Source organism: Prenolepis imparis, unplaced genomic scaffold (genome assembly GCF_030444845.1).
Source record: "Prenolepis imparis isolate NDT839.2.m4 unplaced genomic scaffold, iyPreImpa1.0 SCAF_2, whole genome shotgun sequence".
NCBI lineage: Eukaryota > Metazoa > Arthropoda > Insecta > Hymenoptera > Formicidae > Prenolepis > Prenolepis imparis.
The window spans coordinates 19,612,970-19,757,148 of NW_028141160.1; the positions used below are offsets into that span (position 1 = coordinate 19,612,970).

Here is a 144,179-nt window from a genome sequence, read left to right on the forward strand (position 1 = left end):
GCAACCGGGCGTATCGAGCGCATGTCACAATTTATTTTTTTTCAGATTAACAAGATAGATAGGTTTTTGATGCCTCGCAATTTGCGAGATTCGATACCATTCTCTTAATGCTTATCCGCATTTATCGATTGTTTGTCACCACGTCAAATTTTAAATATTAACTGATGAGTCCAATAATTTTGTTGAAATGGAACGCGTTGTTTTCGTTACAGACTTTGCGAAAGATTAGTTGCCGATTGATAGAAGTGAAATATGGAAAACGAACGATACGGACGAACGGAAAAAGTCGGCAATGCTCTTTAATTTGTATATAACGTTGAAAAATAAATAGACAAGAGAAAGCTGCAAATCGCAATTACATCATATAATTTTTCTCGTTTTAGTAACGTGTCCGTCTCCCGAGGGACGTGTCGCAAGCAATAAATTTTTTTACATTTTTGATATACGTGGCAGTTACGCGAAATACCGGAAATATCTCGCCTATGATTCACGGCGGCGATTCATAACCGCGAGCGCGTTTGGTCAACCGGTTGGCGCTTATTATCACGACACGTCATTTAGGAAACGGAATTATTGTTTATTACCCGGCCTCTCTCTCCGCTGGACGCGGTGTAAATTCGCGACACTTGGCCGAGCCGCTTTGTATGCGCCGTCTACACGAGCACTTGCTGCATGCGCGCGCTATTTCGATATCATTGTCAGAAACGTCAATTACACGTTATCGCGTTGTTAACATTGACGTTATATCCGGACCGCGCGTTTTCGTCTTTACGGGACGCCTCGTGAAAATAATCCGTAACGCGATGGAATCGTTTCAATACGGGACTTGTAATTCGCGAGCTTAAGGAAGTGGAAAGCGCTACTTTTTCACGGTGTCTAAAAGTTAGAATAAAAGTAAAAACTAACTTGCTTGAAGCGCGACAGTTTTCGCATTTTAAATAGCTCGATCATGCGGAAAAATAAATCTATCGAAAAATTCGGCTGATAAACTTTTAAGAGAGGTAGAAAACTCAATAAAATAGATCTCTTGTTCTCTTTCTCTCTTCTCTCTTTGTTTTGTAACTATAATTTTATATGATTATTGTATTCGCATTTTACATATTAAATATGCTATTGAATGAACTACGAGCAAAGCAAAATTTTGAATTTGTATTTTACAAAAATAAATAATTATTATTAATTTAATATGAAAATCTGATTCGTAGTTCTCTCGGTTTTTTTCTCTCTTTCTAACTTTAATCTATGAAAACTTTACTTAATTTTGAAAAGTTGGTCAAACTAGTAAATGATGGAGAACAATAGAAAGGAATTTTTAGTAACTAACTTTAAAATTGAAAGAAATGCAAATATGTGATTTGTGTATTTAACAATTATTTATTTGTTTGAGATATTAGTTTTTTCAAAAACATGCCAATTTGTAAAATCGCATGTTTTTACCAGTTATTTGTTTACGTCGCGTCACCAGTATCCAAAAATACTTGTGTCAGTTATTTTTAATTGATTGGACAATAAAACATTCCTCTATCCGAATACTTAACTTGCCACTTTATGTTTAGTAAATTCAGTAATTTTAATTTCTTCAAAAATTATTGAGACAAAATATAGCAATATTTATTGCAAACATTATTTAAATTAAAGATAAAACATAACATTTTCACTATTAAGAAAATGTCGATTTTCGTATTCTTTTTTAATGATAGATTGTGTCTTAACTTCCGGGCTATCCTGTACTTTTGAACGAGTTTGTTTATGATGCTCGGAAGTTTATTCAGCAGTTTATAAAATATTATTAGCATATGAATTTCTGTGCGACAGAGGGAGAAAGCGAACGAGAGGAACGATTTGTATAGCTGGCTCGACCGACGATCTTTTGAAAGAAACTTTACATATTCTTTTAGATCTCTTTCTTCCTTTTTCTTTTTCTTTTTCGCAATTTTGATCAAATAGGATCGAATATAAGACGCTCTCGTGGCTAAAATTTTGCTATTCGGGAAGCGTCGTCGTATTCGCGCATTTCCCGTTCTCCTCCTCTCTCTCGTCGCTATATGCCATCCTCACACGAGATATACTCGGAAGAAAATTACCCGATGTCGTAAAAACGGACGAATATGAGAGACTCAATGCAATACAGATATCGAATCATCGAACATCGACCTTCTGTAGTGCGAAGCCAATCGGTCCCATCACACCGTTCTATCGCGATTACACTCATTGCATTGTGAATTTCGCCGATCGCCAACGTTCGTGTCGCACTCTATAGTTTTGACATGGTTTGTCGCACAATTCGCATTGGAAGCTTTCTATATTTTTTTATTGAATTTTATTTTTAGATCTTTTTTTTAAAGCCATTTATTTTGAAAATGATAAAACTAAAGAATTTGAAATGTAATCCGAATTTTCATTTAGTTTAATTCCGTCAGAGAAAATATTACTTTCGAGATTTTCCACGGATAAAGTAGTACATATTTTTGGCTTGTCTTGGCTTGGCTTAAGACGCAATTTTATTTTGTAATAATTTTCCACGAATGGCGTTGTATATATATTTTTGGCTTGTCTTAGCTCTATCGCTCGACACAATTTTTCTTTCAATGGGCGTTTTATTTGAATCATATACTTTAATCCAAAAACCGATCTTTTAGAGAGAATTACAATTACATTACCAATGTCAAAAACATACATTGAAATACATTGCATACATTTAAAATTTAATCTAATATTTTTTTCTGCAGCCATGCTGCGGCATTTGAGGAGAATGAGCCCATATCTGCAATTTGAAATTCCAATGAGGCCTTTTTAATCGTTGTTCCGCAAATATATGAATATTTACGCGCGCAATATACTCGTTCGATACTCGAAACGCTAAAAATATTATTTTTGTCAGCTTTCGCGCGCGATAACAAATGATCGCATTACGATTTGCTTCGCGGTCGGAAGTTGATTCCGGCTGCGTTCGCGGATATTCGGCGGTTTGTTATAACGCGGCTATTGTATCGGGCGCATAACGTATATCAATGCTTTGTACACGTATTAACATAAATACAGCCAAAGGTATACGATAACTTTTATCGCGTACACTGGCCAATATTGATTATATTCCCGTCGACTGCATTGAATATGCCGAGTGATATTAAATCTGGATTATACACATCGCGTAATTCCGATATTCCGTTTATAGTGTAAATAATCTGTATTAACATGGTAAACTTAAATTAATATTTATACCATTTTCAAGAACGATTGAATGTAAAGAAAATCATTTAATGAGGATCATAACTGATGACGAATATTTGCTTAGAGACACTTTGTCCGTAATTTTATTAAAAGGTATACAAGAATATGTGTTATTAATCGTGTAATTGACACTGACTATTATTGAATACTCGAGATTTTTTTATATCTATATATAAGATATCATATCTGAGATCATCTTAAAATGTAATTTAAGATAATATTAGATACTGATTTAAAATTGTGTAGTAAAATTAACAGAGATTTATCAAGTTATGGCGAGTTTTGATGGATTATCAAGATTAAGTCTTAATATAATAGTGGATTACAAAATTGGAAGACCGGACGCGAAGAATGAACCTGATTTTCGACTTTGTTGTTATATTTTCAGACAACGCGCGCGGAAATTAATCAGACGTTTAATTAATCAAATGAAATCATGGTTGAATAGTCACGGTTGAATCACGTAAATTAAATTACTTAGGACAAGGGATAGTGTTAATGGAACTTAATTAGGAAGTTCCCAGGCTTAAGATATAAATTAATTGCTGCACCCAGGAAGTATTCGGAAATATTAACGCTACAAAGTCGGTTATTATGAACGCGCCGTAATAGCGCTATTATAATAGCATATTGTATTATTATTAATTACTTTGCCATTTATATGTATGTTGCATAGATAATTTATGTTACAAGAACTATGGCTACTATTCGCTTCTTTAATCTGATAATGGATCGAAAAAGTTTTTCGAAATTAAAAAATATATTAATATCTGATTTTTAAAAAAATATATACATATATATTATTATAAAAAAATGAGTTATAATTATAATTATATAATAAACAGTTATAATTTTCAGATTTTAATATATAAAATTTTTTGTTTAATAAAATCTTAGCATATATGTATAACATTTAATGCGTTCATTGTTTTATACTTTGTGCAACGTGCAAAACGTATTATGTACATTTCAAGTTATGTACACACTTTAGTTGAATTAAAAGTAACTAGATTGAATGAGAAAATTGCTCGAATAAAACGTAGGTAATTACTTTCTTCCGGATTTACGTTCTTCCTTCGACTCTAAATAAAACTAAATAGAAATTTTAATTTATTAAAAAGCACATTTATTTTCATCAAACTTCTGACCGTAAACTTTTCTTTAGAAACATTGAGTTTATTGTGTTTTAATAAGCTGTCAAAGCTAGAAGAGCATAGGCGACTGTTGACATTTAACTTAAGGCTAAATTTAATTAATTAGTCAAAGTTGGTGATTTGAGTAACTTTGAAAATTTAGGAGTTTTAACTTACTGCCTAGTTTTTCCGTTCAAAGAGTAGTTAACTGAAATAATTATATAGTTTGGCTCCATTGTATCAATTAATGAGAAATATATATAAACATATTAAAATGCAATAAATTGTAATATCTATGCAAATATCTGAAACTTAATCGGTTTTATCTCGAATCCAAAAATTATAAATATTGATCTGCAATTTTTTTATGTCGAGTAAATACACATAGATTTATGTATCTGATATGTATCTGATATGTACATATTTTATAAGCGTTTATCAAAATGCGTATTATACGATTTTACGCTCAAAGCAGCTAACAATAAGCTGCATTTAATTGTCGCCGGTTTACGCGAGTTCTCAGAAAGAGGGAGAATGCGATACAAAGTCTTATAATTATTTTCTTATGCAATTTGAAAACTTGTTGGAATAGAATTCGCGTTTTGTGCACAACGTTCATACGAATAAATGTGTAAATGATCTACACTGATTTAATTAATTAAGAAGTTGCTTTTCAAGAATTATTTTGTTATAACGATGAAGAAGAAGAGAAGAAGAACAGGCTTTTTGAAATGGGCTCGTCTTGGCTTTGAAAAGAGACTCTTCTAAAGAACGTCACAAGAGTCGGGGAACGTAAAATTAATCTTACGTTTTACTCGGATAACGTATATTAAATATAGTTCTCAAAAGAACTTCTTCTCTCGATTAAATCGTCTTCGGGCTTTCAACGGAAAAATGCAGCTATCTGTCTTATCGCTATTGTTCGTTACAACAACGATATCGTAAATACTGGATGCAATTTCATTTTTGAATTAAACTAGAACAACACATATGCGCGCGCCATTCTTCGGTTTTATATTGAAAAGAATGAATATTTAAAAAAAATAATATAAAGTTTATTTAAATTCGATTAATATTTTTTGACAGAAATCAGCTGATTAAAGCGTTAATTTGCTAACTAAATTTTAAAATAAAAACATGTTATAAAAATTTAAATAATAATATTATAAATAATATGTTATAATACTTTAAAGTCGAATAATATTTTATGACAGAAATCAGCTGATAACTGCCAAAAATATTAATCGAGTTAAAAGAACTATAACATATTATTTAAAACATATTATTATTTTAATTTTTAAAACATATTATTTTAAAATTTATTTTAATTAGAAAATTAACGCTTTAATCAGTTAATTTCTGTCAAAATTATTAACATATACCTATATATATATATATATATATATATATATATATATATATATATTATATAATTATTATTAAGTACAAAAAAGTATTCAAACTCTTGTATGCAACAAAGAGAAATTTAAAAAACAAAATTGAGACATGTTACTTGTATGTGCTTAGCGTCTTTTACCATAAAAGAAAAATTTGCCACTCACCGATCGCAGCAGCGAAGTTGATGATGACATTGAAGCTACGTTGATCTATAACATATAAAAAGATCCAAATTATAGCAACGCCCAAATTACTAATATTTTTGAAAAATGTATGCAGATATTCGATGCGTACAATTATAAACAGATATTTAATAAAATAATTATATAATGATTTTCAAAAAACTATTCTGCTCAACTTTTTAAAATATCATATAAAATAAATTTTAAATATCATATAAACAATTTTTTTTTCCTAATTTAACTTATGCAAAGAAATAGTGCACGATTAAAATGATATATAAAATGATATGTATATATATAATAAATTACTTACTTTAGAGTTGCTCCGTTATTGCCCGATGCCTCCTAGGCCTGCTCCTCCTCTCAGGTTCTCAAGGTTCATCAATTGCACGTTGCGAAAAGTTCATTTTTACTCGCAAAAAGTTTATTACGCGACATTCTCGCATTTAAAACGCGCGACACTTTGTACGGCACTCCCGCACTTACAATTAAACGCGCGACATTTTTAACGACACTCCCGAATTTGGACGACGATCTGTACTACGATGATCCACCGGTCCTTATCAGACAATCGACCGAAACGTAATTGATATAATTATATCAGGCGAAGACGCGACAACCACCTGAAAACGACACATTTCATTGCAAACGCGATGCATATTTCAAAGCGCTCGCTACATATGAATATTATATATTATATTGTAAAATTATATAATATATTTGTAAACTTCTATAATATATTGTAAAATTATATAATATATGCCAAATATCCTTCTTTTTGCATCATATATATATATATATATATATATATATATATATATATATATATATATATGAATATACACGTATGAATGAGATATATTCGAATATAAGAAATGTATATATGTATTTATCGTTAAAGAAATAATTAGGTTATAAATTCGTCGCGATAAAACGGTAATTTATCATTCTCATTCTCTACCGCTTCTACTTTGAATAAATAAATTGCGCAAAATATTTGTTTCAACGAATAACTGCCACCTTGTGATACGTCTATGAATCTTTAATAAAAAAGTAAAGTTAATGAATTAATTGTTAATTACCTGATAATCACCAATTGTTCGTAGAAATTAATTGCGTTTCGAGAAATGCACACAGAGCATTCCACTACCCGCCAGCTCGAGTGTTGCCGTGCAAAAGTGCAAATGCCTACAGAAGTACGAAGTACGCGCATACATGTATACACGCGTGCGTGATAAACAAACTTCAAGGCGGTGCTCCAGCCGATATATCGTCGCTCTGAAATGTTATATCGAATATTTAACGCTTTATAGATAATTCTATGCCGAATGTGTTGCTTCTCGCGCATTTAATTAATTATTAATACATGGATCGGTACACATTACAACTCTACCTAACCTAAATCATTCGATCGGCGATTCATTTGTATGCTTCGTATGATTCGTATGTATTTTACTCTATTTATTCGGAAATAATTATGACAAATGTAAAACATATTTAATTAGTTAATTAATTGTTACTAGCTTGATAAATGCTTGTAAAGAATCGCGTTTCAAGGAATAAAATAGCGGAGCACGCTCTATACCTACCTGCCGACTCGAGTGTCGCCGCGCGACTACGAATGCTTACGTCACGCGTACGCGTTCGTCAAGGCGATGTGCCGGCCGATATATTGTCGCTCTAAATGTTATATCGAATATTTAACGCTCTAATTCTATGCTGAATATTTTGCTTATCGCATATTGAATTGAATAATAATATATAAATCAGTACATTACCGTCCTTTCCATTATTTAAATCATTCGATCCGGTGATTCATATATGTTTTATTTTACTCTCATCTCTATCTGAAAATAAAAATTAATTATTTAAAAAATTAATATCCAAAAATTAATGTCCATAAAAGATATTACACAATAAATTAACAGTTTATTAAATTAACAATAACTTAAAATTCCATTATTCTCATCTTACTTCAATTTCTGTATCAAATGAATAAATCGCGCAATATATCTATGTATATATCTGTTTGAATAAAAAATTATTTTGATATTTATGGATTATTAATAATAATAAGAATTAAAGTAATCTTGCGAATGGCGCATATTTATAATATGTATATTAAATAATGAATTTCTACGCTGGTGTCTGCTTGGTACCAAAATAGTCTGCAAACAATGTACTATCGAAATATATAAACGATACATTTTTGGCTCGTCGTAAAATATTAAAAGGCAAGCCAAAAATGTATCTCTTGTATATTTCGATAGTACATTGTCTGCGGAATATTTTGGTACCTTGCAGACACCAGCGTACAAATTCTTTTATTTAATATACATAATATAAGTCTTCTTTGTATAGACTCCACGGAGACAAAGTGTCGATTTTTAATACATTAGAACCATTATTAGAACCAACATTAGAACAATTCACGCTATATATATCGATTTCAAACGCGCACTTCTCGCGTCTACATCACTTTTTTCATAACGGATTGGCGATTTTATATTGTCTTTATATTAATTAATTTGCTTCTTATAAAGGAGATAGGTATTTAAAATCTATTATGCTTTTAATTATGAATTCTTCGTTAATTCAGGCTTGGTTCTGTATTTCAAAAATATAATATATTAAATATTGGAATTTATATCTTGTTATGCAATATATTAAATTTAAATATTAAATACTTAATTAAGTTTAAAATTAAATTGCTGTTAATTCCTTATTAATAGTTAAATTATTTTTGGGGAATTTAAAAAACTTTTTTAATATAAATAAGAAATTGAGTTTTCAATAGAAATGTCAAATCAAATAAATAATATAAGAGTGAGAATACACACACACACACACATATATATACATATATTTATTTAAACATTTTTATTGAAAGCTCTATTTCTTATTTATATTAAAAAATTTTTTTATTTAAAAATTTTTATTTTGCAAGCACAAAGTTTCATATTTTAATTCTACAATAAAAAATTGATAAATAGAAAGAATATGGACAAGGAATAAAAATTAAAACATAGAAAAAATTGAAAACAGAAAATTAAAATAAAATATGTTTTTTATCGCCTGATAAAATTTAATTTAAACAAAAAATATAAACATTTACTCATTTTTATTGCTTATAAACAATTAATATTTCAATTTTTAAGAAAAAGTTGATTATGCATTAATAAAAAGATTTAAGAAAAGTTGTGCATTATATTTAAGATACTTTCTCACCTTCTAAGTACATCGATTAATACTTTATCTGTAATAACGTAATGACAAAATTTATTTCACACCAACACAATCGTTTCAAAATTTATATCTAAAAATTTTATATTCTTATTAATTTAATTTTCATTATTTCATGTATTTATTATGATATGTACTTGGCATTATCATGGATCGGATTTCGTTATGATCTCTATATCAATATGAAGCATCATTGGCGCGAGACGTTTCGCGCATATAATATAATTGTTCATTTAATTCAATTTTAATATCCTGTTTAATATGGCACAAGTTTGCTAGATATCAATAAATATAACATGAAATGAGCTACGTAATTAAGCGCTTTATGTCGAAAACACATAGATCTGATCTCGATCAAATATTCTCCGCGCAAATATCCGATCAGATCGCGGCGCCTAATTTAATTAATCAATTAATTTATCGCGTGCGCGCGCGCTGTTTGTCGATTTGACGGACGACGCGACGACAATGCGAGCGTCTGAATCTTTTCTGGGGTGCGATATTAGGTGACCCGTAAATTTCTCCTTCGGGAATCGCCGTGTTGGAACGCTTCCACCGGCAAAGTACATTCGCAAAAAAGCCTCAACATTGGTAACGTAATTGGCTGTCGAATCGCTTCGCCGAGGACCGAAGATTTATGCGTACTTTTTATTCAGAGTCGCGTCTCTCCCGGCGATGATGAGAATCCGCTCCTGAATTGAGAATTTTCCATGGAAATTACAATCGCAATTAGGATCTAATATGCATAGATTGAAATCCGATCGCAATTGGAGCAGGCTCTGCCAATGTGTAAGTAACGAGAAATGACAAAGGAAGAGACAAAGAGAAAAAAAGAGGGAAAGAAAGAGAAAGATTGATCTTTTAGAAAGCCTTTAAATCTTTAAAAATAGTTATTGATTATAACAATTTTTTTGTAAACAATTCTAGATAATGAGAAATTGGTATTTCAATAATTTTGGTTATGAGATTTAAAAAATCCTTTAATTATTCTTCTGCAACAAAAAACAACGTAAATGAGATCATTGTAACTTTTAATTTTTAAATTATGAGTATTAGAAAAATACTCATGCGCTCATGTGCACACACATTGTTTATTAAAAAAAGATAAAATTAATATTTACTATAATTAAGATAGAAAAAAATTATTTAGTATTTTTGTATGTGTTCACGTAAATTTTTCTTAATATATTATTTTCACATCCGTTTTATATGTTTCATTTATGTATATCTTTCATAATTTAAAATTTTTGTTTTACAATTATATTTATTAATATTTTCATAAGTGTTGTTATATTACTGATACTGCTCTCTAACAGAGATTATATAATCTCTTTGAAAACATATACGCGTTCGTTCCTGAAGTGTTTCTATTGTCATGCAAATCATCTTCGAGCGAATCCTCGTATTCGATACTAACGACTGCATAATATGCGACGCGGTAATTAAGAGTTTTTTGCGTGCCGTAAAATGTATTCAGCCGGAGAAAATCACGGATGAAACTGTCGGTAGATGATGATGGGATGGAATCGTAAGGTAAAAAGGTTTCCGTGGAAAGGATTGTGCGGGGCGAACGAAGGACCGCAAAGGAAGCGATTTCGACAAAGAAAGTAGAAAACAAAAGATCTTCTTTGGCTGCACTCTCGATGCTGTGATCAGCGAGACGACAGAAATAATGATTCGGTACTATTCGACGCGAAAAGCCTTATGATCTCGCGTTTGAAAATATATTTGGGAGATCCGTCAGCTGTCCGCGCGCCCGACTTGATGTCGATTGATCCTGATAGCAAGAGAAATTTGATGGATTGCCCTATCGGGGTAGGATTTCTTACGCCACGTCAAACATTCAGATTTCTCAAAGTACCTTGAACGTTCTGTTAGTTTCCGCGCAATCTTCGATTTGTATTGGCAGAGCACTTTTAACGATCTATTCAACGCCGTCATACTTGGAAAAAATCACAAATTAAAAGGGTAAAACGTCGCGCCTATGATTTTTAGTTCCAGATCTGCGTGTATTGGAAAAAGACAAGCACATATACACGTATAAGACTTTTCCCTCGCATCTTATCCCTTTCTCTACTCACTTTTCACAAAGAAATGATATAGCAAAGAAATGCTTAGAACGGAACTGCCGCCTCGAAACCGTGAGACGAGCATACGGGTGGATTTTTTTCCATCACACTTCTTCTTGTTCAAGATATGCAAGTTACGTCAGACTTTTACGGTTGACGTCGCACAAAGGCGCGTCACTTCAATCAACAGTTTTCGCGATATTACTTTCTAAAATTTCATTTTAGAAACTTGACTCGTTTATTAAATTTTAAATCACGCTAAATTTTATTTACCACGTCTGTCATTGACTATACTAGCGAAATCTCGTACAAAATGCTTCTCTCATTAGATCACAAAATGAGATCTTAGACGACAGAGAGGAGAGCAGCTTATTCCAGTGTCAATTAAAATTTATTGGCCGTTTCACGCTATTTGTCACGAGACGCGTAATTAACGTAAGAAAATGCCAAAGAAAGTAATTTTACCGCGCACATAATGAGACATTCTTAAAAGGACCTTTTTACTATGTTGTTCTTCTGCTTACAAGAAAATTACTTTAAAACTCTGTGTTTTTAAATTAGCTTTTTTATTTACGACCCAATTCATTATGTTTCGTATCGTTTATAATCATGTTAGAGAATTCCGATAATATGCATGCGCGTGCGCTAGTTTTATCAGCTACGTTAACAAGCTTTGATTATTTGATATATCTGATTTTAATATAAATATTTTATAAATTTTTTATAAATTGAAATATGAAAAATTAATTTGTTTTTAACTCATCATTTTAAAAATATTCTTATAATAATTTTATATATATGTGTATTTTTCTATTTATTACATATTAAGAATAAAAAGTTGATATTATTTCAAATTGTATTTATATAACTTTTAAATAAATTTTAATCGGTTTTTTATTTTTTATTTAACTTTCCATTAATAATATCACATTTATATAAAATTTTAAAAAACGCAACAGAAATATAAAAGATTTTTAAAATCATATTTTATTGATTTTTTTAAAGATAAGAGATAGTTAATAGATAAAAAAAACACATTTTAAATATAAGAAAATAAAATTAATTGCGTAGTTTCTGACGATTAAAAAAAAGTAAATCTCTATTTTATATAAATAATGCACAGAATATTCTAGAGAATTCCAGAGATACACTTTTATTTATATTAACGCTGGTAATCTGGCATGGTTATTAACGACGATGTCTATATAAACTCTCGAGTAATTTTACTCCAATGCGAAGCGAACTCGCGATGGCACGATATTACGCTGATTGAAACAATGGAAACCAAGAGTGGCGTATTAAACGGCCAAGAGAAATAGCAGAGTGGAGCATAAATTCACTGGCGAAACATGTCGGACAACACACGAGATGCAATACTTGTTTGTTGCATCCCATACGCAGGCCGGATATAGCATTGCGTTTGCTTGTATGCTTGTTTCCCAAAGCGACCGGTTTAGTCGGAATTGAAATGTGATATTTGTTCTTCAATTGGACTAATACTTTTATCATTCCTGCTACTTTTCCTGAACAGAAGAAGAAAAAAGAAATGTCTCGAATAAAAAAATACTTGTTAAAGAAACTAAAGCAAATAATTTGATTCATAAGTTAGTTTGTATATAATTTTAATATATTCTTCCTAATACATATATATTGAAAGTTTCTATTATATATTGATAATTTATTTCGTTGGAAAAGGAAAATATCACTATAAATTTCAATCAACAATATATATACTTTATGCTTTTAAAAATTGCAAAATTTGTCAGAAAATAGTAAATATATATTTGTCATTTTTACGTACAGTAATATAATATTATAGTTAAAATCAATAACTAACATTTCAAAAATTTATTTAAAAATGCAAGATTTGATATTTTATTATATATATATATATATATATATATATATATATATATATATGATGTATTCATTTTATTATGATTATGAAATGATATATTCATGATAAAATATCAAATGTCATAAAGTCGAGCAAATAACTGCAGATATTATATGCGGTTTCAATAATGCTTGAAATATTACGCTTCTGATTTACCACTCTCATACGGCGCGGCATAAAATTTCAAAAAACAGCGCTCACTTCCGGAGCGAGTCACCACGTTGTGGCCACCACGAAAATATTTTATACGTCACGATAAGGTAACGACCCTCTTTTCCGGGTTTTCCAGCCAAGACTAACGAAGTTCTCCGACAGTCCGGAAAATCGAGTGCCCGAATAGCTTTTCCCCGTCTTTCATCGATTTGAATTCGCGTCGTCGAATTGAAATTCGAAAAGAAACAACGCGAAACGCGAGGATTTGCGAGGCTAGCTCGAACGTCTCCAAGACTAATGATTTCTCTCCTGCACTTCGATTAGTTTCATTATTTTGCTTTAAAGGTAACAACATACTCACTTTGCTTTTGCTTTCGTTTTGCCGATTGATAAAACGAATTCACGACGTTAGGCATTAACCATTTCTGAATTATTGAGAAGCGATTGAGGGAGAAGGTTTTTTCGCAAATTAAACTTTGTAGAATTAAAAGATTAACAAAAATACGCCTTCAGTTAATTTCAGATGGAGTTTATCTTGATAGAATTTATATTTGAACTATTTGAAGCTTCATTACAAAAATATATGAAAAAATTATAGATATCTGATATTTTAGATTTTACTGTGCTAAAATAATTTGTATTCTTTCTTTTATATTTTTTTTGTTTTACATTTTTCAATTCATTATCGCAAGAATTAATTTGTTCTATATTCACTCTGGAGTTGAATCTGTCAGTACCAGTTTGTTCTATCTCCATAGAGCTATCAGAGCTTAGTATGTAGACCGTATGACCCAGTTCTTGTGCTAATTGCCTATAATGAAGTCAAATGTCATAAGAAACGCTAGAAGATTGATTTCTCCTGGAAATGTCCGAGCTTTTATTTTCCACTTTTTATAATACAATCTTTAAAATATTTAAATTAGTTGTGAAAAATGTTTCTTTTTTTAATATATTGAATAAAAATATATTCTCTAGATTAGTTCAAGAGTTTAAAAAATGTTAAAACAAAAGTCACAATTATAATTAATTTTTTTACAATTCTCCAGTTAAAACATTGCTTGAAATTAAATTATGTCTAACATCACTAATTCTTGTAAAAAAAGTACTTATTACGCAAAAAGCAAATTCATTTAAAACTTATAAAATTACAAAATAAAGTTTGTCGTTACTATGCGATTAGTACTATCCGCTAGCAAACTTTTTCATTTCGCCAATTTTTCTTTCATAAACTTGTGAAAAGCTCTCGTACCGAAAGGAATCATCTATGTCTCTTTATATCTTAAATTGAAGTTATTTTCGTCGCGCTATTGATCGCCAAGTGCTCGGTCTCGCGTACAAACTTATGGGAGAATTATAATTATATCCAATCAAACTTAAAATAACATTTTAATCAGAGAGCAGCCCGAAATGATGAAATGATATGACGGCGATTTAAATTAGATCGCGACTTATTCTTCGGTGTGGTTCCGAATTCATCATCCATTTTCACGAACCTGCGTGTTCGCCGGCTGGACATTTTTTGATTAATTATCCGTAAAGATCGCGTGAGAAACACGGCCTGTTATCTAAATTATCTTTCTACTGATGAAACACCCGCAAACGACGAGAATTGCAATGGTCGGAGCGGGAAAGTGCGAGCATTTTGGTTTCCGTTGTGGTATTGTTTCACTAAGTAAGTTTGCCAGAAGCTTGCTCTCTACCTCCCTCGCAGTTTGTCTCGCTCTTTTCTGAAGCGCATTTTCCGGAAAAGGAGTTTCTTAAAATGTGGGGTGAATTTATCGAGTGAGGCCGCAGAGTATTCCGAGCTCAGTTTCCGAAAATAGGATTCAACTTTCTTTTTGATAAACGAACAATTTGTGTGTGATGCATATCGTGTCTAGAAACTTCCTTTTCTTTAATTATAAATTCTTTGGTCAATGTAAAATTGATTTTTTCTTAAATGTAAATCGGAAAAACTAATATTTTATAAATGATAGAAACGGGATGTGTGTTTCTGTGTGTAAATTAGGATTATACTCTAAGTTCTAAATAAATTTTAATGAAAAACATACTAATCTCTGAAAAGAGAGATCTAATTTTTTATTCTTTTCACATCATATTAATAAAAAATTTATTTATCTAAATATATTATATCATAAATATAAATATATTATATCAGCACGTAAATAAATATATTAAATTAATTTAAATTTAATTAATCGTAAGCTTATTTCTATCTTTGATAAATTTTTAAAAATAATTTATCTATCTAAAGCGAAGAAGGGAAGAAAATTATCTTATAAATATTTTGACGAAAACTAATATATACTATAATCTTAATCCTACATACTAATTTCTCAAATACTAATCATAATTCTGCAAATGGCAGACGTTGTATGATTAACGCAGAGTGCACACGTACTAGGAGGATTTATGATGTGGCAACATACGAATCTGAGTTTATATCAACAGCGGCAGCGTCTCGACATTGTCTATGCAAACAGCAAAGTTCGCGGCTTACCCGATTCCATTAAGCACCAAAAATATTGCACTTACAAATCTAAAAATAATATCGCGCGTTTACATACAGTAATTTTAATCCCTAAGATAAGATTCGAGTTGATTTTTATTTTCGATCGTTTCAGATATACATGTAGGAGAAAAGGAAATTGATTGTTAAAATCTCTAATCGTAAATTTTTAGTCACGCTATCTAAAATATCTTAAATTGAGACCTCGACCATTTGTACGCTTGAATAAATCCTTCGAGGGATTTCGATAAAGTACTTTCCGATTCACCGAAGGAAACCGTGGCATGCAACTGTTACATATCGAATCGATAAAGCCTAAGGGAAGGGAGGGAAGAGAAAGATAAGTAAAGAGGGAGATAAGGAGTAAAGTAAATTTTGCATATTTTCATTGTGTTAAGGGAACAAAAAAAAAGGAAGAGAGAAACACACGTGCACATTAGCGAAATAACGACGGCATATTGTGAAGTGACGATAAAATCATGCGGGTCATACAAATGTGGAGAAAGGAGAGAGAGTAGATATATCCCGTCGTCTCGGAAAAAGCGCGCTGTCCACTTTGCACATCTATTACATCCCGTTATCGCTGACATTTCCGTTGTCCTCACAATGCAAAGCTCGGCCGCTGCCATCGCGATAGAGTTTAATCTCGTTACTCGTCATTTCATTCGCAGTTATTTCCCGCCGGTGTCGACTATGCGAGTAAATGTCGGACGGCGGAGAAAACGCCGACGGGTCTCTTCGGCGGATTGGACGTTAACATTAATTCGCTACGACAGTTATCGCGGACTTCAAACGAAATTCAGTCCGCGGGTTTACATCCGCGCGCTCCGGGTTTATCCTCGAGCTATGTTGTCGCGTAAGGCGCAATCCAAACCACGCTCGCCATAGCACTTCCGCTTCTATTAAGGCCGATGCAAACGTTGCCTTAATGGGGTTAAGGATGAAATTGGATTTTCTGTTTCTCCCCGGCAATGGCTATGTTAAGAGTGGCTCAAGATAAACTTATGGCTCACTGAGAGAGAGCGAGAAAGAGAGAGTCTTCTACTTCACTCTAATATTGGTAATAATTGTAAAGCCAAGAAACGATAACGATATACAACAAATAATAATTGAAAAATAATTTAGAGAAATATTGCAAGATGAGACATTAAGCAAAGAAAATGAGATAATTAATATTAATATTATTTACGACACATGCCACAGTTGTAGCATGTCAAATTATGTTGAGATTTTTCTCTGTCTTATATAATTTTTATCTCAAATTTGTCAAAATTATAAACAGAGCATTTTTTAACAAAATAATATTGAGGATAAGAAAATTATAAGGAATAAATAATTTTTTTAACTTCGTCTATGAACTAAATGATCGTGGATTAAATGCAGCATTTTTCGGAAATCTATAATAAAAGAATCATAGGTATTAGCTGATTACCAAATAATGAATAAATCGAAAGCCAAAACCACGGTTTCGTTTATATATTAATTTTAATTGTATTCTGCTTATATTAATGACTCTCGAAAATAGAGAGGAAATAGAATTAAATATTTCTGCTGTGATTACGGTTGTTTATGAGCCGCGTTATATGTATTTCTTTCTTATATGCATCGTTTCATCATAATTCATCATTTCTTTCTCTCTCTATTTTTTGTCTCGCAATTTCTCTATCGAAATGATTGTTCTCTCTTCATCTCTCTTATGGCTTATTTCTTTAAAACACCGTTAATGCGAATGACGTCGCACTCGCATGAAGCTCGGATAAACTTATTCCATTCGACGAGTAACTCTGATGAGTTTGTTCGCGTTTAATCGGATGGAAGGGAAACGCTTCTAGCCTGTAGATGGATATTTAAATGCGACATGTTGATTTTTTTTTTTCTATGAAGAATTTAGTAAAAAATAAAATTTAGTTTTATGCAACGGTATTATTTTTACCCATTTATTAAGATTATTTAAACCTAAGAACTAACAATAAGATTTCAGTTAGAAATATAAGCGTGGAATTTTATTTTAGGGAAATTTACTCATGAATCTCTCATTTTTAGTGAAATATCTTACAAATTTAACCAAAGAACGCAATAGAAAAAAGATTTCGATAAACTAGATAAGTATAGAATTACAGAGGCATTTATTTTGATAAGTAAGTCTAATTCTGTTCGCAATATCGATATAGAATGCAACACATGCATTATCACTTTTCTTAATTCTATATATTCTATTTACACTAAGTATTTATTGCTTATCAGTTATTAAAGTATTATTTTTAGTTTATGAATCGCTATTGTGTTAACTTTTCAACGCGTAAATGCGCACATCGCATACATCGCTGCAAAATTGCTTCGCGAACAAAAATTTAATTCGAGTTTATACCTGCAGTTGAAAATCAAAAATAAATAAATTTTAACGGAGAAAAGCCGATACATACGGGAAATTAAAGCGCCACGAAACATCGAGGGACGTCTCACATGTGTATGCGTGTGTGTATATGCGCATGCATGTGTGTGTGTGTGTGTGTGTGTGTGTGTGTGTGTGTGTGTGTGTGTGTGTGTGTGTATGTATGTACATGCATGCATTTATCATTATTGATACAGGCGAACGAAGAATAAAAGCCAAACAATGGCGAGAAGAGAGCAGCTCTGACCTAACACTAAGTAAAGTCGGGCGATACAGTAGTATAGTCTCGCATAAGTCATACGCAGCGGCAGCGAGTCGAATTGCGTACAATCTATATGCGAGAAGTTCAGTTGCGAATATCTTATGAACTTAAATATCGAGCTTATTAGCAACTAAGTCACTCAAGTTCTTAATTGGCTTAATCCGTAGCTTGGATTTCAATTATATTAGAAAATTGTCTTTATTTTTGCTCTATGTATTCTACAAACGATGCAAAGTAAGTCTCAATGTAAAAATTTTTTTATTTAAAAAACATCTCGAGTGTCGTTTCTTAAAGCATAAAATATGTATCAATAAAAATACATAAATAAATAAAATAACATAATCAAAGTAATGAAGAATAAAAAATACTATCTCGAGTCGCTGATTTTAATCTGAAATAAGACGATAATCGTCAAACCTTCAAAGTATCAAGTAGATAGACGTTGCGATAAAGCGATCGATGGCATATAACTATACACATGGCTGCATTAAGATTTAATCGAGGATTATTATGCAATCTGTCCTGTATATCATCAAAGAAACAGTTTGTCTTTTTTTTTCTACAGCAAAATAATTACAATAATACTATAATTAAACACTAATTATAATTGCAATATAATGCAATTATAAGACATTAATAATTTATAATACAATCACTATTTTAAATGGAAATGAAAAAAAAAGAACGAAGATCTCGATTTACTATTCGCGCTTTCCAACAGTAAGAAAAACTAGATTATGAAAAAGTTAATACATTGAAAATACTGTTCCTTCCATCATTAGGTGAAGATAAAAATTCTGAAAAAAATAGTTGATCAGACAAATGTTAAATCACTTTTTTTAATCTTTGCGAGTTATTAGACGAAGAGAGTGTGTTTGTATTCATTTAAACACAACTTTTCATATACAACACAAAAATAGACTTATACTGGAGTATATGAGAAAAACGACAAATGAGTTATCTTTTCGTGTTTTGTTTCGCACATTTATTCGTCATTAAAAAATTACTTTTTCAAAAAAAGTAAAAAGAAAGCGCCAAGTATACGCGTCTGTTGTAAGAAAATTGTTTTGTAGAACAATATTATTTTAATTAAAATAAAAATTATAAAAAATAATATTGTTGCATAAAATTGTTCTACAAAATAGTGTTATTATAATTTCTACAAAAATAATAATATCATACACACACACACACACACACATAAAATTCTTATTAAACTAACAAGAATAAAAAATATTTTGATAAAGGATTGAAAGAATTTAAAAATATTTTATATCCTTCTCTTAAAAAGGTAACTTTTTACGGATCCTTTTAGGGGTCGCAAATAACAGTTATTTCATTTTATTTCCTTCTCACAGCGGACCGTTGTTTGTCGTTTCATCTCTATCGGAAGTAACAACGGAAACGTTTTAATTTAGTTCGCCATACGTCGAGCGGAAGCATATCCGAAGAGTACGAAAAACGACGCGCAGACAGCGAGAGAAAGAGAGAGGAAAGGATAGGAAGAGAGAGAAAGCAACATATCTCCTGGAACCGTGTTTCATTACTTAACTCTGTATTTCCATATTGAAACATTCATTCATTTTGCAACATTCGAACGCACCGGCTTAAACTCCGATGTTGAAATTTTATGGACGTACTGATGCATATTAATAATGCAGCATATCCAGCTTCCGAAACTTTTAGTGATAACACTCCGTTGTTGATTCGTTCGTGTTATACCGTTAATTGATGGTATCTCGCGGAATTGTACGCGCGTTATGGCAAAGCAATGAAAAGTTTCTGGCCCGAATCCGCTTTCGGATGGTTTATCGGTTCGAAGGGCTTTTCGAACAACGGCACCCTGGAGAATGAGTCGGCGATGGCGGGGATGCTATCCCTCGTCCCCCTTGTTATCACCAGGCTTGTCTGGCGAGGCAAAAGATGCGAGCGTACCCATGAGACACCAGGTAAGTTGTTCCAATGAGCCGAAGTCAGCACATCACGGAAGATTAAGCTTCCTAAAGCCCCGAAAATCTACCACGCGAGGGACAGTAATCAAACCAAAATGGAAATCTGGCCGACAATTCATTTTCGGAAAAATGAGCAAGAGGTCCCTTCTGATCAAAAGCTTTTGTCGTTGCGAAAAGTGTCTCACGAGAATTGTCAATCTATTTGTAATAAAAAAAAAAAAACTATACTCATGTCAACTTATGTAATGAATAAGTTTTCATTCGACTACTGAAATATTTTTTTAGATTTTAAATTGCTAGGACATAAATTGTGAAAAAAATTCACTTAGGCAATTATTTTTTCTTACATCCTAGATTTTACTGGGAAATATTTTGCAATCTGATTTTAATTGTAATTCAGAATTTCTATATTATCGCACAAATATTATAGTTATTATAATTTTAATTTCTTTTATCTTCTTATAATTTTAGACTCTTCTAGATTTCATGCAAAATTGTAAAGACAATTTTAATTACTACAGATAACCGAAATATTGAATGTAATTAATGCATCGGTTTTTTTTTTTAATAAAACGGAAGCGATATTAACGCAGGACGTGTCAGTCAGACCGGCGACACGGATGCAGCAACAAAAGTCGGTGAGAAAAAGTGTGAGTATTGAATTCATAAATTATATTGGCGACGGGTGCGACATCCGGTATGTTGCCGGATACAGCTCACACAAATAAGAAAATAAGAAAGTGAATAACATTTCGCGAAGTTTTCGAGCTCGTATGTTATTCACCGATTTGTCTGTCGGATTGCCGACCACAACCGTGGCTTACCGCAAACCAACTTTCTTTCGATGAGAAGGATAACTTTGATACTTTTGGAAGACATTGGTAGTTGTATTTTGTTGGCTTGCTTGCTACTTACACATGGAAGAGATCTAAATGACATATTTTTATCTTATAATATATTTACTCCTTATAAATTATAAAATATTAAATAATTTTATAACGCAAGCTTTGTGAAAAAATTATTGTAAAAAAAAATTTATTTAGAGAAATTTATTTCAGATACTTCGCAAAATATAATGTAAATTTAATTTAAGAGAAAAGCAGAATTTAATCTATAACATAGAAAATACCATAGGAAATGTAAACACTTTTCTATATAAATTAAAGTTTCAAATTTAATAATAAAAAAATGTCAATTAAAAATATAATTTTTTTCTTTTAAAATTTATATTTATAATTGCAATGTGACGCAATATATTATTACGCTTCTTGCTTCAAGTGTGGTAAAAAAATGACCGAATAAAAAAGAAAGAGACTTCGATCGCAAAGAGGGCTGGAGGCAAGGAGAGGATTTACGAGAAAGAGAGTGAAACGTGCATAAGACACTGGCGGAATTTTGAAAGTTTTGCGTTATACGACCCACTTTCTTAGCCAGAAACTTTTAAAGCGGAGCACCGCGGAGTACGACGTGCAAGGTTTATCAAAAGTACAAGAATATATATTTTTCTTTTATGATTTCTGGGCAAATTATTACCGGCGATTCAGGCAAAAGGGCAATTCTGTATATCGATCTCCACGGGAAAGTAATTTATGGGGATGGAGGAAGAAGAGGAGAAGAGACAGAGAGAGAATCAAAACAATATATAATAGCCGTGAAATATATATGCACACCGCAATCTGCGTAACGTGGTCTATTCACCGTAAAATTCAGCACGCCGCTGAATCGTTATCTTACACTCCGGGAAACAATTTGTTTTGGGAATCACTTGATTTTTTTTATTCCTTTCTAAACTCGCAGTTGGGCGCTCGCGATGGATTAGCTCCGCGCGTATCACATTGATAAAAGAGAAACAGAGAGAAACCGTTTAGAAATGGTCCGTGAAATAAAAACCGCGCTATCAATAATAGTTATCAATCCCATCGTCGTCATTTTGACTGACGATGGGCTTCTTTTTTTCGTGCTATTGAATCATACGTTTTATGTGTTTATACACAAATATAAAAACAAAAGTATTAGATATATGTATATTTCTTTATAAAATAATGAATTGTCATAATTGGGACATTAGATTTATAAAAGTAGGATACGACAATAAATTTAAAAATGTATGAAATGCGAGGACGAACAGAATGCAAACGATGGCATAATAAAAAGAGCATGAATTTGCAAATGCACAAATTATATATCATTAACAAGCAGCAAAACTTTTTGTCGGAAGTAAAACTTAACGAGGTAATGTCAGTTTATTACAGGAAATATTAGAAGCTCATTTAAAACATTCTTTCATTGCTTTTCACAAAGACTTTAATATCTTTCAAGCACTTTGTTTTAGACATTTTTATAAATTAAAATTAAAAATTAAATTAAAAATTAAAATTAAGAAATTATAAAAATGCAGAAAGAGAAAATACTTTTATTAAAAAATATTTAAAAATATTGAAAAATATTGCACGAGTATAAATGCTTTTTATAAGCAAAATATACTGGGATCAAGTTTGACCTATTTTAGTAGCGATAGAATATTATGGTACTCGAGGGATAAATAGTTCAGTTTAGAATCTCGTTTATTTCGTAGTGGAACAACGAGAAGTCTCCATGTGCACGAGCTGATAAGCCGCTAAAGTTTTCGTTCGTTTCTTTAACGAAATGAACTTTATTATTGAAGAAAATATGAAGCGCAACATGGATATATGACTGTAACACTACACTATTTTCCATTGTACCACTGGTCTGATTGAACGCCACAAGTTCAACTGAGTTTCGAACGAGAAAGAAACATGATATGGAATATAATTCGCAGTTTAATTAAAAGTACGCGATCCTTCGTGTGCCCGATTATCACGGAAACATTCGCGCGAACATGCACTCATAATAAGGTATCGTAAATTTAACGTTTAGTTATATAAATTATATATTATTATATTATATTATTCTCACACTATATTATTATAGAATATTATACGCTAAAAATGAAAAAAATGTATCTTAAAGTTTAACATAATAATATCATATAATAGTGTGTGTTTTTTCTCAGATATATCTTGTCTCTTCCGGCTATATTTCTCAGGTTTTTGTTTCTTTCTGATGGTAATTTGACATTTTATTAGATCCTTAAGTAGTTAAACATAGCACATAGAGACCCAAATAAGCGCCATACTCGGGCCGTCATTATATGTGTGTCGTATCGAAGTGGACATTAATGTCCTCTTAAGGGCGATTTAGTGCATATTGTACGACCAGAATAATATATGCGCGTCGGTTAAAATAGCCGAAATATCACAACATCCAATTGTACGCGCACGGAATATGATCTCGAATACTTAGAAACCTTATTATTGATAAGTGGGAACTTTCTGTTTCTCTTATAATATTTTTTTTATATTTTTAAATAATAAAAAAAAGCGTATATTTTCTTAGAGACCTTCAAAAATTTGAAAGAAAATATCAGATTATTTTAGAATAATATATTCTTAGAGAAAATTATTTGTTTTATCCACAACATAATAACTGTTAGATATATCATAAATATTGCGAACATTGCAGAGATCCTGAGTAATTTTATCAACTGTTTTTTTAATTTAACAAAACAACAGGAAATATCGAGGAAGATTATTTATTAACTTTTTATTGTAGGCTCTTAATAATATTTTGACACATAAAAGAAACTATTACTCTCTCTTATCAGAACTTATAATCATCTTTAAAGAGCCAAAAATTGCATAACAGTATTTAAAAAAAGTATTTTCTTCTTGCGATACTGTTATTTTGTCGTTTTGAAATACAACAACATTCGGTAAATTCGGTAAATTTTTAAATTAATTAAATCAAGTAATTTTATTATATCTGTCGCAGTTGTATTTCATGATCAGAAAATATTTGACGATTAAATATGATTTTACACGTAACTTCATTATAAGAAATATCCACTATGTTCGATCAGATCGTGAAAGGTATTTCGAGAGTCGCACGTATTCAATTACGTGTTTAACAGCTTGAAAACGAAATTAGTCTCATGAGAGCGACCGCACCCAACGGAATTCGGTCTGTTGAAATGCATTCAAAACTCGTCCGTATCGCGCCATGTATTTTGGCCTGCACTTTGATATCGTTAGCCCCCCAGGCGCGTTAAACATTTCAGGAATGTTGGCAATACGTATATATCTATAGCTGTGACATATGTTTCTAATGATTTTCGTACGTATTGAGGCGCGGATATTGGCAAACCATGTACGAGAAACGGATTTCTGTTACTCTAACAATACATTCTACTCTACGATATTTCAATATACAGTTCGAGTGTGTTTCTAGATTGAGAACAGTTTCGTTTTTTGTGTCAATAAAATTTAGACCGCTTCCTCTACTTTCATGGTAAAACGTAGTCGTACAGTTGATGTGTGAGATTTAATTGCAGAAGTTATAAAATAAAAATTACAGATGAGTTAAAGATCTATATTATATTTCATAGATTTAGCGAATGTACTTTCTTTATTTTTCTCCATTATTTTATTCTGTGATATGCAAACTGTATAAAAGCGAATATATCTAAAAAAAAAACCTGCAGAGTGCTTTGCAAAATCGAATCGTTGATTTAATTATGGAAAACTGTACAATGAAAAAAAAAGATATGTAAATGATTTATTAGAGCAATGAGAAAATATAAGCATTAAATTTTTATAGCTTCAAGATGGCATTGAATAATACAGCTCAATGAAAAATGTATATAATACGAGAGAAACCTTAGATACGTTTAATAATGTAAAAGAAGATCGGGTTCCTTTTTTTCCCTGTATTTCCGTAATTTGTTTTACCGTTAATAAAAAAGCCTCTTCTGGCTCTTCTTAATTATTCACCACGTTCATCCGTATTTCCATGTTTGCATTTATAATTGGAAGTTAAAAGAGAGCTCTTTTTTGCAATCTCTATGCTTGTTTAACTCATCTGTAAAGCTGCTAAAAAAGGAAAGAGTTAGGCGGGACTCTGTAGGGCTGTCAAGTCGTTTGTAAACCGATGAATCTAAAAATATCCTGACGGCGGGGGAGCCAGAGACCTATAAATTTGAAGCCGGTACGATAAAACTCGTTGACATGGCAGAGGCCGTAATTGCTCTGAGTGCCTCATAAAGTGCGCATTTAAAACAAGCGTATACGTATTCCGTAAACATCGGTATGTCATTGCATTCAACCGAGCAAAGCGAAGTTTTTCGCTAAACTTGTCGCCGCGTGTATAAAAGGCTTTACAAAAAAACAGCCGAGTTTATAACATTGCGTCTTTTGCAGAGTTGTGCTTTCAAGATACTATGTACGAGCAACAGCCGCCTACACAATATTAACTATACTTTCTCGAAGTTTATAATTAAACGTTTATAAAATAAACGTCTAAATCGATATGTTGGCATTAATAAAGATAACATAATTAAAATGGTTAAGAATAACAAAAATAAGTAAAAAGCTTTGCGTTACTACGAAAATTAAATTAAAAAAGAAACTAACTTTTTTGATAATTATTTTTGTAGAATACATAGATTTAAAATATGTAGATTAAAGTAGTTAAAACAATATTCTTTATATAACTATTTTTTTGGATAAATAATATGTAAAATTTTTCTGTACATCGGATTTTTGGACAGACGTGTAACTTGATGCTCTTTTTTATCTTTTTTTAAAAAGATAATTATATAATAATAATTTTTAAATATATAAATAATAAAAATACGAAATTTTTCTTTACACCAGAAAGAAGATGGAAAAACCACGTTAAGCTTAACTACACAGAGAGAATTTTCTCTTAGAATTTATTCTGAAAATCATGATAATCGTGGGACAATATAGTATGGAAAGAATTTCTCTGATTAATATTTATCACAATAAAAATAATAATATCTATCACAATAAAATATAAAATATATTTAATTAATTTTACTATGCAGTTTAGTAAAATTAATCAAACATGTTTTATATTTTATTGTGATAGATATTATTATTTTTATTGTGATAAATATTAATCAGAGAAATTCTGATAAAATTCTTTCCATACTATATTGTTCCACGATTACCATGATTTTCAGGGTAAATTCTAAGAGAAAATTCTCTCAGTGTATAAATTGAAGTCATGGAATAAATTTGATAATTACATATATCGTGATTAATCAAAATATATATTATTTATTTTCTCTTTTATATGTATAAATTTATATAGTAAATATTAGAACGTATAAAATGCTAGTTTGATGTAAACATAGAGATTCAATCCAAAATATTTGATTCATTCAGATATATTGTTTTCCGCTCAAGTTCGATTTTATCGTGACAGATTGCAATACATTAATTAGATGTATAAATTATTTAGTTATGTAACAGTAGGTGTATCTGAACTAGTTAATGGATGAACTAGTCAATGAAAATGATGATTGTTGCGTTTCAGTGCGATACTGTTATATTTCAATAACTATGCTCGCAAAAATATTCTCGTCAGACATAGTCAAAGGTGGTTTACACATTTTATTTGTCTTCAAAATAAAACGTACAATCCACACAATCGATGGAACAACGTTTTAAAAGCAGACATGTGTCAGATATAACAGATAAAAAAATTATTTAATCGTTAAAATAATATTTTTAAAGAATTTCATTTATAAAATAATTGTATCTATATTTTTAACTCTATATAATATGCATTATATAGAATATTTTTAATAAAATTTTGATACATATGCAGTAATCCAAGTCCAAAACTTCTACTGCATTTAATTTGAATTACTAAATTAATATTTTAAGTATATACATACATATGAGTCGTTATATATCTGGATTATATTTACATTAAAATCAATATATTTTCTCTTTTAGTAATTAATTAATCTATACTTAAAAATTTTTGTATAATTTAATATTCCGCGTACATATGCATATATTATATCATAGTACATAAAATATTCCGACAACGGATTATCAATAACATGGTATTCGGCCTTGGTGTCGTCAATAATAGCGCGCTATTGTCATTTTTTAAACGCAATCGCGACTAGTATTGAAACATAATTTGCTAAGATTATTGCATTAATAATTATTAAATATCTGATAATTGTATAAATCATGCAACTGTATAAATCTTTATGAAAGCGCGATTATCTTTATTGCAAGTAAAAGTCGGAGCGATAGAAATAAAAATGAGAGAGAAATTCCGTCTTTTTACGGATAATAATTATTTCTCTAATAATGTTTATAGTCAAATATATTTTATTCGATAATCTAAATTTTCCTAAAATGCAATATAAATTATTAAATCAACAATTGTTACATTACGACTTTTCATTATTTTAATCTTTTGATCTTAAAATTCTATATGTGTTATTGTATTATATTACAAAATTATATAATGCAATAATTCCCCCACGGGTATACCTTGACGTGGTGGGAAGGTTCTAATACCAGGATGGTTAATCCTTTATGATAATTAATATACAAATTAAGGTTGGTAGATGTTGAGAATCGCCAGTAGATGAATAAAAATTATTAAACTCCTTTCTTCTCTCGACCAAACTGGCAAATGTATTTCTTAATTACAATCACATTTGTGATTGTAATTAAGAAATACATTTGCCAGTTTGGTCGAGAGAAAAAAGGAGTTTAATAATTAATATACAAATAATGATACTCACCCTAGGGTTGCTCCGCCGATGCCCGACGCGTCTCCCAAACCTAACCTTCTTCTCCTCTCATCGAGTCATCGCCAAAGTCCGCTGACTAATAACACGCGCGATACTTTTTCACGGCACTCACACTTATACGCGCGATACTTTCAACGACACTCCCGCACTCATATGATACTTTTAACGGCACTTTTACTTTTAAGATTTATCTTGAAGGTTTATCCTGAACGGGAAGCCAAGTACCCGCAAACGCGCGTCGTCGATTTCGCGCGTCGTCGATTTCTCGCGTTATCGATTTCCCGCTATCGATATGCGGCGCGCGGATCGATATATTCGCGCGCCGCATATCGATGACGTAACAGGTAACAGTAACAGTTTGATATCTTGATTTCGGGAATGTCGTTAAAACTATCACGCGTACAAGATGCGGGAGTGCCGGTCAAAGTATCGCGTATATGAATGCGGGAGTGTCGTTAAAAGTATCGCTCGTATAAGTGTGAGTGGCGTAAAAAAGTATCGCGCGCGTGTTATTAGTCGACGGACTTTGGCGATGACTCGAGAGGAGGAGAAGGTTAGGAGACGCATCGGGCATCGGCGGAGCAACCCTAGGGTATCATTATTTGTATATTAATGTTGTATATTCATTATTACACACACACACGCACGCACGCACGCACGCACGCACGCACGCACGCACGCACGCATGCACGCATGCACGCACACACATTATAATTCGGTTTATTTATTTGAATAATTTAAACAAGAGATTCCGACAATGAGAGAAAAAGATTTTTATATAATTAAAAAAATTTATTTTTATAAGAATTTATAAAATTATTCCACATACACATATTTATATATCTGCTTGTTATACACATCGGATATAAAATTCAGCGCGTATAATAATAATTTCTTGAAATATTAATTATTTTTGGCATTTTTATAATTTTTGAATTTTATATTTGTATGTTACAGACAACGTAGCTTCGATATCAATTCCGCTGTTATGCATCGGTGCCGGTGAGTGACAAATTTTTATTTTATTTTGAGGTAACGGATTTGTAGAAGTTGTAAATGTAGATTATAGATTATAGATAAGTCCGCTGCCTCGAAATGGATGAGCTAGAACAAATTAGATAGAATAACTTTTAATAAATTCAATATGCATCTAATAATGCAATTTTTTTCAAATAATTTTAATGAATTTTTAATAAAATTCAAATTTTATCTAATTTATTTAATAATATTTTATATTTTATATTTAATAAATACACCAATTTTATTAATTATATGTAATTGGTAATTCATTTATGTCGATCTTATCTTAATTTATTATAGCTTATCCGTCTACGTTCTAGAATTTGTTTAGTAGAAATTGTTCTTAAACTTTGTTTTAACTGATGTAAAGCCAAGTAATCAATTAAATTTTCTGTAATGTATATTAAATAACATAAATGTTTTATTAATAGTATTTTATTACAAATTACATTTTAGCATAAATTATATATTGTTAGAAAAATTCATCATTTCGATTGCAAACTTGACTTTATTTGTTAGTTAAAGTAAAGTTATATTAAAATCAATATCCAATGAACGATCGTAAAATCATTTTACGATCATCAATGAGCGTAAAGTATAAGGAAATTTTCTAATGTGATGTTCGATGATGAAATACATATCTTTTTATATTTATTATTATAATATTGATATCTCCTTATTTATATATATATATATATATATATATATATATATATATATATATACAAGAAACAAAGTTTGCTGCTGGGGAAAATATTTTATCGTATTTCTCCGAGCCATTAGAGTTGAATTATAACGTCTGAATCATACATTTGTAATTAACATAAAAATCGCGGTATCAGAAAATGTAATTAAAAATAGGGCATTGATTTTTTTTTTATTAAAAGTGACATGATAAGCAGTGAAATATCCGATTTTCGCTCGGAAAATATAAATATGTATATCTCGACAATTAACATATTTCAAGAAAATGTACAAAGTATATCGTAATATATGTATATTGTGTAGACTTTTTTGAACCACTGACACTTAATATATATAAAATTTTTCATTTACACGATATAATAAACAAATATATGTTACAAATATTATAATGTTTATAAACATTGTAAAATTGTCTTATCGACAAGTTTCAATCATTTCAATCGCCTTACTTATGTTAGTTTCACGATTAAAGTCAAATCGTAACTTCTTATTTATATCTTGTGATGCAATATAGTGGAATTAATAAATTAAACTTATACTATATCTGATATGTAAATGATAACGATACTTTGGAAAAAAAGGATCTCTATACATATATAATGTATATCCCATAAAATATATGTATATGTAATTCCAGCATATACATATATAATATTTTTAAGCAAATAGTTACTATTTACATGGGAATAAAATTTTAATTGATCAAATAATTAATAATAAATTTTTTAAAAAAATATATATATACCTATATATATTTTAATTTAAAAATCTTAAATATTATGAATACAAGTTTAACTTATTTTATAGCTATTAATTTTACAATTATTTATGATAAAAAATTATATTTATTAGAAAATATTATATTATTTATCCATAAAATAAATAACTGGATAAAAATCACTGGAAACTTATCAAAGTCCGAAACTTAATTTAGAGTTACATAATATCGATGCAAGCTATTTGTATCCTTTGCAGCTATCTAATTAATGGCCATATAGAGCATATCGAATACATTTCTAGTGGATCGATCCAGGTATGAGATAAGGTACATTAAATCCACGCTTAGGCCTGCTTAAGCTCGCATTTGACCTCGATCGTAATGTAGACAGATCTAAGATATTGTCAGCATATTGATTATGACTTAATCGTGACAATGTAATTTCAATGCAAAATAACTTCCGTCATTGAGGATATTACAAATCAGCATTATTAGATTATCGTATTATGTATCAAATTATGGGAAAGATGTTGATTAAAACTTAAATAAGAATATAAAAGTATTATAAGAATTTCTTTTAATAGTCTTAATGATTTATGTAGATAGATATGTAAAGATTCCTTCATCAAGACATTATTCAATCTACGAAAAAGACTTGCCAAAAATATATTTTTTCTAATGTAACTTATTCGCGTAGCTTTATTTAAAAGTTAGTTTCCTATTATTGTGTGAGTCGCAATTTTCTCATATATTCACAAAAATTTGTTATCATATTTTGATATGTTTTATTCTAGATTTTTAATTTTAAATATATATATAGGTATATTATTGTGTTCTAGATTTTTTAATCTTTCCGCAATGCGCTAATATTTTCATTAATTATATTCGTATGTATTTTTCACAAGTCTTCTTCGTAAGTTTTTTTGTCTTTTATGAATAATGTCTCGGTGGATGAATCTTTATATATCTACCTACATAAATCATTAAGATCGTGTATAAAAATTCTTCTATAATATTTTTTATATTTATATATTTTCTCTATATGTGCATACAGTACACCGAAATTAATATTGACACGAGCAATGGCGAGTAAAGAGGATGAATCGGCGTAACAGACAACTATCAAAACAGTACCATTTCTCACGCCGTTATATTCAGTCCGTTTAAGAGCCCGCACCCCTGTACATTTCGCATCATTTCTTCATAACTCGTATCATTTCACACCCGTAGTTCTTTATCGCTTCGAATTGCGACAACACATCGTAGGAGCAAGTAAATAAAATAATCCGCCTTCTCTCGCATCAATGTTTTTCCATCATTCAGTATAGTCAGCTAACATTTCCGAACGAGCAAGAAATTTAAAGTTAATGCTAATTTATTTAGGATTAAATCTCGTGTAAAAAAATATAGGATAAATTTTGACCTGCGGTTATATTTTATTAAATTATTTTTTACCATCAAGTAGGTATATGAAAAACAGATTACACGCGTTTAGCATTCTTAATGAGTTCTTCTCGTAATTGACTTTATAATTTCAAACGCAAGTTATGAAACGACGAGGGAAAATTTACGAAGACACAAAGTGACGTACTTCAACGTTCACGCAAGACTAACATTTTCCTGCTGATCTATATGTATCCCATTAAATTTTCATCACGCTTTCAATAACATTACTTGTATAACAATCAATCTGCGAAGACAGGCATCCAATCAAGTGCGTCGGATTATCCGGCAGCGATTCTGGTAGCTAGGAGGTAGAGGATCGTGCTTCTATATTCATCAGTTTCCTTTCCGTTTTCGAGTGTAAAACTGCCACGTAGAGCCACATTGGCTGTCGTTTAGATATTCTGTACAGTCGGCAGCCCTAACTACATGAAAATGTTACAACCGGGGGTTGCGATTATGCGCAATGCGCTTATGACGATTTGCAGATCGGTACATGCGCCACAAACAACGTTTCCGGTGCGCGAAGCGAAATCACGAAGTTGTCGGAAAAATATCTCTGCATTTTGTACATTTGAAATCTTAAAGAATCCTTGTATAAAAGAAAATTGCGACACGAAAAAGAAAACTAACTTTTAAATGAAGCTGCGCGAATAATTTACGTCAGTGAAAATAATTTCTCTCTCTCTCTCTCTCTCTCTCTCTCTCTCTGAAAAAGCACAACAAAATATAACTAAAAGTATAACAAGAAAAAAAACGAAGATCATAGATATGGCATTTTATTTCAATATTGAAATAGCCGACTGCATTAACATTTCGACAGGAGCGATCATTTACGCATACGCATACATACGATCTATTTTCATTAAACGACGTGTCTCGCATAACGTATCCATCGTTTATGTCAATGGCGAAGATCTAAGCGCAATTTCGGGATTGTCGAATCGAAATGTCGACTTCGCGAAATTATTATCTGCAGAACGTGGCGCGATTGGAAAACAAACCCTTGAAACTGTCCGAATGATACATCGGCGTCAATGGATTCGCAAGCAATTTCCCATTTATTTCCTATGATTTTCTTATCTTCGAGAAGAGGAGATGAGAATATTACAAAATGAAACTTACATAACTCGTGTCTCCATATACATATAAAAGAGATCTAGAGAGTGTAGAGAATGTCTGTCAAAATAAGATAAATAGATCATTCTAACTGAATCTTTCACAATTTAACTCAACTTTTAAAGGATAGAAATATAATATGAACAATCCTGAAGAACTTGAAAACACGTTTCGCCTATAAAGAAGAAATTATTGAAAAAAACAATAATAATTTCAGTAATTGAAAACTACGCGCATCTTGTAAAATCTATAATAAAATAATGAAGTAAATATGTTCAGCAATTTCGTATTTACATAATAAAAATCGCGACAATTTATCGCGATATAAAAAACGTTAGCAAAATTGTTAGATTATTTTTAATTTTTTCTCGAAAGAGAGTTTAGATTCATCGAATTCAAAATATCCTGGCGTTATATCTCGCGTTAATCTCTTCGTATTTCGCAACGCGCCGTTAGAATTCAGTAATTAAATTTCAGTCCCAGGCCAATTGCTCGTGATTGATTCGAATCGTTAAGTGGATACGGTTATCATATTACGTGCACACATTGTTCTCTTTCTCCTTCTATCTTCTAACATTTTCGCGCTCCTTCATGCCATGTATGTTGGCAAATAATTTATAATCACGCGAATTTATTAGCTTTTATCACTTTTCTTTTATAAAACACTTTTGCATAAGCAAGCAAGGCATCTATTTTATTCCACCGTATTAAAGTGTAAAATAGTGATAATTTTTTATCGAAAAGTTAACTATTCTAACGAAAGTTTTGATTTTCTTGAAGAAATTCTGTAGTTGTTTTATTAATCTTTCTAGATTCATACAAATTTAATGAATCTTTCTAAGTTAAATAAAAATACGTAATGTTAAATATATGTATAAACACGCATTTATAATTAATATTTATAATTTAAATTATTATAATCAAAAAGTGATAAATATTAATTATGTAATATATTTATTTTTTTTCATGTAACAAACATTTTCAGAATTAAAAAATTGGAAAAAGCACATATTATGAACTAAATATACAAATTTATATTTATTTATAAAACGTATAAAATATAATGTAATTCGTCCAATAGTTAGAAAATAATCTTATGATTTAAAGAAGATATTCGCTCAACTCGACAAAGATCTACATAGTTAGTTTCGATCCGGTAACATCTGCTGCTAATTACTACCGGTCTAATTATCATCTGACTCGAAACAGCTTCTGCAATTAGTCAACACACGCATCTTTCCGTACCAGACAATCCCATTAGACTCTTAAATCTCTCTTTAATTTGATTAAATTTACATAAAGTTATATAAATATAATAATGTTAATAATACATATTTATTTAAATAATGTTAGTATCATACAAATTTTTGCAAAAATTATATAATTTGTTAAAAAAATTAAAATGTAAAAATATTTATAGTTATTGACAGTGCACAAAAATTTTGTACAAATCGAAGACAAAAAGAACAATTACTTGTTTTACAAATTGAATTCATTTACACATATTTGCGGAAGTACAAAAATATATAGCTACATATAATAAGTGTTATTATAATGGAAGACATTCAAACATTTGCCAATTAATTTATATCATCGGCAAAATGCATTCGTGGAACCTCTCTTTTGACAGCTTCCTTTTATTTACTTAGAATTAATTTAGCTTTTTGTATAAATTGTTTTAATAGGTGCAATATTGAATATTCAGCAATAACATCCATTAGCATACGTTAGTTCAATATTACTGACATACAATAATATATAATTTCAGCTAATAGTTTTTTATCAAACAAAATATAGTAAAAAAAAATAATAATAATTTATGATTGAGAGAAATAATCCGCAAGTTTTGAAATAAATTCTGCAAACACAAAAATTCTATCTGCGCGATTGACAATGACATTTGTCACCGATGCGTCCGCGTCTTCGTAGGAGCGGATAAAAGTTTGCGTCGCGCGCGAGATGAACGGGGATGGTATCAATCGTCAAACTGTTTCCGAATTTGAGAGATAACCTCGGATAGCCCCGACGACGTCTCCAAAGAAAGTATCTTCGACCTGCTTTCGCCGAGCCGGATCGATGGCACCGAACTTGTCGTTGCTACACATATATAGCGAACCTACACACTCGTTTATCCCTGCCAAGGACATTCAGACGTCCATTTACATGGTAACACGGCACGACGTCGACGTCATGTAACTGGGCGAGTTTCTATCCGGGACTGCCCGACAAAAGGTTATTAGATCCTCACGATCTCACTTTCCTCCCCCATCCCCCACCCTTTCTCTCTCTCTCTCTCTCTCTCTCTCTCTTTATCTTGTGGCTCACTTACACGCGACGTTATGGCTCCTCGGTCGACCCGTCGAAACAAACTTCTGTCGTGTACTTGGAGACTTGGAGACGTCGTCAAGGCGCACGTCATCGGGAAGAATCCCGCAACGTGTCGTCACCAGCCAGTGCAGCGACATGCCGGAAGTTATCGAGAAACATGGAATGTATAGGGCACGGTTTACCTCGGCGTGTATATCTTGCATTCTCACGTTAGAACAAAGGAATCTTGACAGTTTTGAGAGAATGCATCACGCGGAAGCAATACAATCGCACCTGTGCACTTGTCTCATTCTCATGTCATCTCGCAATCTTCTTTTTAGAAAGTGTGTTGAAACATTGTTTTTCTAATATATATATTTGAAAAATCGAGAATCTGAGTAAGATATATTTCGCACTGATTTTAATTTCCTACGACCAAACGTGTCGTAATTCATTTCCGACATTTATAATCCGATTTCAAATTAAAAAATTGGGAATTCAATAAAATTTTCTTCTCTTTATTTTATCAATTACAATATCCTAAATGCGCGTTTATACTATATTGCTTTTTTTCAATATAAGTAAAGCACGAGAGATTTATGTGTGAGGTATCGTACAATTCTCTATCGGAAATATCGTAATAACTGCATAAATTGCTCATACACGTCTACAACTTTGTGAGAATTATTACAGCACACATACTCGTACATATACGCATAATCGAAAGCTGATTAAGACGTCCGAGCGTTATACATGAATATATTTGATCCATGCTGATCCGATTCGAGACCGAATGTAACATCTCGTAATCGATGACAAAGTGCGTAGCTATTAGCAATGACGAATTGGTTATTGTTGAAACAACATCGCACCATTTCCTCTCGGTAAATCAACCCCCAGAGTGATTGCCGTTCATCTCTCCCTCCTTTCTCCTTCCTGGAAACTCTAATTATCCCCGATGCTCCCGAAGTGACGTACGAGAAGATGATATCTGCCTCCGTCTAAGTTCATACCGAAACTTTGTTTTCATCCGATTGCCTAAGGGCTCGTAAGCTTACTCCGTAATCGGGCCCGCAAGCGAAGTCATCAGAATCTAATAACCTTTTGTTCGGAGAAACTAGCGTAGCCTTACATAGCGTGCCGTTACACTATAAACGGTCGGTTCTATTGTGATTATTCGTTCAGACCCAGGTGAGCCGAGATATGCAATACCTATAATTTGAATTCATTTTCTTATTTGTATAAAAGAGAGAAGTGAAAGAGTAAAGTAAATTTTCTTTCTCTATACAGCGATTCTTACCGTTTGCAATTAAAGATAAGCGAATATTCATACTCACCCATCTTACGCATCTCGTTGAACGCATCTTTCGTTGGCTGGAATCATATTATACAATAGAATTACGGAGATTAAAACAAACGAATCGTTATTATCATTGAATTGATCAAAGTTTCTGAATATCAGTCGATAGAAGAGAATGTCGCATTTGAACAATACTATACTGCCGCTGATATAATCGCTCGCGATGATAATTAGCTGTCAAGGCCCTAAAGACTCAATCTGGCATCTCGATCTGAATCAGATACACGGTTTTGAGATCTTGAATCGATACACGTGCAACGATAGCCTTCGCTTCCACCAGCTTTACTATTGCCCATTTATCTTGATCCTATCACTTACTTACTTATTTATGACCTATTCTATCAGTAATTCCGCGAGCGCAAAAAGTACAATAAAAGAATACGTAAACGTTAATCTATGGAATATATACTGGCGGTATATATCAGGGAACTATATTGGTTTAGCGGTCGGGATATAAACGGTATTGTGATATTGCCATTCTATGTTGTTTAGATGCGATTACTGTTATATATGCCGTAGTTTTTATTCCGTATCACAGGTCGAACTTTGCTATTTTAACATTTTTTTACGCTTTTTAAATAGAATCTTATTTTAGCTGTAGCAAAAGCGATACTATAAAATCGAAAATAAAAAAAATTCGCTTGGATAATTCGAATTAAAACTTTGATAGAATGTATAAATTAGCATTTAAAATATATCTATTTATTAAAAATTTGACACAAACGCTACAAAATAATTAATCTGTTGAGAATAATGTTTAGAAGTTTTTCTATGACATTCATCAGGTATAAATAAAACTCTATATTTGAATCTTTTCATTTTGCAAAAGTATAAAATATATATAGGATTCTTCATAAGCGCTAGAAAGATGAGATAATATAAAATTATGTAAATTATTTAATAATATTTTTTTCATTTAACGTTTAAAGTTCAGAATAATATGCATTTTCTCTCTGGCCATGTTAATTATTTTAATATATTTTCGCACACTTGCTACTGTATAAAGAAGAAATGCATACGCGCGCGCGTATCATAGCTTTAGGAGGGGGAAGTATTACGATTAAGGCAATTAAGTTAAGTGGTACTAGATTAAACGAAGAAGTTACACATCTCCAAGATACCGGAAGAAAATTGAAATGATTTCAACGGTCTCGCAAGAGAACTTATGCAAGCGCAGCACTGCATTTGGGTTAATGAAGTGGAAGTCTTAGGAACTAAAGTTTCCTCGCGAACGGCCTAATCAGCTCGCGATCATATCGCGGCGGATTTTCCTGTCCCGCTTCCCGAATAGCCACGCGATGTTCCTCCGTAAAGTGTGCGGTTTTATCGCGATAGATCTTACGCCACTCTCCGCCGAGAGCAAAAGGACGGACTGTCACACCTTATCGCGGTGCGCGTCACACACCAGCCCTTAGAGAGAGATTGTACCCATGTACCTTTTCTTTCATAAGTATGTTTAGTGGGGTATTGGGAACGGATTTTAATGGAAAAAGCGTATCTGCACAACGAGTGTCTGAAACCGCGAGAGTAGGTAGTGCCGAACATAGTTTCTCTATCTTTTTTATTTCTCTCTCCACGTTCTGGACCATCTAGCTCGAGCTATAAAACGCTGTTCGTCTTCTTTCTTTCTCTCTCTTCACTCTTTCAATCTTCTTTCACTATATTACATCCACATTTCTCTATCGCCCTTTATTTTTGTTCTTTTCTCTCTCTCTCTCTCTTCGCCCGTGCATCTCTAGTACAAACGTTTTACTCTGTTTGACTCTTTCCTTCTCCTGGTGTCCTTAGCCTCGACCGTTTCACTCGGGAGTCGTAAAGTCCGAAGCGCAAATAGCGAGATATTCGAAGCATGTACGCGAAAGAGCGGCGCGGCACAGTTGAACTGATATTTGTAGTTAACCGCAAAACTGGAACGGGCGTTTCTCGTTCTTAACGACCGCGTTGCAAAGCGATAAAGTCATCTGGATAAAAAGGGTTATACGGAAACATACGCGTATAATCGTGCCGCACGTCGAGCGCCATTTCCGACGTGCTATTCCAACTGAAATTAAAGTTTTTTGCATCATCCCCGTCAGCCACGAGAGGAGGACGAAAGCGAAGGTCTATGCAGATATTAGAACGCAAATTGTCGACGACGTATCCGCACTTGCGCGAAAACTGAATCACTGAACGCGTTTTCTTTTAAAAGTGGAGAAAAAAATTGAAAAAAAAAATTCGTTTGAAGAAAAAATCAAGAGAGAGAGAGAGAGAGAGAGAGAGAGAGAAATGTTAATACTACAATTTTATATCAGTAGCATTCTTAATTTTTATTTGTCAGAAGATCCATAAATTATATCTGTGCAATGAATGCAATTATTATTACTATTGTTATACATATTATTATGTATAATATATATATATTATTATATGTAATTAGATATTTGATAATATATTTTATCATTTTATACATATTTTTATGTATCAAACGATATTATTATTATTTCATTGCATCGTATTAGAAATCAAGCCGTATTTTCTTGTTGAAAAGTAAATTTATTCACCTTCTGTGTAATCGATATCAATATTTGCAAAGTTGATTTCATTAATTCTCCCCTGCTGTATAAATTATGCGATTTTTCGAGAAGTTGTTTCTCGGAGAGTTTTAAGAATAAGATCATTGATATGACGAATTAATGAGCCGATAAGTTGGACGATCCAGCAGCTTAAAACATATCATAATTAAGAAGGCTAATATATAATGATGAAATAATATTATAATGCATAACATTAAAATAATTACAGCAAATGTATACTACAACATTTAAGTTTTGTTTGCTCACTAAACATAATGTTCTGAAACTTCTCATAATAATAATAATAATAATGTATACTTTTTATTTGTTCATCAGAGAAAATGTGATTATGCATTAGAACATTAATAAGTCAAAATAATTATTTTCCCAACGTATTTTTTTTTATCATAGAAAATACATTGACACTACAAAAAATATAATATATATATTTTATTATAATTGAAACTAAATAATTTTTTTAGAGATAATATAGCTTATATCGCAAATTTGGCAAGTTTATGAAGGTTTGCTCTTTTTTCCACAATGTGTAAAAATTTATTATTACAGAATTAATTAGCAATTAGAAGTAGCATGCTTAATACTTTTATTTCTCGTTTTGTCTGTTATACTCACTGCAGTGATTGGTTTCCGAAATCCGTGTCATCCCGTGTTTGTTTTGCCTTCCTGTCATAGTCGCGGCTGGCTGTGCAACGATTCTCGGTTAACACTTCGTGTTACAGCCGCGCCTCGTCGGAGCCCTCTCCCGTCGTGTGTTCCTTTGTAGCACATACTCAAGGATTGTCATGTTCCTTCTTCTGACCGTGCACGAAATACTGCACTTTACTGCGGAATCCACAAAACCGCGCGGCATCTCGCGAGCTTACTTCTTAGGTATTTCACGGAGAAGAAGCGTCCATCACTTTGGTTGCTGCAAACGTTGAAACTCGACACGCTGTTAGAGAGCTTTGGTCGGATGCTCGTTAACTGTAGAAGGATATCGCGTTACGTTTCGTCGAGTCGAGTCGAGCATTTGTAAGTGGATGAATGCAGGGGGTTGATTGATCGCAGTCGATTTAGATGTCTCTTGCAAATTGGGAGAGAAATTGAGGGTGCTTGCGCCGAAAGATAAAGCAATGGCTCAGGCATAAGCAGAACTGAGATGCTAATGAATACCGAGAAAACATATGGAATAAGAGGGGAAATAGAATATTACGTAATAGAGAAGAAAAAATGGAATTACATATATAATATTATTTCATTTTTAATATTCTACAAACGTTCGATTACGGTAAATGTAGCATTAATCTCTGGAATTTAATAGTCTATATAAAGTGGTAGAAGGAAATATAGTGAGAGCGCGGAAAGAAAAATTAATCGTACTTTCATAAATTTAAAAAATAAATGATTTGTCACGTACATAAATTAAAGTCGAATTCGTAAGTTGAATTATTTTATGTGCTTTCTGACAATAATGAGTTTTTAATATCCGCGATCGATATGTAACCTCGTTTCTACAGTCATTTCTAATAGCGTCTATGACATTGGTGCAACTGCAGTATTTGCTGCTCACGCTTTTGTCTTTTTTCTTTCTCTTTGATGAAGAGAAGTACAGCAAGCGCTGAAATTTTTAGCGCAACGAAAACTTTTTAGAAAGATGTCCCACCAGTGGCCAGTTACCCTTAATTTGGAACAACGCCAGTGCGTGGTTATTAAAAGTTGGCGACCCGCGCGTACTGTGGTAGTTAAATATTCAATTTCCATAATCTTACAGTCTTGTACCGATTGCGTTGGCAAAAGTGGTCGGAAAAAAGGCAACGATTGCACCAGTGTCTTATGTAAAATATATTTTATTCGTAACGTAGTCACTCGCATTTTTTAAAGAACGAATTCACAGAATGAAATCTTAGAATAAAGTTTCTTAATAAACGTTAAGATTAATAAAAAAAGACATGCTAAAAGTTATATCTGTGACATATATTTCTCTTATTGTTAGATTACATCTCTTTTTCTTTCTTTCATATATTTGTTAGTAATGATGATATAATTATGCTTTCAACACGACGTTTGGAAAATCGATACTAAATATTCTGTGCAAAAAAGCGATTCGCTAATTTAAGATAAGTAAAATAAACCGTCGTTTAAAAGCAAAAATTGTTTGAGAAATTGTATATTTTGCATTCAACTATTTATGCACTTCCCTTCAGACGATTTTAATTAACAGAGAATAAATATTTCACCTAAACATTTTTTCTTGCATCAATAATAAATAAATAGATGAAATGCAGAAGAGAATATTCGTATTTTTTACTTACAATTAGTGTTTTATATATATTTATAATATTTATATATTCTTATGATATCTTTTAAATTCTACGAAAGATTTTTTTTTCATTAGATTTAATTACATCAACATTTCCGAAAACCATTACTTTGTTCTTGCATTTATTCTTGTTAATTAGTAAAGAGACGTTATGCTAAAAATTGTAAATACATAAGCAATCTCTTCTCCTTTATAAACAACTCTGTAAATATTTTAAAAAATCTGTAGTATTATTATTAACTGTTCTATCTTCTCCATTACATTGCTTACAAAGTATTATGAATATGTGTGCTCTTTTATATCACAATATTTTTTATATATTAAACTCAATAAATCTTACCAGACTCTATAAATCTATTATAAGACAGAAATACAAAGAATCATCTTTTTATGTATTCATATGAAAATATGAATATATAACGATGGATATATGAAAGAGCATTTTTATTGGAGTTTCGATGTCTGCGCTTACTTTTTTGAGTCTTCTCTTGATACGTCGTTCCGTGTTTCGAATACAATCAAGTGACGATAGAGTGTCAGAAATACCTCTTGACGATATCCTTTGAAGCTCGTTAGTTAACGTTGGCAAAAAGAGCATTCTGGATAAAAGACTGTCGGAACAGAGAAGACGCAAGTCTGTAGAAGCAAAAGGATTTCTTCAAGAATCTGGTCGTTTCCACGACTGCAAGATGTAAGAGATGTGATCTCAAAGGTGGAGATTTTAACAAAGGAAATACTCTCAAGCCGATTGGCTAAAGGTGTTACGATGTCACCTTTGTAACGAACTTTTTCAACTTCTTTATCGCATATTTATGTGAAAAAGAAAATATGGGGAATCAATCTCAAATCAATTATAATATATATAAATGTAATAGCAAAATAATATTATATCAATATGATATAATGTTGTGTGTTAATAATGTTTATTAAATATTATCACATATAATTCGTATTATACGTAACACTAATAAAAATATATAGATTTAATAAGAAAAATTTATTTTTTTTCAAGTGACACTATTTAAAAATACATAATTTTCTCGGTCTCTGGATTTGATAGTCTTGCAAAGAAAATATTTTGCGGACATGTCAGATTATAAATTAATAGTAGAAAGAGATTAAATGTCAACAAAAAAGAAATAAAAAACATGTATAGTACTATGAAATAGAATTATTATTATTCTATATCAATAAAAAGATCGATGAAGACTTATCAGGGAGCATTTATTTTTTTAGGATACGTTATGTACATGCGGCTCTACATGCTCCACCCGAAAGAGCAGGCCACTCCACTTCCTTTCAACATTTTTATTTAGTAAACATCATCGTAATATCATAGTATGTACAATAATATACCTATCTATTTCTAACGATATCACTGCGATTACGGATTTCTTTTGTGTCCACTTTTTTCTTCTCTTCTTATCTCGTACGCTTGCATAGCGAAATTGTCAAGTTAGGATCTATACGGCTCGTCAAATTCTGTTCCGTCGCATTGTTTTTGTCGGAGTGCACTCTCCAAACAATTAATTCACGATCTAGTTAACGATTAGTTTCTCACTCGCCGCCTATTACCTGTCTCGCTGTTGCGAAATTTCGCGCGCGCTTTCGTATCCGCAATAAATGCGTGGCGCGCGCAAATTGGACGCAGCATTTACCAATGCGGATGAGTCGAGAGAGAGGATGAGGGCGATACTTTATCACTAAAAAAAACTGCCTTCTCTTTTATGAAGAGCGATCACACTTCGTGCAGCTCTCTGCAAATCTGTGCGCAACAAATCTTTATTTTTTTTCTGTAAATATTTCCTATACAAATAGCGTGTACGCAAAAATACAAGCGAGTGTAACACATGTCATAACTCCAGAATTTACGCGAGAACGTGTATTTATGCGGAAAAAATTCGTGCAACGTCAATGCCAAGCGAAAAAGGATAGTTTGGAAGTAAAGACACTGAAAGGAAAACGATCGTATTGAAGTTCGGAGATCAGGATGAGGATGTGAGAGAGGTTTCGCGGACAAACCAACCGCCGGACTTCGAATTGGATTCCGTTCGCGCCTGGAATTCAATTCTCGACACGGCTGGCCACGTGGAATGAACAAAATTCGAATTCGTTTCATCTTTCCGAGCCCGGGCAACGTGCCGCGTTTACCTCATTTCGCGGCTCGCGGAGTCGGGAATTCGGAACGTGTCTGCTTTTATTCTACGCACTATATAGGGTAAAACCGTCATAATGTTCTCTTCGCGAGAAATCCTTTAATGTATTTTAATTTGATTTGTTTTCGAAGCATCTGTATAAATTTCGAATAATTTACCGATAAGAAATTACTAGCTACAAACTAAACTTAAAGAAGGAAAATAAACAAGACCAATAAATCTTTGGTTATTTAAAAAATTTTAATTTTTTTGTTGAAAAAAATATACATAATATTAAAAACTAAAAAAATAAAATTAATAAATAAGCTTTTTACATATTTTCGAAACAAGGAAAAATTATCAATATTATTATTAATTTATTTTGAAAACGATATTCTAGTGATTCTGGGACATTATTGTGTGTGTATGTCTCTGTAAAAAATTGATAAAAACTACTATTCAGAATTGTTCTACAGTTATCACTCCTTGACAGCGAACGACATGACGCTTAAGTTACTTCCGCTTCCATGTATAGATGAATCCGAAGCCACGCGATGCCTGGTACGATATTCGGTCACGACATCCTCGGTAGGATTTGGCTCGCGTGATAAAAGGTCGCGTAATAAAACGGGTGTTTCATCCAATAATTCGTATTATTAGGAAGATATTAATATTACGCGAGAGGAGAGAGAGGTAATCCCTCCAAATTGTGTGTGTACGTGTGTGGCGTGGTTGCAGTTGCCGATAGTTTCGTTTCGATCAGACAATAATTTCGCTCGTGCGTTGCATTCGGGGGATGATGAATGCCGCCTAATGGCTCGCGCGAAATTGCGTCTGATTTTGGATTCGCTCCGAACGCTCCGCCCGGCTAATCGTTGCGCTATAGGAATTGAAGTTTATCGAAGAATATTGGAAAGTAATGAACCGAATATATTCTCGCAATTATAAAGTTAGAGAGAACAATACCAACTTGGAGTTACTGCTAGATTTAGCATGATTCCTTTGTACAACTAACAAAATTGACATCTTTGCGCATCACAGATATTTTAGAAAAAATTTCTCTCTCGTATTAATTTAGAATTTATCGTAAATTGTACTATAATAAAGGATGAAGAGAGAGAAAGAGAGAGAGAGAGAGAGTGAGAGAGAGAGGGGGGAAGGAGGGGAAGGAGGAGAGAGAAAATTTGATATTAATATTATAAGCTATAAAATCACAGCCAAATTGTATATTCTTAATTCTAATTTATATTGACGTATTTTATAAGTTATAATCAAGCTTAAGTTAATATAAAACGTATTATTTATTGTAATTATTAAAATGAAAAATAATACATATTTTATACATTTTAGAAACATTTATGTTACAACTAAATATATATATGTATATACATATTTATGTATGTATAACAAAGATAATTTTATCTACAAATTAGTGATTTTTTCAAATAACACTCATTAGGTGGGAAAAATATTTTATTTTTAATTGAGATGTAATTTTGAACGAGAATATATCCATTTGCGGAAGGATATTAAATAACATTCAATCAATCAACGGTGAGTTATGTAACAGGATAAGCTTAACACAACATTGAGTTTCAGAGAGAAACAGGTAAATGTTATATTTATCACATTCCGCTTCATGTAAATTCAATTCGTAATTAAGAGAGAGTGACACGTTCATTTCATTTTGGTATTACTCGAGAGAAATGCTGACATCATAAAATTCCAAGAAATGAGATTAACTAATTTATTTGCATTCTGGTATGTTTTCAACTGTTTATTTAATTCAGACGCTACTTATATCTTTATATATGTATGTACATATTTGCATTAAAAGAAATTAACTACAAGTTGGTGAAAGAATTTCCGTTGGCATACACCTATAAGCGTTGTGTGTTTAACCGGAATAACCAGGACCCCATTGATACCGCCTTCCAAACATCCGCTCAGTAACGGGAAAATCGATGCGGCACGCATTGCGGACCCGGACCCGCGACTCAACGGCGCGCTTCCTATCTCTTACACCCAGTTTCCGTCGAAAAGAAAGAAAAACGCCTGCAAACTTTTGTTTCGGTCTCTGACGCTCTCGTACCCGCCCGCGCAATTATTTTTCTCCCCCCGACTTCTCATTGTGTTCGAGGGCCATATATTCCACCGCCGAATCACACGTGTAAGCGTGACTCTAGCAAGTTCGGCCTCTTGAGAGAACTTTCGAAATATTATCTTTCTTACACTCTTGCACTCTCTCGGAATTATGTGCTTTTTTATATAGCCACGTGACAATATGCCGACAGGTTCTGCTTCGAGATTTCTTTATGAATTTCATTTTTTCTCCGTTTTGTTTATTTATTTTTCTCTTCTTATTTCAAAGCATAATATATTTAAAAGGAGAAATGTCAAAGAAACATGCAAATAACTTTGAAAGCTCTCCTGCAATAGAAGAGATGACATTATCATTGTTTTCTTCAATTTTATAAGGTTCTAAATTTATCTATTTTTCTTAAATATAAATAACGTAAAAACTCGTGAAATTTTGTATATAATTCAATGAGCTTTCTTGCATAGTAAAATGAAAGGAAGATTTAGTTCATTATATTTTATTAAGCGATGACATATATACGTAAATGATTAACTTCTTCTCGACTCGATTTAATATATATATTTCATTGCTGTCAAAGACTCTCGTAAAAACTCAGAAAAATTTCCTCAGTAAAGAAACTTGAATAAATTCTTTTTGCAAACAAGAGCATCTATTATCGTTAAAAAATTATGATAAATAAAAATAAATATACGCTCTTCATATGATTCTACTTTTCTGGAGTAATGACAACACACACACACATATTTCTATCTTTTTTCACATCGCTCTCTCGACTCATCGCGTTACTTAAATCGCCTCTGACAAACGACCATCCGTGCCGTCGTAGAGAGTTTCTTTTGTGACAGGCGGACTTGTGTATTTGCATAAGAACGCGAAGATGCAAGCGACTTCGTTTCGTCGGGCGTGGATGACCCGAACGATATTTTCGATACTGTTCTGATCGCACTGGCGCGCACATACAACGATTTCTTTTATTGGTTTCCCATTTTCTCAGGGCTTCCATTTTCCGCGGATGCGTAAGCGGCAAAAAAAATGACGCGTTTTGTTCACGTATTATTGCACTTAATCTATCTTTTCAATATAAAAATTCTTGATATTACAGCTAGAAATAAGACAAATCATTTTTAGATTTACTTGAATATATACATATAATAAACTAAAGACTTTCCTGAATATTTAAAAACTTTTTAAGCATTTTATTAATTAACAAATAATGTGTAAATTAATTTCAACTTTATGAAAAAATAAAAATAAAAACTCTTTATATAATATATTTATACAATACATTTTATGAAAGCTTTAATCACTGCTTCAATTCATGATAATTAGAAACATGAGTATTCAAAGCATTTTAGAAAATTTTTTTCTATTTAAAAATCATATGTTAGGTATTGTATTCAATTATTAATTGCGTAAGCGTAACATATTCGCGATGATAAATCATTCTATATATAACAAAACAAAATCTAAGCGAAACTTTTTTTTGATAATAAGAAATAAACATTTGTAGATCGCTTTTTTTCATGGAAAGTAGAAAAAGTTTCTTCTCGTCAGACAGACCGATCGTCGCTTGTCAGCGCTATCCGGCAGGATGTCATCGAAACATATACAAATAGAAAGTGAAATCTCTCTCTCTCTCTCTCTCTCTCTCTCTCTCTTTTTCTCTGTTTTTTTTCTCAGTCTCTCTCTCTCGTCCGCGCGATTGGAGAGTGATTTCTCCGCATCAAAAATTTGCGATTGTCTGGAGACGCGTCCGAGAATCAGGGGAGAGATCGGCTCGCGTGTCGAAAATTTCCAAGGCGTGTGAATGTGATGTCGCACAAGTTATGATACCGACATTATGTACAAATTCGCGATTTGGTATTCTGATGCTAACGCCGGTAGGACGTTCGTTGAACGGCAAAACAGGTCGGTCTAAACAGGCAATGCGCATTCGTCGCATTGCTGATTAGGGCATCGCCATTAGGCTTAATCCGTATGTAGACGCGCACGAAATACGTGCTAGCGAGACATTGCTGCGTTTGTGCGTGCGTGTTATCACGGATCGAGAGTTTAACATGTGTCTGGTAAGCGAGTTAACACGCATGCTATGTTAGTATGCAGCGAAATCTCTCTCTCTCTCTCTCTCTCTCTTTGTCTCCCTGTTTCTACAAGCTCGTCTTTTAGCTTCCATCTCACCAACTGCTATGTAGTTTATCAGTCTACATCACTATCTCGATCATTTTGTCTGTCCAACGATCTGGATCGTTAGGGTGATGACAAACGATGACGGGAGTGTTCGGCCTTTGATTTGTTACCTCTCGTTTTCTAGCGTTGAACTAATGCATTCAAAATTATGCAAAACTATGCCGATATCATTGCATTGATACTTTGATCTCAAGATCTTTACATAATCCTTCCTCTATTAGCATTCTGTGAATTTAATTATTAGAGAATTTATACGGTATGGCTTAAACACGGTGCATCAAATATGCAATATAAAACGACATCATTTTAACATATCTCTTTAGTAATACAGTTGAATTATTACTTGATATAGAATAATTATTACAAAAAAAAATTAATAAAATACTATTATATAACCAACATTGCATTTAGTGCATTTTTCAGAAATTGAAACAATAAATATTTTGCCATCGTTAAATTGCAAGTTCTTCTAATAGGTAATTCAATTCTGTATTGTTTTGCACATATCTGTAATATAATGGAGTATATAACATGATATGGCGATCATTGGATATATGAAATAAAAGGTCATAACTAACTGTGCAAAATAGAAGCAAAAATGCCTCTATCGAAAAATAATATCGTATAACATATAACATTTTTTCCCGACTAACCAATGATCGATTCGCAGAAGCAAAATTTAAAGCGCGCTTCGTCTTCGTTTCTATCGATAGAATGCTTATTTATGCGTGGCCTTCAATAATCGCTGGCGATTATTGTATCAAATTGTCTCGCGCATGGTGAACTTCGATTCGATTATTCAACCGTTTCATTTCGCGTTTATTTGCGATTATAAGATTAACTTTCATACACGTATGCCGTTTATTGTTGTCTGTTCACGCTAATTGCTTTCTACTAGCTCTTGATCATGTGCCGTGTTAAAACAAGCGCGTTTAATTGTTTCTTGTATCTTTGCTTATTGCCTTGAAATAAATGTAATTACTATTGACGCTATACAATATACCATCGCATTATAGTTACGTCAATTTTAATGCATGCATTTTCTCTGATTTTTAGGCTTGCTTCTTTTTGTATACAAAATATTTATTTGTATATTATTATATTTAATCAATTTATTTTTCAAATGTGTTTTTTACGATTTTTATATAGAAATTTTTATAATACGCGAAAATTATTAAATTATGAAAGAAATAATTTAATTAATACATAAAAAGTGATTTTTTTATAATTAATAATATTTAATTTATTTTCCAATAATTTAATTTTGTGCATATATTTATTGTTTTTCCTTATAAAAATTATATATTTTTTTTATGCTTATTTTATCCTCATATTTATTTTAAATCTTGATAATTATTAATCTTATGTAGACTTTAATATGAAATCAAATGACGCCCGATTAAGTACCTTTGTGCTATTCAACATTAGTAAAGCCGTCAATGAAGGGCTAATCGTGGACGATAGAAAATTAGAGCATAATTAAAGTGTTTACAATGGGCTACTTAAGCCGATTGTGAGTTTATGCCGATTGCATTCAATTACTGATTCTCCGTGTCACGAGTTTAATCATGAATTGAACGAGCACAAATTTAGATACGATTTCACAATGCGCGAATCAATACATGCAGCCTCGCACTAAAGCATTAAAGCGTGTCTTATCAAATATCTGTATCTGATTATATTGAAAATATTTGCTAAAATGCATTCGAATTAAAATATATTTACAATTAGTACCATACTAATTATCATATTAATGGCTAATTGTTCAAATTGATTGGTTTAGTGTGTATATTCGTATAATTATAATTACTACGATTGTGATTTGCAGAGTGGCTACATAAGAATGTGTATATTTGCAGCAAACAATAATATAAAATTGATATTTTCTTCTATGTTTAATGTGAAATATGAACGTTAGGATTTATATACAACCACTGGTATCAATTTTCAAGCTTTCCATTATGTGCTTTCTCATTATTAATTTATAGAAAAATAAATAAGTATCTTTAACGATAAATATCTTTTGATATAACAGTACTTTGATTATTGGCAATGATATACCTATATATTATATAAATATTTTTTTCATAAATATTTATTATTTTGTAATTTCTGCTTGATAAAGAAGATAAAGACAAATTGATCTGTGCGATGATAATCATCGGAAGAAAAGAAAGCTTAAATGTCAATATTAAATGTTAGGGTGTTGATTGCAAAAACTGTGCTACAAACGTCATAAAATTTATTGTGTAATAAAATTACAAAAAATCTTATTTTAAAATATCATCAAATTTTTAATACTCTAGAAAAAACAAGGATTTCTTTTTTAAAAAGTGTCGAAAATTTATAACACTAAAAAAACAGGAATTTTTTTTTAAAAGTGTCGAAATTCGAGAAATTTTTAAATGTGATAAAACTAATCGTATGTACTATAGAGAGAGAACGTTGTGCAGATATAACTTGGCGAATCGTAATAAAATTTATCACGGAGTGTATCAGCGTTACCGGAACTCAAGAGTGGCATCGCGAAAAGTACATGAGCGTATCGCACCGATTATCGTACGGCAGTTTTATGAAATACGGAAAATTGCCGAATCGAACACTCCAGTCACGTTTTATTTTCCATTGAATCCACGTAGCATGCATCCCCAAGATTCGACCGCTCGTAAAACGTACCGTAAAGGCAATTGCTTCTCGCCTTTACGTTTCTCGTAAATCGGTTCCTCCCAATGCGGATTACCTAGATTATCGAGAGGGAAGGGAGGGAGTCCAGCGGAGACGACCCTTTTTCCTTTTGTTCGTGCAAAGGAGAGCTTTTGCGCGCCAGATTTGCCACGAAGCGCCTGCACTTCCGGCATTAGCATCGACGTTCACTTAATTAAATGCCTTTCCGCTCAAAGATACACACACACATACACACACACGCACACACACACAAACACACAAACACACACGCACACACACACACATAATCTCTCTCTCTTCGTCGCGGCTGGCCAAAATGCGTGTGACAAAAGTACACGCATTCCCGAGTTTTCCATTTTGATTTCTGATGCACGTCGACACGAGATTGTTATTAATTAGTGGTGCACGGAGAAAGTGACGTTTCCCTTCGAATAAGAAGAAACCAATCGGTTCGGCAGTAACTCGATGTGCCATCGTGGTTCCCATTGAGGTCAGAAAAGAGAAAGAATAGATAATCGCGTGGACGCTTTTACGCTTCGCGCGTTCTCGCTTTACGTGCTATGCATCTTGTGTAATCTGACGTATCGCTAATAAATTGTAATTCACAATGCTTTTGCAAGAGACACGAATGGTCGATTAATTGAAAGTGTTGTTCTTACGGGGGAGAAAATTGATGTCTTTCTTATATATTGGCAGTTTCTCTTTCTCTCCTTTATTAATAAAAACATCGTGAATTACATGCAACGTATCAACTAATAACACACGCTGTCTTAATCATTTCTTTTTCCTTTTTCGGAATCTCTTTATACTCCCGTACAAAATGCAGTATCGTCCCGCGATCACATCTATTAGATGGAATTATATACGTGGAAACGCATTAACACGTAAACGCATGATGATGAGGAACGTACCGCGACGGATGTGAACTCCGAGTCGTGGCCATTTCCGTTTCTTTTTGTTTTCATTTACACCGAGGATATGTACAAAATGATGAGGGACACCAATAGACAACTCGAGGACAGTATCGGCCCCGCGGTCCCGGTCTGCATCGCTTCCGGTCGCTCGCCTGTAACACGAAGAGCAATCCTACTTGAGATGCGTCGGTCTCCCCCTTATGAATATTAATTATTGGAAATTTATTTCAATATTTTTATCGCAATATCTATAAAAAAAAAGATATATATGTAAGAGAATATATTCCTCTCTATTTTCTCGCGCGGTTCCGTCTTCTTTTATCGTGACACGTTGGCGTTGAATTATCCTTCCAACTGGAACTCGGCTAACCGGCTATACATTTTTATTACGTCACTCCTGCTTCTGTTACGCGGTAAACCCATTATTACGAGAGGTTCTCGGGGGGTTTATGCCAGGAATAAATAAACCATCCATCAATCTATCAAGTCTCATTCAGTGAATATAATCTACTTCACGCGAACCGGAAGAAGAGAAAGGGTCTAGAGGAGGGAAAAGGCGCAAGAAAAGGGGGTGGAGGGACTAAAACGGGCCGGGATTGCGGGCGTGATCCGGATAACGAGGGCTTACTATGCAGCACGTGCCACTGCCACGGATTGGATTTTTGCATGGGAAAGTTATTGAAATACTAGTGACGTGTGTACACCGCGCGAGGAAAGTTTCTCCGTCCAATGTGACTGGCTGAAATTAATTGAATCGCCCGCACGTTCGTTCATTCCGCGTCGCGGAATGCGTCGCGAAACTTTTTAATGAATTTCAGCTGTGAGCGCGATACATTCGGATAAATGATCCCAATTTCTGACGGGCGCAATTTGCCGGTCCGCGCGACGCGAGATCGCCATGTTTGTTTGTTTGTTTGGAATGTTGATCGCGGACGATTTCGCCGCTATTGTAAAAGTTCCGGTCGGAGGATATACATACATATATGTATATACAATATATATTAGGCTCGTCCTCTCTCTATCCGACGTTCCATCGGATATCGGTCACTTCGTAAAGCGAATCAAAGTACAATTTCCGGAGACGCGCCGAACCTCGCCCCTCCGTTTTATCCGTTAGGTCGGACGCGAAATTTTCCGACTCGATCCTCGTAAATTTTCCAAGTTTTGCGCCCACTACCGCGAAACTTTGCTACGTTCGTTCGTTCGTTCGTTCGCGTTATCCGCTATTTCTTATCGCGACGCAAGAGATTTTGGAAAGACATTCCTTCTGACGACGCGCCGGTATTGGGGGTTGCAAGAAGGGAGGGAAAGTGAGAGGAGGAGGAAGAGGAAGAAGATGGGAGACGAACTTTCTCTGAAATTGTTTTTAACGCATTGTAACCGGAAACTGGAGGAATTATTTCGGAGTATGGCTAATGGCAAAGTTTTCACGCGAATTCGGGGACCTATATATTTCTTTCGAACGTGGAATATCTCGGTCGCCAGCAGCCAGAGACGAGAGCTTCTCTGTATGCGTGTACGAATCGAAGAGTAATTTCCGCTCTCCGTTCAAGCCGTATCAAACCGGATAGTTGTAAATTTTTGCGAGCTTTTAAAATGTCGTATTCTACGGACAGGGTCGGGATTTTTCGACGGTAAAATTTTAAGAGCGTGTACTCGAGAGTTATTTCTCGCCGTTACAATTTGTATTTTTCGCGATAATACCGTGCATTAATCGGTATCGCAGCAATCAGATCGCTGCGATTTAGATTTTCCACAGCAAATATTCCGGAAAAAGTCGGGAAGACTAAAAATTACAGAAATTCAAGCACTGATTTATTCTTAATGTATTTTGCGTTTTAATTCTACGGTTTAAAAGTTAAAATGATATCAATATATAATATATTATAAAATTATATCGATATATAAAATTATATCAATATATAAAATAAATACATTCAGCTTGATACAAATGTTAAAAGAAAGGTACCAGAATCGATATACGCGATTCTGTATTTCTCTAGATCTTAATTAAAAGTACAAAATAAAAATTTATGCCTTTTATATGTTTAAAGATATTAATTACAAAGATTGCTCTCTATCAAACTGTATCATAATTTTGATAATATTGTTTCAAACTTTTGAGTAAATGGCTCTTTGTGAAAGAGACAAAAAATATATAACAAAAATTTTTATAAATATCCAACGATAGAGTTCTACGTTTATAATTTCATTAATGGAATATTATTGGATAAATGACTTCCCTTCATATTTAAATATATCCAAGTATATTGAGAATAGATAAACTACCTGAATATAAAGAATATTGGTGCCTTTTTTGTAACGTTTTTGCGAATGGTCGTTTGTTATACACGATAGTACGCGATTACAAACGTGCGACCGGATTATTTTTGTTTTTTCCATGATGTCCCACTTCACGATTTTACAAATTCCGATAACGGTGATACAAGTATTATATTCATTGAAATTTATTCCATACACTCGCGATATTGTCGTGTCACGAAAAAACGGGCCGGGATAACGAATATAATTCAATGTCTACCGCACGCGTTTTATTAATAAATTATTCAAGCCGGATCATCGAAGCGTTCGCCAACTCGGTGCGCGATTCCTTTTCTCCATCGCGGATGACGAAGGGCCTTATTATACGAAACCGGCTCATTATATATATACGATATTCGCCGCATTTGTGTATATTCGCGCAGGCGCTCGCGAATATTTGTACGCGCAAACTTCGCGACTGCATAATTGCCCGAGAAGTTGATTAGAGCGAAGCAAGTTTTGAAAGCGAGTCCCTGGGAAGGGACAGCTGGCTCAAGTACACCAGACCGATATTATTCTCGGAGCATCCCTGGTACACGTGAGATCACGCGACGAGAGTAATAAGAATGCGAGGGAATATTTTTATTTTCCTTTTCTCGGGCATCATTATCGTCCAATTTCCATTCCAAGCGGATTCGCGAACGGCAGGATCCGCCATTTGTACGTTCCGGAAAACTTTTTCGATCCACAACGACCGAGGGGGAAGAAGGGATTTTAACGATCGCGGTCGCGAAATATCCCGGAGTTTACGAGCTTGGTTGTAAATAGTTAATGCTTAGAGGCCCCGTGCGGGGAATCCCCGAACACAGCGGCGGCCAATAGAATAATTCTGCACGCTGCAAAACGGGGACCGACGACAACTTTGGGAATTTGTGGGGCGGAAATTGCAACTTACGGAATGAATAGTCGATTCGAAATTCCGGTATCTCTTCTCTTGCGCGCTTCGAAGCGACATTGATGTCCAATCGTTGCACCACGAGACAGAAATTACCTTAATTCTATGGGATTGCATGCACAAGTTGGGAGCCTGTCCGTCCGATAACCACACTTTAATTATTTGTTAATCGTCGTGATATATTTTCACAAAAATTCGAAATTTTTATATTACATCGCGATATATTATTATTCAATAAATTCAATCGAAAAAAGCTCGTGTTTATTTTAGAAAATTTATACATAGATTCTATGCAGGATTTTTAATAATTATTCGCAACATTCGGGGTTTGTTTAAATAAGTGTTGGCAAACGTATGTATGATTTGACAGAAGCTCCAAATTTATGAAACAAACTTTGGGCTACTTTCGGCATAATTGACTGAATGATGGGGTGCAAGATTGCTTACGCTAGTATTTGCTCAGCGCACGTGACCTCTCGCGACGTGTCGTACTCGTAAAACATCGAGGAGAAGGCAGACTCCTGGCGGAGACTCGCAGGAGCAAAGACTCACCATTTAGGACATGAACCCTGATGGACGCCGTATTGGCGTTGCTGGGCTTGCAGCTGTACTCCCCGGAGTCCGAGGGCTGCGCCGTCTGAATAAGGAGCCAGGAGGTGGTGACGTCGCCACCCTTCTCGGTTATCACCGAGACGCCGCCCCTGGGACTGTCGTAGCTCAGGACGTTGTCATTGTAGTACCAGAAGATGTAGGCTGGTGGCTCCGAGCTAAAGTGTATGGCGCACGTCAGGTTTATCGTGCTGCCAGCACCGACGTACAGCTCGGGTCCGCCCAGTATCGTCGCCGTAGGTACTGCGATAAAGAAGAATTTTCTTTCGCTTTTCTCTCTCTCCCTCTGTCTCTTTCTCGCTTTTTCCTTTTCCCCCCTTTCCCCGCTCGTTTCTCCACCTCCTTACTTCCTTCACTATTTCTTGTACGTTCACCCTCTCGCTCGCTCGACCCGGATAACTCCAGAGATCGTGAAAGCTCTCCGCATGAAAGCCTTTCGGGAATGGTACTTAGCGAACAAGGGGAATGAAAGATCTTTAAAGTCGTCTCGTGATCTGTGAGGAGTAACGAGGTGGAGCTTCTTAGCAAACGCAAGGTCAATCTAATTGAAATAATGAGCGGGACGTCGACGTTCCCTATCGGTGTTGAGAGCCTTGGGATCATCGTTAAACGTTTCAATCGTCAAGTATATCTTTCTTTATTGAATATGTGTATATATATACATTTTTTTAAAATTTGAATATTTTTCAAGCATAACTCGGAGTTAAATTTATTCACGTACAATAACTCTATTCTATATATCTTGGTATATAGATCCCTGAGTGAAAATCTAATTTTTTATGCATTCCTGAATTCTCTAATCATGCATATATTAATTTAATTTTACACAAGTAAAATTTAAAAAAATTCTATACGTTGATGTTCTAAAGCGAGAAAAATATTAACGCGAATTGAGAACTAAATATACACACATTCTACTACAATAGTCTGCTTAAAATATTTTTAAGACTATTATTAAAAACAAAGAAAAATAATGTCGGATTAAATCGTGCGAATATACGTAAAACTTACCAACGACGTTCAAGTGAAACTGATACGACTTGATAGGTATGGTGGAAATCTGACATTCGTAGATTCCCTGGTCTCGCTCTTGCGCCCATTTTATGCAGAGAGTCCACTCGGACCATTCGCTATTGTGACCCGTGTTTTGTCTATGTAGCGCTTGAAATCGCTGGTCGCTCGTGTATGTGTACGCCCCCGCTGTTAGAATGTGGATGTCCCTGTGCCTGACCCAGGATACCTTTGCAAACGAAAATAGCAATAAAAGTGATAAATATAACAAACAAATAATCAATATACATAGCGCTCATAAAGTGTTTTGTATATCTTCGATTGCATTACACATTTATTTCGAGAAATAAAAAAAATTTCAAAATTTCTTACATGTTGTTAATTAATGTTGTAAATTATTGTTTTAAAGGAAAAAATGTATTTTTCATTAATATCTGGTAATTTAAAAGATCGATGGATATTTTCTGAATTTAAAGAAAAAGGAGATATTATTTATCTTTCTAAATCAATTTTCAAAAATAATGTTACAAATTTTCGTATCTTTTAAAAAAGACAAATAATCTTAAAATGCTCTTTCTCAATTATTTGAAAGTTTAAACCATTTTTTTTATCTTTGAAAATAGATGCACGTGACACAAATGAGCACAAATGAAAAAGTTGCATCTGCGATCTTTTCATAAATTTTATGCGTCACTTTAAGTGAGTTTTTCTAGAAGAGCAACTCACACTTTTGCAAGACTGGAAGCTTACTCTTGATAACTTTGAATCTAACCCGCTAGACTGTGGTACAGTCTAGCGGAAGTGCTTCGTATATATAGTATTTGATTTTATTGCGATTCCGCAATGGAAGGATTGAACGAGGAGGATTCGTCTATTTCCGTACTCGCGCGGAACCCCGAAAAACCAGCGATCCGTGCGCGAGACGGTAAGAAAAGTTGCGAAGGAAACTTTCCCGGGGAAGTTTTAGCGTTTCTCACCCCTTCTTTTCTTGGCGCACGCAAAGCAGATCCGACGAACGCGGCGGCAATGTCAGTGCGAAGCTACGAGAGTCTTCGACGATTTCCAGGGAAAGCCTTCGAATGAGAAATAAAAAGATTTCCCGTGGAACGAAACGATCCGGGCGTTTTCTCTTACATTCGAAACCCTCTCCCTCGGTATTCTTCAGAAATAATATTATCCTCGAAGAGCCGCGCCCTTATTCGAATCTTCTTGCATTTTTTTTACACGACTGACTTTCTATCGATTTGTCTCTTATCTGAACTCTCTTATAATAACTATCTTATCTTGAAGGCAAGATTAATAAAATATGAAAATCAAAATAATACAATTATTGAACAAATTAACAAATATAAAATTTCACAGATTTGCATAAAGAATCGATTTGTAGAAAGTAGAATTCTTCTTTGTCATAGATATGTTTAATATAAAGATAAATCAAGTTACACACATTGATTATTATAAAGTAAGATGTTGTAAAAAAATCTTGAATAATTTTCTTATGATCATCAATTGTAAATAAAAACTATTCAAGAGAGACAGCCGTCTATATCTGAAGAAATTTTAATTGTCATTCTAATTACATGAAAAGGACAATAAAGGGACTAATTTAATCGTATTCTCCTTTCCTTCGTGGAATAATAATACATCGCAGTGAGATAAGTGGACAGGGACGAGAAATTAAATCTTTCTGATGAGGAAAGTTCGGTCACTTAAAAGTTAGGCTGTAAGAAAAGACACTTCTGTACGCTCTCAAATCGAAGCTCACCGGTTGCTTTAATATTCTCAAAGGTTACTCCGGAGACTCGTTGAACTTTCGATAAAGTATATACATCTGTTACGATAAAAAACAAATATTTTTTTTTTAATAATAATTTTTAAATATTTATTAAATATTTTTTTCCTTTTGTAGTTTACAAATATGCAATATGCAATATGAGAGAGAGAGAGAGATAAAAAAGAGAAAAAAACCTATAAATTTCTATGTCGGAAAAAGAGATTATCTAGTATATATAAAATCACACCATATTCTGTGCAAAATAATTAAATAAATATTCTTTATTCAATTATTATTTTTATTCATATTAAATTTTATCAACCGAAGAGATGATTATTTTCGCCAAAATACGTATCGCCAAGTCATAATAATGCCGTTAAATCATAGTGCCCAAAGAGCTATACACGCGAAATAATATTCGCGTCGAGATAATTTATCGCCGCAGTCCGTCAGCCATCCATTCCGAAAGCAATCGCGGGAAGCAACGAGAGAACATTGGAATCCGCGGTGTAAGTTCGACGCGTATTAACGTCGGTTCTTCGTGCGGAGCACACATTTCCCCAATGCGGGGAAATTTCAGAAATACATCCCCATGGGTGGTCTTTAGCGAGGTCGAAACTTGGCTGTTCATCGATATTTTCACAGTGTCCGACCTCGTACATAAACCGAGGCGAGGAGAGAACGGTCAGTATATGTGTGTCGGCGCACACGTACGTACTTACTACTTGCCTACATACGTATGCATGTTCCGCCGTTGGCATCACTTAGCGTATTTACTCAACGAAGTTTACGTCTCTCGCGGCGCCTGGGCTAGCCGGGCAGCTATCGCACGGGAACAAAGGCAGTTTAGCGCTTCCTAACCATCGGGACGAATGGGGCGACTCACAGACGGGTGCAAAGCGCCCGGCACCCGCGTGAAACAACAAGGAGACGTCGGGAATGATGTATGTCGAACGTTAAGTAAAACTCGTGCGAATGTAACAGGAATGTGGCAAATGGTTTCCCATATTATCTGCAAAGTGAGTTCGAGCGAAATACATTTCTGCGCACAAAGAGATCCGTGAAAAGCTCTCCCAAAATCATGATTCATTAAAAAATATTACATACTGATACCCGCACAGATATCTTTGATATATGATTAAGAATTTTCTAGTTTTAATATTTTGAATATATATTCTTTACCTTAACAAACCTAAAAGTATTATAAAAGTGTTTTACAATTAATTATATCTCTTTTAATTGCATAATATTATTTCTTTAAACACTAATAAAAAATATCTTTTCTGAAATTACCATTTCAAATTTGATTATTTTGTTCAGTATATCACTATGTTTATAATTTTTTAATATTGATATTGACAAAAAATATTTCAAGAATTTTTTTTAATGATTTTGATATCAAGAATGTTAAAAGAATTTTAGAATATAAAAAGTAATTTTTTACATTATAATCATTACAAAATAATTTATATACGAATTATCAAATACTTGAAAGCGATTTTAGCACTTTGTATACTAAAATACAACAGTCCTACGGTTAGCAATCAATACTTCTACAGTAGAAAGCAGTAATTCATCATTATGTAAATGTTACGCAAAAATTGAAGTGTTACACATCTTTCGCATTTCCGATAATAAAGAGAGAAGGACAAATATTTTTAAATTGGTGCCGCTTTGTCAGAACTATCTTGTATATATATGCGCCGCGAGTAAACTTCATATTTTATTACTTTATTTTCGCAATCGCCCCCTTTTTTACGAGTGCCATCGTTCTCGCGTCAATTTAGTACATGATACATATATCGATTCTGTTAGTTGATGATCTTTCCGGTATTCATCCCGAGCGGCGTTCCCGATCGTTTTTATTTACCGCTTTAGTCGTAAAATATTTTTTTCGTCATGTAAATGTTAACCGTCAACTCGTTGCGAAATTGACACAGTGATTGGTAATGCATGCGCGTCGACAGATATCTAGTGTGACATGCGTCAGGATATATTTTCAGTCTCGATAACATCTCTTACATGAATTTAAAAAGTTTATTCATCGCGAAACAATTACTGTGAGAATAACATATACAATTCAATCTCATGACTCAAATATTTAAAATTGTAATTAATAATCATAAATATCGTTTATATTCTCTTTCTTTTATCTAAAAAATATATTTTTTAAATAATTTTTAATAATTCTTTTAATAAACTCTTTTTCAATAATAATCATTTAAAATTACTAAACGTATTGTAAAATATTTAGATCTTATAGTCATCTGCTGTCCAAAATGCCACCGCAAAATTGGCAATTAAAATTTATATATCTTTCAAAATCAAAAATATTCTGTGTGTATTTGTGTGCACTGCTGGTTATACATAAGCTCGCTAATTTAGATCGAACTTTGATAAATAGAATCTCAAATTCTATCGCTTTTTTTAATCCTCAGATTGTTATCGTAATTATCGACACATAGCGGATTTGATTTATTTTGAGAAAGATTTTTTATGATCCTCTCCAAGCTTTCAAACAGAATATTAAAAGCGAGAGGCTAATCGCTATACATCCCTAGTATATATACCATTAATAGTACGATATATTACTAGTAGAGTTTCTATTCGTAAAATGGAATTTCCTGCCTAAAAGTTTTAGCACCTAAACGATTAGTGGCTTTTACGATATTACTTCGATGATGTATGTCATCGTGGCTTTCAAGTTTCCTCCGTTCGTATCCGGTCCACAGAGTCGAACACAAATGCGAGCGTAACAATCAGGCAATCTATGGATCTTGAATATTCTGTACCGAACATAGATCTTGCCGCAACTAAAATCAATCCGAGGAATCCATATTTGCTGGAACTATCGATTCCCCCCCTCCCTTCTCAGGCAAAGTCGGTACTCCGTCTGTCCGCATACAACAGAGCAATCTGTTCTGTCATAGATGTGGAAAGTATGGGGTTACAATGAGAACTTCTCCGTGCTGCGGTCTAGAATGGCATTTAGGATTATACCATCCGAATAAGAATTATCTTGAAAAATGCAGGGATTATGAGATGCCGAATAGTTTCACTAAAAGATTTACATCTTTTTCACTATGTTATCGAGTCTATAATAAAAATTATATTTAGTTTTCTTTTACTAAAAGATATGTAAAAATAATATCGGAGATTTATTTCCTTTTGTGATTTATTTTATTTAATATTTAAAATTAATATTAATATTTAAAATTTAAATTCTCTCATCTATTTTATATTCTTTTATATTCTATAAGAAATTCTTATCATTATCATACAATAATGATATAAAACACAAACATTTCAATAAAAATAATATAAAAATAAAAATAATAAATATGAATGTGATTATAAGCCTGATATTTCTTATCATGCATAGAATTATTGGCCAAAGAATCGTTACGCATTTTGAATTTCTGCATTAATATAAAATAATACATATAAATAGTTTAACCGTTTTTCATAATAACTCTTCCATTGCTTCAATATTTTGTGGAATATTGTTTTCACTTTTGCAATCCCCTGCAGTTTTTTCTTTTTATCTTTTTTAATATCTATATAACCGGCATTGCGTGAATTTCATGCTATTTTTCTCTCGATAATCCCGCTATCGCTCTAATCAGACGAGCGTTTGTGTCATAAAATATGATTAAAAACTACCCCTTTTAATATGCGCGTCACATCAAGTATGTATCGAAATTTAATCCATCGACGCTAAATGAAGATAATTCCGGTATTATGAGTTTCCTGAAACATTCGATTGTTCGCTTGTGCCTGTAGTTATCAAAAATATAAAATATGATAATGTATCCTATATCTGTGTATTTAGGAAAATATTACAGAGAATATAGACTCTGTAAATATGTTGAATATATTATACAAAATGGGTTTGATAAAATATTATAAGATATTCAAATTTTTTTACGAGGATCATTAAAAATCTTTATGCAATAAAGTATTGCCGTCAGCTACTTAAAGAAATTATTCTAATTTTTCCCAATGACATATAAAGTTTTTTGCATTTTTAATTATTAATTTTTTATATTTATTTGCATAATTAAAGAAATATAATAAAAAACATTTTATTTTTTACTAAAAGTATTTTGAAAAGACGCAAAGGTGAAATGCAATCAAGATTAACACATCTTGCAAATTAGAAAATATTTTATCGAATAGATAAGTACATGTGTCAAAATCATAATATTTTACAATAATTTACAAACATTTTTTCTAACATAAAATAACATGAAATAACATTATGCAATTGTTGATGAAGTGATATAAATTTTTATTTTCATAATTCTCTTTTCTTGTTGTAGTGACAATAGCCATTTAATATTTTATTTTTATGCAACTTCATAAAATAAAATCCAATAGTATTATATCTGATGACTTACGTAAATCGTCTTTAATGGACTTACGTAAATTAGCTTATTGTATCTCCATCTGTCTCTGTTTTAAAATTTAACATTTATTATACTAGAACAACATAAGCGCGCACTATCCGCGCGCGCCATTCTTCGGTTTTATGTTAAAAAAATGATATTAAAAAAAAAATAATATAAAGTTTATTTAAACTCGATTAATTAACCAACTCTTTTACTGAACACTTTGTATTGCTGAAGATGGCCTAATGTAGGTCGAAACGTTCAATTTTATTATAATAAATGTAAACTATTTGCACGAATATCCAGCGTTGGCTCTTAACCCTTTATTTATTTATAGTTTAAGTTTAATTTTTATGAGCCTTTGAGTGGACGACTTTTAATTTAATTTAATTTGTAAATAATATGTTATAATACCTTATTTTTGATTAATATTTTTTGACAGAAATCAGCTGATAACTGTCAAAAATATTAATCGAGTTTAAAGTATTATATATATATATATAAAACCTATTATTTAATACATATTATATTATTTTAATTTTTATAACATTATTTTAAAAGTTAATTAGTAAATTAACGCTTTAATCAGCTGACGCTTTAATCATATATGTCATGTAGAGCTTCAATTAATTTTTTTCAGTAGTAATATAAGACATTAATCAGACGTTTGTGATTGCTCGGTAGATACACTGACAAATTATCCAAATTAATTATTATACAACAAATTAATTATATAACAAATTAATTATTTTTTACAATAATCAAGCTTCAAATACACAAGACATCTCGAAAACATTTCTATGAATACGAGAGAGAAAATATTATTACGGAGAAAGAGACATTCTCTCTCTCAATGTCTCTTAATCAGCTGATTTTTCTGTCAAAAAATATTAATAAAATTTGCTAATTAAATATTCTAGCTTACCTATTTATATTTATATTATGTATGTTATAATTTGCTAATTAAATTTTAAAATAATAATAAATGTTAATAGTAAAAGTTATAAAATAGTAATACGTTGTAAATAATATTATAATACCTTATTCTCGATTAATATTTTTTCTTTCTAAAGCTATATCTTTTCGAACGAATCTCCTTCGAGTTTTAATTAATTATTAATATTAAGTCATGTATGTACATACATAGTATCGCGCGCGCGTTATCAGAGTGAAGTTGCCGATGTTTGTAGCCTTGGCCATTACCGAAACGCCGCGAGTATCAGGCAGTTCGAGCTGCGTCCCACTGTGATTAATTAGTAAGCATAATCGTTAGAAACGATTTCTAACCTTTGTATTGTAATATTTATCAATCGCATATCATAATTTCAACGTTAATATGTAGTCGTAATTGTTCGAAACGCATATTTCGCGAAAAATTCAATGCAAAATCTCTTGCCAACATAACCCAACTTAATCTGTTTTCGCGCGCGCGAATGTGTTGCGATCCGTGGATATATCTATCGTTAATTCTAGCTTACATATCTATATTGTGTATGTCATAATACGAAATAATAAGATTATTCTAATATATGTATGTATTTTATTTGTTACAGGTAGCATTGCGATACACAGTGCGATTCACGCGTCATGTCGGGAGTGCCGTGTAAAATTTCGCGTTTCGGGAGTGCCGTGTAAAGTGTCGGACAATCGTAATTATTCGTGTTTTCGCGAGTGTCGTCAGTGCTACGAAGGAGCAATGACGGTCGACCAAGAGAGGAGGAGGAGGCCCGGGGAGGCATCGGGCGACAGCGGAGCAACTGTGAGGTATGTAAAATAAAAACATTTTTTCTAAACTGCATTGTTCGACACACACATATGTATATACATAATTTGAATATTTTGTTTCCAGATTAATGTGTGCTGTACACTACACCTCCGCTATTGTACGTATCGGTGAGTGAGAAATTGTTTATTTTATAACATTTCTATAGCAGTAATGAGGGTATATATAATATGTTGAAAATATTAAAATAATAATGTTTTAAATAATATGTTATAATATCTTATCCGCGATTAATATTTTTTGACAAAAATCAGCTGATAATTGTCAAAAATATTAGTCGAATTTAAAATATTATAACATTTCTTTCTAAAAAAGGCATGTTAAGTCAATTCTCGCAAGTATTGTTGCATCTTTTCCGCGATGCTGATTGACTGTTTTGATTCGCATTGTGCGTTATATTCATAGCATCGAGAGGCTGTCATCGCGAGGATTAGTAGTTTAATAGGTTGTTCAAAATAAAACTAAATAAAATAATATGTTTGAAATAATATGTTATAATACTTTATCCGCGATTAATATTTTTTGGCAGAAATCAGCTGATAACTGTCAAAAATATTAATCGAGATTAAAGTGTATATTATATAATAACATATTATTTAAAACTTAAAATATTGTTATTTTATTTAATTTTATTTTGAACAAACTATCAAATTGCTTACCCTCGCGATGACAGCCTCTCGATGCTACAAATATAACGCACAACGCAAATCTTGACAGCCAATGAGCATCGCGGAAAAGCAACAACAATAAACTTCGATATATGCGAATATCGACTTTACATATCTTTTTTAGAAAAGGATTACATATAAAAATATAAATCTCATAAATAAGCTTCAACAAAATTGGAAACATTTTTAAATATTATAAAATATTATAAAATAGATCTTTTCGTTATTTGTAGCAGAATTGTGAGAAAATATAGCTTGTTACATTTTACATGCAGGGTATTAATCTTGCATATATATTCTCATTTAATATAAACAATGAATTTATTGTCTAATGGATTTAATGGATTTGAATCTTAATTTTGTAACTCAATTTTGTGCCATATTCGGGCTCAATTGGCTCGTTATTGATATAGACTTATAGACATATCGAGTTTTTATAATATCGTGAGCAGAGCTAAACGATAGTATTTGATCTGCAAATCAGTAAGTCGATAATCAGTGAAATTAATTCGAAAAGAATTATATATTAAAGATGATATATGAAAATTTACATTGAGAAATTCTTCGAAAAAATCTTCAAAATGTAATATTTTGTTCGGAAATATACACATATTACATCTTTGAATTCACTTTAAGTATATTTTTCTATTTTTGACAATTTTACTTAATATTTTTATTTCCTTATTATATTTTATTATATTTTATTTATATTGATATTTCATTTAATTTAATTTACTTACATTGTTGCTTCCATTGAATTTTATAGAATATTTACTAATCGAGTTTAAGTCGATTTAATTTAATTTTATCTTGTTTAAAAATCTTGGTAAATATTCGCTTTAACAAAATTGTTCGTATTTTTTCATCAAATTAAGTTATATATATATGTAATTGTGTTGGTATGTAACTTGTAAAATTTAAGGAGTGGGGAAAGAATTTTGTATATGTATACTTATATATCAATTTAAAATGATACATATATCAATATAAGATTTTCGTAATTTAGTAATATTTATAATTACTTTAATAGTATCTATTTATATCTATATTGTATATTAGCTTTGCAACGAGCAGCCTCGGGCGACTAACCAACTCGTAAATCGGGTTCCGCGTGAAGCAGCTTAACCACTAGTGCACGAATAATTAAATTGCTTTGTGAGAAAGCAGAAACGCGGAAAAATTTTCGCGAGCAAAACCCTGATCTATTATTAAACACAATTACCACGTAACGTCGCGAAACAACTATAAAGGAGTGCAAAGTCAATTTCTTTCTTCCATGTAATATTGCATCGCTTTTACAATAGCGTTTAAATTAAGTCTTTATACAATTTTAATTATTCTGTTATGATTGAAAAAACAGTAAAAGATATATTTTCAGGTAAAACAAGTTTTTTTTACACAATATTGTATCTTGCATACACACATTTATAATAATATTATATTGATTTCTTCTTAATATAAAAATTTAATAAAACATTTTGTTTTTCTCCCAATTCTTAAATTTAATAATAAAAATTTTAATAATATCTTACGCAAGAAACTTTCTAAATTACTTTATTAAAATAAAATCTATTTATATATAAATTTTGTTATTTATTTGTTTTTCATTATTAAAGCGAGAATAATTTAAGTTGCGAGAAACAACTCTTTATTTTTAAACATTTGATTTTCAAATATTTCCTAAAACTACTACAGCAATTAATTTTTTATGTAACAAAAATTAACTTTAGTTTAGAAAAAAAAAATTTATCAAAATTGATAAAAAAAATTGCACAACAACCTGTGTAACAATTGATTTTGGTCAAGTAGTACTTCTCTCAATCTTTAATTGCTTCATAAAGTTTAACAAGGAGTTACCATTGTTGTTGTAAGAATTTTTATCGTTATCGTGAGGGTAGAGCAAATTAATTTCTCGTTCACATATGTCAAGAACAATACTAACACTCCGAAAGAAGTGAATACAGACTATCGTCATTTGATATCCAACAAACGCATCTATTTAAAATAACCAAATCGATAAAATTGCATATATTTTAAAGAATATTCATGTTGTCATAAAAGATTTTTATTGAATGTTCTCATGAAGAACTATATTTAATAATGATCTACACAAGATCGATCAATTCGATTATTTAATAGCGCTGATAATTTCTTTCAATAGAGATGGTAGTACTGATGGATAGTCTGCGATGAAATTGAGTTTCCAGTTACCTCTAAGATCAATTAACGTCCAATCGACCCCGTGCAAAACTCGATTATATCCTGCAAATCGTTTCTCTTAAGACTGGATTCTTGAATAAAAGGAATAAGAAAGAGACAGAAAGAGGGGGGAAGGGGGAAAGAAAAAGTGAGAAAGAAAGACTATTTGCCTTTAGTATAAATGTTCTCTCAGGTTTAAATTAAATGTATATGAAAAATAAATAATATCTTGCATTAAAAATGTAGTATTATAGGAATACTACTATTATATTATTATGTGAAGTCAAGAACCTAATTTCTAATTGCAGAAATATTATTTTAAGTATTGCCAATTTTTTAAAGTATATTTTATATATTATAAAAAGGTAATAAAAAATCTAAATGCGCATTTATCAATGCACAGATTTTAGAATAAAATGTATAATTATATATGTATAATACAACTAATATTTTTGCATTTTTTAATTAGGAAAATAAATGTAGCGTAGAGATTAAAAATCATAATTATTACTATAATTTATAATTGCAACATTTTCAATAGTATGAGTATTGCTTTTAGATGATATCTCTCTTTCATATTTTTTATAATTGATGATTAATTATAAACAATATATTATGAAAAAAAAGTTCTTACTGTTTTATCGCCCAAATTGCGAACTCGACACGTGAGGTATGCTGTTTTTCCAATCAGAGCCGTCACGTTAGTATTTTGCGAAAAGTCGAAGATGGGTTCCGGTTTCGATTTCAGTCCGGAAGAATGATCCAGCAATTGTTGTCGTGGTCTGGTCTGAATTGCGTGTCTGTCTATGTTATCTATCGTTCGATCTCCTAGACTCAGCGTATCTGAAACAAAGAGAAATTCGCTGATTGAGTGTTCAAAAGTTACAGCACACGTCGAATGATCAATATTCATTATAGTCTAGGACAACGTGTGTACGTACAAATGAGTTCTCTTTTCAATCAATTAATTCTTATATATAATACTAGCAAATTTTATTTGAATTTCTTATTATTGTTTTAAATAAAAAAAGACATGAAATATATTTCTGATTGACATTTCCAATTATAGAATTCCAATTTGTACTCATGAATAGAATATTTTATCTACATTGTTTAATTTATGATTGATAAAACAGCTCTTAAAACCAGACGAGCGATTAGTGAGATTTCCGGTTAATGGAAATTTCCAATTGCGGCTATTAAATGCACGAGTGAAGAATAACGAAGCTTCGAAATGCCAACGTCCGCAAACGTTTATAACTCTTTGAAAAATATACAATATTCTCGACAGCGCGTTCTCCTAGAATTATTCGCTCCAAGTTGCAATAAAAACTATCAGATTTTTTTGTAACTTGAAAATCGATTTTTTTTATATATTCTCCCTCTATTTCAATACTCGCGCAGAAGCTAAATGCAGGTAGCGATAGTTTGATACGCAGGCGACGAACGTAGTATTCCTCGAAATAGAGAACGATTGGCGTTTCACTCGACAAATCGAGGCTATTGATTCTGTCTATTCACTCTTGCCGCATTCGCCACTATCGCGTCCATTTGTATCTTTACTTGCATGTGATGCGCTCAATAATTTTCGTTATATTTTTTACTATGGTTTTTGTATGGAAACTTTACTACAGTGCAAAAGCTTTAGATTTCTGCGAGCGTTTGCAGTATAGTCGATTTAGGGGCTAATCTTTGTGAAAATTAATGACATTTGAATTTTAAATGTTTCTAATTGTCAATAGATACTATTGTCATTAGATAATATTGTAATAAAGATTAATAACAAAACATTATTAGAGATTCTTTTCTAATCTATTCAGCAACAAATAATTTTAACAATGTGCATAATAATTATTTGAATAATTTTTTTGAATTTTATTACGCATTATATATCAAATAATGATGAAATCTTTATTCTAACATTTATTTGTTGAATCATACGTTCGTTGAAATCTCTAAAGATTTTAGATTCCGAAAAGTCATCATCTGTGCTGAATACGCTTTTGCACGCTTCAGTCTGCGATGTTGATGAAATAAAATTGTTATATACGAGACTTCCTTTTTCTCCATTTTTCTCTTTCAGTCTGTTCAATCTCTTTTCTCTCTGTGCTCTCTTTCTCTATGCCGGATGTATTTTTCTCTTCGTTATAGTTAAAGAAATTACTCTATGTATGAAATTGCAAAGCGGATTGTCATCGTTCGCATATATTTACGTTAAAAAAAGCAACGAGTTTATTATTATTTTAATAGGGATACATCTGAAAAGTGGCGCGTATCGATGAACAACTTTTGGGATTCGTTCCAACCAACTGCGAACCATCGATTTTCGAATCGCGTATGACCATAAATATCAATTTATAGGGAGCAACACACATGACAACAACACGAATATCGTTAAAGGTGAAATAGAACGATCTAATTGTATCGAAAAAGGAAAGGGGAATTATTGCTTATAAATCAAATAAAACATAATTATATTATTAATTAATAAGTAAAAATTTAATTTTATAAAGAATAATAATGTACATAATAGTATTTTAATATCCGGTTTTTATATTGATTATTTTGCTTAAATATGTCATAAGCATAACCTATTGCGAAGAAATGTAATATATTTTCGCTCTTTTATCTTTTATAGGACTTTGCTAAGAATGTTACAAATATTAAAATTTACATTCTCTCCCGTTTGACATTTTTCGCTTGAAATTATAAAAGAAGAAATAAAAAAATAATAGAATGTAACTATGTATAGCCAGTAGTTTGAAATGATGAGTGGCTAAACTATTCATCTCAAAAGTTCTAACGTTGATTCTAAGTAATATGTACATGTAATATAATTAACTTTCAACTAGACTTGTGTAAAAGTTACGAAGTGCACCCATTTATGCTGCGATATGCGGAGTAATATAATTAAAGTAAAAAGAGCAAATGTCAAAACGTACTTTAAATTTTTGAGACATGTATAATAACAGTAATTTTTTGATCTAATCATCATTTAACAGATGAAAAGCAATCAACTATCGAGAAAATTTAATGGGATTATTCAAGACCTATGTAGCTGTGTGCTGAGATGCTGCAAAATGGTCCGTAGCACCCGTGCACTTTGTGCACTGCAAGTTGTTGAGTTAGAAATGCACTCAGGAACGGTCGATATATGTTTCGAAGTAGCAGAAGTGTTTGCTTAGTGTTTGAAACTAACTCTGCTGCATATTCCGGATTTAATGGCGAAAGATATATCTTGCACTGTCGTACAAATTTAAATTCATATTTAAAGCATTTCAACTAATTATTTCTTTCTTACATCTTGGCTTTATTCCAATTATAATATGTTAATTTATGTGTGAAATATTCACATCCTTTAATTACGACGATAATACTCAAATAAATAAATAATGGCCATTAAATCCTGAATACTTTATTTTCACGAATCTCCTCTTATATTTTTGGTATTATACATATTTTATTCTATTAAAATAAAAAAAGTAATAAATTAAAAAAAAAAATTCTTAATTAAAATGAACTCTCAGCAGTAAAAATACAAAATATTGTAGACAATAATTCTAAAAAAAATCCACCATTCATTACGTTTCTGTCAATGTATAGATGATAGGGATGAGTAGCTTTAATAGCCAAATGCATATACAAAGTATCTATAGTTCGGTAATCAGAGAACTGTTATAGCTGCGGGATGTAGCTATAGTCAAAGGAAAATTGGATAGAATTAGATTAGATCAGAGCTCATTACGTTTCAGCAGAGTGAATTAGGTAGAGAATGGGTAAAGGACTCTACTTCCGGCCAAGATAAATCTTTTTTCCTCATTGTTTTTCCTATAATACATCACGTGGATCATAATGGCATTGCCATCTTGAAGACAATGACCACAATGTAGTAGTAGTAGTAGTATCTTGTCTCTCGGAACACTGAGTGCAGAACTTTAAGACACACCGATATAGCTCTTCAGCTTTGGCGTCCTCGCAAGATCTGATAGACAATATATAGACGAGCGAAAGTAACACATTTCTTAGTATATACTATATATATATTTGTAGCTTTCTCAATTTTGACATGAATCTCTCCTTTCATAAGTTCGATCATTATTTTTCGAAAAAATAATATTCCGAATATTTTTGTAATCAGCCATAAAATAAAAGTATAAAATTGTTCTAAGTATAAAAAAATATTTAAAAAATAAGATTTTATTATTTGTTTGCATGTTCAAAATTTTATGTGTGAAGATTTCTACATATTTTTAGTTGTTTGTAAGTCTGTAAGAAAAAATTATTAACATACGTAACAAGTACTCTTTTGTATTGAATCTTTATTTATTGTCGTGATAGAGTATGCACGCATTTGCACACACGCATTCTATGAGCCAGATAATTGCGCTTCTTGTTTATTTCGATTTTGACGATAAAATCGTTGAAGCTTCGTTTCTCTCGAGACAACAAAGGGGAGTAAGTCGAGTTGTCAGTTTGATGTCAACGCACTCAAATGGAAACGGTAGATTATACCTTCCTAATTAACGCGGACGTCGCAACGAGCGAGCAAAAGCTGATAGTCTGTGGAAAACTTTGCACTTCATTAGCTTTCCACTGTGATACGCCTCAGGTGCAGCAGTCTCATGCTTCTAAAGCTTCAACAATGTGATATCCGTAGAGAAATGTATATGTGTATGTGCGTGTTAGTATTAGTAGATGCTTTCTCGAATCTCGATATATGAAGACAGCAATGATGATATAGAACAGACGAGTTCTGGGAAAAGCCAAAGAGAAGGACTCCCCCCGGAGTGCATGGGAAGGCTCGTTATAAGCTCTTCGGTCTTAGTTGCTGCTATAAAATTAATTAAAGCAAGTGCTCGCTCAGGCGGACGCGAGATATCAAGAAATGTCCTTTTGTTGGTCGCACAGTGGTTAATCCATTCATCATTTCGCGGGAGATAATGAGCGGCGGATATTTTCTCAGGTATGTCACAGTGAGTTTAAGACGGAGGGGAGGGGAAAAGATTATTAAAATGAAGATTAAATTACGCGTCACACGTAGCTAAGACGTTGTTAGGTGTTCATATCTTGTTCGTCACCATTGTGGGCATCGCGTGAATGCTAATATAGTACAACAGTTGCGGCTTGCGTGCATCTCGAGAAGTACCGTGTTACAGACGTTGCGGAACTCTTGTTTGGACTTTGTCAATTTACATGTGCTCTATGTACAGTACGTGCAATAATTATTCCTACAAATATTTTCATTTTTCCAATCTCCGTTACAAGTATATTTTTCATATTTTTAATAAGAATATTAAAACAGATATATGTCACGATTAGATAGACAAGATGAGAGACCATTAATATTTAATTCTAAATAATTAATACTTTATTTTAATTATAAAATATTGATTCCCTAAGCTATTAATTCTGTATGAAATTGAATATGAAATATGGAATATTAGAATTTTTAATTTTAGGTAAAATATTTTCGATAGAAGCATATTATAATTTCTTGTTGCGATTATTAATCTGTTTGACAAACGTGGAACGTTCTGCGAAAATATATCTATTGAAAAGAAAAGCGGTAGGTTATATTCAATAAAAAGAAAAACATTTCGCGAAGTAAGATTATTCGCGAATAGATTTGTAATAAAACGCAGGCAATTTTCATCGATTTATAGATGACTAGCCGTTCAGCAAATTGCGAACCATTCGTTTTCAGTGAGTTAAGGATAAAATGGATTTGTCGGTGGGTTCATGTCGCTTTCTTTTTTTTCAGAGTAGTAATTGCGCTCTCTGTCACTTTGACGTCATTTGACATGGATGGTTACTCGCGCGTTATTACAGTCGCACCCGAAACCATAGATTTATATTAGGTGTGATAGAATAAGTACATTAGTCACTTATATAAGAAAAAATCACACACCGATTCTATGATGTCTGTATATTTGACTCTATATTTTAGTGTCTTTTTATTAATTGTGCTGTTTTCGGAATTTTTTTTTAGAAAACAAAATTAATTATCAACTCAACATACTCTTCAAATTTAATATTTTTATTAATTATATATTTTGTTACATTATGCTATATTGCTGATATATGCCTTAAACACAAAAAATTGTAATAATTATTTAAATAAATTCAATTTAAAATAACATTATTTTGTATACATATTTATTAAATCTTTGAGTTTCAAGAATTAATGTTTATCGATTAATTACACACACACATAGAGGTATATAAATATATATGTATACATATACACGTATACATATATACGTATACATATACACGTATACATATATACGTATACATATATATATATATTTGAAAAGCATAAAAAAGGTGTATATAATATACATATTATGCAATTTGGCAGAAATTTAGTATCTCAAGAAAATCGTGATATAAGGATAATATCTTATAAAAGAGATCAGGCTAGATCAATGAATATAGATGATTTTCCAGAGAAATCTGAGAGAAGATAAGAACGTTGATTTCCAAGGGTGGCTTTTTCTGCGAAAAACTTGCATTTAAAGATTTAACAAATGTGGTTTTCGTCTCAATGCAAAAATTCTTATAATTTTTTCACGAGATAATATGCCATACCGGGAAATAAGCTTAAAAGTTTTGGAAAGGAATCGCTATTCTCGTTTATACGATTTCTCAATCAGTTTTCCGCCAGTTTTAAAATTTTGTGAAACTTAGCGTGTTATTGCGCCAAATCTCGTCCGTCATTCACCGGGCTAGTCGCGATAATGGCGGAATTCATTACACCGGAAAATAGTTCGCGAAAATGGTAGCCGCGAAAAAGAATGGCATATACAATGAGTTATCGATGCGAAAGCACCAATAGATATTGTAACAGCTGCGGCGGCCGCAGCCGTATCATAAAACGCCGATGATGGAGGAGGAATAACGATACCTCCGGCGGGCACATATTTCCCGCGTTACGATATATCGATCGCCACAAAATAATCTTCCGCATGGCGCGCTTTCCGCATCTTCCTTCCGGAAGCATGTTGAACGGAAAATTACTTTTCGCGTCGACTTATTCGACGCCAACTGCGCGTTTACCGTATACAAACCGAAGGATTTGCGCGCGAATCGCATCGGTGCTTCTGGATTAAGGTATTTAAACAAACACAGATCGCAGACCGTCTTTGCGTTGCAATTTCCTGGTAGAGAGGAAGAGGAAAGAGAGGAAGAGATTCCAGGCTATATCGTAACCCAGCGATCTGAATATTTAGATCGCTCTGGGGCATCGGGCGAATGACCTTCGCAATAGTGAGAGAGAGGATCGTTTTCCGCCTCCGTGGAAGTGGACGGTAAAAGTTACGATCTTATTTCGAGCTCATCGCAATTTGTACTCAGCGCTCCTCGCCTCTACGGTTCGGCTCCGTAACTGCGACTCGACGAACCGAACGAAAGGGCCGGTAATTTTTCTACAGGCGAGCAAATAGAATATTCAAATCTAATCGCGCCTTCTTGCGCTGCCCTTTCTTATATAATGTTAAATTAAAACGAGAATAGATTAATATATTTTTTTCATATTGGATTATATATTAAAACTTCTCAACACGAATTGTATCTACAAATTTAAGAAATTGATAGCGATGACTATAAAACGACTTTTTATTTTTGTAATAAATATTTTATATTTTTCTCTCTTCTTACACAAGATTATCATAAAACTGCTACACGTGTATTTTATTATAGTTTGTGTTAGTTTAACGATATGGAATCGATTTTTCTCCGATGGAAATATGGAAGAACAATTAATCTTTAGGTAGTAAATAATTAAAATTAAGATTATATCTGGCAAAATAAGCTTTTAAAGAAAAATGGATATAATAATAAAAAATTATATTTTTTAATCAATTTTAACAAGTTTTATCTTGAAATTTAGATACAAAAATATACGACATTAAAAATAAAAAAAATAAAAAATAATTTTTTTTTCTTTACACTTTCATTCAAAGAAAAATAAAATAAATAACTATTATCATCTGTATTAACAAATTTATATTAAAAAAGAGAAAATATAGTTAAATATTATTTTCAATAAAACTTGTCATATGTTTTAAAGTTTTTAATTATTTAATGTCAATTTAAAAAAATACTGCGCCGAATAAATACCGTGTAGGTATATTTATTCAATTAATCCTAATAAAATTTTTTTATCAATAACTATATATTCAGAACTGTACGAATCATTTTGTAACAATTTTAATTTTCGATACTTATTTCAGAGATAAATATTCTTGTCCAGATTTATTTTCCTGTGCTTATATCTCGCGATAAATTTGCCAGCGAAATAAGGTCGCGCAAACCTAATTACTCCACTTCGCATTTTCTCATATAATATAGCTGCGCTTTTTTCACGTCTTTTATTTTTATTTTTATTGAGTAATTATTCGTCGCAAGAATATAATAAAACTCGGCCTTATCTTGAATTCCACCAGTTATTTGGCGTTTTACATTTTCAATTTGCCTGGGATCGCTCTTCGATCAGAAGCTCACTTTAAGGTATCGCGCATTATTTATCTAGCTTGTAAAAGTGCCCCTTCCCCCAGTCGGATATGCATCGCTGTGTGTGTAGTAAGCGAGATTGGACATTTTTCACTCTCTACCCGCGAAGAATTATTGGTGCGCGAAACTTGTGCGTGTCGCATGAACGAATTTGTAAAAGCACGCAGTTTACGGTGAATTACCACGCATTTGTGTTGTGAACTTTTCGTGAAATTTATTCACAGAAAAATGACAAAAATATATATATAACAATTTTCATAGAAATATTCTATTAAAGCTACGAAACGCACGCCAGTTATTCGAGCAACAACATTTCATACATTATTTCACGACGTTTCGCGACGCGCGATTGTTTCATTCTTTCTGAACGTACACACGAAATCTTGCTTAGAGGCATCGGAATTGTTTGCAGAATTTAATAAAATCCCACGCGAAAGCCCGCGATACGCTGCCAAGATTTACGACCACCGAAACGCGTACTCTGCGTGCCGTTTCGCGAAAATAACGGAAACGCCGAAACGTAATTCCGTCCCGGCGGTATGCGTGTTTGTGTGTCTGTGTATGTGCTATTATTTTTTAAATTATGCATCTATGATGCGTAAGTGTGTAAGAGAAAAAACGAGGGCAAAAGAAATTTAAAATAAATCGACAACCCGAGAAAGGCTCGACTATACTTTAACGAACGGCTCGCACCTTTGATAAATAAGTCAGATAAAATCCCATGGTTTCCTTATCTTTGAAACAGGCCATGTAATTTAATCACATTTAATCACACCGGCGCGCAGACTCGCGTGACTCCCGCATCACGGATTTGTCTTCTAGGAGAGTCGGTGCCCGATGTTATGTGCTCGCGCGAGAGAGAGAAACGCGTTATTTTTTCACGTTGCCCGAGATTGCGCGGAAATAAATCGCGCCCGCTCGTACGCGAGCCGCGAGCATAACTTTTGCGTGTAGTAACGAGCGACGTAAATGATTTGTGGCTAGAGTACGAAAGCGGAATAAAACGGGGGCGGCCGCTCTGATACTATGGCGTGCGAAACGCGCGGGCTAATATTTTTTTTAATAACGAAATTAGATGAGTACTTCTGCGTGAACCCCCGTGAGAAGAGCGGAAATTCGAAATGGTATGTGCTACGTAGCATATGAGAATTTATCTAATAAAGCAAAACATTTTTTTATCCCCTAGAAAAATACACAAATACGTATATGTATATTATACGTTCTACAAAAATGGTATTCTGTGTTAAACGAAAATGTGTGTGTAATTGGAAATAATACCATTATATGGCGCATATGAAAATTTATTTTGATAAAGCAAAATATCTAAAAAAAAACAAATATGTATATCTGTAGATATTATTTTATAGAAAATTGTATTTTGCTAACTGAAAATTTATCTATGAATTCAAAATAATATAACGTATGAAAGTTTATAATAAAACAAAACAGTTTTTATCTAAAAATAAATATATATTTTTGTATTTTATTCTATAAAATAATCTAAAATATTCTATAAAAATTTTAAGTCTTAGTCAATAATATGTACTGTTGAATCTTTTCAACCAACATTTCTTATACTTTCCATGAGAATATACTTCCATGGAGATAAAAAAATGAATTTATTTCTTTTTATTATTTTTTTATATTATATTTTCTATTATATGTATATGTATCATATAGCCTAAATACATTTAATTCACATGAAATATATAATAAAATTTCATTTTCTTATTTAAAAATAATCAGATTAATAAAATTTGAAGTTTATCGCGGGAATTTTCTTTTAAATTATTATTGATTTTATCATGTCATATGCAAAATCGTACAACATATTTGTGACGTAACAGACTTAGATTTGCCAGTTTTGTATTGCTTTGATAATAAAATACAAAACTATCGTATACCTCCCAGTTATATCAGTTACATAATATAGCATAACGCATAAATACATTTAATTTAAAGTTAGACTTTACCGGAGCAGGGTCGTTTTGTTTTTCGCTCAGACAAAAGGATTCAGGAACTCGTAATTTTCTAATCAGATAATAATATTACAAAAGTTGCAGTAACTGTGTAGAAAGGTTGTTTCGCGCGAAAATGTAAAGTAGATATTATTATGCGTATTATTATGCGTGTTTCATTCAGCTGTCTTGCTAATGTCACTGTGCGGCCGACATTTCCTCTCAAATATCTAGCCGTGACATCGCAAGTGCATTTTGCGTTCGCCGAATTTGTAGTTCGTGTCGGTTTTTTTTTTTCGAGATTACTCGCCCTCGTTGCTTGCATCGCGCATTGCATCCGATGCATCGTCGCGTAAAATTTCCGTCTCTAAAAAACTGCACGAATTTACGACAGGGCATTATGATATTTAAATGTGAGTTTTAGAGAAGTATTTTGAATCGCACTGAAGTCTCGGGATATTTTCACATCCACTCATAAATTTAAACGATTATGATTTTTATCACAGAAATCTGAGTAGAGAAGAGGATAGCATCTCATAGAATCGAAAGATTGTATAAATATGATCCGATGATAGAGCATAATGAATACATTTTATATGTAGAACGTAAATTAATTGACGTAAATTGCAATAAATTCGCTTTGCAATAAATTATAATGTTCTCCGCTTATACATCACTTGATTTTCCGCTCGTTGCATAAAATAATCCAATATCATGCACATTAAAATAAAAAATATATATATATAAATATACAAACATATGTATATTTATTTAATATATGTCTCTTACTGTTTAAAGTTTAGAATATTACAAATTATCACATATTATTAAAATTTTTTATTTAAATAGTTATATAAAAAATTAGTATTAGGCTACTGCTACTGACATACAAAATTATTAAAATACTGATAAAAATACTAATATTAAAGATAACATAACGCAAGAAATTTATTATATCTTGTATGAAGCAAAATAAAAGAAATTAAATTACAAATATTTTAATTTTTCAAATATTTTAGTATCTAAATTGTATCATGTATTTGATATACAAATTCTTGTGTTTTGAAAAGTATTAAAATATATTTCAACATATATATAATATAGTATTGTCTCATTAACGGACGGACTGTTCAGATCAGCTATTTTCCGTTAATAAAATGTCAGACTCCATCTTCCAAAAACAGTTCTATAAATCCTTTGGATAATGAAAACAAGATTTTATTTTTATAATAATAAGAACAAGTGAGAGAAGATAAGAGCAAATAATTTTCGGTATTAAAGCGTGAGCACTACCAGATGTCGGCGGGATGTTTTTAAGTAAAGACTCGTTCACATAACGAAAGGGAGAAATGACTTTTTTCCGTTAGCGAAGAAATACTGTACTTTTAATTAAATTGTTTTTGTATCTATATATTTAATAATACTGAAATAATGAGCTATTCTCTATCGCCATCGACATTAGCGTAAAGGAGAAATCTTAAAGTGCGCAAGAAGTAAAATCTATTGACGTATAAATCTCGTAGTAATGCCCTCATTATAACCGCTAATGATCTCGAATCAGACCTCGGCATTTTCATCTTTTTTTCATCTCAGAATATCTTCCCTAACTTTCCTCACTCATTACGTACAAAAGGAAAAAAAAAGGACGCCGTGCCCTCGCGGGACAACAGAGAGTGATAGAACTAATTAATTAAAAACGTGTAGACCCGATATATATGTGGAAACTCGAAATCTCCTGACTATGTGACGTTTCGCAAATGTAGGACGAGCGAGTCGCGAGTCGCGAAAATGAGACAATCATGATTCCGCGCGTTTATCGTTTGCTGTCACCTGACGCGGAAGTGCAACAAAACTGCAGGAACTGCGTTTAAAGTAGGCGAAAGCGCTCGCACTTGGTCTCGTAATTAAAACACGAAGGGGAGAACTTAACGTTTCCTTCCTTTCGAGGGTTCACGAATAACAATAAAGTTTTCCCCCTCCCTCGAATCGTTGCGCAATCTAGTTTAAATTACGCTTTGCATCGTGTGCGTGACGTCATTTGCGAATTGCATGCAAAGGGTAGACGATCTTGTGAGGGGAGATTGGAATGGAATGCTTTATTTGCATAACGCAGTAATATAATAACGAATCTCGTTACAACAATTTCTGAACCTGAATTTAAGTTGATTGTATTGATATTTGGATTGCATTGAATTTTCGCTACATTAATGTAGATATTAACCAGGGTTTTATTATATGTGTTCACGAAAACAAGCCCGATAAAAATATTTTCAACGAGATGTACACGATAATGAAATAACGGATGACTTGTGTATAGATATAATTCAACAGTCCCGCAGTATAATTGGTTGCAAGTGTATTAAATCATTGCAAAAGATATTTTCTTTGTAATTTTGTAATATAATGGATTTTGATGTATGAACGCGCGTTTCTACATTGCAACATCACAAAATGTTCTTTTATCTTTTCAGCGTTTGTTTGGAATAAGAATATAATTAATTATCATGTAGCGGACGGAACGCAGCCTCGTTAATAAAACTTTTGTATCCTATGATCGGCAAAACTTTTTCCATGAAAAATTGCAAAGTTCACGCGAATAGCGGTTATAAAGACGGAAACAATGTTTTTAATGACGATCCTAAGATACGAGTTAGTTTTTTAAAATTTAAAAGAATTAAAAACTCCGGAATAATTCTCCTTTTTTTCCCCTTCTCTTCAAGTAGGTTCATTTCGTGACTATTTCGCATCTTCGTTTATTCTCGCTACGTAATGTCGCTCCCGACCGTCATCTTTTCGTTATAATATCGAGTCAATTTAACGTGATTCGAGCGACTAACGGTGTTACTTTTGGAACGAACTTTGCAGTAGCTAGCAGGTGCGCCGTCAATCTTGAGAAGTTACCTGCTAGATTCTATCCTGGAATCATTTTATTCCGCTTTCGCACGCGCTCGAAAAGTATGATGAACCTTGAAATAACTTCTCGTAATAATAAAACGAGAAGGAGAGAGAAAGAGAGAGAGAGATAGGAGGAGGATGAGGGAGTGAGCTCGGCTAAGTTTGCGAGTGCAGAGTTCCTTGTCTCGGTAGAACCCTCGGGCGCACTTGGTTACTCCAGAGGTCGGGGATCTCTTTTTAGAGGAATCTCGCGTATATAGATCGACGGAGAAAACTCGAATAAGAATAAAGTGCCCGGTAATTATTTTCACGCCGTACGCGAAACTCTCTCCCCGAGTTTCCATTAAGGACCCCGCCTGGCGATGCTGCGCGAAAAAAAGACAATTCTTCCAGAGATTACGCCGGATTCAGCGGCATTCCGCGTCGCGAAATGATTTCCGCTCAACTTAATCCGCTGCAAACTCATCGCGGATCGAGATTTATATCTCACCTACGATAGTAGCTCCGCGAGATTTAAATTTCGTTGAATAACACGGTCAAAGATATTTCGAATCTTCGCTGAAAATAACTTTTTGCAAAAATCAATCATTGATTACATCCTAAGAATATAACGACGTGCTGCGAAATTTATGCAGAAATCTTGCTGCTATATATGATGATTGCATGAATAAAATTGTCAACTTAGCAATTTTTTTATTTTTACTGCGAATATCAATCTTTTTCTGCAAATTGTTAACATTGAATTCAATTAAAAAATTTTTATTCCAATCTAACGTCCTAAAGTACTTTTGGACTTAAAAATTTAACATTATTCAATTTTCATATTATTCTAAAGTACACAATATAACAAAATCATATCTTATTGTTAATAAAATAATATATATAATATATTTGTTACATCTTTAAAATATTTTATGTTAAGATTGTCTGAGAATGTTTCTTTTAATTAATATATCTTACAATAATTCTATTGAAATAAAAGAAATAGAAATTTTCTTGATATTAATTAATTTATTTTTTAAATAATGCAGCACGAAACTTTATGAATAAATTGTTATCTTTCATCTGTATTCATGATCTGTTACCATGAATTTATATAAATGAAGGCCATTCTGAACTTGAGGAATAATCTTTTCGACAGCTTTATACTAGTAGTACTTAATTAATAAAGTTTTGCTCCAATCGCGAGAGAGGAACAATCTTTCTCGTTTACGCAAACTTCTAAGGACAGTATAGCAGACTTCTTCAACGAACTGGTATCGTTTCTCGTTGAGGTAATATAGAAATATCTTCATCTAAACTGGGGCTGTGTGTTTGATTATTCTTATTATCTATTCTCACGATTAAACTTATATAATTTATTTAATCGAATTCAATGTAGTTGTTTGCGATAATGATCCATATCTCTTCTATTTATAAATATAAATGGCAGATATTCAACGCACCACTTGTATGGATAAACACAAATAAACGCATTAAATTTCTAATAACGTTTATCAACGTAAAACATGCGAAAATATTTCAATTGGCGAGAAATACTTGCCTAATTGGTATTATTAAAGTTGTAATTAAATTAGTTTTTGAATCGATATTTCCTGAAATAATTTTCGTTTTTTGCGCAATATGCTTTGCAATTAACAACGCTAATAAACTTTTACGCGTCCTACTTTAGATATGCGATGCTCTAATAACGACATGATGATAAAAAGAAATTGATGTGCGTATCAAAAAAAAGCTTTATTTAATTTTAACATCCCAACTTATTAAAAATGGAAATTAATGCGAAATGTGTTTGATTATGATAGTGTAGAAACTATTACGTTTGTAAGAAGCTATGTGCATCTTTAAAAGAAATTTACTAATGACAATGTGCTAATAATTAAATTTTATTTCTACGAGTTTTACTTCTCGTTCTCATCAATAGAATATTTTTTTCCACAATTATATGTAGGAAAGTTCTTACAATAAATTTTAAGTAAGAATTCATTGCGAAAATATGTAACCCTCATAATTCACATACTAGAAATTGTGAGAGTTAAAAATATCTCGTTAATTAAATTTCAATAATGTGTAAATAGGTCATAAAACCTCATTTTTCAAGTTAGTTTTACTCGATTTCATTTTAACGTCAATTTTATCGCTGCAACTGAATCGCGAGAGCATATTAAATATTAAGAATAATGAACTGCCATCGAATTTTCGCAAAGAAAATATCGACTACGAGTCGATAAAAGTGTCTCTCGTTAAAATTTAATATCGCGAAGCTACATGGGCGAGAGCATCGCGCTATACAGCGAGAAAACTGGTAGCGAGAAGATCCGAGTTGCTGTTCGGAACAGCGGGGAAGCAGGAAATTTCGATTTATCGCCGAGATAGAGAAGGAGCCGGGCCCGATCTCTCTTTCGAACGACGTCGGGTCATATTTTCCGGAACGAGCGCGCCGCAAGCTCCGCGGCGACAAGCCGGTATAATAAGATGAGATACGTGGCCTGAAAGTTTTGTGCGCTTCCGCTAGACAGTCCGAAACATACCACGTTTGCAAAAGTGCACCACTGAGGGAGACTATAACAATCATTTTCCACTAGAACAAAAAGAAAGAGAGAGAGAGAGAAAGAGAAAGAAAAAAGAGAGAAAGTTGACGAATAGTCCTAGATTCGAGGGTCGTAAGAGGGCAAACGTTCAATTTTCAGTGTCTAGAAGATATTTCGCATAATTTTCTACGGTGTTTCACTATCTGCGATTCATCTCGCGATCGTATCTAGGCCGCGTCGCGAATAATCAGTTTATGGTACGGCTTTAGCTAGAGCGAACGTAATCTCAGACGTGACGTTATCGAAAAATATGAATAACGCTTTATAAAATATAATTTTCTCAGTTTATATAAGGATTCAGAAAATTACACCTTTATTACATGTTCGTATGTATATATGATAGATGTCAATTCGATAACTGATTTTACAACGTTCTATTGTTATATTATAAGAAAAGAGAGATTATATTTATTCTTATATTTATATATGTAAGTATATCGCTACATAATTATATGTATATTGTTGTTTTTTTATATATAACATTTTTATATATATAGCTGAAAAAATTAAATATCGCAAATGAATTATAAAAGTTTAAACACTTTTTTAAGCAAGTGTAAAAATACTTATTATAATCTACTGAATAGATTATGGCTAGATATTTCCATTTGGCTGTATTGATCTTGGGTAGCTAAGTCGGTCGCGGTTTTGATTACAATCATGTTGGCGAGATCAGATGTGTCTGGAGAGTGCCAAGGGAATAATTTATGATATGAAAGACTTTTTCCGAAGACTCAATTTATGTGAGAAATCCAATATATATACATGTAGTCATTTAGTATAAAATTAATCTTTCTACAAATATACATGGATGCCCTCCAATTAGTTTTAATTTCAGCAGATTCTTCGTTGAAATTGCAGTCAATTTTTCTGTTGCAAAAAATATTATTATTTATTGTATAGTTCTAATTTTTAGTACTACATTTTACTATTTTAGCTTTAATTAATAATTTTATATAAATAAAGCCTACTTTAAATTATTTGAAAAATATAATTTTGTTATCCATTTATACAAATTTTGATACATTCTTCTCTTTCTTGATTGTCTCTATTTCAAAAAATTATTAATGTTTATTTTGATTGATAATTTTGTTAAAGAAAACTAAATTCCAAATTAAAAGCAAAGATGGCAATTTATGAAACGTTCTATGTACAACTATTTCAAAAATCATTAATCAAACCTTTTGAAATACTTGCAAAAGAATTCTCGGTAAAATCAACTTGGGCTTTTTCACCTCTGATTCTGAGTGCGCAATTTGACTTAAAATATCATCATACATCACGCAAAGTGAATTATGGTGTGTCCATTTTTTCTGACTGAGACGCCTGAAACTATCCCAACGATTCGTCGACATTCTCCGCGGTTCACGGTAAAAATTTTTTTCCCCGTGCAGATTGTACATATGTATGTACACATCTATCGATAAGCTACACGCACGTCGCTTTTATTGCAGGTTCAAGTACTGCGGGTCAACGACTCTCGCGTTCTCACGACTGATGGCATACACGTTCGACTATTATCGTCGGAGGCAAACGCGAAACCGTCTATAGAGCTTTATAAGCCGTACTTTCCCGCCGTTGTATCCGCGACGTATCGAGATGCTAACTAGGGTAAAGTCGCTTTGCAGAATATTGCTATGCGCTAATTAGCGTATATATTAGCGCTAGCTGTGCGACATCAATCACTCTCGTTCTCTCTTTCTCTCGCGAAACATGCACGAGATATAGGTACATATATATGTATGTAGAGGGGAAACAAATATCGCTATCGTGCATTATCAACGATTAATGTAACACACACGGTATTTATCCCGTAAATTTAATCTTAACATCAGCGCGACGCCTACATCAACACTCATTATTTCATGGCTTTTGATGATAACTGGTGCGAGTTCATCATTCATTTGATAATAATCCGAATCGACGAATCGCTGTTCATGCAATAGAATTTTTAGAGATAAATTATAATTTCAATCAATATTACAAATATGCTGCTTTGAGAAAAAGAGAAATATCTGATATGTTTGCGAACTCGATAAAATGAATCGTATTTTTTTCGCAGAAGCATACATCCTGATTTGTTTTTAATTTGCATGAATAATGAGAGCATAGTAAGAGCAAATATTATAAGAATGATCGCAATAAAGCGCGTTCCATTTTGGAATAGTAGCGCATTGAAATAGAAAAAGAGAGAAATAGAAGGAAAACTCTGCGAGATATTCAAAAGTTTATTTAAGCCATCTGCTCACTTTGAAATGTCGGGAAGTTTTTGTAAGCTTTGCAAAGCTCCGTGAAAATGATAATGCAAACATTTTTGTGGACTTTTGCTATGCATTTGGCTAACAACAGTCGAAAGTTCAGGATTTGCAAGCGAGTCTTGTAAAGAAGGAAACTATTATTATATAAACTTTCGAGCGTAAAAAGCCATGATTTCTATACAGCCTCTTTAACTAAAGCATGTAGATATCTCTTAAGAGAAATTGGCGAAAAAGCGTATTACGTTTTAAAAAATTTGCATAGAGACACAAATTTGCGTCTACTGATTACGAGATCTCTCGAAGTGTCTTCAACACATCTTTGTATGTATATGTATCTTTCAGACTATTAACGAACCTGTTACATTTTGCAAATTTACGTAACTTTCCTTCGTAAAATATTTCTAAATTAAAGATCCTACCGTCTTAAATTAAGACACGTGTAAACTGTTTGCAAAGCCTTTGTGTACTTTTTACGGCATCTCTGAAATATTTCTGTTTAAAAAAAGGTTAAAACCTTCGTGGTCCCTTTCAGCAATCCTTTTATGAGAATCTGGAAATCTCTTGAAATGTTTGCCGAGCGTAAATCTGTTAAACCACGGGTGCGTTTCCAGAAGATTAACTTTGCTTGATCCCATAATATCGTGAGATCCAACACGAAACACCTTCGTCTGCGATGACTATCTCGCAGCGTCTTACCCAATTAGCATGTTTTAGCCCGCTTAGAACAGCGAGGAGAAAGTTTCAAAGATTACAGCGAACGTGTAGACGGACTTAATACTTAATATATAAGAAAAGCTATAAAAACTTTGATAAAAAAACAGAAAATTTGTGACATGTAAAATACGAAGAGTCGTTGGAATCGACGCACCGACATCCACGTACGGCTCGAATAGCCTATCTATTCCCGATTTATATTTAATACGAAGAGAGTTTATATTAAGTTCCATATTTTTACGAATCTTGTATTCAATCTAAAGTCCAATTCCGCAAAGTCTTTCCGCAAAATCTGATTGCAACTTTTAACATTCAGCCTTAGATATTTTTATAATTAAATTAAGCTACAAAATTTTGTCAAAATGTAGTCTAGTTAAATTTACATTGTAAAGATATAAAATTGATTAGATAGATGTAAAATTACAATTTGATCTGCATATATATATATTTCCTTGCAATTAATTCATAAAAATTAATACAAATCCTTAATATTTTTCGTTACTTATAATTCGCAAATTATTAATATGCTATGATATTTTTAGAAAGATCTCAATTTCGATAAGTCCGTAGTTAAAAATGAAAAATAAAAACCATAACGTGCATATCTAGAGCGTTATTATTGCTGACGCAGCTGACATTAATATCGGCGAATGCGCGACAAACAAATATTTGGAAGCCAGCAGCAAAAATATGTCATACACATACACACAGATATTTTTTCAATTTGCCCCAAATCAGGTATTATATTCCTATAACGTGTGTTATTGTTATGCTCAGATGTAGACTACAGATACATAAATATAAATAATTGTCTTTTTTTGTGACACGGTAGAAACGCGATAGCGTCACAAAAAGAGTGCAAGGTGTCAATCTCTATACAACATCGGAAATCGAACCCATCGAAATTATACCAGTTTTAATATCTGCCTTGCTAAATTTTTGGCACTTTCGCCTGTCCACTTCGGCCTATTTTGACCGCGCTATTTTTCCCTCGGTGACGCCTGCCTTTTATCATCTTGCACCCGAAGCGAATGGTAATTGCTTGAATTTCCGAGGTCCTCCAACGCGGCTGAAGCTTGCCGAGCTAGGCATCGCGAGCGGAGACAAGCGTTTAATTTACCTGGACCAAGTTAGCGCGCCAAGTCCTTGTCGCAGTCCGTGGTGCCGAATGAAATTGCGAAAGTTGTTCGTCTAGAACGACAATGGCGCAAACGAGGTGTGAAGCAAGGCTATGAAATATAACGGCACGACGACGACGACGACGACGACGACGACATTTCAACCCGCCCGGAGGCCTCTCCGGGCGACTTTTTACACCGTCCATGTAATATCCCAATGATCAATATACGCCGCGCGATATTCCTCATGTGTGTGAGATCGATATATGTATACATCGATATATATATTCGAAAGCAGAAGAAGCGCTTTACTTGTGGGACGCGCGCGAACATCATCGGCTGACGACGTCGGTCGACTTGGGCCGAGTTATGAATAATGCATGCGATAAATTTGCGTCGCACGCATGCAAGCGCGCCGGTGTAATTCCATTAGCTGTACCGTTTTATCGCCCGATACCGTGGATTCAATTGAGTAACTCCTTTCACGCCGCCAAGTACCATTCCATTATTTCCTACGACCGCCCTGCGCCACGACAAGTCGCAGGGTGTGTGGTACGTGATCCCGATATTTCTCGCGCACGATAAATGTCGTGTGGCATGTTAACTAGTTCATTAACGTCTACAGTTCATTTTTCTGGCAAATACGATTATCTTGTTAATAAGTGATACGATGAAAAATAGAGCAATTACTTTTTATTAAAGTTTCAGAGAGTGAGCACAGTTATTTCTCAGTTGCATTTTTTTAATCTAAAAATCAGAGATCATTAATATATTATTTACACATTATACAAACACACACACAGAAATTTAGAGAGAACATAGAAAAACATTTTATTTTTAAAATTATGTATAGACAATAGAGATTGTTACTTGTCTTTCGCAATTGAAAGTGTTTTTTATGAGTTTTAAAATTTAGTTTTCAAATTTTGTAATTACTTCAAAATAATAAAAACCTAAATAAAAAATTCTAGCAATATTTCAAAATTCTAGCAGTATTTTTGGAGAGAAATTTTTCATGGCTTAAAAGTTATTGATGTTATTATGTATTTTTTGTCTGAATTAATGATATATGTAAGAGAAATATAATTGCATTCTCTTTGTATAAAGAAATATTTATTTTCATAAAATCAATGAGTGTAGATTAAATGCATAACAAAGATTTATTTTTTCATAACTTTAATTAATGTAAATATTAATGTTGTGTGTATTTTGCGTTTCAACTAGTTTTAATATTATTTATAATAAATATTAATATTATTTTTTAATTACTTAATGGAAGATTTTAATTACATATTAATAATAGAAAATTTATTTGAAAAAGGACGACTTGCATGTTGTTATGTTTTATTATATAACACACATATTAAATATTACATAATAAAATTCTATATTATTATTAAAAAAGAGATATTTTGATAAAAAGATGTATAACAATTACACAGTTATATAAACAAATTTTATAAGAAATTTCATTCAGTTTTTTAGTTTTGTATAATGTACAATATATTTTATTATATTATTATGTTACATAACACAAGATAATATATTATTATCTTTTTCTTCATTAAATAATAAATTGATATATAGTCATGTAGTAATTAAATAATTACATGCAAAATTAGAAAAATATTACAGGGTACATAATAATAAAAGTATATAAATGTTTTAAAATAATATTATACAATACTCTGTAAAATTAAAAATAATAAAATCAAAGTATAAAATATGATTTATTATATTTCTTTAAATAACATTCTGTGTTTAGTTAGTAAGTATAATCTATTCTCTACAATTCCAAATAAAATGAAAAAAATAATTTGCCATGAATATACATTAAATTCATTCAGTAGTGAATCTTCTCGTGTCTTTATATATTTTTAGAGCTTTTTATAATTAATAATAATTTATATCCCCTTCACATAATATGTGATGCTACCTCATTATCTTCATTTGTGTCGTAATTTAACTGTCTGTTCCTTCCTTTATGAGACGATTCATTAATCATTCTAATTAATCGGCGAAACTAGGAGAACTATATATTTATATTATTTTAGCCGTTTCATGTATATAACACATATATAAGCACAAATTATCTTTCTAGCATTATGCAATATATCAAATATCAGTAACAATTAAATAACTATATAATTTAATATAATTGTAAAGATTTTATATATTTTATGTGTCCAAGTTATCATTTCAATATGTTAATCATTTATTCATTTCTTTTTATTTATTTAATGCAAATAACATATGCAATTGCCATACATATTATAAATGTACTTTTGTAATATGTGTACCCAATAAAATATTCTAATTAGTTATATATGTTATTCATCATAAATAATTATATATATATAACTTAATAGGTAAATAATTGAATGTTTACTATCATCATTGTTGTAAATTTAATATTTTGCACTATTTAATTCAAAAGGCTATTTAAATCACTTTATCACTAATGCATTAATTCCAATTTCATTCTAGAATATATTTTATATATTACATTTCCACAAATTAAGTAATTATTAACACAAATGTGTTATGCACGTATTATTATTATTAATATTAAATTCTTCAAACATTTCTACAAGTTCCAAATAGTTACATTATTCTCTTCATTCCTTATCTCATTTCATGGGAATTTCTGTATTTTATATTTTATTTTACTTGTTACATGCTGTTTAATTTTGTGCCTGATAACTTCTTCCTGCTATCGAATGTTTGATTCCTATTATCATATCCGTTTTATTCATCGGAAATAGAAGTTGTATCTCGACTATTTATTAATGATGAAAGAATATAAAACACACAATTTAACTCTTATTTGAAATCTTTCTTCTTATACAGCGTACCTACATTAAAAATTTTTCATGCATGCAAACTTTTTTCTTACATTCCGATTAAGATTATATTAATTGATTTAATTATTTTAGAAATAATTTTTTTTTATTATTTCAAGAAAAATTGTATTTTCACACAAATCGAAAATTTTTGTTTTCACATATATCAAATTTATCATTAATTATAAGTTTTATTTAAATATATAAATAATTGCTCCACATAAAAAAGATTTGTTATTTTACGAGAAATTATGTATTATATTTCTCTCTTATGTCAACATTCTCACTATTTCTAGATAGTTTATCTATCATCAAAAATTTAAATTATATATATAAATCATCTTCCATTCTCAGTTTACATCGTATGTAATAAAGGAATTGTACGAGTATCAGGCAAACAACAAACAATCGACTTCCTCTGCGTTTACGAAGCGCAAACATGAGCTATAAATCTCTACATTTCTTTCCCCTACCCCCCCCCCCCTCTCTCTCTCTCTCTCTTGCTTTTTGACTAGAACAGCAGCCGTAAATCTCTTTTCCTTTCCGAACAGCAAATGTCGCGTTGCAATTAACGTAATTAAACTGAATCTTAATTTTCGTGGACCATAGTAAATGAGATTTTATCTGCGTCGTGAAATACTGCTTTGCTGCTTCGTCTAAATGTGTGTGTGTGTGTACATATATGTATTGTTTATTCTAAAAAATATCTATTTTTTTCTTTTCTTATCATCATTTTTGTATCAATTGTATTTCTTTCTTTCTTGTGAATATTAATATTGTAAATAATTATAGATAACAAACATTAATCGTAAACAAGAAGTAATCTAATTATCAATAACATTTTGCAAAATGGAACGTTAAATTTATCATTTTTATACCACCAGAAGGTTAATAGCAATTATTTTAAATATATTAAAGTATGCGAGGGAAGACCAATATTAGATTCAATCATTTACATATTAACTGTTGTTTTAAAGATGCTGCTTTAGTAACGTTTAATAATTTTCAAAGAGCTCTTGCAGCTGTTAAGGAAAACAATTTTAGTCGAGTATACCATAACGTTCTTAGTTAGTCATTAATAAACATTTACGATCTGAGATTGTAGGCTAGGAAGGTTGCTCACAAACGTGGACGCATTAATAACAATTCCGAGATATTAGTCCCGTTTCTTCTTCATAATCCGAGGTACTTCTTCACGATTTCCCTACGGATCATCTAACGTCACGAACTCACGCCACGGATCATCTTGTTTTGTAATCGCGGTTCAAGTAGGCGGAATCGTGCAAGATGATTACAAAGTAGCGGATAATGATTACCTTCTGTGCACATGAAGAGTATGGCAGCAATCGAGAGCCTCGCTTGCCATCTCAGAGCCATTTCCGCGACTATTTCTTCGGGAGACGCTTACACCTGGGATACTAAAATGATTCACATTCTCCAACCGTGATCGCTACTATCACCATCCACTCACTGACATGGCACCACCAGGCGACGTCTTATATCACTCGTCTCTTACCTCGACCCTAGCACGCTAATTAAACACACACAGTTCACAATCGTGGACGAAACGAAGTGAAAGCTGGTTTCGTCCACGGACACGGTTTACTCACGATTAGTTCGAGATTTCAATCCGCAAGCCGGTTAGCTAAAAAGGGAGGGTAAATTATCGCGACGGCTCGCGATCTCGACAGACCTCTCTCCCCTAAGATGTAGCCCCGGTCCGTCACGCTTATGTACACGTCGATCTTCCGTAAAGTGGTATATATCCTATATAGCGGCTAGACGTGGACGATAACGCGAAAATGATTACGGCAAAACTTTCGACGGGCGGCGTGCCGCGTATCCTGCTGAACTTTCCACCTTTATCGTCGGATAAAGTCCTCGCCCCGAGTCGCCTTCCTCGGTACGCGACTCTCTCGGTGGAGTTTGAATCTTCTCGGGTTTCCGGAAGAATCCCGTAAACTCTCGTTGCAGTCTTGCTTCTGGAGAAGTTCGAGGCTCGCTCCGCTCCGGGTTACGGATGATTTGAAGGATTTCCCGTTCGCGATCGTCGAACACAAGTAGTCCTTTCACATCAGGACGGTCCTGGTTTCCGTCGCGCGAACACGCGAGATTCTCGTCGTCGCGCGAAGAATCATGAGACTCGAAGATCGCCGCGGACTCGTGAGGTACATCATAATTCGGAACTATTTCGAGATATACTTTTCTCGTCGAAGTCGGGGGACGAAGTGCCGGCGATCGTCGGATCTCGTTTCGGAGCAATCGATCGATCGCGACTCGCCAGTCAGCTCGAAAATTACTCCCGAACGTAGTCTCTTCTTCGCCCTCGCTCCGTCATTCTGACTCGAAATTGTTCGAAATCGCGCAACCAGCGATTCGGTGTCGCAGGGAGGTTCTCCGTTCACCGCATAATCGCACCCATCGACGAATCTTCTTTTTTTTTTTTAATATATTAAATCACTTTTTTAATAATTCATCAAAAAAAAATTTCTCGAATTTTGCGGCCTCTTAAGTTTCTTTCTCAGCCTCTCGCCAGCTCCGCCTCTCTTTTCGCGACTTTACGTTTCGATAAATAACTCGGTATTCCGACTGTTGCGACTTTCCATGTCGATGGTTTTTTTTGGTCTCGCGAGCTGTTACGCGCGGTGCTATTTTAAGAAATCGTCACGGGAATCGTTCGCGTATGCGACATTGTATATAGCATAACGGCACGCACGCACGTCTTGTTTCGGTGGCAGATTTACCCTGACTGGGGAGATTCTCGTCCGTGGGAGCATGCGCGTTTCCGATCCACCCCCTGTGACGATGGAAGCGCGCAGAAGGTCCGCGGATGCACACGCACACACATAGAGATTCACATAGACGCACATATACTCTCTTTCTTTCTCTCTCCTTCTCTCTCCCTCTCCCTCTCTCTTTCCATGAGGAAGTACGTCGACACACAAACATTCGACCAGGAGAGTGTACGCACACTTACACACTTATATGTGTGTGCGTGTGTGTAAAGGAAACCTCTCCTTTTCTCCCTCTCTCTTCTTCCCTATCATCCCCTTTCTCTCTTTCTCTCTCTCTTCTCACCCTTTCTTCTTATCCTCAGGACGTACGCGACTGTGTGTCACGGACAGAAACTGTGGCAAGGCGTGCAAGGAGTGCAGAATCAAGGTACAAAATCTACGGTACTCTTAGAGACATTGTGATGGGCTTAAAGATTTACTCGCGTCTCCACGTACTTGTCAATCCAATCACGAATATGGCGGACCTTTGACTGTCAGCTTTCTAGATTTCTCTTTTCCGGAGAAAAATATAAATTTAATTGTCTAAAATAAAGTGTCAACCGACTTAATATTACGATGTAACGATAATTTTCAGTAGTAATAATTATTTTGATGATAGTAAACATTTATTTTCTTATTTAAAAAAATTTCTTTTTTCATATATATTTATCAATTTTTATTCACACACTAATGCTTTCCTATATATGCATTGCATAAATATATATTTTTTCTTTTCTGTAATTTTTTTCACAATTTATTTACATATTTACATATATATTTATTTACATATTCATTTACATATACTCTTTTGAAATACTCCGATCAAACAATAAGATCCGAATCTATTTTGAGATTCAGGAATACGATACTCCAGGAATGTAAGTATCGAACTCTCGCAAAGAGACTAGTTCGACTAAAGATAAAAGGAATACGAATTATAAAAGACCGCGTAATGTGAGGAAAACGTTCTAGGAATACGAATACTATAAAAGTTTCAAAGTATACTTAAAAAGCCATCCGCGATACGTGCAGATCCTATCGCAGATCATAAAGACACAAATATTCGTCGACACATGAAAAATAAAATTCTTCTTATATTTTTCTTTTATTATTTATGTATATAATTGACTAATACATATTCCATTCTATTATTATCAAGTAAATACTGTTTTTCATATCATAGTATTTCATATTTTATGCATATACAATATTAAATTAATACGTTATTTTAAAGAAGGCACAATTATAATTCTAACTACTGCATAATTATATATTATTACACAATTGAATAAAAAAAGACTTGGAGCAATGAAGTATTCTTTAAATTAAGTAAAATCAATGTTTAATCCATCTGAATTGAAAACTTTGATCTTGTCAAAGTCAGAAGCAATATTCAGTTTTGTTTGTACGTTACATATGATTTGCTTTATTTATTGCATGCTCTGTGTAAACAAAGGCTTATGTAGCCAATGAAATATCACTAATGTCTGTTCCGCAAAAAGCAGAAGTATTGGTGGAATTAATCATACTATTAGCGATCCAATTGATACAGGCAGGTATGTCAGTCGCAAAGTGTGTCAACGGTGCATGAACTTTTTGCACGAAAGTGTTATTGGTAATTTTGAAAATTGCTCGTATTTTTATTTCGCTGGTTATATCGACCTGCAGTCGTGACGGGCGTTATTTTTGCGTGGTGAAGTTATGTTGGAGAAAACGGGCATAAATTTTTATTACAGAAAGATAGTATGTAATGGATATGTGATTTAAATTAAGAAAAAGTTATGCTTTAAAACCTTTTATTCTAAAACATTAATTAATTCATGCATTTGTCAGACTTAATAATTAACCTTTAAGTAACTCTTTGATCAAAACATCATTAGTATAAAAGAGATTACCTACTGAATTATAAAATATATACATATTTATTTTTACTATTTATTACATCTAATAATAATTGTAATTAAATGTACGTTTTAATCATGTACTATGCTGCATGAATGCGACAATTTATATTAATGGATGATCAAATTTTTATCTTATTATTAAATTTTTAAAGATTAAAGAATTGTCGATATATCAAATTAAACGTTTTATCTTATTAAGAAAAAATATACAATTTTGAGAAGGAAACTATAATTAAATTTACTAAGTGGACACTATAATTTTTTGCTATGTTTTCTACTTTTATTTAAATAAAAGCACAATAAAACTCAATTCTGCAACAATTATACGAACAACATATTAGCGGACAACTTTCTCGTTTTAGTCGTTGAGTAAAAATACAGATTTACTGACTAAACGCTAAAGTGCAAATCCAACATTTGTTTATATGGAACGTGTACCCGATTTGAGCGTAAATTTGCCGCGATTCAAAACTTTTAACCGGTTTACTGCGTCGCGACAAAATGGAAGTAAATATTGCGGGAGATTTTTCTACCCCCGTTATTCGACGCGACTTAACACGGCCGTACCGGGGGAAGAGGAGAAAAAGGGAGGCGGGACCATACATTGAAAATACTTCATCGTGTGATTTACGTTTGTATGTATCATCGCTTTTAAGCTGCCAGTAGTAATCAGCCGAACGCAGCCGGCCACCATTTCCTTCGATAGCGCTTTTTCACGGTGAAAACGCGGTAAAACTTTTACTTCCGTTTCGGCGCGGATGGAAATTCTGTCATTCCGAATCCCGTGTGTAACAACCGTTAGCGTTCCCAATCGTGAACATATTTTTGTGCCATTTGTAAGATACATAAACATATGCCTTCGATGTCACATAATATTATTATGACGATTCATTGTATTAATGTATTAATGTTTTAAGTTATAATTTAAAATATTTAATATTTCACTTGTAATTTTTGCTTAAAAGAATAAATATAAAATATATCAAGTGACGCGACGCGACGCCAAGTATAAAAAAATGAGACTAACTCAGAAGGCTACACTTGGCTGAGTAGCTTTGATTTTGTTTTTAAACTGCATATTTCTAAATATTTTTAAACTTAAATTTCAAACTTTGCTTTTGTATGTGTATGTCTAATTTTAGTTTAATTTTAAACATTATTGTGTGTGTGTGTGAAGTGTCTTTTTAAAAAATATTTTTGCTAGAAAAATTTTTACAAAGGCATATTTGCATAAAATGCCGAATTTTTTTATATACTTGGCGTTTTTTTCTTTTGTGAAGATTTTGCTGTGATATAGTATTTAAAAAAGCCATGAGACTGTTTACTTCAAGAAAATTAATAAATTTCGCTTTCTTTCTATTGCCGTTTTTGATTTATTAATATAAATTTTAAAATAAGAATTGTAATAAAATTCTCTTGTTACTTTAATGACACATAATTAACAATAATTTAAATTTTATAACTGTTGCATCCAAAAATTCCTGAAAAACTTTTAAGAAGAAATATAGAATATTATGCATATGGAATATAAATTATTATAAATTTATATTTTTTATTAAAAAATTTTTTTCTCTCAATTTATATAAGTAAGAAAAAAAAGAGAGAGAGAGAGAGAGAGAAAGCTTGGTACTGAAAGAGTTAACTGTGCAATAGATCACCTGTCCTTTACTTTAGTGTCTGGTTTATGTGGCTTGGTTTTCTGACCGATTGCAGTAAGTCGTGTTCGGGATAATGCATAATGCATAATATATGCGTATAGATCGGCAACATTTCTAAAATCTTAGTAAATATTCGGATGTTCATGATAAGATCAGCACGGAAATTTTAAATATTAACTCACGTCTTTATTTTGCATGTCGGCGCGGATATTCTAAGTGTCTGACCAATATTGACGTATATCACTGATTGGAACGTTGAGATAAATCCGCACAAAAGTATGGCATATGTTGACGCGAATTATGCAAATATGTAACATTTATGCTTCATTCTGATGCATTTTGACAAAGAATATGAAATATCTTGTAATATATTAATTTTTGATAATTTTATCTTAATAATTTTCTGAATAGAATAATGAGATAAATCAATTGGTATATCAATAAAATATCTCGTAAACCATTTTTTTTCGACTATTGCACTCTAATAATATTTTATGGCAAATATTACTTTGAATCGATTTATGTAAGAAAATTATGATAAATTTAAAAAAGTAATATGACCTCGAAATATCAGAAATGTCTACACCCACAGAAAAATTATTATCAGCATATTATGGCTCTCTTGATATACCGTACAATTTTCATAAATACAGTATTTTCGAATCTCTAAAAATAACGGAGATATTCAAGGTGGACAGAATTACTGCTCCATATTCTGTTATACATATATAAAATTATTCTCTTCGATATATAGATAGTCTGTATAGTGGAATTTGATATATTCTTAATCTGTGACATTAACTGTGTTATAATTTTGAAAGATATATTATAAGTGTATTAAATAATTTTAATTTTCTTAATTTAATCTCACTACTAATGTGTACATATATTTTATTTATCTATATAAATAAATATGTACACTTCAACGATCGCAATTAGTCTTCCATTATCTCAAATGTATGTATAGACAAAAAAATAGTGTTAATCTCTTAATAAGGACACAATGTTAACGATTATTCGAAATTTCTTCTCAAACACCATTTACAAAGTGATATATTTCATTTAGCTCGACATGCGCTAATGAAGAAAGCGTACGTAATCAAAGCGAGATTTATATTTTGGGCCATTTGGCGAGCGAATCGACGCCCTCAATTTGCCGTCATTATCGGTAAATAATTAAACATTTGCACACTGCGAGGGTTGACGCATAGCGCGACCGCGCGGCTGGCAGGCATATTTTCGTTCGTTGGCTGGTCGTTTGCGTTGGTCATATAAAGAAAGAACAGAGTGCTCACCCCATTAATCTCTTTCTCTCTCTTTCTCTCCCTCTCTTTTTCTCTTATCAGATTGTGTGTGCTCACCGCGAATTCAATTCGCGAAGACGGCCGCGATACGCATCGCGACGTATATCGGATACGAGCTCGTTTCACCGGGGCTGATCGCGCGAAGGCGTAACCCGCCGCGGAGGCAAACATGTGCGCGAAAAATAAATTTGAAAAAAAAGAAAGAAAGAAAAAAAAAGAAATGTCCCGCCTCGCGCGATGACGTACAGGCTTTCCACCCTCCGCCTCTACCTCCGCGGCAGGGGTTATAAATAACGTCTCGCGTGACGGGCCCGTACCTTGGCTAGCGGGACCATTCATCAGCCGCGCCTCGCACGTGAACGCTCTGATAACGACTCGACTCGGCGTGGCGCGATCGTTTTACCTGAAAGACACGCCGATCGACGAATATCCGTCCGTCTGCCGTCTCGCCACGCGACGCGATTCCTGCGCGTGATCCTTCAACGCCCGGGTCATTTGGCGCGACTTTCCTGATAGCGCGAGAGACTAGGTAAATCAGGTTCGCCGCGCCGCTAAGATAGCGATGGGAATGCGTTTCCGTTACATCCCCGGTGGAATGAATGATGACGATCACTCCCGAAGATCTTGCTCTTGACTACATTTTTCCATCGTTACATAATCGTGATTCTCTTCTTTCATCATGACCGACTCACTCTCTCTCTCTCTTTTTCTAATAGTATTCTCTACAAGTGTAACTTTGGTTCGATCTTACTTTCTTCTCTCTGTAATCTTGATTTAATTGCGGATAATTCTCGAATTGGTTATATATGATTAAAATTTTTTTGCTCAGTAGTTTTTGCTCAATTGTCTCTTATTCGATACATTAGAATGCACGATAGAATATAGCTAAAGTTTTAAATTTATCTTTTCTATTGCAATCTTTATTTAAGAGAGATTCATTCGTGTTGTACAGGTATCTAGAAAAGTTTTAATTAAATCTTTTATTTAAAAAATATTGATCTATAGCACGTTTATTATATTTGTATAAAAATTGCAAAATGCATATTATACATAAAAGCAATATTTAAAAATATTTTTAAAAACTTATAGAAATTTTTGGTAACATCATCATTAAGATAAGCAATCATTTATAGATTATCATGAAATTTATTTACTGTTCCTTTTATGTAAACTTGAAATTGTTAGATGTTCCAAGTCACTATGGAAGACACTGTTTCTGACAGTATTACTATCGAAATGTAGCGACGCACGTAACTCGATTTCGCGTCTGAAACTAATCAGGGCTTTTAGACTTTGTAGTCGAGGTCTGATCAATTCTGTCGGGTCGCATACAATACGATACACATACAGAAACATACAATAGTAACCAATTTACTTTAGCTAATCTGAGATAATTAAGGATCATACCCTACATGTGCTTTCAATCACAGATCCGATTAAATTTGTCGAATCGTATAAAAAGTTAATGATTCTTGTTGAAAATACAAGATGCTAATTCAACATCCAAGCTTAAATTTAGATTAGAAAAAGATAAAAAAAAATAAAGATAAAGAAAAAAGAAAAATATCTACTTAAGCAAAGATGTTTGGAATATTTAATTTATTTTTTAATAAATCATAAAGATTGTAATAAATATTAGCTATATGTATATACAGTATTTCTAGCTCATTGTGCTTATACATATATATAAGCACGTGCGCGCTTTTTATTTGATGCAAATCTATTAATCAACTTGAACTGAAACCTACATTTAATGATCTTATTATTTTTGGCAAATATATTTTTGTAAAAAAATTTTAAATAATAAATAAATCTGTTCACAAATATCAAACATGTATCAAAAACGAAAAGTTAAAAATTTACGGTTTTTCAAAAATTAATTTAAAAAAATTTTAAATTATTTTATGATTCGAGATTTTCGAACAGAAAAGAATTTGTAATATTTGAGAATTTGTTGCAAAGATATTTAATGTAAAAAGTATAAGAAAATCCACATTTTTAAAAAATATTTCTCCCCAAAAAAAGCAATTTAAAACAAAATTGTATTAAAAATGATTAAAATTTATATATTACAATTTTTTTGCGATAGCATAGAGATTTATTTTCTAAAATATTCATTCGAAAACGCTTTAATGGCAATGACATGCTTTTCGAGGTCCTTTAACGCTCTTGAAAATTATTCTACCAGGCGTGAGTAATCGGACGCAGTAACGAAGTCGTTACTCCCCCGAAATGCTGCTCAGCCGTCGTAATCGGCTGATTCATTCGCTGCGGGAGCGCCCGCTAATTTCGCATCGTACCACGACGTGGCTACGACGATTATACCCTTTGAGATCGAGATTAAAAATTCGAGGGAAAAAGATATAAAATTCTCTGCCGCGCAGAACTTTATATACTACCTCGCAGATAAATTCGAGCGATAGTTGTTTATGTCGGCGCATATGTACGTGTGCGTCGGACCAAGTTAAGGGCTAGACTTGGTATGTGTTCACACGACATCGGATAACGCCGTACGTATACGTAGAAAAGGTGATGTATAAACGCTTGTCTCTAAGCTCAGGTAAGTTCAGGTGACCTCCTTTTTTCGCGAAACATGACTGCAACACGCTAAGATTTCCGATATTTCGTTGAAATTGACGCTGATAACGTAGCCTCGATGGACGTGGGCAGGCAGGACCGTTCTCGTTTGCTTATTCACGTGTTGTCTTATCGGCGCGTGGTTGCACCAATGGCTTTTCGCGTGAAATTGAAAACACCAGCGGGAGCGGAAAAATACGTCACGCGCTGCGATAAACGATTCCGTACTCGGGGGATGTTTATACTCGCGTATTTTTGCCTCGGCTCCCTCGGCGTCGCGCGAGACCGATTTCCCGAGATGAATTTTAAGCAATGCATTTACGCATTAACTGTATTCACGACATTTTAGAATATCGATGCTTTTAAATTGAATGCTAAGAATCGTGTATTGGTGTAGGAGGTATCATGTATTGATAAAGATCAAATATTTGCTCGAATAACTATTTTACTTGAGCTGGGTATACTTTTGTTGAATGAAATATTCCTTTCTCCGCGCTATGTGATATTTCCTTTCAATCGGTAAAATTGTTAACAATGCAAAAAGAGAACAGCCAGTGGACTAACAAAATGTATATATTACATATAAAAGATATGCTAACAATAAGCATTTTACTAAATCAGATTGATAGATGAATTGAACGTATAAATTAAAAATTCATATTCGGAGAAAATAAATGCAATTTATATATGAGAGTATCTGACAATTAATAAAATTCAAGCTAGTAAAGTAAATGTGCTATGTTCTTAAAATAATCGATCTGAGATTTATCTTTTAATCTTGTTCGTTTATTAGATTTCATTATCTAATGTTCATATTGTATCAAACGCGAAATTGAAATGTTTAATTGCATCGTGCTTGTAGGGTATTTTGACTAAGTTTCCTGCGTACTTTGAACTAAGTCTATATACTAAACAGCCAAGTTCGCAAGATTATGGTCGGAACATGCGATCTTCGCAAGATAACCATGAGTGCGGACTTTAGTAGAAATCTTGAATCGAAAATTTTGACACCTCTGCCAAGGCGAGATACTTATATATAGTGCTTGAATTTGCGGTTAAGAACATAGTTCAGCATTGCGCCGGTAATTAAATGTAGATTGTAAATTCTCATATTTATATAAATGAGAAATACATTTTGATATATTATATATTACGCCCATTTTGCGTAAAGTAGGGAAATAAAATATTTAAATTTTTCGTTAAATATATGAAAAATATAACGAATTTTTTAAATATAAGACTTTGGCAATAATTTTACGAGTGATGTTTTAATTGTCGTTTAATTCGGTTAATTATAATAGCGTTTTTCAATATTGCCAAATTTTTATACAGTATATAATTATGGTTTAAATTTAGATAAGATAATAAGGTAATCGAAAATGGATATACTAAGTAAGATATTAGATTTTAATTTTGGATAAGAGGTAAGGAGGATTTGAGGTAAGGAGAAATAGTTTTCGTCAATATTCCTATTTTCCAATACGCTATATTGGTAATTTCTGCAGAGATAAATGTGTTTCTAATGTCAAACCTCATTGAAATTTAGGAGATCATCAAAAACTAGTGTATCGTACGATCCGAGCTTATGAAATGTTGAGTATTTGAACGGAAAATACTTAAGATATGTCGCCAAAATATCAGTTAGTCGTCGACTGACTGTTTCTCGTACTTGGGACAATAGCCTTCGATTGATATTCCCCTTTTGCTTAGTTGAGCGAATAGAGCTAGCGGGTAGAATTTCTCGTGGTTACAATGACCCGCTTGTTACCGAAGTTACGACACGATAGATTTGTTCCGCGTATGCCGATTCGCAAGTTCGCGGGAAAATGTAGCTCTCCTAGGGGTTGATTCCGTCAAAGGGCTGCTTATTTAACAGAAGTTGCTCGCCGTGGCGAATTCCACTGTTGCGACTCCATGGTTTGACCGGGCTCTCACTTGACCGGATCACGGTCCAAAATGTTACGCGGGTATTCAGCTTGTTAACCAATCAGGGGAACTCGCTGAGTAGTTTGCCCCGCTTTCTGCGTGGATTCGGCTCTTTAGCTGGGAATCGATCTCTTGCACCTTTGTACGTCTATTTGTATACGTATTTTACTTGTTCATCGTGCGGTTGCATTGTATTGACACTGTGGCGGAAAGAGAATTGAAAATTCTTTCTTCATTCTTTATTAAACTTATTCACGCAGGTACGTTATGTCTTTCCGTAAGTACAATAACTTCTCTCTTTCTGTTACTCAGTTGCTTTGGAAATTCAATGAGATGGAAAACTTATTAGTAACTTGTCAGATCATTCTGTTCTCTAAGGATATTGAAAGAAAGCAGTAACGTTGCAATTTTGCAATATAGAGAAAATTAAAAGCAGTTACAGACAGAAATAAGATTTCTACTCTGAGATATCAATAAGGAGAACATTCTTATTTATATCTTCTCTCGCAAACTTTCTTTAAATCCTTCTACTACTGAATATTTATAACAATAATTTTTATCATAAAACTCATGTGATAAATGTTATGATTATAATTTTTTAGTACCATTAACTTAATTATTAATAAATATATTGCTATTATTTTTTTATAGTATTCTTTTTCATTCTCAAAAATAAAAAAGAAGCAAGTGACATTGGAATTAGAAATAAAACAGTGACAATCCTTACTATCGATTATAATTATTATTTTATAATAAGAATTAAAAAACAAAAAAGCTCATATAATAATATTTTCTTTTCTTATCATTTTCTCTGTTTTGTTCAAACAATGAATTTAATTTAAAAGCACTGAAATAAAAATAATAAAATATGCTAAATATGCTTTTTCACGACAATTTTTTTGCAATATAAATATTTTTAACATAAACACACATTTAATTTGTTTTTCTTTTATCTCATGGACCTTGTTATCGTATTTCGTGCGTTTGAGTACAGGAAAATACTTAATTAGTACTAGAAGAAAGAGACTCAAGTGAGGAAAAGCACCGCATAAATAAAACGCGAGAACGAAATTGTTACGCGTTGACAGTCAAACCCCCGTCTGTATACGTCCCTATTTTAATTTTGCTACGTAATTACTCGTACGACGTATACATTTCAGCGTCGCGCGGCAACGTAAATCCTGGACGGTTTTAAGGGTTTCAGTGGCACGGTAATTTTCAGTTAGCTTGCGGCTTGCGGCTTGCGGCGATGAGGCGAGTACTTAATGGGGCTGGCTCAAGGCACAGCAGGGCAAACATTCTTGCGCCGGGATGATGGGCAACTTTACGAACTTGCGTATATAAATGCTCGACCGCTGCTCGTATTTCGGATGATACTTTTCTGCCTCCGGAAATTCTTGTGATACCTTCGTCCTGACAAAATAAATGCTGCGCGTTTTACACACTTATATAACTTTCTGTAAACATTTAGCTGCGCATTATACAAATAAAATTACTTTCACAGTGGCTATATGTATACGTGACGCAGAATTGCGGTGAACATTATTGTATAGCGAATATAATCAATTCGTAAATACAGTTAAATTTAACCATGCACACGAGATTATTATTTCACATTACATCGAACATGGAATCATAATAAGGCAGAAATGTTTGTTTATCGGATAGATCGAACCTGTAACAAAATTACAATCACGAAATAACACAATAATATGTACAAACTATTCTTGAAAATAAGGAGAGAGGAGGGGGGGGGGGGGAAGAGAGAAAGAAATAAAGGAAAGAAAAAAATTATAATTTTATATTGTATTTAGTAGTATATAGCATATTTTTTATTTTAATATATATAATTGCTTTAATTCAGTGATGCACTTGATCCGTGAGAAATAAAATTTGTTAAGCAATGCTATTATAAATTCTATCCAATTCTGTGAGAGATAATATATTATATATTCCTGCTTTGCATTGGAAGTTTAATTAACCATGAAGAATGCAACTCGATTGAAAATAATTTCTTATATACAATTTCTCTTTGTTTTATATTTTATTTTTATTTTACATTTTACCCACGTATTTCTTCAATCACTGTTATTTCATTAATTCTTCCGAACTATGATAACGTTCTAAATGTGAATTAAAATGTGTCTTTTAATTATTTATAATAATTCTCATAATTACTATAAATGATTATGCATGTAAAACTACGCTTAGATTCATATGTTTTTAACTATACTAGAACACAAACGCGCGCTACGCGCGCGCCATTCTTCGGTTTTATGTTTAAAAAAATGATATTTAAAAAAAAAATAATATAAAGTTTGTTCAAACTCGATTAATTTTTTTCACAGAAATTAGCTGATTGGAGCGTTAATGTGCTAATTAAATTTTAAAATAATAATATGTTAAAAAATTAAAATAGTAACATGTTGTAAATAATATGTTATAATATCTTATTCTCGATTAATATTTATTGACAGAAATCAGCTGTCAAAAATATTAATCGAGTTTAAAGTATTATATAACCTATTATTTAATACATATTATATTATTTTTATTTTTATAACATTATTTTAAAAATTAATTAGTAAATTAACGCTTTAATCAGCTGACGCTTTAATCATATATGTCATGTAGAGCTTCAATTAATTTTTTTTCAGTAGTAATATAAGACATTAATCAGACGTTTGTGATTGCTCGGTAGATACACTGACAAATTATCCAAATTAATTATTATACAACAAATTAATTATATAACAAATTAATTATTTTTTACAGTAATCAAGCTTCAAATACACAAAACATCTCGAAAACATTTCTATAAATAGAGAAAATATTATTGCGGAGAAAAAGACATTCTCTCTCTCAATATCTCTTAATCAGCTGATTTTTCTGTCAAAAAATATTAATAAAATTTGCTAATTAAATATTCTAGCTTACCCATTTATATTTATATTGTGTATGTTATAATTTGCTAATTTAATTTTAAAATAATAATAAAAGTTAATAGTAAAAGTTATAAAATAGTAATACGTTGTAAATAATATGTTATAATACCTTATTCTCGATTAATATTTTTTCTTTCTAAAGCTATATCTTTTCAAACGAATCTCCTTCGAGTTTTAATTAATTATTAATATTATAAGTCATGTACATACATACTATCGCGCGCGCGTTATCAGAGTGAAGTTGCCGATGTTTGTAGCCTCGGCCATTACCGAAACGCCGCGAGTATCAGGCAGTTCGAGCTACGTCCCGCTGTGATTAATTAGTAAGCATAATCGTTAGAAACAATTTCTAACCTTTGTATTGTAATATTTATCAATGGCATATCATAATTTCAACGTTAATATGTAGTCGTAATTGTTCGAAACGCATATTTCGCGAAAAATTCGATGCAAAATCTCTTGCCAACATAACCCAACTTAATCTGTTTTCGCGCGCGTGAATGTGTTGCGATCCGTGGATATATCTATCGTTAATTCTAGCTTACATATCTATATTGTGTATGTTATAATGCGAAATAATAAGATTATTCTAATATATGTATGTATTTTATTTGTTACAGATAGCATTGCGATACACAGTGCGATTCACGCGTCGTGTAGGGAGTTGGGAGTGCCGCGTAAAGTCTCGCGCGTCGGGAGTGCCGTGTAAAGTGTCGGGCAATCGTAATTATTCGTATTTTCGCGAGTGCGTGAGTGGTACCATGGACCAATAGAGGAGGAGGAGGCCCGGGGAGGCATCGGGCGACATCGGGGCAACTGTGAGGTATGCAAAATAAAACATTTTTTCTAAACTGCATTGTTTATGAGATATTCGACACACACATATGTATATACAACATAATTTGAATATTTTGTTTTCAGATCGATGTGCTATGTACTACAACTCCGCTATTGCACGTATCTGTGAGTGAGAAATTGTTTATTTTATAATATTTCTATAGCGGTAATGGGGATATATATAATATGTTGAAAATATTAAAATAATAACATATGTTTTAAATAATATGTTATAATATCTTATCTGCGATTAATATTTTTTGATAAAAATCAGCTCTGATAATTGTCATAATCGAATTAAAAATATTATAACATCCTTTTTCTAAAAAAGGCACGTTAAGTCAATTCTTGCAAGTATTGTTGCATCTTTTTCGATGCTGATTAACTGTTTCGATTCGCATTATGCGTTATATTCGTAGAATCGAGAGACTGTCATCGCAAGGGTTAGTAGTTTAACAGTTTGTTCAAAATAAAATAAAATAAAATAATATGTTTTAAATAATATGTTATAATATACTTTAAACTCAATCAATATTTTTGATAGTTATCAGCTGATTTCTTTCAAAAATATTAATAAAGCGTTAATTAGCTAATTAAATTTTAAAATAATAATATGGTAAAAAATTAAAATAGTAATATGTTGTAAATATATTGTATATGCGCGATTAATATTTTTTGACAGAGATCAGCTGATAACTCAAAAATATTAATCGAGTTTAAAGTTTTATAAAATATTATTTAAAACATTATATTATTGTATTTAATTTTATTTTGAACAAACTGTCAAACTGTTAACCCTCGCGATGACAGCCTCTCGATGCTACAAATATAACGCACAACGTGAATCTTGAGAGCCAATGAGCTTTGCGGAAAAGCGACAACAATAAACTTCGATATATGCGAGTATCGACTTTACATATCTTTTTTAGAAAAGGATGATGTAATCTTATTAAACAAAATGTTTGAAAAAAGAAAAAAATAGATTTATAAATTAATATAATTTATTTATTATAAAAGAAAGTAACGCATTCTCCTTTTTAAACCTAATTAACATTTAAAAATAAAATCATGTCATAATTTCTTATTAAATGTGATTAAAATTATATAATGGAAAATAGATAGAAAAATTTGCTGAATGATATAATACAATTATTTTTATAATGCAATAATTAACTGCGCTTCTTTTATCGCTCTCTTTCTTCTAATTTATTCTTTTATAAACATATCCGAATTCTATGTCCCCGAATATCATATCTGTATAGTCGGTGTGCAATTTCCGAAACCTCCCCTAAGTTCGACCTTCGGTGATTTCTGGCCGCGCCCACATACATCTTGCCAGTTTATCTTCGAAGCTTCGATCTCGTTGCTTATCGCGCACGAGCCCGCGGAAATGCACACACCCGCTCGTATTTCGTATTCGGCTTTCGGAAGGATCCCGGCGAAACTTTTCCCGTCCAACTTTCCGCGGAGGTACGCGCGCGAAGGTCATAAATGAAAATTGGAAATGTTCGTGCACACGTTAACGACGTGCTAATGCCTAAAGAGGCGCCCTACGTTTGTTCTATTTTCTCTCCCTCGTCTTAATTCTCTTCATTCGTCTCTCCCTCTCCTCTCGTCTTCTTCTTCCTCCTGTTTAATGAAGTCCAAGTAGTTTCGAGCGACGTCGAGGAAGAAGAACGATCGTGGCATTGTTTCGCGAGAGAAATTTCTCGAGTCTCATCTGCACATTAACAACTATATTTTGTATGCATCTCTTCTTTTCTCTTCCGCGCGTTATCCTCACTTCCCCCTCACGTTTATTAATATTGGAGTACCATAGGCGCATTTTGCGCTACGTCAGCAATCGCAAAATATCGAGCTTGTCACGAACAGCCGTTTTCTCCCCGCGATGGATTTTCTTCAAGCGGTATTAATAATCCCGTTGTTCTCTCTGTGCACACTCTTTATTTCTGTCTCTGCGCGATCAATATTAGAGCATTATAGATACGTTGCATAATATTTTTTATTCTATTTACATCATGAGCTTCTTTTCTAATAAAAGTCTATATAATTGGCGCTTTATATCAGTGTTATTTTTTAAAATTATATTTTAATATCGAAGTATATATATAAATATATTTTGATCATATGATACAAGATCGAAAGAGAGAGGAAAAGAGAGAAAAAGAAATTTATTTTCTGCTTCTTTCTTGTTTCGTAGATGAACTGGTTAGAATTTCTTTGCAAATGGATGCCTTTGTTTCGTCAAGGATTCCTCAACCCAGCGCATTAACATCTTTGTTTATTTGCTCGCTATTTCCATCTTAACATTGAATGTAATCTCAGATACAACCTCCTTCCTTTTCTCTCTCTCTCTCTCTCTCTCTCTCTCTCTCTCTCTCTCTCTCTTTATCTTTGATATATTATTATATCAGATACGAAAACACTTGCAGCATCTTTCGGGATGAACAGATATTGTCTACGATGCAGAATATGATACCCAAAGATCTGAAGAAGTTAAGAAATCAAAGATTCTTGTGTAAATTCAAAAGGATTTATTATACCCCAAAATTTTAATATAGCAGACTTAACACATATTGAGAAATAAACTATCTAAAAATAAGAAAAAATTGAAGCATTAAGATATATTTTTATTTTTTTGACTATTCGCTCTTTTTCTATAATATAATTTATTACGTTATTATTTATATTTTAATCTTGTTATATATAGTTACCTATTTAATAATGTTCAATTTTTAAATTATTGCACGCAGTGATTTTAGTTCTGTTTATTTCTAATTAGTATATAATTTGCGATTACTTCATATTTTCTTTAACGCGCCATAGAAGATATTGCAAAATTTTTCGCTGGAGGAAATAAATCATGCTAGTAACGGTATGTTATATTATTTAGTCAATTTTCCGCGAGCTTTGCGGTAGAAATGATTCATTTATTTATGATATATCTTCCGGTTCTCCGTGTCCTGGTTTTCTCGCGAACTTTCTTGTCTATCGCCAATGTCATGCTTACTTGATCTCCCATCGTAAATTTATTATCTCTTCTGCCATTTCTTAAATTTTAGAACTCAAATTGGTCCAATATCTATAACATGTGCGGCCTACATGCCGAAAACACATTTGTGTTCTACAATAATATATATTTCGTATTTTATATCCTTCCGCATATTTCTTAAAAAAAATATTTTTTTACAAGAATACATAAACATAAGATCATAAATAAATAATTTTTTAACAAGAATAATTTTATGATAATAATTTATCGTAAAATATTGTCGAAATATTTTTAGCGATAATAAATTTAAAAAAAAGAACATAAAGCTTAGGAATGTACGATAAACATTTTAAGTTGATATATAAAAGCCATACAAATTCAATGCTTTTAGAGGAATGTGTCGTACCAGACGCGATTACGGTATAAATACTATTGACGATACGGCAGTAAATTCTGACGACATTAATCGATACCATAGAAACGCGTGTCGATATTTCGATATTTTGCAACGAATTTATCCGTATCGACACACGTCTCGCTTTTTCTCCAATTCGGTGCCCCTCTTCCTCCTCCCTTATGCTCTCGTTCTCTGACTACTCTTTCAACTACTTGTCCGGTTGCGTTTCCAGAGGAACTATTTATTGCGATTCCACACCGTGATAGCCCCCTCACTCCCGTTGTATCCCTCCTTAAGGAAACAGTTTATCCGGTTGTTCGTCTTCCGCCTCGATGTTCCCCGAGGTCTTTTCCGGTTTCTCTCGGTCGTTCTTACCCTTCCTCCTTCCATCCCTCGATGTCCCCGTCACATTCAGCGACGACTTGGGCACACGTCTAAATTGTTTTCCGATTCGACATTTGTCGAACGTACGTTCACGCCGAACGCAGCGTAAATTTGTTCCCTTCGTTCTATCTTTATTTTGCAAATCCTCTCCCCCTTCTCGTTGTGCATTTACAATTCAGTCTTTTGTTTTGCAGCAAAACAAATGTGACTTTGTTTAAGATTAATCATTTTGAAAGAACAGAAAGGGTACCAAGCAAAAAGATAGGCAAACCTAGCTGATCATTCTTTATTTATAAATTTCTGATCCGTTTGCAGTTGAATTTTCCTAAATACAAATATATCAAGAGAGTAGTAGTATTTGAGATATACATATGTAAATAAATAAAAATATATATAATAGAATTTTTAAGAAACTATAATGCAGATAATCAAATTGAATTTTAAATAATCTTTATTAAGTCTAAATGGACTTAATATTAAAAATGGGAAGGGGGATTGTTGGCACTAAGGAAAAATTGATTGCAAATTAACTTAAGTATATTTATAGACGGAGAAAAATCTGAGACACATTGTACTGCGTAAAAGAGAGAAAGAAAGTATGTGTTACATAAGTATACGTTGTCATCAATCATGATCATACTAAAGAATTGATAACAATTTTTAATAATTTTCATTTAGAATGAGACCTAAAGCTTCAATTCCATTAGTTTCATATTCGTCTTACATCTTGATGTTTTTCTCCTGTTTCTCTCGACAGACTTTTCTCTACGACGTTGCATATTTGAGAAACGAGCAAAGTGCATCCGTGTACGCTTGAGTTTAGGAAAACAACGTCTTCGATCACGTGGAAAGATTCATTCGAACCCGGGAGGACGCGATTCGCGGGAAGGGGGTGCAGTTGCTTGTGTTTCTAGCTCACGATGTGGCAATTCTGCGATGGCACAAAATACGATTATGGGAAAAGTATTTTCTGCATGGCCCTCTTTCGAGATGCAATCAGCGATGACGATAGCAGCAGCGATAGTCTAAAACGTGTTACAATATTTGCTTGCTTATCGCAGCTGCCGAAATATCCTATCCGCCCATTTCATCAAAGTAGTTCAAGCTACGAAAACAAATCGACATTTTTAAAAAGAAATAGATAATGGTAAGGTTTTAAAAAGAAATAGAAGCAGGAATAAATAGAAATTTTTCGATTAAACCCCGCAAACTTTTCAAATTTTTGTAATAATAAATTTCAAATTCATCAAAAAACAAGTTTTTTTTAAACTAAATTTTAATACTTTTTTGTTTCTATCGCATAGAAATATTTTAATAAAATAGTAAAAGAAACATTTAAAACACAAAAAAGAGAATTCTTATTTATCTCTATAATATGTATATATTATGTTAAATTATTATGCTAAATTTTATTATTAACATAAATCTTAAAATTATTTTTTACATTAATTTGCTTCTAATTTATTAAATTAACTTATTATACATTACATTAACAATTTGTGATAAAATTTAAACCTTTTTTGCAATAGACTAATACACTATATTAATATTAGACGACAAAAGTGTCAATTTTCCGTGCCATTTCTATGCATTAACTTTGAAAGAATTTACAAATTCATATTTAGAAAGTTTAAATTGTAAAAGTTGAGCTCTTTTACAATCGGTAATAATAATAATTGCTTAGCTGAACTCTCTTACATCTGCAAACTGTGCGAAATTGATAATTTTCAACTTACTTTTGGCTATAATCATTTATCTGATCATAAAATAAATGCATCGGTCCTAGATTGAAAATCATGCCTCTCTCTGGAGATATCACAATCCTAAGCAAAGAAATTTAATATGATTGCTCGCTCAAGTAGATCATCGATCAAGCGTATATAGGTGCTTGTTTTTGATATTGTCGCTGAGTCATAGATATTGGTGCATCTTATATTTTCGTCGGTATAAACATCAAACGTTATCAGTAACCGAAGATGTCGTAACGCGTATCGCTACCGACAGTCTCGAATTTAAATGAGCAAAATTGCAAGACGTAATCAATTAAATCTGCATCAGAGCAAAATGCCTCTCTCTCGTTACACGGGCTCGTAGCTTTCCTGGCAAGTAGCCACGATGTGTTACAATGTCGCGTTCGGCAAGGCCGGCTCAAAATTGCGGACCATTCGTCAGGTGCCATTCTCGAGCAACTACAATCCGTTCCTCCCCCTTTGTCCCTTGCCTCATCGTCTCCTCTCGCCGACATTAATAATTAGAGCGGATAAAGGGATGTAATTGAATCAGTGCCTTAATTAAAAATCGCAATTAGTGTCTTCGCCTGGCCTCGGCTACCTTACGTAAGCAAAATTGAATTAATACACCGTCTGGTTCGGAGATGGCACTCAACACCATTACTTAATACTAGTATTACGAGATGCAAAGAGAGAGCACGAGAGAGAAAGGATGAGTGAGAGAGAGAGATTTATAGTAGCGTTCAGAGTGAGATGGGAAGCGTGATGGAGATGAAATTACTTGCAAGCGTTTGCGAACATACCGATGATAAGTGAGTGCTCTATCGCGTTTTTGCAATGTCAAGATAACCGTTCGTATTCGGCTCGACTTGCAACATACAGGTAATCAGTATCCGCGTACTTAGCACAAATGCTTCAGGTCGCCGGTTGTTATTCGCTCCACGTAATGTTACCTGTAATAAAAAGTTATAGAACGCGTTCGTAAAGAACGTTAGACAAACGTCAAACAGAGATTAGAGTAGGGACACGTAAAACACGTTGTACAATAAATATTGGGTTAATTTATAAATAAGTTTTCTTTTAACAAATTACATTTTTTATTTTAAAGTAAATTTTATTTTATTTTAAATTATATTTACAACAAATTATAATCTGTTATATACTCTCCATTTATTAAGTATAACTTATTGCCGACGGTAATTAATTTTTTTTTGAGGGTTTGATGCAAACAAGTTTTTTTTTACAAATTCATCGATCTCAGCATTATGATGAAAATTTTTTAAATAAATTTTGAAGTGACCTAAACAGATGGAAATTTGTTGGGGCACGGTCCGAAGAATAAAGAGGGTGAGATAAAAACTGACCACGAAAACTCCAGAATTTTTCCTTGGGTTATTTTATAATATCGTTTATATAATATCGGTATTTTATAATAGGTAGCTATATGTATGATCGGGCGTTGTCGTCTCATCAAATCACATTTTTGCGATTGATGAGGATTGCTCGCTTTTTTTTTACAATTTTTTTATACTCGCTATAGTTGCTGCAAGTATACATCTACTGTGATTGCTTTATTTCAATTTAAAAACTCATTGTTTCTCAGAAGAAGTGATTCAGTAATTATTTATAGCGGAACTTATTTATGAATCAACCCAACAATTAACTGCCAAGGTGCGCAATTGTTTATTTATTCTGCTTCGCTATATACATCTACATCTGATTAAACACAATTATGCCGCCGTCGTAAGTAGTAATCTCGCTAGTGGAATCTCTTAATGTTAAAATTAGAAGAAAGCGTAAGAATAGGAACGGACACAAGAATAGATGGGTTTTCATTGCGATCAAAGAGAAAAGATTTTTTAAATTCATCCAGATGCAAGTTGGAAGACTTATGTCTACTTGCATTTCGTGCATATTTTTTGCATGTTTATTAATGAACTTTATGATTGTATGATTGCTTTATATGTATGACTGACTCTTTTCGACATTTTTCTCTTTATTAATCGTAAAAATTCGATAAAACTGTGAAAAAAAGATTTTAGCTCGACTTTTATGCATGCATGCAGCAATCATAATGAACTTTATGATTATATTGCTTTGTATGTACGACTGACTCTTTTCGACATTTTTCTCTTTATTAAAATTCGATAAAACTGAAAAAAAATTTTAGCTCGACCTTGCTGCATGCATGCATAAAAATAAATATAAATGAATAAATAAGTTTTCGAATTGTGACTGTGCTCTCTTGCATAAATCTTTTTATACACGACTGAACAAAGTACTTCTCTCTTATCCTCCTAGATAACACAAATTTCACATTAGGAGATATCATAATTGTGCGGTAAGTTAAATTACAGCGCACAAAGCAATTGCAATTTACTCAAGTAACTGCGTATTACCGTGCCATTACATCATGCGTCCGCGTTAATACTCATGCGGGTTACGTGTCGCCAATTAACCGGAGTGATCCGCTAGATATACTTCAAACGAACGCGTTATGCAGGTCAATTGCATTGAACTGCTAAGATGTTAATTACATACCGATGAGATCGCGAGATAACTTTGACGTGGCGACGCACGTATAATAGCGATTACGAAATATTATATCAAGATACTATGCCTCGCATGCGACTGTCGGAAGACAATAATTGGCCTTTTAGCTGATAATAACTTGGGCTATGTCGTGGCAATTTTTTTTACCCGGAAGAGCTTAAAAGTAAACGTTGTGTCTGCCATCTAATGAAACGTGCACGACTCTCTCTTACTCGCTTTTACAGATGTATTCATTATATACATAAAGGATTGAGAAAACAATTGATATAGTTGTTAGTAGGTACTGCTTTGACTTGTACAGCTTTTATGTTATAAAACTTGTTTTTTTACCGAGTATAAGCTATTTTGTGTCTCGTTCATATGTCATATTTCTGCATATGATTCCAATTTACCAAAAAGCTAGAAAAATTTCATACTATTTGCATATTTTTTTGCTAGTGTTAATCTTTTATGACATTGTGGAATAGATATATGAATATCTCAAGCTTATTGTGTATCATGTTACATAAATTTCATTTATACTAATTTTTAATCATTTTAATATTAGTATATAAAAAATAATAAAAGAAGATATAATATATGTAATATTATCAAAACCGTTATCTGTATTTATTATGACAAATATTAATTGAACCAATTCCTGTATTGGGAAAGATTAAATGATAAATCAAGGAGGAAAGTCCTGCTTATTCTCCACATGTACTTCTACTGGTCGAATTCTGCTATTTTCCATGTCGACATTGTCCAATTTCGTCATCTGCGATATTAGACGCGACGTTAACTACTACAGAAGAGCGCATGAAAGAATTTCCGCGTAATATGCGTGGCACAGACCTTTTAAAAACTTCGTTCCGCGCGCGTATACCGAGTTTCTTATTGTTCTCATTTTAAAGAGCGTCTTTGCCCTGTTGTCGTCCTTCACGAAGTATTACGATCGTGTCGCCCGGTATATCCTCCAATAACATCCACTTCACCTATCCTCCACCTATTGTCGCCGTCTCTTTTCTTTCTGCTCTCCGTGCACGAACTCGCTACTCATCATGTTATACAGTTCCATTTTGCGTCGTCCGTGTATCGCATAGCATGCACTTGCTCATTATTCTTACCATTATTTCTTCAATAAGTCGGCTGCACAACGAGCACGAGCCGGCAATAGGAAGAAAGAAACGTTTTATTTATTGGCGCTTATATTTGTTGCTTACGTGTGTTTCTCGATCTTGACAGTAAAGTCATAAAGAATTTATTCTTTTTTGGAATTGTAAGATTAAAAAAAAATGTTTTTTTACGTAATATTATAAAAAAAACCAAATATGTTCTAAATATATAAACATTTTTCACTTTTCTAATTTTTAACGTAAATATTTTTAAACATTAAGAGACATACTTAAATTTTTTAAAGAGATAAAAAAGTTAAAATTATTATTTAAAAAATAGTTTTTTAGTAATAATCAAATTAAGCTACCATTAAATATGTATAATAATGATTTACCAGTATGAACTAATTATGCCTCGTATATCGAGGCAAATGCATTTATAGTCATGCATACGATCGCAAAACGGAGTTCTGTGTATTACAGGCGAAACGCAAGAAGCCTTTGTCGTAACTCGCGCGCTCTGCAATTATACGGAACAAATATCGGACGTATTTCCTATGTCGTGTTTTTATGCCACAGCGCGCGCTTCACTCGCGTACTATTGAGTCGACTAACGACGAGAAATTCATAAACGAATGCTCTTCTGTGGTATTCATCAAATCAAAACGTTTGATCAGCATACGAAAATTTCAATGCATCCCTTATGCGGATAACGAGTGCATACGAATATATCGTGATTAAACAAACTTTAAAAGAGAAGATGGTATATATATATATATAGCATTCTACACATCTTTTTATACTTATAAGTTTCAAATATCGATAAATGTATTTAATGATATGCAAATTAATATTTATAAAAAAATTATCAATTTCTAATGAAATTAAGGACCGAAAAAACAATTTTTAAAATAAAAAAAAAAAAATAAGCGTTAAAAAAATGTTTAACTTCTCTCATTTATTTAAAGAACTACTAAATTAATTTATTATTATAAGTTCGATTATCTATTCACTCTTGGAGAACGAAGCAATTATATATCACGATCTGAGAGAATATTTCAATCGGGATCGCGATCGCTCATGGCGAACAGCGTTTAGTTGCGATGCCAAAAGGGTTGCTCGCGCGGAGCGAGTATCCGGCGCGGTTTGCATTGAATTCGAGTGACTAAGGTTTAATTCGCCGTATTGGCAAGACTCGAGTCGGAGCTTGCGAATACTCCGGTGAAATTGGCCGCAAGTGTAGACTAGTTAAATGATGGGCGGCCTTTGCGGCGGACAGTTGTCCGATTTACCGAGAGAGAGACGATCGACCTAGCTCTATCTTGAAATTCTGGATGCTGCGCGCTCTCAAGGCGATACGTTTAGTGAATTTCTCGCGGGAGGTGCACGAACAGAATATATACACGTCTTCTTCAGATACGACGTTGTAAGGATCGGTCATATTCCAAGGTCCTGACTTTACTTCCACGACTTGTGACAGAGAAAAGTGTGTGTTTGAATTCATTTATCCCCATGTTATACTTATAACAAAGTAGCCTGTCAGAAAGTGGATTCTAAAATTTCATACATCAATAATAAATGTATCGGCAACATAAATTTTTAAATAAAGAGACTAAGAGTGCTAGACTAATATTAATTGTTTCAACAAAACGGGTTGTGTAACATCAGAGTGCACTCTGTATATTAAAGCCGACTACATTCAAAGTAAATTATAATTAGTTTGCTTTATCAACTTGTCTTGCAATAGTTTCATAACGGGTGAACTGGTGTGTCGATGTACGACGCTTTTTGAATTATAATGTTTTCAGTTTTCTGTTCTAAATTCAGCTTTATTATATATTAAATACATTTATTATTAATTATACTTTAAAATGTTATATATAGATTATATTGTTAAATAGTTTTTATATGTTCACATTAAAAGAAACTTATGTGTGTTACATACATTTATTATATAAATTATATTTCTTTTTGGAAAAGAGCCTCCTAAGAATTAGCTTCAACATAAATGTGATACGATCTTAACTACTCGTAACTAAAAAATCACAATGTTGCACATTCTAACATTGTTTGTCGGCAGTATGTGTACATGTATGGGTGTATATGCGTATACGTGTGCGTATGAGTAAATCTGCGCCAAACTTAAGGGCACATTCACGAACATTTCGATTGACGCTAGCCCACGTTAGCACCCTGAGTAGAAGCAGAAAGGCGTCGTTTAGGTCTCTTTGTCGAAAACAGTTTCGACGAAGGCAAGTCGTCCTGGCGGTGAGCCAAGCGAAGCCGTTTGTTCCTCACCGAGGAGAGCGAGCGCGGGCCACGCGCATCCCCTTCACGGATTTGGGGCTGAAATAAAATGAGGGAGTTGCGAGACTCTCGGAGAAAATAGAAAGTTGCTACGGTGAACGCGTAAACATATAAATCTCGTTGACCGAACGACCAGCAGGTTAGCTGCAGTTAGAACTTAACGCCGCTTCCATCACATCCTATCCTCCGCGCGTCCTTTAATTCCTTCTTGCCCATCCCAATCGCGCGAGCCGCCTCTTCCGTGTGTTTCTTTATCTCGCTTACAGACATTCTACAACGTAGTTACAAACGTTCAACGTCGCAAAAGTGTCCGAATGCATTCGTAAACAAGTGTCGCCGTTGTAAGATGAATATCTTCATCTTTTCTTTGTATTCGAATTTATTGACATATTATTATAAACTGGTGTGTAGCTTTTTCTACGCAAATTTCAAATTTTATTAATATTTTAAATAAAATAATAACACGATAATTACAGCAAAATAGAAATATATATTATAAAATGTAAACGATAGAGAAATGTGAGAAGTGTGTGTAATTTTGTTTTATTTTTCAGAGAATTACAGTATATAATAACATTAATGTATAATGATTTATGTAGATAATTAGTGTTATATCTCTACAATGCAATTTCTTTTATTTATAAATGTTCAATTTTATAAATTAAGAGAGATACGGTCATAATATAAAATATACGAGAAAAGAATAAAAATGAACAAACATTTCTATGAAAGATCATCATTTGAATTTTTAATATTATATAATTTTATAATCAAATTTCAAATTACAACTTTGATAAAATAAACTTTATCCATATATAATAAAATTAACTGAAAAATTAATTAAAGAATCTACTTTTATCAATTCGATTTCGTGAAAGTTCGCAAAAAATACTTCTATTTCTCGCTCAGTTTAAAAATTATTGATGTCTTGATACTTTTTCTAAAAAAAAATTGACTTTAAATTGGCCAAATCTGTCATTAAAAAATAATACGTGAGAAATGGAACATTATGCATATAGATTTTTTCGATTCTCGATATTTTGCACCCAAATAGATTCAACAATTTATAGTCAGTCTATCTTGTACATTTCTATTTTTTTCTTATCAATTAAATATATAGAAAGCTAAAGACAAAGAAATAAACTTAAAAGTTAGCAGAGAGCGATATCTATTCGCATGTGTAATTTCAGCTTGAATATTGAGAACGTTTCGATTAAATCGTCGTTCGGATCTACTTTGCCATTGGGTCCCGTCATTTCCGCTTGATACGCGACTCGATCGTCGTTCTCCGGAAGTGTGCTTAACACGAGTGCAGGAGAGGTATGCACGCGGAAAAGAATTCTAGTATACCGATGCTCGTAAAGTACAGGATGTAATACAGGAAAGCCGAAATCACTCGGCGCGCGCCAAGAGACGCAAATAAGAGATTAAAGGAACTCTCTCGTGAATCCTGTTCCAAGGCGTGGAAACGTTTTCGCGATTGACGAGCTTCCTTTTACTACAGATTGTTGTTTACGCGTATAACAGGACGAGAACAAGAATAATCTTCTTGTTGTCTAAGAGTTCGTTTAATGTGGAGGCAAAAGTCATGTGTGTTTTTTATTTTTTGCGAAATTATCCTGAACGAACAGTATTTTTTGTCATATCGAGTTGCAACGTTCATTTGCATCGTCGAGGGAAGTATGTCTTATATCCTTGATACATCCAATAATATCGCGTCAGCAACACTGTTTGTCGTTCAGCGAAAGAAATCAGCTTTCATCGACGGGCTTTCAATCGCAGGAATCACAGGATCGCGTCGCGAGATATATCCTCTTACGTCATGGTAAATTTTCTTGTAAAGGGGCGAAGAGAAAAGGACGAAAAAGAGGCGCCGTGGCATAAATGCCTGTCTGCCTGCTGCTACGATAGAGCCCCTCGATTTTAGACGTTATATTATCTACGTAAGGACCGTTTAACGCTGCTCTATAAAATACGTATTCATATTTCTCTTCCTCTTTCCCCTTTCGTACCCTTCTCTCCTCTCTTGGCTCCCCTTTGGCCAAAAACGGAATCGTTCTGCGGAATACGAAACTCTATATAAATTCGCATAAACGATTTTACTGCTCCAAGTTAAAGGTTCGCTCGGCTCCACACGCGACCATAACATCGCGCTTGTAAAATACTGGTAAGCTCTCTCGTCGCAACTCGACGCATCCATGCGGTCTCCCTGAATTGCCACGTTTATTGTTCTTATACGCGTAATTGTACCGCCGATAAATACCTTGATATTTCTTTTCTCCGATATATACGTCAGCGACATTCTTGCCTCTTCTCCCTTTAATGTCTGTCGAGTACGCGAGAAACGAAGTGGCAAATCTGTGCGATCTCTGTTGGAAAGAGAAATGAAGTAGATGAAATAAACTTGACGAGAGAAATGAGTCCTGATGACTTGTTGAAATTATTTCATGCACCCACTGCACTTTATACACTATTTTACGTTTGAATAAGCAGAATTCAAGGAATTACGTAATCGAATTGATGACAATTTAAAACTGAAATGATATGGAAATGAATAATTTCTATACAATAAAGAAAAGAGAAAGAAAGTAGTAAAATGTTATATCATTTTATTAAATAAGATATAAAACAGAGATCTCTCTCTTTCGTAAAGCATTCATTTTTCTATATGTCTTTATTTTAATGAGATGTAGATTAATGAGAAGAATCGATTTATAATATAAGTAAAGAATTATTATGTGGTGCTAGTTAAAAGAATAAAGGTAACATTTAAAACTCTTAAACGTCTCTACTTGTAAAGAAATTTTTTTTTTATTTTACTTGGCGATATATTCTTTTATATCTTACAATTTTGCCTTTTATAAATTTTCATGCATCTTTCAAAAAAGATAGAAACGTAGAATTTATTCAAGATACAAACGTCAGGTTATTTTCCTTGTATGTATATACATAATAGATACAATCTTAAAAAATGATAAAATGTATTCCAATATTCAATGCCAAGAGAAACTCTTACGAAGTTCTATCATTTTTGTTTCGATATATTTAAGGAGTTATCCTTATTCGGCGAAATAGCATGGTTTGTGAAAAAATGGAAGAAGAACGAAGGATATATCCCTCATCATTTCGCAGTAGATATTCTGTCCTTTTGCAGGATTACATGACATTTTTGGTAAATCGATGATAAAAAAGGCTAAACTTATAGAATTTTTGAAATCGTACTTCTGGATCTGTATGTCGGTCATGTAGAAAGTAGAAAGTAGGTTGAGGGATCAGACGCGCCAGTGATATAGCAATGGTATTTTCCGACGCTTTCCAAATTTACTGATAAATTGCAAAATAATTGCATCCGTTTGCTTATTGCAGCTACTGTTCATTAATAGATTAATATCTTTATTTGCGTACACATATATTTGCATTTTTTTATATTAAAAAAAATAAAAATAACACAAAATTTTAAATTAACATTTTTAAAGCAATCTTTTACCCATCTTTATTGGTAAACACACGCATTCTTTAACGAAAATATGTTATTAAAAACATGTATGTATTTTTAATAGCATATATATATATATATATATATATTATATATATTCGAAAAATAATATATAAATTAACTCATTGTGTGTATCTACGTTTAATATAACATCTATAATTTTTACATTAAATTCATACCTTCGACTTATCCATTATAATAACTGCGAATATATTTTGCATCATTTATTATAATCGTCATCAATCTCATGTAATTAGAAGATTATTATTACTCTACATTACTTCTACGTCTCTTCTAAATTCGTTGTGTCCGCGCCGATGAATTCATTCTTCGAAGTTATGTAATATTGATAGTCTTTCTATTGAGAAAACTGCAATGTACGAGTCTTGCTACGTCGATCGAACGGCCGTAAAATCTTTATCGTTATTTAATCCGTTTTTCCACCATATGTTTGCGAGAGAACGTCCATTCGCCAATGGATGATCGTGCGGAATATCGCGTATTATAGGAATGCCGGTGTGTTGTATATTCCTGCGGGAAATGCAATTTATCGGCAGGTCACGCAGACATGTTCCATTAATGCGTGATCATGGGCGTATCCACAGTCGGAATCAATTTTTATATTTTATATTTTTGTACGTTACATAATAGGTATAATGCATAAGAGTAATAATTTTTCGATGTTTCTCTTGAAATCCTGGATACTTTCAGTCACGCATATCTCGTTATTTTGCCACATTATTCTTTCAAGAAAATATCGCATATCGCTTGAAGTCAGCTTTGGCTTTTACTTTTCATTAAAACAATAGAGATATCTATAAAGAATAGAATCCGTAGTATCGAGGTCGCGCTTATAGATTTTACTTTTATGTTGCAATACGTTTCAAAGAGAATACAAAAGAAGGTCCGTGAGTTTTATAATCTTAATTTTAATGACAAATTTTCTTACTACTAATACAAATTTTTTTTCTTAGCAGAAACATTGATGTAAGTCATTATTTATATCCCCATTTTTTCTAGTTTTTTACATACATATTTTATGTATTTCCAAATTAAAATTTTATGTAAAATTCATTTAAAAATAATTGAAGATTATGAGTTTATTATTTGTTATTTTTATCACGAATAGTTTTTCTTTTCCAATAAACTATAATGCGAAAGCTATTGGTATCCCGATATATTTGCTACAAAAAACAATCAATGTCATTAATATCAAGAGAGATTTTATACAAAATATCATTTATGAGATTAATGTAATGCGAAGTAATAACTACGTCTTGATTGCATGTATAATGAAAAACTTTACACGATCGTGAAGCCGTATAGGTATTTTAACAGATAATACCGAAGAGCTATTGGCGAGAAAACCTTCGATAGAACTCGTGTTGTTGTAATCACACGGCACGTAACAGCCGTTTCAGTGTCGCAGTTGTCGCAGTTATCCTGTCGTATACGTTCTCTCGTTAACGTTCGTCAGGATCGTAATTTACGCGCTTCCAGACACCGTGGCGGCGACCGCGGCTATTATTAATGAGAGCCTGAGCCTTAACGTTCTACCGGTGACGATATCTCTTGACGTAGGGGCTGTTTTCGTTTCGCCCCTCAAGTCAGTCCGACGAATCCATTATTGCGCTTCCACGGGCCACTTACTCGAATTACGATCCCGATACCTCGGACGATCGTAGTCTGTAAATTGGCTTTCTTGTGATCACGTTTTACGTGACTTCGTAATCCGTACATCATTTCGGAATACGATGCCGTTTTAGCAGCGACAGGACTGTCCCTTATCGTTTGCGGTATTAGTTCGATTGGATAGGATCGATTGAACGCGATAGTATAATATATATATTTTCACGTAATGAGAATTACTTACAAAGATTTCTCTCTTTCTCTCGTTATTTATATTCGCTCTAAAGATAATTTTCCATTGAGATAAATATGATGTTATAAAAGTATATATTTCTCTTTAAACAAATTTAGTATAAAACAAAGATATATAAACTCTTTATATAAACTCCCGTTACAAAGTTCGTTAAAAAAATATGTGTTAATATAATATATATATATATATATATATATATATAGAAGTATAATAAAATAGCGTATGTAAATTGTTGTGAATTAAACTAAATATTTACGACAGTAATTTAGTCGCATTATTTGTAGTGGTTTAAAACAAATGATTTCGAAATGGGGCTCAAAGTCTCCGTCCCGAATAAAAATTCACGTTTTCACGGTTCGAGAGAGAGGAAAGTACTTTAACTTGAAGACCGTAACTATAAATTCACGCTGCCGTTCGTTAGTTAACGAAAAAGAACGACCGTAACAAGATAAACATGATACAAACCATAGTTCTGGCAAACTGCTGTTACGCGGTGGACGCGTTCATGTATATGAACGGTGCTATTACAAGCTCAGCAAATGTAAAACCGCACTTATGTATTTATTTGCGGATTCCACACGCGCGCGCGAGGATAGTAACATAGCCGGGAGCCATTTTTGGAAGTTACCACAGAGCGAGGGAAGGTTTGGCAAATAGAGGCTAAAAGGTTCGAGAGGGGTACGTTAAAAAGGAGTGGTTGTAATGGATTGCCCGTTAAATCGGGAAATATATCCGCGGCGGAAACAAACTGTGTAATTTACTCGACATTCGCGATCCGCGAGCCCGCGTATCAGAGATTTTTCTCTTTTTTTTTAGCGTAAATAAAGCTACAAACGCAGCTCTGTTCATTTTATTATTCGCTTGTATCACGGATTCTCCGACAACTTTGAACAGAATCCGCAGCCGCTGATGATCATAAGATACAAGATGATTCGCGAGTGATCACGTTGCAAATTACGCAACAATTTTCTCTTAATTAGGGAATATGATCGCCGTAGCTCTGCATTTGATACACGTCAAAAGCGACTAAACACAGTTATCTAAATGTTAAAGCATATTACGTAAACATTTTGATTGATTAAATATCCAACCAATTCAATATATTCTGCACGGTAATAAAAACAGTTTTCATCAACACAAACTCTTAAAAATTATTATTTAATTATTATAATATTTTATTTATAGAAAAATAAAATATATGTTATTTGTGAAAATTTATTTTCTATGAGGATGTGATAAATACATATGGCTTAATGTATGTGTAATACATTTTATATATGCGTGTACACTTTACTACTTAAATATCTTGCGCATACGATACATGAAATTTTATAAATAGAATTGTGTCCCAAATTTTATTATATAAATCGTCTAAAACAGGTTTAATCAAAATTCTTTATAAGACGTATCTGGAATCGATTCTGTTCAAATTTTAATACGTTTTTATTTTTCTTGTTCTTATAATCTGAAAAAAGCTTTTTTACATACAACTAATGGATGCGTAATATTTAATAGTAAAACCTTAAAATCTTTCATAGATAAAATAATTTTATAGATTAAATATATATATATATATATATATATATATATATATATATATAATATAAATTCTTAAACGACTTATTCCATAAATGCAACAGATTCGCGATGAAGGCTGTTTTATCTACGTAAAATATATCGCTTATAATAAACATTTGTTCATATGTCTTGATACTAGATCGCATGTAATTTACTGCACGGCTGCAGCGGTATATCTACTATAAGAAATGCTGGCCCTTTGTATTCGCCACGATTCGCTGATGGGGTGTTGTTCTCTTGCACTTTAAAGCTGCATGGTTTTTGCAAAGAAACCTGGTAACACGTCGCGATTCTATGTACAAGCGCATATACAGGGTGGACAATAAATATCTTTTTGTATATAACTCGATAAAAAAATGATGAAAATGTTATTATCGCATAATCGAAAACGAATGCGAGTACAATTAGAAGAAAATATACTAAATTTTGCAATTATAGAATTACTGTAATATTATTTATATTAACAATATTATCTCTTTTCTAGATAGATATAACATTAGATTATTCTTTATAATAATCCTCGATCGTTTTCTTCTAAAATTAAAAATCATGCTTCTCCAATTCCCGAATTTTTTTGATTGCTCGCTCGTATAAGAATTCGATTCGTTGAAACTCTTCATGATACAATTTGAAACTACCGTTACTTATTGTCTAAAGCCACTCTGTATATCCAGAGCGAGTAAAAGGTTACAGACGGTGTGTTGAAATTGCTATAGTTCTACCGAGAGGTTGGGGTTTACGTATATGTATACGCACACATTTACGCCAGCATAATATGTGAGAATGTGCAGGTCAGACTTGAGAAAAGAAAATTCAACCGTAGATCGTGCTAGCATTAGCGAGTCAGTGAAAACTGCAGATTATATGTCAGTCGACCAACCATGAGAGCAGACAGAAATTACGTAAAGCTGCAGTTCCTTCGTGCCACGAAAATTATATGTGTCTAATAAAATCATTCATCTTTCTAATAAAATCTCTATGTCACTTACATCTTGCTGTAACAATATAATTCCATATCCTCTTCAATGAAAATCTTTAGATTAGCAAAAAAAAATATACAAATGAATATTTGCATTATATTTATCACGTTTTACATTGTTTGTCTTGCTAGAATTTGAAATAATTAATGTAATATAATAAAATCTAAATATTTGGGAACACTCTTGAAATATAATTTTTTGAATACCTTAAATTACATTATTTCTGATAATTTTTTACAATTATTATTTCAAAATTAGTAATTTTAATTATTTCAGGTATTTTAAAGAAATATTGATATATGTATTTGCATCATTTTCCATGCGTAAAAACTACATGTATATTTTTTTATATTAAAATATTTTATAGATAAAACTATATTTAAATATCTTACATATAATTATCTTCAATAGTCTACATTTGAGAGAAATATGTTCACTACTGCTTATATATTGAATTTTTTATCTGCGTCGGAATAACAGGAACGTTGATATTATTCATCCGCGTTTCCCAAATAAGAACAATCAAGTTTTGTACTTTTCTCGTCGGCCCATGCATTTTCTATTATGCCGTCTTCGTATTCTTGTCTTTATCTCATTCCATTCATTTCCTCCGACGATTGTTAATCTTCGCAGGCTCGTTCCAAAGTCTAACAAGGCAATCTACTGCGACTATTCCACTGTTTGCGCTTCCGCTGTGCATCGCGTTGCCTCGCTCTTCGACGACCAAATCAAGAAAATAATTCCTCACGATAACCGAACTCGTAAAGGAAAGTTTACGATGGTAATTTGTGCAGGGTAGCATTAAGTTTGCAGTCAGATTACGATTTTGCTTTATGAAATTATACGGAGGAGTGGATTAGAGCTCTTTCTCTCTCGGAAGTAGTGACTCGATTGGATGAGATAACGATGGAACAACGAAAGGAGGATTCGCGATTCTCGTTGTATTCGCTAAAATAAATCGTCGCCAACGATATCACGTGTCCGCGATCGTCGTTTCCGACTATGCAGCTTTACATTGGTATGCATCGAATTTATCCCACGTCCGTCGGGAGCAATAACATCTCTTACGTTATCTTGCCAGTTTCCAATTTAACACAATAGCTTGTAAATCGCCTTTAAACTTTAAATATGCGATCGTTCGACTATCGACTGAATTTACACAGTGCCGGGTTAATTCTATTTTCAAGCGCTACTTTTCAAACGCGATAGCGTGTCTTTTGAATTGCCAACGTGGAATGTTTGTGAGAATAAAAATAAAGTATATAAAAAAATGACAAAAACAATTCTAGAAAATAAAGGGACAAATAACTATTTCTATTTTTTTTCTTTTAAAATTTTAAATTGATTTCAACAGATCGGCAATTAACTTTCTTCAGCTTTACTATATATTGAACTTTGTCGTGATATTTATTATCTTTTAATATTTCTTTTTTCTCTACAATTATATAAAAATGATAAATTTTCTCAAAAATTTGTTTATATTTTCTAGAAAAAAGATTCAATTTAATTACAAGTTCTAAAATAATCTATAGAAATAATATATACATATATACATATATACAATCTATTTACATATTATATAATATATATATTAATTTACATTATATAATAAAATATTATATGTATAATATTTTATTACTATAGTATTGATATTAATATATAATATTTTATTATCTATATTTTTCTTAATACTGTAATAACATTTTTCTTTTTCCTATGATTTTTTATTGATTCTCGTTTTATTTTTTATGAATCTATCTTTCTATCTTCAATTTCCGAGAATATTAAGCAATGTCAACATTATGACATTTTGCTTTTAAATTTTCCATATCTCGCCATTGGTCAACAATATTTCGATTTCTCCTAATCTTGACATTCGGCCCTGAGGGAGTTGGACGACAAAGAGAAATAGAGTAAATATCTACAATAGCCAATAACCTGCAACGATAAAATATAGTACTTGCCAAACGCATAGGATATCTATTAATATAAAAAAAATAATGTATCTTAAAATTATAATTTAAAGAATTAGACTCTTGTAGAGAGAAATGTTGCATAAAAAAATTTAATCAGTTACTAATGCTCTTTCTTTCTAAGTTATTTATTTATGTAAAGATAAACATTATAAAATTATCTATATAATTTAATTATTGTTAAATTAATTTTTAATAAAAATAAAATATATAATTTCATGTGAGCTGAAGGAAATGTTGAACGCTTATTTTTCACTTTATTTTGACGTCGCCATAAAACAGCAACTATTTTGCTCACATAACGAGATTTCATTCTTGAGCATGTAATCTGATCAATACCCATCCACACAGTAAATTTCAATAGAAAAAGATAGTACATATATCAATTTATAATAGGAATGAATATACTTGTATGCACACGCGCGGAACTACGTACAAACAAACAGATTCGCAAATAACCGGGATCGAAATAACGGAGAAGGGAAATTCTCCCTTCTTTGCTACACTCGCTATACGCAAGAAAACTAGTCGCCAGCCATTTATTCCGAAGTTGCCGCAAATATCGCGCTCGCAATTTTCCGTCGCCGTTATACAGGATGGGGAGGATGAGAGATCGATTTAGAAGCGTGTATACACGTATATCCCGAAGACGTGCACATTTGTTCACTAACGCACAACCACATATACAAATTTCCAAAGGATATACCCTAGACCGGCAGCTGTCTGTCCTTGCGCAGAATAAATCGAGACAAATGGCGGTCATTCGTCGGTCATTGAAACGAGGACATTCTTACGAATTACCCGAAGGTATGGTACAGCGGTGTCGAAGATCGATTTCCAATTGCGCGGCTTTGGGATCCCGCTTCGCTTACTTCGCCGTCCACTCCAGGTCCCTGGACAGTCTACGGACTCAACGCGAACGGAGATAAGACGACGGACGCTCGCTCGCAGATAAAAAGAAACGCAGGAAGTGAAAGAGATAGGGAGCGCCTCTCGCTCGGTCCGATTCGCAAAAGTGGAAAATGGACGAAGCGAGTTTGGGGTTAAAGAAACCGACGAGAGTAAATCTCCCGACCGTCCGCGGACAAAATCTATGTTCAATGCTCCTAATAGATTAAAGAGACGTACAGGTAGTCCATTTCACGCAGCCACGGCTCTTTATTTCGTCTATACGTCGTATTAAGACGTATCTGCTTGGACAGCCAGTTAAATAAATAGAGTCGCCTTCACGATAAACCGAAAAAAACGTAATTGTCTTCGCCGAGAAACTAAATTGTATTTACGAATGCATTAAAATAAAAGATAGTCATTGCGTTATCGTTATTGTAATGAGACGGATGACGCATCTAACCAGAAATTATATATCAGAAAGATGAACAAAATGCGCAATATTATTTATGTGCATATGGCAAATTATAAAAGAGATGTATCTCTTATATTGTCTTTGATTTATTTGGTATTATTTATATTTATAATAAAAGAGCCTTTGCTTATATATTTGTTTAATTATAAAATATGTAATTAAATAGATATATTACATATATATGTGCATGAGCGGATCCTGGGGGGGGGGGGATTTCCCCCTGGAAATTAAAAGAAACAGTTTTGCTGAATTTGTTTAAAAAATATAAGTAAAGAAAAACAAACATTAAAGAGCTATCGACGTTGATCCTGAAATAAAAGCTAATCATAAAACCAAAAATATTAAATAAAATAATTTTGCAAACCCCCCCCCCCCATTATCGACGTCAGGATCCGCTAGTGCATATGTACATCCACATACACACATAAATAGATATACATATGCATGTATATAAATATTATATATATGTATATATAGAATATATGGCGGACAAATTTGCTTCTTTACTACTTGTCTTCGGGAACGTCCGTTTCTTTACTTAAAAGCGCCACCATTTTGATGTAATATATACATATATACATCCGCATACATATATAAATTTTTTTTTTCCATATACATATACATAACTAATGTATATATGTATATTTAGGATATATGGCGGACAAATTTGCTTCTTTACTATTTGTCTTCGGGAACGTCCGTTTCTTTATTGAAAAGCGCCACCATTTTGATGTAATATATACATATATACATCCGCATACATACATAAATACATACATACATATGCATATATATAAATATTATATATATGTATATATAGGATATATGGCGGACAAATTTGCTTCTTTACTACTTGTCTTCGGGAACGTCCGTTTCCTTACTTAAAAGCGCCACCATTTTGATGTAATATATACATATATACATCCGCATACATATATAAATTTTTTTTTTCCACATACATATACATAACTAATGTATATATGTATATTTAGGATATATGGCGGACAAATTTGCTTCTTTACTACTTGTCTTCGGGAACGTCCGTTTCTTACTTAAACGCGCCACCATTTTGATGTAATATATACATATATACATCCACATACACACATAAATACATATGCATATATATAAATATTATATATATGTATATAGAATATATGGCGGACAAATTTGCTTCTTTACTACTTGTCTTCGGGAACGTCCGATTCTTTACTTAAAAGCGCCACTATTTTGATGTAATATATACATATATACACTAGCGGATCCTGGGGTTAAATCCCCCCCCCCCTGGAAATTAAAAGAAACAGTTTTGCTGAATTTGTTTAAAAAATATAAGTAAAGAAAAACAAACATTAAAGAGCTATCGACGTCGTTAATCCTGGAATAAAAGCTAATCATAAAACCCCAAAAATATTAAATAAAATAATTTTGCAAACCCTCCCCCCCTTATTATCGACGTCAGGATCCGCTAGTGTATATGTGTATATAATTTATAAATAGTACGGATATAAAATATCTGTGCATTTATTGGTATTGATTATTTTATTGTTTTTCTCTTTAGTATAAGCAGTATATAAAATTATATTAATAGAAGCAAAATAAATAGATATACATATGTGTGCGTGTGTAAAAATTTAAAAATTTTAATATTTAATATTTTATACTTATATACTGCTTTATTTAATCTTCCGTGTTAGACAACTTTTCAATCACAACATTATTATCTTATCAGGAAATTGCCACATTTGTGTGCTGTCGAGGCAATGTTCGAATAGAGGAAACAAATCCAAGATGCAACATTGGAAATGGATTTCCGATACTACGTGGAAGGGCTGCTATCTTCTTCCGCCTACTTGACAGATCAAGAAAATAATGTCGATTTTCCAACATACTCGAAAAACTCTATATCCGACTTGACGTGACATTTGCGCTTATAAAACTTTCCGATATTTTGCTTCGGATTTCGTAGACGAAACAGCTTTTACATACATGATATACTCTACACACATACACATGCAGTTTACATTAAATTTTTTGATAACTTTGAAAGTTCGCGATAAAATAACTAGTATATATAATGGATAAGCCAATCATCGCTTAATAGTAATCGCGTATCTTATGTGGTTGACATTGAACGGCGGTGTCAATCAGGAGTACAAAGGGATTATTTGCCGCTGTCTCAGAGATTGATTTTGAGTGCCGTATCGAAAATCGATTTCCAATCACGCTGATTCGATTTACTTCTCCTTCAGAGTCCACTAGAATGTAGATTCAACGCGCTCGATGGATATAGTGATGAAGCGAGGGCGAGAGGAAAGAGGAGAAGTGTGTGCAAAGTTAAGAAGTGAAGAACAGACGAAGCGAAGGAAGGTCGTTCCAGTTCGTCCATCTCTTTAATGGCTACGACATTTACATAGACGATCGCGTTTCGCAGGCTCTCCCGATAAAACCGTGTACATTCGTTTGTCCGCGGGTCTCCTTATTTGCACGACCGCGAAGCGCGCGCTGACAACTCTTATTAAGCTCCTCCGTTAATCGAATAAGCGTGGCAATGGCTGTTCGGCCGTTCCATCGCCACGTCGAAAATCGATTTTCAATCTCTGCTTTTAGTCCACTCGGTCTCGCAGTTGGGATCTACTTCTGCGCTTCCCGCGACAAGCAACCCTGCGATTCAACAATGACCAAGATAAGACGAAGATGCAAGGAAAGAGAGGAGAAAAAAGAGGAAGAGAGAAATGGGGTTTTAGCAAGAACAACCATTGTGCATTGGGCGAAGGGAGGGTAACTTTGTCGAACCGCGAGATAGAAAATGGATGAGATAGCTTCGATGTTGAGAAAACCGCGACGCGATGGATACGCGATAATCGTAAAGTCAATGGATCAATCAGCCAATACGAATCATCGATCGTGTCGAGACATTCTTCATTTATATTTTCCTATATAAATTAAACAGCGTGGAATTTTTTAAGAGAATTCTATTTTAAATATATATTCTAATAAGTAATAAGAAAACAGAATATTTACTTTTTTATGAACGTCATAATTTAACTTTAGTTGTTTATAAATTTATTTTAATAATGACCTTATTTTCTAATGACCTGAAGCTTTATTTTTTACATATTAATTCATGATTATAGTCATAATCTTAAGTTATAATATTAAATATTTAATAAATTTTTAAAATTAATTAGCGCGAGAGACTTACAATTTCCGTCGAATTATTATGAAAGATGAATATTACTTTTAAAACGTTAATATTATTTTAATGTTGCACATTGACATGCTTGTAAAAGGAAGATGCATATACTGTGTAATATATCACGATATTTCTCTCTCGATGACTGTTAATGTAGGTAGATATCGACTATTTTACAGCGCATCGCAACATCTTTGAAATTTTTCAAAGTGACATCTTATCGATTCCTCGGATGTGCATAAAGCCAAAACACGTCGTCTAAGTCGATTTTTCACAACGTCGTGTCGGTCGCTTTTTCAATCTGTTAAATAGTTCCCTTAAACAAAATCTCTCACTTGTAGAGATGTCGCGACATCAATCTGCTCCAAAATCTATTGGAAAAGCAAAATGTATGTAAATGAAAAGTAAATATGAGTCAAAATAAAATTGAACGCAAAATTGAAAAAATAAAAGTGACAATTATCGATGTTCACGATTATAGAAGTTTATTATTTTGATATAAACTTCTGGGCGTGCAATAAAAAGAGAAATAGCTTTATAAATCACGAATCTCTTGCATGATTGAGAAATATCCGAAAAATAGCATCGATATTTCGCTGTATTCGCTATATATTCACATAACTGGCAATATATTGTGATTTAGGAAATATTCAGATTACCTGCTGCTTCTATAAATACGAAATAAAAATACCAGAGAGGAATTAAATGAATATCTTCATATCTACCAGCGAATTTCCCGAGGCTGATGGTAGACTCGATCACCATTGGCTGTGCAGTTCGGAAAAGTCGTATTCCCCTCTCGTGCTGAACATTAGTAGGTAACGATCATTACCGTACACTTAGCTACCGCAATTTGAGGAACTTGCGGCGTCGAGTGCGGGATGAGGGAATACTTCGTAGTCGGATTGTACCGGCTCTCGAGGAGGATTTCGCAAACCGCCCCATCAGCGCTGCTCTGACCCGCGTATCGACCATCAGGTTCGGCCACGTATCTCTCCGCGGAAAAGGGGAATAGGACACTGCACGAGATACGGTCCCATGCGCACCCTCCGGGAGACCTCGACATCGACACCTACCTACATTCCGTCGTCCTTGCTCGTCCCCTATGTCTGTTTACGTCGTCCTTCTTCCGACTAAAGCTACCACGTATATCTGTCCGCACCGACGTAAACTACGACTCCATTTGTCTTAGCCACTTGCTCGCCCCGTCCGTTCCTTCGTCTCGCGAACTGTCTTTACTATACTTCCTTATCGCTCCGAAATATATAGAGCTATGACTGGTCGCAAGCGGATTGTAAATTCGCTTGACGCTTGCTGTCCTAACATTATTGCGATACATGTTGCTCCGTTCTGATATCGGCACTTTATATAAGAAAGTGTTCAACTGCAGATGATTAGAGAAAATTAATAAGTAATTCTTGCTACGTTATAGTTATAATTTGAACTGTGATATTTCAAATATTAATGAATCAAAATATCAATTGTACATATTCACGAGATATTTCGCAAAAATTATTTGCAAGCTTTAAGAATTCTGAAGAGATAATTTTTCTTGAAGTTCGAAAGTTTTATGGAATAACTTTTTTTACGGTATTTAAACTTCCCAGCATTTTAATGTTAATTATCTTGATAAAATATCAAATTAAATTTGTTTTAAGTTAAAGCTTAGTAAAAATTAGTTCAAGTTTTTTCTTATCAATTTGCATTCTTACCGTTTCGTCAAAAGCCTTTAATTTTAGATGTTAAATAGCTTTATAATTGCATCTCGCTTTAAGTTTGCATATGAAAAAAGTTTGTTTCAAATTTACTGAAAAATACAATATGATACTTGCAAAAATTTATATCAAATTTATATCAAATTAAAAATTAAAAATCTTAATTTATAATTTTTAATTTATAATTTATTTTTAATTAAGTTAAAACTTGTAATTACTGTAATAATATTGTAATAATAATAATAAGAAAATGATCTTCTTGAAAAAGCTTAATTCGCACACTATACTGTTTATTTTAATTTGTTTAAAATATATTAATACGATATATATATATATATATATAAGTTAAGAAATGAATATAAATTTATTCGATATAATCCATAATTGAAAAGTAGTTTAAAGCGCACAGTAATTTTCTTATTATATTATCGCAAATGTATAAAATATAATATTAACATTTCTTTATTCTCTACTCTAAATCAATAAGATTAAAAAAAACTGCATTCTTACAAACTTTATTTAAGTTTAATTAGTTAAGCTCATTATTTCCGCACAATAAAATGCTTCAAAGTGAATAGAAGATCGGATACGTAATCAGGTTTCGGAAAATAATTAGATTCATGCAATTTCACTGATCTTACTGATTTCGCGATTCTTGACGGAATTTCTGGACGTGTCCTAGATTTCGTGAAAAATCCGTGTATCCGATACGAAATGAAAAGAAGTTGTTCCGCGATGGAATAGCTACTCTCGCCGGGAGCGCAATTTTTCCGGGTGTACGCGCGTTGCCGACTCGCCAGAGCATCCCGAATCACTAAGTCGTTTAGCCTTGCTAGCCCTCAGTTTATCCGGCTACCATCTACAGGGCGAATCACGGCAGAATAACACGGAGAGAAATTTTGCTGCGTATTTTCCTGCTCCGTCCGCAGCCGTGCCGGGATACGGCAGACACTCCATTAAATGATTACATCGTTAAGATTCACGCGACTGCGCTGCGCAGCGGCTGCCCCATAAAAGTTACTCGTGTATATCTAACACGAGCATGAATCTTTTAAGTGATCCTCTCGTGATTGAACATCTTCAAGGTTTGATGCAGGAAGGAGATTGAAAAAGGAGGTTTTTAATTGAAAATTCTTCAAGTATGGGATATACGATGCTTTAAACCAGAACTAGCAATCGTCTAATAGAATACATCTCTAAACGTCTTCGTCTATCTTTTTAATTCTTTTTGCTTTTTTGTTGAGCAAGATATAATTTGATATAGTACGTTTCTGCTGTGCAAGCAGGCACATACATTTCAAAATGTTAATTTTATTCTAAGCGTTAATGTTATTATATTTTGACAGTTGAATTTATAATGAGCGTCAGAAGAAACGAGGATTTAAGATAAAGCTAATTTTGGACTATTTATAATTTGTAACGAAATTTAAAAAACAGAATTATCTTTATGTACTCTACATTCTGATAATTAAAATATTTTTAAATATATTATGCAACAAATATAATAATAAATAAAATTTTATCATGATTTATAGCCTTCGTAAAGTGCACTTGACAACTTGCCCATACAACAATTAGCAGCACTCTTCGCCACAGAAGTACGATTTATTTATTGAAAGTCCGATTGCATCGCTCTCGGTTTATAAGTTGATCAAATAGGAAACCTCATTCATATACTATATGTATTGTATAATTCACTAACTGCATAAATTATTTGTAGAACATTAAAATTCACAAACACACGTTTGTTTGAAGCATCTCTACAAACAGTCAGTGACTCGGCGCAGGTTTCGCGCTCTGTAATTTCGAGAACTATTATTGATGCTTATTCATACATGCATTTCTGACACGTTAAGCAACGTCAGGCCGTTTGCTTTCCGTATGAGATCCCTTTATGACAATGATCACGCGCTTGCGATATATGAAAGATATCAAGGAATTGAGGACGAGGTTAAAAGGAGTAATTACCGGCGATTCGGATATTGTATTACTGAGAGAGATAGGACGAAAAAAGATTGATATGTCGATGATCGAGAGAAAGAAAAGAATTCGAGAAATGAGAGTGTGAATATACGAGGGAGTGGAAGAAACATCGAGCGAATGGAAAGAAGAAATTATTTTAGTCCATTTGCTGGACCGTGCTTTTTACTTCGTTCAGCGTGTAATATTTCTTCATCTCACAGCTTTTTTGATGTAGATGAAATATTACGTTGAAGTATCGAGATGTAAGAAATCGTGAGATTTCTTTTCTTTTTCTTTTAGCAATAATTTGATACTGTGACTGTGCTATACGCACATACACAGGAACAGTATAATAAATGCTTTCAATAACATTCTAATACAAGCGTTTTTCCAAAGTATATATAACAAAGAAAAATAAACTTTAATTATTCAAATTTTTTCAATAAAATATATTAAAATTTGTAATTGTGTGTCTGTATCAATATATCTACATATATATAATGTTCTTAATATACTTACGTTAAAAATATTTCAAAACTATATGCAAGAAATAAAAGTTTAAAGAAATTGTTAAGAAATAAATTATTCAAAAACAGATATAATATTAATTAGCAAAATATTTGCCTTTGAATTTCTTGATATAAATACATTTCAGGTGTTTAATTATGAATTAATGTGCAACCGCATTTTCTAATTTGAAAAATGTATTTCCTGACATGCTGACATTTAAATTTTATTAAATTTATATATTCCAAGCTGCGTGTATATCATATTTATTGCTTTTCTCTTGTAATATTCAAAATTATTTCATTGTTGCAATTAAAAACAAAACAGGATTTTGTGGCAATCCAGTATTTACGTGGTAACTGAAAGCAAACATGTTTTATCAATAAAAATTGGTTAGTTAAATAATATAGCTATACATTGGGAGCAATTACGAAGTGATTATTATTTGCCTTTCGTGGCAAAGAAAAATCATTTTTGACGCGTAAAGAACATTAAAACTTTTTATCCACTATATATATTGTTGCCAAACTCATAATACTAAATTCATAAATACATAAATAAACTATAATCTGATCGTGAAAATACATTAGTTATTATTAGTTGCGTTAGTCAAACCCAGTTACATTAATTAACCCAGCGCTCATTAAGCTATCGTACATCGAAATTATTTACTCACGCATATTTACCATATCATAAAATTCAATGTGTGACAAATATGTGTTTATTCACAAAAACGAAATTACAACATTTCAAATAATAATATGCATCAGACGTTCTCGCATAATCTAATTTACTCGCTAGTAGACTATTAGTTAATGTATATTTGTTACGTATAAAATTGACACGTTATATTAATGTTATTAGATTACCTGAAAATTAATTGCCTATTTTGTAACTCTATATTCATGAGATTGGTATACAGCATTATTATTATTACGTTAACACACTCATGAGCAAATATATCGATTATTGATATATTTTAACAATAATCGTTCTTGAAATAACTTTATTAAAATAATTTGTGTGAAGAGAAAGAGAGAAAACATATACATATATATTCTGCGTTTTATTTGTTTAGCAAAAAATTCAATCAAGTGATTTTACGCTAAAAAAATGGAAAGGTCACAAACTTTCTCTTATTGTTAATAATGATATTTTAAAATCGTTTTAAGCAAATCAAAATAGACAATCATTTAAAAACAATAGAAAAGATAAAAAAAAGTAAAACAAAATGCCGCATAAATCGAAAATCTGCACTTAATATCCGGACAACGTAATACAAATGTAAATAACTGCACGTAGATTTTCATGAGATAAGCTCTTTTGTACATTACTAAAATCTTAATTTGTATGCTACTCGTGCACACGCTTTGTGTCTTATGACGGAATATCTAAAGTAAATAATGGCCATTTAAAATTAGTTGTTAGCATACAAATGTATATATAAAATGTAAAGCATTTACATATTTATATTCTTTTTTACAAAAACAACCTCGATAGCATACACATAAAACGCATATACACATACAGATTACAATTATTAATTTAGTTTCTCGCTAATTATTTTATAAATATTTAAAACAATCTATAATGTGTGTGTGGGTATGGATAAATGTTTTGTTTTTATGTGTGTGTATAGGAATCTTAATTTTTCAAACAAATCGTTATGTGGAAAAATGGAAGATTATTCTAACGTTTAACAAAGATCGAAAAATTAGCCTAAATCGTCAAAATAAAATTTACCATAGACAAAAGGAGAGCTTCTATCGCGAACTGGAAGTGTGCACAGAGATTCACCGGGTTGAATTATGGAGATTTATGGAGTTTGCCGTTGCGGCTCGGACAAACACGAGCCAAGCATGGCTCGTTATTCGTCGCGCGCCGAGTATTTCGGGGGGCCTTAAGCCGGTTTCGGAGTACGCGCTAGGATAGGTTCGAGGAAGAAAGGTTCGGGAAACCATTTTCTATTCTGCACTCGATGGTCACCCGTTTCCTAACGCTCGTCCCGTGGGAGCACAGTAAACGGGACAGGATTATCCATAGTAATGCTCTGCGACGGCGACGAGTATATGCGAAGATGCTCTCCGCCTCTTTCCTATATCTATCCCCGGAGCGGAGGAGGAAGAAGAAAGGAGTCTCTCTCTCTCTCTCTCCCCGGGGCGTGCAGCTACTCCAGACGGTTAGCAAGAAATTAATTCCCGTTTAATGCAGTCCCTGGTTAGCATTGCAAATCTTCGCTCCCGCGGCTTTTCTCGCTTTTCTCTTGGGCGCAGCATCCCGTTGGGTTCCGCCCGACCATTCGTCCCGTCCGTCCGTCAACGCGCCACCTTAACTGCGCAGCCACTTTTCTTTTCTTCCATGTATTACGCAAATTTCTTAGCCTACGTGCCGGCAGCACTCCCCTTCGGGCTTTAAAAAAGTCTATCCCTGTTTGTTCTGTCTAGTCGCGTCTTCGTTTCCATTTCTCGCGCGGGACTTCAACTGCAACTGTCACTTATCTGTGCGCCATAAGACGCTCGAGTGCTTAAACAGTTGACGAATGTGCCAACAGAAATAATTTTACGTTAATAATAATAATCGTATTTAACTGCAGCTTTCACTTAATGACAATATACAGAACGCCTCTTTTCATTAGTATATATTTTTGCAAATAAAATATCGATATATTTTTCTTTAACAATAAGCATCTCATCGATTAAAGAAAAAAAGTATAAGACACGTTAATTTGGAAAAAGATATTTCGTTTAAACTTTGAGATTCAGGAAATTTACATAGTCAGCTAATTTATTTCCCGAATTGTGTGAATGGCAATCATATTTTATTTTTTAAAATTATTATTTTTATAATAAACGTACTAAATTTTACATGCGTTGATGATATTTTTCAGATACGTTCGTTGACGTTTAAAATACATTGTACGTTATACGAAATTGTTTACAAGGAAAATTTCCTTTTGCTATTAATCTGCCTTTGAAAAGGTTAATGCAACACAAAATTCACTTTGGCGCAATTTTCTCAGACGCGGACTTAATTTTATCGAAAGATAATGAATTTCTTGTTTATCCAAAGAGTTCTATCAAACGTGCAAACGAGCGCGAGCGCGTGTGATGCGCTTAATTTGCGCACATACACACAGATGCGCATACACGGGGAAAATAACGATCATCTTGTTTACCAGCGGAACGAAAACGTTGGTGAACGTTGGTTCGTTTTGGGACAGATTGAAGCAAAGCAATATTTCAAAGAGCCTTGCTACGAACAATAGGTTCTCGTAATTATCGCGTTTAACCGGCTAATTCCGGCTTTGCCAGCCCTTCTACATGGAATGGAAAGTGAGGGGGCGAGGGTGTCACGTCGAATATATTAGTGAGCCCGTAATGCGATGTTACAATATCGCGACTCACGCACCTTACGGACTGTTTTACACGATGATGTCAAATATCTAATGCAAATTTATACTTTAGAGTTAAGAACGTTGAACTCGCTCGGTCATTAATCTATTATATCTATGATGAAGCAATTAAGTACGAAAATCGATAAAAATAATCTGTCTATCAAGTCCTGCTTTCATGTTTTGCACTCTATTGCTATCGGTACACAGTTGAATAACTAATAGAATACGCACACGTTTCATGTAAATAGATAATTACTCGCGTCGAGCATGTATTCCAAAGCAAGTGGCATTTGTGCGAAACTTCCAATTAATACACTCCTTGCGGCGAGCTATAGCAACAGTCTAGTGAATGTTGTACCGCGTATATGCGAGAATATTCAGAGCTCTCATGTACATACGTCGTGTTCTCCTCATAATAATTTCGTCCTTGCCATTTCAACGCGGGGTCCTTCGTATGTATTTCCGCGCTCGATCTTTTACCAGCTGGCGAAATGTCGGACGTGGGCGAACTAAAAATAATATCCGCGCGACTAGCTGAGAGAGATCTGATTGGACTTGCTGATATACTCGCAAATACCCTTCCGCGCATTTTTATCTCATACTGTGATCTTTATTGGACATCGCCTTCCTTTTGCAGCTTTTTAACATTCTAAATATATCATTTTAATCAGAAGTCTGATTTGAGTAAGATTGTATGAATAAATTAAATTATATTATATAAATAAGAATATGTAAATAAATGAATCTATAAGTAAAAGATGAAAAAAAAAAAAATATATATATATATAATAAATGCATATATGTTTTATTAATTAAATGTTTTAATTTATTAAATGTTGGATATACAATTGTAATTGTGTATAATCTTTGATTTAAATTAATGAAATAAAATTATTATTACATTAAATGCGATATTGACGACAAATCTATTTAACTTGCAATCTGATTCGAATTCAAATCAAAACGCTTATTAAAATAAAAATGTAATTTTTTTTTATTTCACACTCGCGAGACACTTTTCTCCTAAAATATGTCCAAATAATTGATTTCGTTGCAATTTTTGCTAGTTCAACAATTTCTTAACAATTTCGTTCCCGTTTAAGTCACGCATTCACACAGCATGACGTGCGTGACATTCGCGACATGTTCGTAACTTTGAGAGAGAAAGAGAAAGAGAGAAGGAGAGAGATAGAGCAAGTGGCGAATCGATAGTATGCATCGACTACTTGATTTTCGCGCAAGGCACCATGTCACGATTGTCACGAGTACTCTTAACGAAGGGTATATAATTATAAATATCACTCACCTCAACATGCTAATAACGATTATTAATAGAGCGCATGGCGAAGATCGCGGCTTTGTTAGATGAGAATGATGTATGGCGGCGTGTAATGGCGAGAAGCAAAGAAAAATAAGCTTGTAATTGCTTCTAGCGCGCAACACTGCAAAAGCATGTTACAATCGCAAGCCTGTACTTAATTTTAGTAATATCAAGGCATTTTTTATTATATTATGCAGATAAAAGAGAAACGCTTTACGTCTATTCTGTACAATCCCATTCTTTAGTATAATTATTTCCTCACATATGAGCTTCCTAAGATATGAACAATGTTATAATTCGTCGTAAATGTTAACGCTACGTAAGGTTGAAGTTTTATATTTTTTTACGCATATATACTATTAATATAATACTTACCGCAAATAATTTTTTAAAAATGTGTTTTTTAAATCTCTCTTATATATATTTTTTCTTCCAATTTTTTAAAATAATTTTAGTAAAAATTTTTGTCAAATATCATATAAATTTATTTATTTAATATGTACATGTTTTCAATCTGTTTATTAATTCAACAACATCGGCTCTGCCAAATATTCGGCTGACAAACATCTTATTGATAATCCGTTTTTTAAATAAGAAACGTATATATCTATGCATATTAAATTTTCTTTCAATTACGATATTTTTTTAGAATAAAAAGAAGAAAAAGAAATCAATCTTAAATTAATCATTCTTTGGAAAAACAATGAGCTTTCTTTCTTAAATTTTTTATTTTTGAAACAAAGTAAGACACACATTACTTTGTAATAAATGCGTAATTGATATACAGTACTTTATTATTTCATCATGTAAATTTCTTTTTTTATTATAGTATAACGATAATATTAATAATAAATGAGAACAAAGTGTGATCCCGTAATATTAGATAATACAACGTTAAACGAGCGCTTGCGAAATCCTATCGCGCTTTCATCGTCTTTCATCGCCTTTAAGAAACCTCCCTTAATCTAATATCTCCATCGTGAGAAATCAAATTTGGATGTATAACATAATTAATTAGCAAACAAATTAGCAATGAATTAGCATTCAAGTATGCCATACATTCAAATTTGATTTCTCATGGTGAGGATGTCGGATTAGCAAAGCTCTTTCGACCTCTAAGATCTCCGTTAATTTATATTGCGGCGATATGACGACGGTCTAAAGTCGCGTGATTCGGAATCGTAGCGACAAATGAGGGATCAGAGGGTAGAGCGTAGGAAGTTGTGTTAAACGCGGGTAGTAACGCGATGTAGCAAAGTAGGGACATTTGGCACGACAATATATTACGTGCTGATTATCGCAGAACGGTTGCAATTGGAGATAATGCGCAATCATGGTAGTTTAAAATTACTAGCAATAAATCTTCGGTAAACGAATAAAAATGCTCGACATACAAGTGAGAAGATTGAATAATTCCTAGTTGCAACTTACTGGAAAAGAAATCATTAAAATTGCTTGCGATATAACAGAAAACGACATGATAAATTTCAAAATTATTTTACAGTATAAATTTTCTAGTTTTAATCGCATATAGATATCAAATGATAATGAAGATTAAATAAATTGCTAATACAATTAAGAATAATTGCAATATAAATTCTAATTTTAAAGACTTCAATCGCACGATCGCATTATCTAACGATATTTCATGAGAATAGAGATTAAATATATTGCTAATACAATTAAGAATAATTTTACTTACTTGGAAACGACGAGGAACGATTTTGAAACGAGAAACGAAATCCCCTTTAACAGATATCTCTAAATCGCTGAATTCAATGGCTACAATGACCCTTCAATATTCAATCGACGAATGGCGCGAATTGTCTCTCTCTTCTCCTCTTTTTCTCTCCAGATATCTCTCTCTGTCATCTTTGCTCAATTAATTCATTAGCTATAGGTGCTGATTATATCGGGACCTATTACCTATGGCGCGCCGCTATGTTCTCGTATCGTGCTATCCATATTCTCAATTAACGATTACACTAACACTCGAACGAAAGTTACGAATGGCAAGAGTTCGTATGTCAAAAATGAACAGATATATTCTTGATTAAGTTAACTTGCTTAATTTGGATTGAATTAATTAATTAATTCATATTTTGCCCAAGTAATACTTTTAAATATTGAATGAGTTATTATTTTTTTAATTGACATACCTATAAATATACGTCATTGATCAAAATTTAATTTCTAAAACTTCAAAGTCGCAAATAGATAAAGACATGAATTTTTTACAATAATTCTTTATAGAAGCCATTGAGTGGAACGTAATTAATGAATATTATATTTATATTTTGATAATTTATGTGTAATTTGTAAATTTAATTTCTTAGGAATTTAAATAAATTTGAAGAATAAAATATATTATATTCTTTCTTCACACATTTTTATATATTATTATTATAGTTAAAAGTACCTACACACAATATATAAATAAAAACATATTATAAATAGATTATAATATACATTTAATTAACATTCTCTTTTAATATGTATATAAGCAACTTTTGCATATGGAAGGATAGCTCGTAAAGGCATACATGGCATTACATTTTGAAACGCGGTAAACTTCGAACGATCGTCGAGAATTGTATTAAAATCGGTCGAGCGGCTAGAAACTAAAGGGGAGACCGAAGAGAAGTTTACACGCCCGGTCGCGTATTTCCTTGCTTTATTTACCCTCGTAAAATGCAACTACGCGTCCACGTTCGCGGAATATAAAAACATCTTTCATCTTACTCGAAACATTTTTATCCAATGTTATTACGCGCACGTGTTTGAATCACATGTGTCGGAAATGACTCGGCGTGCGTTTAAACTCGCATATACAAAGCTCCGGATGAAAAAATATAGCGACTAACTTTTCTTTATAATTGTATAATATGAAAACTCAATCTACCATAAAATATAACCTATGTAACGGGGGACATTTTTACCGCAGACGACCTATTATAAATATTTACTTCGTGAAAATAAAAATATCGCAAACTAGGTAATAAAACGGAGAAATATACGACTACAGTATTATATAATAATAATAGCATATAATTATCTAAGATAGAATATAATTTGCGATATATTCTTAAAGGACAATTTTTTTTTCTGGTACGCTTTAATCTTCAAAGTTAATTTTTTTGAAAAACCTAAAAGTTTTGAAATTTTGTATTAAATTCTTATATGATTTAATATAAATAAATAACATGAACAAAAAAAATAAAAATATATCTTAGC

General features: G+C 32.6%; 1 protein-coding gene across 1 annotated transcript; it reads right to left on the reverse strand.

Annotated features, from left to right (window-relative positions):
* Positions 1–42,836: 42,836 nt before the first annotated feature.
* LOC145932575 (zwei Ig domain protein zig-8) lies at positions 42,837–92,935 on the reverse strand. Its single transcript, XM_083031608.1, has 5 exons — positions 91,513–92,935; positions 67,940–68,148; positions 56,491–56,719; positions 55,423–55,722; positions 42,837–51,805 (listed from the first exon to the last, which is right to left on the reverse strand). Exons 1-5 carry the CDS (start codon positions 91,571–91,573, stop codon positions 51,705–51,707), a joined length of 900 nt encoding a protein of 299 aa, XP_082887734.1. The 5' UTR covers positions 91,574–92,935; the 3' UTR covers positions 42,837–51,704.
* Between the last annotated feature and the right edge of the window lie 51,244 nt (positions 92,936–144,179).

Excerpts from the sequence above, each read along its gene's own strand:
- LOC145932575 (XM_083031608.1), bottom strand. The coding sequence starts at position 91,573 with ATGGCTCTGAGATGGCAAGCGAGGCTCTCGATTGCTGCCATACTCTTC. Across the intron at positions 68,149-91,512 it reads ACTCTTCATGTGCACAGAAG|ATACGCTGAGTCTAGGAGAT; the intron begins GTAATCATTATC and ends TCTTTGTTTCAG. Across the intron at positions 56,720-67,939 it reads GCAATTTGGGCGATAAAACA|GTATCCTGGGTCAGGCACAG; the intron begins GTAAGAACTTTT and ends TCGTTTGCAAAG.